Source organism: Ricinus communis, chromosome 3 (genome assembly GCF_019578655.1).
Source record: "Ricinus communis isolate WT05 ecotype wild-type chromosome 3, ASM1957865v1, whole genome shotgun sequence".
Taxonomy (NCBI): Eukaryota; Viridiplantae; Streptophyta; class Magnoliopsida; order Malpighiales; family Euphorbiaceae; genus Ricinus; species Ricinus communis.
The window spans coordinates 28988453-29110176 of record NC_063258.1 but is presented as its reverse complement, the minus strand read 5'-3'; the positions used below and the strand labels follow the sequence as shown (position 1 = coordinate 29110176).

Below are 121724 nucleotides of genomic sequence, written 5' to 3'. Positions count from 1 at the left end.
TTCTATTTCATCTTTCTTTGAATGACTTTTCTACCCTTTGTTCTTTTGCTTTTGCACACTTCACTCCTACTACGACAAGACTGCAAACATTCTATTTCTTTACGGTTCCCATTCACTTACACATCCGATAACATAAAACTGGGGTGGATTACTAATCCAACCACTCACCAAGATATCAGTTATAACTATTCGTTGCACCACTATTTTCATTATAAATCTTTTCAACTCATAATATTTAAATTTAATTTTTCATTTAAAAAATATATTATTTATTTATAAAATTTAACTTTGATACTTAATTAAACGTTACAATTGATTATATCTCATACAGAATGAGAAAATTCATTAATTACTATGATAATTATATTTATATTAAGAGTTCCATACTTTTTAAAATTAAGAATCATTCTTCAATTAAGAAAGTGATTTATTAATTAATATAATTTTACTTAATTAAAATTGTAACATACTAGTTGATAATGTCAAAACTCATATATATATATATATATATATATATATGTTAAAGAAGTTATATTTTACAATTTGTATATATAAATTGGATGTGGATTTCGATTTCAATTTGACTTTTTTATTTTTCATTTTAGTTTTTATTTGAATTTTTATATCTAAATCGAATTGATTTGATTCGATCAAAACTAAAGTTATGTTTTTAACGTTTATATGGATTCATTTGCTAAAAAGGACGTTTTATGGATTTGTAATTTTTTAGTCTAATAAAAATAAGAATTTCAGTTTAATTACAATTTAAAAAATAATAGAAACAATAAAATTTAAATCTAAACAAACAATAAAAATAAGTCTTTTTCTTTTCTAATATAAAAAGTAAGTATAAAAATACTACTTTAATATGTTATTATAAATTCGAAATGCACAAAAAGAAAAAGAACTTATTGCTATGACTTTGATTTCATATTATATTCAAATTTCTTTTTATTTTATTAGAGAGTTTAGTTCATAAAGGACGAGTAAGGCACGAAAGCCAGGAGGTGGGGGAGGAGGCCCCCTTCCCTCACAAATATTTTTAATATGTAAAAGAAAATTAATAAAACGGCTAATTTATGTTTGGCCATTAAAAAATTATATAATATCCGGTCTTTAAAAGTTTTTCTTTTTACTATCTTAACTTTAAAAATATTACATTATGTCTAAAGATTTTAATACAGTTACTGTATTAAAAAAATTATAAATATTATTAATTTCTTTTCAAAATTAATAAAACGTGTAGTTTTAATACAGTTACATATTTAAAATTCTATTTCGAGATCTTAGTTAATTTTTTTTTCATTTTAATCCCTTTATAATCTTAAATTTAGATTTATGTTTATCTTTTCGTCTTAAATTTCTTTTAACTTCGCCTTTAGATAATATATTTTTTATATAAATTAGAACAGGTAACATTTAGTTTTAATAAAACAATCTGATATTTTTTTTTACACATAAATAAATAGTTTAACTTTTGCAATATATAAATTTATTTACTTTATAAATAACATGAATCGATCAACTCGAATATCTAAATTAAAATTAAATAATTTTAGTTTAGATAAAGTTTATCGTTACATAGTTTAGATTCATTTTGAATTATTTATAAGCCAATCAAATTAGGTTACTTAGAAATTTTTTCTGTAAATTGACCATAAATGCGGACTTCAATCAAATTATTTACTTTGCCTAGTTCTCTTTTCTTACTTAATTATTAATTAGTTATGATTTATATATATGATAAATCACAAAATTATTAAATAAACTTAGGCTAGAGATAACATCAATTGTTTCATTAGGTTTAGTATTTGGCTCGTCTCAACAATTATCCTTTACATAAATGTTTTCTCCTTAGTCCGATCCTAAATAGTGGTTGAGCTAAAGCACATCCACCGACTTATATTTCTATATTTTCATTAACTTTTGATTTTAATAGTTTAAATAATTTTTAGAAAAATATTCAACAATAAAATCTTTTTTTTTTTTTAATCTTTGTTTCTTTGAAAAGAAAAAGCCAGTCTATTAAATTACCTAATTAACATTCCACTGTCTCTCTTTCTATATATATTAAATTTACTAAATTAAATAAAGAGTTAATAATTAGATCATTAAAATAATTCAATTAATTATTTAGGCTCTTCAGCAAACAAAATGAATTAATTTAATCATTTTTGTATGAAAAAATTTAAAGTAATGAAATAATAAAAGGAAGTTTCACTAAGTGTTCTAATCGTGTTAAAGATTTTATTAAAGCAATTAACGATACAAAATAAAGTTCGAACTTAAGATGTTAAAATTGGTAATAAGAATAACATGATTTTTTTCTTTTTGAGAATAAGTAAGAATAACATGATAACTGTATAAGAAATTGATAATAATATGGTTAATTCGATTGTATGAATTCCACGACAGGTGAAAAGTATTATACTCAAGGCTATTATTATATGCAATGTAAAGGTAAATTAGTAAAAGTCTATTTAGATTTAATTGCCAAAAAAATTCTATACTTTACACTTGTTATTAAATTTAGAATATGTATTGTTCAAATTTTTATTCAAGCATCAAACTTTAACATTAACTTATGAATTTAATCTCTGATGAAATTATTAAAAAAATTTATTGACGTTGCGTAAATTTCGGCAATAATAATAAAAATGAGGAATTGAGTCAGTATTATCATTATTAAAATATTATCGTTTAAGTATATAAAATTAATAAAACTCTAAAATTAAGAAAAAAAGAAATTAATTTAGGTACTTAACTAATAATATTTTAGTAACGAAATGAATCAATAACATTAATATTGACTCGTTTCTTTTTTATTGTTGCCGGAGTTCACAACAAGCTAGCATATTTGACAGATAATTTTATTAGATATTAAAATTAAAATCAATATTTAAGTATGATATTAAAATTAAAAATTTAAAAACTACGTGCTAGATTTGATAATAAGTGCAAAGTTTAGAATTTTTTTGACAATTAAGCCGTCTATTTACATTGGACTAGTTTAAGTGCATTGCATTTAAAAAAATTAGAAAATCATAGGAATCTATCTCTGTATCTATATATATTAATTTTGGAGACTTACAATTTTTTTTGATATGTATGTTTAATTTTTGTACATAAATTTTTTATTTTCATATGTATATTTATTTTTGACACATGAGATTCAAGTTTACGTGTAATATTATAGTTTCCTATTAACTCATAAATCATGTTCTAATTAAACACCGAGCTTAATTCTAATAAAGAGCATATTAATTATATTTTAATATTATATTAATTAATAAATAATTTTCTAATCATACAATAATACTAATTCTATTCTAAAAAATAGCATGTTAATATTATATTAATTAATAAATTAATTTTATAATTAGATAATAATTATAATTTTAAAAATAACATCTTAAATTAAATTTAATAATAAATTAATTTTTTAATTATATAATAAATTTTTAATTTTAAATAATAATAATATCAATTATATTGATATATTAATTTATAAAATATTAAGATTAATTAATAGATAAACTTTATATTATTGCATTAATAAAATTTTATGATTTTAAAAACTTAACAATATTTAAAAAATTAGTTTTGCTGTTATTTTTTAAAATATCATAAATAGTATTAAATATTAAAAAATTTATTAAATTATATCTATCAATTTAATTTATAATTAAAATAATAATAATAAACGTGTAACGTACGAAAATTTAATTAGATTGCAATAAAATTACATAAATACAATACAAACATTCTTTACACGAAGAATAAGCTAAAAGAGTTAATGGGTTTAGTTTAAATGACATGAATTGTATATAAATGAATTATACATCAAATGAAAAACTAAGTGTAAATATATGTATAGATATACATATACAGACCAAACTCCTCATATGTCTTATGTAGTTACCAAACAGGTGCATATGCACGTGGTATAGTCTAAAGTACAATTTTTTATTGTACTATTCTAAACATTTAATATAAAAATGAAATCAAATAATATATAAGTTAAATTTAATGTTTATTGCTTCAATTATGTTCATTGACAAAGTTATATCCCAGGCTTATTAGATTGATCATATTGTTAAAAAAAATAGAAAAAACTTAGGTTGATCGTAGCATAATAAATACCCAAATATATAATATTAATCTATAAAAAGAAATTATGAACATATACAATGTATAGAATTATATAATATATAATACAATTAAAGAAATATTTATGATCCAAAAGGTGTAAATAAAATGGTAAATGTTTCTTTTAATTTAATTAAAGTACCGAATCGAATCGAGTATGCAGTTGTGTCAATACTTTTGAGATAATATTTTATTACTATAAGAGCCATGTGTGATATGCTCTAAATTAAATCTATAAAAATGTTAACCAATTCTAACCCGATGAAATACATGAATTGATTTTAATGTGTAACAGCATTGAAAATGCAAAGGATTAGGTTTAGAACGTGCTCCTCCATATTTATATAACAACTATTGAATGCATGACAATTACAAAAAGTTAGGGATTAGGGTACCTCCCTCCCTATTTAATTTTGCCTTTGATCATAATGCATTAACATGCACCATATCAGAATCTTTGATTTAAGCTACTCGTGTCTCTCTCTCAATAAACACACAATTTTACATGAATGTTTTAAAGAATTTAGAAAATAAAAAAGAAGAAGAATAATAATATAGAGAAACGAAAGGAGTTAGTTGTGCCTGTTGATGATATAACGTAGCAATACTGACAATATCATACATGCACCAATTCAAAAATTAATAAGATACACCAAACAAAGATTATTTACTCCAATCGAATTAATTCTCTTTCTGGTAATTGTTGAATTAATTGTTCAACAAACAGATTTATGGTGGACTGTTTTATTTATTTATTTATATTATATTATATTTCCTGATCACTCAATTCCATCTACAACCATATTTCAGACTTCTTAGTATTTAGTAAGTGGAATTCAGGATATCTTATGAACAACCAACTTCAATGCATGCTATATTATTGATTAAACAAAGATTTTCTATTCAGAGCGAAAAATTTATTTAAGTAGTTTTTAATATAAAGAGTGAAAGTTTTTATTTAAATCGAGTGAATTCTTTATATTGTCATTTTCTAGTTGAGTATTTATAGTATTTAATTTCTCTTCTTTTTTTTAAAAAAAAATTTTTAATAGAAAAATATCATTAAAAATATTATTAATAAAAGTATATAAAATTTATAGTGTGTTTATTAAAATTAGAATAAAAATTAGAATGACTTTCTAAATTTAGAAGGTTAAATCAACTATTTATTTTATATTTAAAAAATAAATTTATTAAAGTTTTATTATAATAAAATAGTTGACAGATATTAAAAAAAAAGCCTTAGAGGTGTTTTGAATTCTTTTATATTTAAATAATGAGAGATTACATATTTATAATTTTATTAACTGTTTTATATATATTATCTAGTGTAATTTATTCATAATAGTTTAAAAAAATAATTCTCCACATTTTAAGAATTTATTGAACCATAAATTATATCCGTCTCCTACCAATAAAAGAAAATTAATAATGTAAATGTACATTCGGACTATATAATGGTGACATGTGTAATAGTTTGAAATAATTTATTTACTTCTTTTGAAAAAGGAAGCAGTAGAAGGAAAGAAAATTAAATAGATGTGTAGAATGCAAATGTACGTTCTAACTATCTGATGGTGACACATGTAACCATTTGAATGGAGTTTATTTATTTACTTTTTATAAAACAGGAAAAAGAAGTCGATGATTTCAAGAAATGATTCTATGATATTGCTTGGAATGGAAATTCCAAAAAAACTATTCTTAAAATTAAAATTAAAATTAAAATTAAAAATTAATTTGTGATTATTCTAAAATTCCATGTGAAGTTGTAGGGCCAAATATATCAGAAATGCAAAAAAAAAATGGTAGGGATTAATAGCCATTGTTACAATTTAAAAGCAATATCATAAAGGAGTAATTACTCAAGTCCCACCATATCTTTTCCAATATCTCATTAAGAAATTAAACATTTACCTACTCTACATTCATACCTCCAATTTCCAATTTAATGATTCAAGATCCTTTTCTTACACGGAGAGAAGACCAATTCAAATCATGCATTTAAGAATGTACAAACATAGGGAACAAATCAATATTCAACAAAAATATATTTTTTTTAAAAAGAAAAAGAAAAAATAAGAGTGCAATTAGGGCATTCTTGGCAGGAGTGTACATACTTTTGGATCATGTTCTCTAATATTTATTTAGATAATTATTTTATGGTAATTTATGTAGCAATATAAAAGATGACTCCCCATTTCAATAAGTAGTTTATAATTTGTGATTGATGTCATATCAAGCGTGGATTAAGTAAATGCTTGAAAATGAAACTTTCCTACCAAAGGTTCTAATTTTCAGAAAAAATACAAAACTTCTGTTTAAAAAGAAAAATGAACATTACACAAATAAAATCACGTAAAAAACATGGGCAAACCACGGAGCATGACAGATATTATTAGCACATGTTAAAAGCTCATCAAATTTCGATACAAGACTAAGACCCAATTGGACACAAGATAATTTGAAACGATGGGAGGAGTACTCAAATGGCTAATTAATTTAGATATAGCAAACAAGGATTAGTATTTTTTGTTGGTGGAGGCTAAGTTTTTGAAAAAATTAAGGCAATGCAAGTTCAAAACAGAAAGTGAGCTAACTAATTTTGTAATGGTAGCAGCTAAATTCTGGTTGGTGCCATAATAATAATAAAAGAAGTCCAAAATATAAGAGTTGAGAAGAAAGTAACAAGCTAACGAAGCTTTGGTTGAGTGGGTTAAGGCTGAGTTCCTAAGCTAAGACTAACAAAATCTAGGTTAGGTTTGAATTCTCCATTCACTATATGAGTTGGTTGAATTTTATTTTATTTTCTACAATGCAATTGGACCCTGTCTGTCCACTGGCCAAAAAAGAGAGAAAGTAATAAGGGTTATATAATATAGTAAGAAAATTGCAGCAGGAAGTCAAAAAACTAGTTAAGCCAAACTCCAATTTCTTGCAAAACCAAACTAGCTACTTGCTTGATTGTTATAAGTATTCAACCTCCGCTGCCAAAACACTCAACTAATCCTCCTTTTCCTCGAACAACCTCAGTTAGCACAACCGTCTCCGAATTTAAGGGTTGTCATTTCTTTTGTGTGAAATATGTTATTCATCACTTCTAATTTATAAGCTCAAGCATGCATTCTGTTTTTCTTTTTCTTCTATATATTATTGCTAATCTGTTTGCATTTATCATAGGAGAAGGGGGACATGGCTTGCTATTGTAATAACATTTATTGATAAATGGTTCCTTTTATTTATTTATTCTTTTTGCTAAATATGATATTTCACCCAACATTGTTTGCTAACCTATTGTAATAAATTAACGTGGTACTGTTTTATTTGTCCCGATCCCATTTAAAAATGTATTGTTTAATTATAATTTATATCCGTCAATATTGTAGATAGTATAAAAATCTCTGTAGATAATTATAGGATTACAAAAATGGAACTATTGGTTGAATCATGTTTGGTTGAAATTTATTAACAAAATTATTTTATTTGAATAAGAAGACGTGAGAAAAAAAGTAAAATGACAATTAGAAAATATATTTTAGTGTTACAAAATATATTGACTTATTATTGTGGAATTGATTTAGAAATTCTATTTACTTTTTATTAAAATTTAATTTAGTACAACCAATTCCACAAATTTAATAATATAAAGTTTAAAATTAATTTTATATTTGTAAATAAATTATAAAAAATTTAGCAAAGAAAAGGTTATTTTGCAATTTATCATTAATTGTAAAAGAAATAAATTTATTTAATTTTGAGGATAAATTATGATAACTTTATAGAAATATTTAATATCGAAAATTACTATCTATGGTCTTTCTTAAATTTCTTTTCTTTATTTTTGTGGTTTTTATAACTTTGAAATCCAACCCTCAATTCCATTAATTTTCAAGACTTTATTTTTTTTTAAAAGTTGTTTCTTCTTTTATCTTTTAACTGTATTTTTATTGTTTAAATCCGCTGTATTAGTTTCTTAACAAGTAAACAAGTTGCTATGAAGGTGATGATGCAATTAAACCGACCACATGTGTGGATGGTAGTACTCTCTGGTTGGAGATGGTATGTCAATGGTTACTTTAAGTTTATGGTAAATATCTATGTTAATATGATTTAGTTAAGCGGGTTTCTTTTATGTTCAGAGTTCATTAAGTTGTCTAGCAAGGTGATTGAGGCTCATTGATAGAGCCTTCTTCTGTCTTCTGCAATTTCGAGTGACGAAGGTCGCTCTTTTAGACACCCTTTACTTTTTCTCCTTTCGACGCAGCTGGTGGTCAGGATCATTTATTTGTTTCGGTGGTTCATCAATTCTCGTATCGGTTACAGAAAAGGTAGGTATAGCATTGTGGCGCCTGATCTGATGGGTGATAGCATTAGTATGGGAGAGGAGGAGGTTGTCCAGGAGATAATACAAAAGACACAAATTGTCTTACAACTACACTCTAACCAGGCAATGGACTCCAAGCTATATGACAAGCTCCTGATTGGGAAAATCTTAACTTTTAAGCATTTTCACAGCCCATAATCAAATCTTTACTTACCAAGTTGTGGAATTTATTTGGGAATTTCTTGATGCAACGTCATAAGTCAAATGTGTTCATCTTTCAGTTCGAATCCAGCATGGATAAAGAAAAGGTTATGGAAGGCACTCCCTGGTTTATCTCCAATTCCTTAATGGTTCTCTCTGAATGGCTTGTAGACATTTCGTTGCAATGGCTGCAGTTTTCGGTTTGTCCATTCTAGGTCGAAACCCATAACCTGGCCCCCCGATAAAGTGAACTAAGAAAATGCTAAGGCCATTAGTCGACTTATTGGACTGTTTGTAAAGTGTGAAGAAGTTCCTCCAAGTATAGGATACCATCATGTCATGAGGATCCGAGTTTTGGTAGATGTTGAGGAGCCTTTGCCAGTGGGGTTTTTTTAAGATCGGAGTAGGAAGAGTATGTATTTTCGTGAATCTGACTGGATAGTATTTCGGTATGAAAAATTGTCTGAGTTTTATTTCCGTGTAGGAGGATTAGACATGGCTTAAGACTGTGCCCTTACCAGGATGAAGACGAATTCCAACGGATGATTGAAACAAGTAAGTTTAAGTATGGAAATTGGTTATGTAGCAAATTGAATCCAGAAGGAATACAATGGCATAAAATCATCAACAAATGAGAGCTTAGGGTCCAAAGGAAATCAGAAATTAAGTTCCATTAAAAGTATGAGTATCTTAAAAGATAAAGCAAGTCCAATGGAGGATAAGGGAGCGGATCAACTAGCATTGTAGCCCATGCGCCCTCGGATGCTAGTATGGGAGGTATGAACAAAAGGAATCATGATAGTATCAAATCAAAAGAGGTTGACGTTGTTGGGGAGAGGCACGATTTTATGGGTGGGTCCTCAGAATTTCCTACCGGTTGATCTGTAGTTCCTGGCATTACTTCTATTGGACTGGTCAAAAAAGAGGAGGCTTAAGCAATTAGCTACATAGAGGAAAGTCATCCGCATTGAAGAAATGCACGATGAAGGAAAAGTGACAAATAAGGATGGGCGTAAAGAAGTTGGTGTGGAAGGACAAGGTAGCAGTGTATTTGATTCTGATGGCGCTAGTGGCTCGCCTAAAGCCACCCGTCAACCATGAGTTGGATAAGCTGGAACTGTTAGGGCTTGGGGTCTTGCCTGATAGTTCATTCTTTGAAAGAACTAGTGTTCTCTTGAAGACCCAAAATAGTCTTTTTGATGGAAACAAAGAATCATCAGAGTTTTCTAGAGAAGTTAAGTCGCAGATTCAAGTTTGACGAGGTTGTCTATATGAACTCAGAAGGAGTTAGAGGAGGCCTTGCTTTATGATGGAAAGCTGAAGTCTTGATTCAGGTATTGGCAAGCTCATCCCATTTTATTCATGTTGGATGTACGGACGAACAACATATTTATTTCATGCATACGTTTGTTTATGGTAGCCCTTACAGAAAACTGAAAGCTGATGTTTTTGATAATCTTGCATGCTTATGTCCGAGTAGTAGTATTGCTTGGTCTTGTATGGGAGATTTTATTATTTGCACATGAAAAATTGGGGGCAGGGGGGGACGAGGGGTAGATCTAAGCTAGGTAAGCCTTTTTTCAAACTGAGTCAACCACTTTAAGTTAATTGATTTAGACAACAAAGGTCACCCTTTCACCTGGTCAAATAAGCAATCGGGGAGATATTACACAACCCAACGGTTGGATATGGCTTTTGGCAATGCAGGTGATTCATGAGGATTTTATCGATTCTGACTATAGGCCATTGATTCTAGTCTTCCAACCTCCCTCTAGGAGGGCCAAACGATGTTTTAGGTTTGAGGCCAAATGGTTAGCTCAAGAAGATTTTCCAACTATAACTAGTAATGCTTGGTAAGCCGAGGTTAAAGGTTTCAACTTTATAAGAGATTGGATAGTTATAGAAAGGCCTTAACTACTTGGAATAAGGGAAGACCTAATGCTAAGATAGAGATTCTTCAAACCAAAGCCAGGATTGATGAACTTCATTCCCACCCTTGGATGATGCAAGGAATGCCCTTACCTATCTCACTAATAAGTTAGTTGACCTTTGGTAAATGGAGGAAATGCAGTGGTTTCAAAAATCTAGGATTAGTTGGCTGCAGCTAGGGGACATGAATACATCCTTCTTTCACGCTTCCACTGTATGTAGAAGGCAGGTGAATCAAATAGTCAAATTGAAGGACCATAATGGGTGTTGGGTGCAAGAGAAAGTTGATCTTAATAATCTCATATGTTCCTTCTTTTCCACACTTTACACTGTTGAACCAATCAGCATATTGTAGGAAGCAATTGATTTGGTCCCCGCCTTAGTCCCTGAGTAGTTGAATCATTCTCTACTTCCTCTTGTTACGAACTAGGAAATTAAGGAAGTGGTGTTTAGTCTATGTAGTTTCAAGGCTCCTAGTCCTGATGGTTTCTAGGGTATTTTTTATCATAAAAATTAGGCCTTGGTGGGGATAGATGTGTGTCTGGTTGTCAAACAGGCTTTTCAAACTAGTTATCTGCTCAAGGAGTGGAATAAGACTAGCATTGTCCTTATTCCCAAAGTTAAACTTCTTAAATCAGTTTCTCAGTTTAGGCCTATTAGCCTTTGTAATTTTAATTACAAAAGCATTGCTAAATTCTTGTGCTTCGATTGAAACCTTACTTGTCTTAGCTTGTTAGCCCTTACCAAGCAGCTTTTATCCCCGATAGCAATATCCATGATAATGTTTTAGTTACCCACAAAATCTTTCATGCAATTAGAACCAGAAGAAAGAAGGGATTTAAGCAAATGGCAATCAAGTTGGACATGTAGAAAGCTTATAATAGGGTAGATTGGAATTTCTTGTAGCATGTCTTGTTAGCTATGGGTTTTCATGAAAAAGTGGTTGCCTTGCTTATGCAATGTGTTAACATTGTCTCCTATGCTATCATAGTTAATGGTTCCCCTATCGCTTTCTTTAAACCCACAAGAGTATTAAGGCAGGGAGATCTTTTATCCCCTTATCTCTTTTTATTTGTTTCTAATGTTTTATCTTTCGCTTTCCAACATGCTCTCAACTTTTATATGATTAGTGGTTTTAGGATAAATAGAAGATGTCCTTTTCTCACTCACTTATTGTTTGTTGATGACACTTTACTATTAGGGAGGGCCACCAATGAGGAAGCTAGTGTGATTAAATCACTCATAGATACATACTTTGTAGCCTCGGGACAGAGAATTAATTATGCAAAGTCTAGCATTGTATTTAGTCATAACGTGGCTCGGTCGATAAGGGATTCCATTCGAATCACCCTTGGCATGAGCAACATGGCATTGTAGGATACATACTTGGGCCTTCCCTCCTTTTGGGGCTCATTGAAATGCTAGGCACTTAAATTCATCTTAGATAGGGTTTGTTCTAAAGCTCAGTCTTGGAAAAGAGTTTTACTCTCTCACGCTGAAAGGGAAGTTATAATAAAGTTAGTTATGGTGGCCATTCCAACCTATGCTATGGCATGCTTTAGGTTCCCTAAAAAGACCTGTAGGACAATCAATTTAATAATCACATCCTTCTGGTGGGGACAATACAGGCAGAAGAAGGGCATTCATTTTGAGAAATGAGAAATTATGACCAGATCTAAGTCAAAGAGGGGCTTGGGTTTAAGGACATAAAGAAATTTAACGTAGCACTTTTAGGTAAACAGGCTTGGAGGCTTCTTACTCATCCCTCTTCCTTATGAGCTAGGTTGATCAAAGCCATTTATTTTCCAAACACATCCTTTTTTCAAGCCAAGAAAGGACGCAGGCCTTCATAGGGATGGGCTAGTCTGTATGGTGTTAAGGATGTTATCACAGGAGGGGCTAGATATATCATCAGGAACATGAATAATATTGATATTTGGTCCGATCCTTGGGTTCCTGGGTTGGGCAGTTTCAGAGTGTATTCTGCAAAACCAGCACGGTGTGGTTTGACAATTGTCTCTGATCGTTTTAATTAGAATAGAGAGTGGAACATTCCTTTGCTTCAATCTTTATTTTCTAAAGGTGAAATGGAAGCCATTTCTAAATTCCATATTGGCCCTATTAACAGAGCAGATGGACTAATTTGGTGCCATGAGAGAAAAGGATCCCTAATTGTTAGAACTGAGTATAAGTTTATATGCAATCAATTTGACAATAGTCAGAACTAAGGCAGGGTAGCGGTGATTAGATCACACATGGACCTATATCGAAAGAGTTTTTAGAATTCAAAGTTAGTATCAAAGGTAAAAACTTTTCTTTGGAGAGCTTCTAGGAGCAGTTTACCTATTAGGGTCCAGTTATATAAAAGAAAAATTGTTCGCTCGCCCCTGTGCCCTATCTGAAATTGGAAGGATGAAACCGTTAAACATTTGATGCTCTTTTGTGATCATGTTAGGGCCTCCTGGTTGTCATCCAACCTTGGTTTTGTACCATATATTGATCAACAATTCTCTTTCTCTGACAGGTGGAAACAAGTAATTTGATCAAGAAGCTGGCAACCAGGGCATGCTGGTACACATAAGGGTTATTTGTTGGCACATCTAGAAGGCTAGGAATGGTTTTGTGTTCAATAATATTAATCTTAACCCTGTGCATACTATTTTAACTGCTAGGAAAGAAGCAGCAAAGATCTCTCGAGCTTGCTCCCAGGACCCGAAAGTGGGGGCACAACTCCAACAGCCTTTGAAGTGGTTAGCCTAGAGGAAAGGCTTCCTCAAGTTCAAAACTTATGCAGCTTTTGATAGCAATAGAGGCATTGCTGGAGTGGCTGCTATTTGCAGAGATTATAAAGACGTCCGGCTGGATAGGACTCCCGCATTGTTCAGGCTTCTTCCCCCCTTGTTGCTAAGTTAGAGGGGCTCCTTCATGTAGTTAGCCTGGCTTCTACCATGAAAGCCAACAAATGTGTATTTAAATCAGATAATCTGTGTCTTATAAACTCTTTAAACTCTAAAGTTTCTTGTCATTGGGAGATTTTGCCCCTGTCTGGTCGATCTCGGACAAGGTTCAAACTTCTGATTCCTGTAAATTTCATTATGCTCTCAGTTTTTGTGATAAGGTAGCTGACTGGGTAGCCCGAACAATTTTGAAAGGTGATCTTCTTAGTTGTTGAGTCACTATCCTGTCTTGTCCCCTTTTTGCCCTTCTAAAGGGTGATTGTTAATGCAATCTTCTAATGGTTCAAAAAAAAAAAACTCAATTCTTTTCAAAGACAATGCGATCCACATGATATATTTTGCACCCATGGTTTTCTTTACTGTATTTGACTTTATGTTTCTCACTTATTTTCCAAAATTTATAAAAATAAAATAAAATAAAATAATTTATAATATATCTCCATTCTTTTTATTTTTATAAAAAAAGAAACACCATAATAATAATAATAATTGTGAAAAGTTTAAATACAACGAATGAATGAAAGAAAGGCAATGATATTACGAGGCATAGCAAAGTCAATTCAAGACAAAATACATAACCACGTTAAATGTGTGTTATTTAAGGCTCAATTGTAAATCGCAATCATGTCATGTTACAATGATGTTTAATAAAACAAATAAAAAATAAATTTATATATATACAGACCTTTTTTTATTAAAAGAAAAAATGATGTCTAAATCAGGAGATCCTTCCCATTTCTTCTTTCCAAGTGGACTGGAATTTTGGCACAGAGCTAAGGCATATGCCACAGTTGCTACTTTTATCCCTTCTCGGTATATACTTTTTGGAGACACAAAGAGTTTTGCTACTTTTACCCCTTATTATTATGATTTGTATATCAACTTTTCTAGAGACAGTCAGTCCACTTTCATTGCTAATGACGTTAGGGTTTAATGGTTGGGCCATTTTTAATTAAGACATTCACCTTTCAATCTCAAAATATATATAAAACCATCATTTTGATGGGTTAAGCCTTTAAACAAAAGAGCAAGAAATCTATAGCCCAACCTGAACTCAAGCCCTCACAACAGAAAAAAAAACAAAACAAAAACCAAGTTACTCTTTAGGACATTGCCTTGATCATGGTTATGGCTCACCGTGAATCATCTCACATGCAAATAGATGATAGATCCCGCTACCCATTTGCATGGTGGGTCTCACCCCTTTTCTTTATATTTAAAAAAAATATATATCCATATTTTTTAATTTTTTATTAAAAACATGGTGTATTTGTTTTTTCTACTGGGTAAAAATATAATTCTTTTTATTTTATTTTTAGAAATATTAATTTTTTTATTTTTCTTTGATTGCTTTTTGTCAAAACAATAAAAAGAAATTAAAAAACTACACCGCATTTTTATAAAAGACAGTATTTTTTTAAAAAAAAAAATTTACCGATAAATTTTTTTTTTTGTTGATTTTAGGATATTTTTTTAAAACCTCCTATTATTTTTAAACATTCAACTGATACTTCATTATTGTAGGAGGGGTAGATACCCAAGAAGGGCCTGTGAGATGATCCAATTCATAAGCATAAAATTCTTAAGAAATTGTGAGTGGAACTAACATGCTAAGGGAGTTTGGAGACAGGAACCAGAAGGCCATAGTCAAGCACTGAAGTGAAATTATGAGCCAGCACGACAGACAAAACCAACGTAATGGATGAAACAATCTATAGTGGTGAATACAGCCAGCTCTGATCTCCAAAGAATTAAATTCAGATGAGTGCAACACGCCTCACTTTAACTTAAAACTTGTTAACGCACACCACCACATAAAGTGATCATATCACGCTTGGAATGGCAACCCAAGAAGAATGAATATGTCTAGTCCATTGCAGCTTCAGAAAAATTGCCTTGTTCTGTTTATGTGCCTCAGCATGGTATCCTGCATAACAGACCTGCATTTGCATTTGCATTAGCATGCAGTAGCTACCTATTTATCTTCCAAGTCCAATGCTTCAATTCATCTCAACCACTTGCGGATTTGTATGAACTAATCCTAGCCTTCTTAAGATCACTTGCTAAAACCATTCGCCTAATGAACTTCTAGTATGACTGCCTCCTAAAAGGATCAAGATTCAAGCAGTGGCAAGTAGCCATATATAGTCGTCAACCTAAATAGGTAAAACTACAGCAATGTTTTGTGAACTGTTTAGATTCTGATACCTATGGCCTATTGGTTACTGACATTAAAAAACAAAATCACCTAAAATTTGAAGAATATGCCCAGTCGAACAGATAAACAAGTCAAAGTATCACCATTTCAACCTGCTACTTGGTTCACTAACCTTAACCCATGAGTTCCGATGATTGGGAGTGGTGTTTCTCCTCAATTAAAGTTTGAACCCTCTGCAACATAACTTCAGAGAATTAGTCTATAACAACAGAGATTAGAACCATTGATGCAGAACAAATACATAGAATTTATTTCAACTTTACCTTCACAGAGTTTCCAACTTCCTCTAGTTTTTGTAGTAGTACCAGGTCCCCTGAACCAGGAATTAAATCATGCCTCTGAGGTTTCATTGGGGACATCTGCAACAGGAGAGAGAAAGAATTATGCTTAAAAGTTCACAAGTTAAGAACCCCACCAAGAAGAAGTTTCGTGTATGACCATGTTTATCACTGAAAATTCTTAATCATACTGATTTACATTAAAGAAATTAAATAGCATGTTAAGCCCTTCTTTCTGGCATTAGCAGAAAGCAGTAGCTGAAGTAATTTGGCATACCCAAGGAGACGAAGAATGGCCTAGCCTCAAACTGGGAATGTCTTCAATTGTGGAGACTTGTCTAGATACAATCTCACTTTTAATATGTGATAACTGTGTCAAGACCGCCTGAAGAGGAATTAGGGAGCATAAGAAGTCGAAATTCCTTCCCTCTTAAAATAATTTATTGCAACTACTATATAATAATATATAGTACCTTCTTGAAAGCTCTTGGATTTGCAATCCCTTGAATTTGAACATCATCACTAGGTGGCCTTCTTACACCAGCATTCTCAATTCTCACAGAGTAGACACCAAAAAGAGACTGCAAATATCCTGACAGCAGTTGGACAACTTCTTAAGCTTTAAGAAGATTGAAATAATGGCAAAGCATAGAAATGAACTATCCATCATAATTTAAGGAGCCCTGGAAAACAACGGTTTTACCCTGAACCTTAAAGCTAATGAAATGGTAGAATATAGAGCATGGCGAAGTCAATCTTATCAAGAAAATATTCTTGCATGTTTCAACTCATCCAATGTCCTACTTGGAAAATTGGAAGTATTATAACTTGATTATATATGATCCAACTTGTGCATTACACTTATGATCACAGCGGAAAAAGAAAAAGAAAAAGATTTAGCCATTACATCATCTCTCCTATAATTATCCAAAATACAGAAAAGAAGACAAATCAAATATCCAAACACTAGTGTGAGGCTAACGAGTTTTACTAGCATAGGAAGTACCTTGTTCAATTATGATGTCAGCAACTGAAGGTAACAAAACATGCTTCTCTTTATGTAACACCCCAAAACATGGAAATGCAACTGGTTTCGTAACCTGAACTAAAAAGAAACAAAGCATCAACTAATGCAACTAACTGCACATTACAACATGTATAGACCATAGTTGTACTTGTAATTGAAATCCAAATAACTACATTAAACATGCATCCAGCCATCCATCTTTCCGAATTCACTTTATACCAACAAAACCAATGAACCCATTCTACATTTTTCAATAAAAAGCTAGCAAAGCCAAGTAAAAGAAGAAAAGAAAAAAAAAATAGATGGACAAATTGATTACTTTGTAAACAATGGCATTAGGAGTGAGAAAGAGCTTCCTCGATTGAATATCTTTCCTTAAAATATATCTCCTGACTGGCAAATAGAGAAGCATAAACAACCCCATTCCCCAAGCTAATATTAGAAGCAAAGAGTAGATAACCCATTGAGCTGTTTGATACTTGACAAATTTCTCTTCCATTTCTCGGAACGACGCCGTATACAGCACAGTGTCATCATCAGTTCCTTCGCTTTTTTCATTACCACCACATGATTCTGATAATAAACCCCTTTCTAAGTTATCAATTTCCGCAACTTCGTCTACAGTTCCCATCTGAATATTCCACAATAATTGAAATAAATAAAAATCATTCCGTTAATAAACCAAAATGAGAACTTTAAGAAAGAAAAAGAAAAGAAATGGGCTCTAGAGAAACCTTACAGATTGATCAGAAAAGAGTCTTCTTTTAACTGGAGTAGCCAGAGCTCCGAATTTTGGTGAGCAAGTTGGTGACTTGGTGCTAAGAGAAATGAGTTTCGCGGCTGGCTTTTCCTTCGTTGGAATAGGCAACGGCCAGTTATATCTGATCTATGTAATCAAGGCCATTCATTTTGAGTTGAAAGTTTGACTGTCGCTGATTATGATGGAGATGGACAGTCCAAAGCCCAGTTGATAGTTGTTACTTTTTCTTTTATCTTTTTACCTTCTTTTCTTGAAAGAAATTTTTAGTTTTTTTTTTCTTTTAGTTGTATGAAACTATGAACGTTAAGATTTGAACGGTGGTTAGGGTTTTTTTTAGTTACAAATGATGGAAAAGTCTGAAACTTGAAGTTTAAATTGAAATATTTATCTATTTAATGGTGGTTCGATTCATGCCCTCAACAAGTATGTAATTATTGATTCCCCAAAGTTAATAAGTTCTTTCTTTCTTATTTAAGAGAAAATATTAAAAGAATTTGGTGAATTTTACAGTGGTGACTTTTAATATCTTTATGTATATATTAATTGAAAAATTATAAAATTTGAATTAAGTTTATATTAAATATTTTAATATTTAATTTTTAAACATTTTACATACTAAGTATTTTTATGTAAATTTCTTAAGAAAATAACTTTTTATTAAATTAATCTAGAATTTATAATTTTACATTCAATATAATATAAAAGTATTAAAAGTTATTGTAAACTATGGTATTTTAAAATTATTTAAAAAAAAAATTATCAATGAAATATCAATTATTAGGGCAATTGTCTTTGACTTCCAGTTAAATTTTAGAATAAAATGGAGCAGTTTCAATTCTTTTTATTTAATCTCTTTGTTTTAGTTTCATTTCATTTCAAAGTTGTTATCTGAATTTATGGGCTAATTTTGTCTAACCATAGCATAAAATCTACTATTATTCCATCTATTCGCAGCGTTTTGATTGACATAGGATGATTCAATGCAACTGCTCAGGATCTGGTAACAAATTGAGGCATTGACAACTTCAACATACCCACTTATATGACTAATTCAAATTCAAACAGTTTTTTCTTTTCTTCGCCAAAAGGTAAGCTTCATTCACATTAAGAAACTGTTACATACTATTAAGCCACGTATATTGAGCATGCAGGTTTGAGCAAAAATGCTCATACCTCTAGGGCTTTACATGCCATCTCAATGGCAGCCTCATTACATAATCTTGGAACGGCAACAAAATAAAAACATTCTAATGTTTGTGCTAATAGGCAGGCTTCTTCGACAAGGTCTGCACACCAGTAGGAAGCTGAACTCTACCGTTTGCTCCGTCAATATTGATTTGAGCGTCTCCTTCAAAAACAAAATAATGAAAACCTCTGTCAAGAGCAAGTTGTACCGCTTTTCTATGTGCCAAGCTTTCTTTCTAGTAGGTCAGGTCGGTGGAGGAAAGCAATCCGTTTCAATATAAGACATTTATATTTCTCGATCAAATTCAAACAGTTGACAGATTATCTTTGAAATTGGATGGTGAATTTTATTTTAGCTAATTGCTTGTAAAGCTGTACATATATGGACTTTATATTTCTGAATCAGAGACCAATCAAGGAGACATGCTGACTGATGAAGAGTCAGGATTTCATAGACGCATGGGTATGAGCACCGCTATCATTCCTTGAATTCTTACATTCTGCATTTTTGGCAGCACAGATCGATTCTTAGAAACAAATGCTATCTTGAATACAACTCCAGGATTTTATAAATTTCTCTATCTAGAACTTTTAAGAGGACTCGCCTAGTTTTAAACTTTTGGCTTATTATATTATGAGATGAGCACCGTTAGCATACTGACAGAGTGTTTGGTTCATACAATAATTGTCTTTTATTTAACAGTTATATTAAAATATTTTATAAACATTAGTTGATAGCTGCTTAGTTTTAATCACATGCTGATTGTATCAACTATACTTTTAAATTTTTTTTATCAGTTGATAATTGATTTAACTTATTTATTAATTTATTTGGACACTATTATTTTTAATAAAATTTTAAATTGATATCGTATAATTAAATTTTTATATTTTATAACAAATAATTATTATTTTGAAATAATTTCTAATGGTTATATAATTATAATATTAATAATTAGGGCATTTAAAATTAAAGATTTTATTTAAATTTTTTACTTTATAAATATTTTTAATAATAAATATAATTAAATTAAAAGAATTATAATATTTTTAATTATTATAAATTTTTTATTAATTTATATTTTTAATGGTTGATAGTTGATAATTAATAAATTAATCTGTTTGATAAAATTTTATTAGTATCGATGTTAGGATGCTAAACGACCGATATTTTATTAGCTCCGATTTGATCGCCAAATCAAATAGTGTCTAGATCAATAACAAAATTTCTGAAATCGTTAGGCTGAAACGTTGGCTTTAACATAGCAGGAAACGTTGGCAATCACGCAGAAAAGGTAGAAGATACAAATGGGCCACTACCCACCAGGTTTAGCTAGGCTTCAATTGTTGTCTTTCAACTGTTTGTGCCTGTAAAGTTTGGGCCTCATATTAATGGCGGACATATCCAACTGATTTCTTATAATTTCTCTTTCTTCAATATTTTGTTTTATTTTTGGAAGGTTAACCCTGAATTGATTAAGAATAAACATCAATAACTGCAGCTTCCTTTCTGGCTTCATTGGAGACAAATACCTGCTCAGTAGCTACTAAAGCTCGACTCAACGAAAATGGAGAAGTCACACTAAAACAACACATTCATCGGAAAAGGATGACATGGTTTTTGGGATTTGGTTAGCAATAAAGAGGAGTGATGTCAAGTACAAGACAGCCTAGATAGGTTATTATTTTACGCGGTATGAACAAAGTCCCCTGTCCCATTGTTAGTTGGGAAACCTTTTCTTGTCCACATGAACATACATAGGTTGGTTTTTGATGGATGAGGACTTGGCTGGCAGCTCATGACCACTTCACATTTCTGTTAGGTGACTCTTCTTGCATTATATACATCCAATCTAATCCAACCCTATGTTCACAAATATCATTCCCTGAGGAAGCACACAGCCACTCCACAAGGATGGAGCCATGTCTGTGTTGGAGCCGGACACAACCCAGTCATCATTTGTTTGAATATGAGGTCATACATATATGTGAAAAATAATTCATTATTCTTTTTAAATTTAATACGACACCGACATCATCAATATATTATATAACCGAATTACATTTTCAGTTATTTTATTTGGGATAATTACTTCATGTAACATATTATGTACTCTTTGCCAACATTTTTGCTTATTTTTGAATTCCTTTATATATATTAAGGGTATTTTAGTGCAACCAATAACTTTAAAATGTGTTATTCTTATATATCTGGCTTAATATATATGTTAAATTTTATTGTATGTGAAAAAATTAAATAGAGTTATAGTACAACTCATTTTTATTTTTTCGTAAGAACATTCAACATAACTAGATATAACGTATTTTGTATCAAGTTTCTCTTAATGACATGATTCTTATGTGTTTAAGTAATTTTATACATAGTTCGAATAATTTTATCTCCAAATGAATCTAATGCTTAATTTATACATTTATATCGTGCTACCGTGTTTAAAAATATATAATCATATTTATTTATAGATTTTACAAACTTGATTACATAATATGTTACATTTTTAACTATAATTTATACAATAATCAAAATTTTAAACTATAAAGGCAATTTTTGTCTATAGTTTAATATGCATCCATAGATATACAACAGTAAATTTAGTTATACTAATATTGTAGAAAAATCTACATGTTGCTTTAATTTTAAATAAGTAGCACATATTACATATACTAAATGTACAAGACTGCAATGAATAAAAAAAAATAGTTATGATGAGTATTTTATATTTTATCAATTGTATAATAATTATTTAAATTAATAAATAATATATATTTATTATTTATCAGTTTGATATATAAGCAGATAAAAAAATTTGTATAACATATAGTATGATGCATTTAAGGCAGGCAAGAAAAAATATAATATTGTAACTACTAGGCCTATAATATAATTAGTCATTACATGATATGAAGAGAAAATCTATGGTGCAATCCAATTGACCTAAGCAAGAAAATCAAATGCCCCACCAAAACCGAACGGAGAAGGGAGTGATAGCGTGAAAACAACAGAATTGAGAAGGAAGTCAAACCTAATTTTTGGCTGTAGAGTCAAAATCAAAAGCACATGGTGTGCATGGAGTGGGACCCGACCCTTTTTTATTTATTTTTCTTCTCAATCCTATTTCTATCTATCACTGCACGTTGACATGTGGACGACCATCGACGCAATCATGAGGCTTATATACCCCCCACGTCAGGTGATTACTCCTCTCGTTGGGTTCTGTTTTGGGCCCACGTTTTGTGATATACTTAGCCTTCTCCCTATGTATCTCTATTGGCCCAGCATCTTCTCCTTCGTTTGGGCCCACTTCAAGTCCCAGCTGTCGGGAAAATCCCTTTCTCTCATTTTTTCTCTCTTTCTTTCGTGCTGACTTTCATATTGATTCTTATTTTCCTTTCAAGAGATTAAGATTTTTTTTTTATTTATTGAAGATCCAATTGAATACAAATAGATTATATAGCATAAATTACTCAATTCTTTTACTCACTACAAGAATAAAAGTTCTTTATTATTACCTGTAAATAAAGACAAAAATACTCGAACTTGAAATTTTTTAAATTTCGTCGGTAAAAAATAAAAGCAATCAAGAAATAAATATTTTTAATTATTTTTATATTATTATTTAAAAATTGTAAGAACTAGAAAAATACGACAATATTTGAATTTTCATGTAGAAGACTTAAGAGGATGGCTTCATTGCATGAGTGGTTGGATGGAGTAATGTCTTATGTTGAAGAAGTTCATGCCGAGCTTTTTGGTTACAAGATTGTAGGCAGAATTAGAACGTTATCCTTTTAGGGAGAATGTTGAAGCATTCTTTTGGTAATTATTAGGCATGATATATGGAGTTGACCCTTGATCATACAACTTAGTTAAGGTGGACTTTTTACATCATGATTGTTAAGCAATGTAATTTGTCGTCCACTGTAAGTTTAGTTTGGTAATTAACTAGAAATTACTCAAGTATTTTCGGGTTCCTTAATGATGACAAAATGAGTATGTTGTTAGTAAAGTAAAGACCGTATCATTATTACTAGATTAAATTTATTTATTTAAAAAAAAAAGATTTAAATAGAAAACAGATTTTTGGCTATAAATGTTGTTGTTTGTTGTCCATTTCTTGTAATTTGTTCACTGAATATGCCTTCAATGGTCCATATAGTATTATTAATGCAATAAATAAGAGATGCTTTCAAGGTAGATGCAATTGTAATATTCAAAACTCATTTTTAGCTGGCTCTTCTTTCTTCTTTTTTTTTTTTCCTATTTTTTTCCAAGCCTTATATTATACGTATTAAGACATCTTGTATTACTTGGAAGTTGACCGTATGCACAAATATATATATATATATATATATATATATATTATTAAGGGTGAGAATGGAAACAATGATGTTATAAATATTATTTAAATGTCACAAAATAACTCAAACAGTAAGCCACATTCTTGTTTGTAAACATCTTACTGTTTTAGCCAGTGGGGTGTCCCCATTTGCTTCTCCTGATTTGAAATGTACTTTCTATTATTTTTTTTATGGCTCATAAATTAGATCACCGAATTGTTTTTCTTTTTCTTTCTTTCCCCGTCATTTCGTGGGATGTACCTTAAATTACTTCTAAATATACTACAATCAAGTTGGCTTCAGATGGGGTATAAATATGATTTCCTATTAGAGAAAAAGAAGCAAGGGTTTTTGCTCAATTCCAGAGAAGATTAAATGTTAAGTATCTTTGTTGACAATCTTTATTTCTTGTTTTCATTCATTGATTAATGGCTTAGTTAAGGTTAATGATATGCTGCTACACGTCAAGGAATGAGTGCAATAATTCAAGAAATTATTCTTAGTGAAAGCTTAAAAAGAAAATAAAAGAAAAGCTGAAAAGAAAACCCAGAAATAATTAATCAACACCACGTGAGAGGCAATAATAGCGAAAGGAGCAGAGACGAGGAAATTAAAGAAAATGGTGAATAATTTAAAAAGGGCTGTCGCTGAAATGATAAAAATAGAGCCGACTTTTGTATGTTTTTTTAAAACAAAAATAAATTAATTTTTATAAATATTCCGGCATGAGTTTAGGGTTTTAATTAAATGAAGGAAGCGTGGGGTGGTGGCTATCTACAGGAGACAAAAGCAATCATATAATAATTTTACAGTGTAAAATAACTTAAAAGGTTTCTTTTTGCCCTTTTAGTAGTCATTTATAGCCGTGAATCTCGCTCCTCGCTTGCACTTTAGGGTTTCTTCAATAAATTTATACTCGATTAATCTTTGGTATGTCTTGGTAAAATGAAATAGAAATGGGGGGCATTTCATCAGTGTAAGTCCCTCCTATGGCTGCTCTGATGCTTTTCCAAGAAAAATTGCCACCTTTCTCAGGTCCCTTTCCCTTTACTGTTTCCTTCGAACAGAGAAAGACAAAGGCATACACAGTCTGCCTCGCCATGATTGAGCATTATGTGTGTGCGTGTCCATTAATGCATTGAAACCCGAATTTATAACATTTGTAGCTCTAGCTAGGGAAGCTGGTGAGCGGGCTTTACTTCGCGTGGTAATAGCCAATAATCGGTGCATTTGTTTTATCTTTTCAGTGATGTAGTACTGAAGGGTTCCTTCTATTTATATGCATATATATACATGGACCATTATTTGAATAATTGTATACAACTAGCAATCGAGCTACCTCCCAGTGTATTTATATATTTCTAACAACGAAGTTTTCATATCCATTTTAGTTGGTTTTGAATCTTTCGTAACTTATTTATTGTGAAACTGACAAAGATTTGTGACTAAATCATGTTGAAAGATGTTTGCTGCTTACAAATGTCAAGACATTCATATATTTTTGCTTACCATATGAATTGGATTGGTCTGGTATAATTAATTAGCATGAGATTTTGGTTATCTATATTAAGCTGCATAGAACTGCAAACCTACATATAACTAATAGAATAATTTCTTTTATTGTAAATACTCCTTGTTAACCAAGAACATATTAAAAGCATGGAACAGGCAATAGTTATGATAAGCTCCTTTCCATTGCATCTCTCTTAGACTTGTTACCTTTATATAGAATTTTTAAGGTAACTCTGTCCTGGTACCAAAAGAATATTATTCCATTATGAGTAGATATTACCGCTGATGGGTTAAATAAAGATCAATTTAGTTTACATTGTACATTATTTTCATAACTTTCTATTTTTGTTTTGTTCTACTGGTCTAAGCAGAAGAACATACATTGAAGTATTTGACCTATTCGATAAAGAAGTTAAAAAGCAATCAGGGAGAGTGGAGAAGGCACGATCACTTACCTTTCAATCCCTAAATTTAATCTTTATCGTCAACTTGGGGCTGCCAGGAGGTGAATGGAAGTTGATTGATTGAACCCCACCTTTTACAGAGTGCATTAAAATTGCATTCCAAATGAAGGGTCCACAAAAGAGAGAGAGAGAGGGAAAAGAAAAATGTGGCTATTCTTTTCTAAGTGGATGATTCCGTGCCACCCTCCTCTTAAGAGATATAGTTGAATCACCTGGATTGTGACCTTAGTGGCTCCTTTATCAACATCAACTCTCTCCCCTCCCCTTTCTCCTCTCCTCTTTTGTGTCTATTGTATATTCATACTTGCTTCTTTCACTAAGCAAAAGCTCTTAAAACTGCTAACTAGAGCATCCATAACCAAATTAGTGCCAGAAAATTACCTTAATTAGTAAATCGATGGGAACTCAATTTAAAGAAATATGTCTCACACTTTCTTTTTAATTCACGAAAGATTCAAATAGACCGTTCACTGTATAATAGGAAAGTAATCTCTAATTTTCATAAGATAAAACATTAACAGGGGGACTATGACTTCACAAATTAACTTAAAAACTAGTTTAAGACTATACACAGCATAACAATGTAAGATGGCAAATAGAGATTAAAAAGCCAGGCTGGTGTGGTCAAGTAAAGCAGCAATATATATATATATATATATATATTACTGTGTACTATCTCATATTAATTAAGCAGGCAAGAATACAAGACTCATAAAGTCCATGGATCCCCACCATTACTAATGGATACTTTCTGTTTCTCTCTCTTATTGATGCGATTTTTTTTTTTCTATAAATAAAAAAATAAATAAAAATAGCTGGTGTGTAGGGACCATGACTCGTGTTTAACGGTGGGTGAATCAATCAAAGAGATATGCATGTCATGTCATTGTCTTTAGATATACTAACATCTCATGCATTAAAATTCCATCCAAAGCTCTAAACCGTTTTGAGGTTTGTTTAATTAGTGGATGGAGAATAATCCTATGATTAGCTTAAACTAATAATACCATTACTAAAATTGACAACCCCCTTCCTCTTTTTTTTTTTTTTATTATTATTTCTTTTCCTTATTTTCTGCTATGTTCTCAATTTCCTTCTGAGCTTTCCAAGCCATGTGCGATTTATACCTAACATGGATTATATACCATTCTGTCTAGCTACTGCCATGTTTAGTGCCACCAGCAACGCAATATCAAGGGATGGAAGCTTTGAAATCATTCTGTTTTATTTGTTATTTTTAAAATGAAACTGCAATAATGATTCTTTTAATTCGGTTTTACTTTCATCTTGAACTAATTGATTTATTTACGTAAGTTGGATTCTTTAAAAGTCAAGGAAAATCATCTCGGTTGCTCCGAAAATCATGATGATCGTAACAAAAGGTTTGGAATCATTATGTTCTCTTGGCTCCCATGCTCTGAATAGCTGCTAAAACCTTTATTCTAAAGAGGGTTTTAATTTTATTAATTATTTTTTCAGAAATCTATAAATGTATGTATGTCAATATATATGTCATCAAGGGATTTTGTACTTGTCATTAGTGATGGCATATGGTCACTAGTAATGGCAGACATTTCCAGCTTTCATTCTCTTTGAGTGCTAAGAATCTAAGCTTTTCTTTATCAGAATTGAGAAGAATGCCAATAGACCATGCTTGATATGATATCAATTATGGTTGCGAATTTGCATGTGTGACTAAGAGTTAGTTATGTCTTATCTGCTTTAATTGGCTTCAAGATGTTGCCATTCTATGCATTGATGTCACTTGCTATCTCTCGCTTATTCCATATTGCTTATAGGGTTAGAAAAATGTCTACTCTAATGGAAATATAATCTTTAGTTCAATCCAATTCGAGATTCCAATAAAAAGATGGCTTCATCTCTTATTGTTAGCTAAGTCGAAATATTGCAAGTGCTGCTGCTATTTAACCAACGCCTGCCTACAAATGCTAGACATTAGTCTGATAATAATTTTAATAGGGATACTGATTTTTTAATTTGCTTAAGGCTGGTTTTATCTCATTCAAATAGGATCTTCTTTTTTTCTTTTTCTTTTTTTTATTATATATATAACATATTTAAACTAGCCGTGGGTATAATAAATTGGTAGGGAAATTTGAATTTAAAATTTTACAAAAAAAAAAGGATCAAGTTATTATATTATTTTATTATTTCCATAGAATAAAGCTGGATTTAAACACAAATGAACTTGTAAATTTTATAAGAAGATATCATGGTACACATACTTAGTTGAGAAGAGTACAGAATTTCAGTAGCAATAGTTGAGATGTAATGTCAATTGGGTGCTCACACGACTATGACAATTTAAAGAAAAAGGGTTGTGCGTACGGAGAGATCAGGCAATTGAAAACCATATGAAGAGAGAAAAGATCCGCACGTATAAATTCCGTACGAAAGGCAGAAGAACCATACAACACACAGCACAAAGAGAGGCCGCAGTGGCCAACCGGAGAATCCACAGCCACTTGATCGATAGGATTTGATATTAATCTGAAACAGGAAAATTTTACTTATTTATTTTAAGAAACCAAAACCCCACAATCTGGTCGGAGCTGGAGGTTGTTGGCCCGACAAAAGCTGTGTTCTTGCACATGCTTTCGACTTTCAAGTGGGTTTTCTTGATATATCCTTTGCGCTGTGCCACTGGCCTTTTCTTGGCTGGTCATATTTTTACATTTCTTTCTTTTTAAAAGAAAAAAAAAAAAAATCTTTGGTTACTGATCGATCTAGAACTACCACTTTGGCCCAATACTTCAATAATTTGTTTGTTACAGTGATTCTTCAAATTCTCTTGGTTCAAAATGCACGTGAAAAATCATTATTAATATCTTCTTTTTTTCTTTTCTTTTTCCATATCATTGTTCCTTTACCTGTCAGAAATTTCACAATCTCACGTAACTGGGAATTTGTTTATTTGTTTTACATTTTGCTTTTGTCAATGAGTTGGATAGCAGAGAAAATCAAAAGCAAAATGGAGTGAGAGAGTTTCACTATCGTGTTCATGTTGTTGTTAGGGTCTTCGATCATATTTTCTGAATCATAAAGCTGTTTGGGAGGCATATATTTATAGTATAATAATGTCAGAAATGAAAGGCAGTCAGAGGAGCTGGCCAGAAGAATGCAAATGCATGGAAACACTCTCTACTTAATAAATGGATGCATGAATGCAAAGGATAGCTACCAGATGCTTCCTTAATATCAAAAAATATTATTCGGCCAATAATAAAAAAATAACGCAAATGTTTGCAACTGTGTCCCTTAGGGTCGGTGATCAACTCGCCTAAACATATTGGGAATCTCCTCGCCCGCGCCCTAGTACCTATGCCTATTTTCTCTTCGCAAACTGATTTCACTGAAATTATACATTAAATCAGGTTTACTAGCTCATAATTTAGTTTGTACTTTTTAAGTCTTTTTCTTTTTGAAATATGAGTATGTGTTGTTTTATGATAGCCAAAAGTGATAATAATAAGTCCTTTAAAAATTAATGGTCGATTGAGATCAAGCCATGAAAATAAGAAATTAATTAGTCCAGTTATATTATATGTGGCTTTACTATTTTACATGTGTCGCTATCAGCGCATTACTTAGAAAGAGTCATTGAGCTACACCTCATTTAGGAGATTCAGTAGATTATTCGTAAATTTAATTTAGGGAGGAAAAATTCTTAAAACTCTACTTACTTTGATATATAAAAGACATGATGTATAAAATAAAAATTAAATCACTCATTTTAATTGTAATCTCAATTATTATTTTTTATTTGATTTAATTGTTGAAGTGGGCTCGTCGGTCTCTCCATCAGTATTCTTTACTCAGTAGTTATTGATGTGTATGATCCAACTAAAAAAACCCTCAAAATGGATGTCATCACCAAGTATTGCAGGTTATGAGATTTTTAAATGTTGTGAATGATATATTATCAATTATCTTTCTTATTGCTAATTACTAGAGGTGTGTACGAATAAGGATAAGAAAATGGAATTAAATAGTTAAATGAGTAATAATTAAGAGTATAATGATTATTATTATAAGCAATTCTTGATTCTTAACTTTATTTGGTAACATTTGTGAAACACAGGAGTAATGATTCATGTGCTAGTGGTTAATTATAATATTTTCTAAAAAGATTAAGATGAAAAATTATTATATTAAATTTAAATTATTAATAATTAATTAAAAAGGTTTAATTTTTCTTTTACTTGAACTCTCTTAACCTAAAGTGAGAGGAAGTTAACAAACATGTAATTAGAAACGTTAATTATTAGTTCTTTAAAAACAGTTAATCTTTTAATAAAGTAGATGTATATGTAAGGTGATTTAAGGTTTTTTTTTTTCTTAGATGTTGATGTATGTTAATTATAATAATAGATCAAACTATTAAATTTTAGATTTTAAAATATTGTAATTACAGTTCTAGTTAGTGACACCTTTTATTTATTTATATTTATTTTCCTTATAACAAAAATAAATTATTAATTTGCGAAGCTCAATCATGGAAATCACAGATACATCCTCAGCCTTCGTAGATTCCATCATCACTTGAAGGCTGTGATTGCATGACATGTTATTATTTTCTCTCCCATGATAAGCTTTTGTGGCTAATATTATTTATTTTCCCATATCCTTTTTTGTGGGGAGTTGAATGAATCGGTTGAGGAGAAGGGAATATAAGGCAGAGTTGGCAGAGGTCCTACAGGCACTCGAATTCAGGATCTCCTAAGCATCTCAAACTGCTGCATAAAATAAAACTCTATTTAATTATTAATACAGTTTTAAATAATTAATTAAACATGCTTATAAACTTTAATTGATGCATAATGATGTCCCGAGCCTGAACCACCAAGCTTGTGACATGTGAAGATCTCCTTCTTTTGCGGCTAGTGGCTATTCTTAATATCAAATTTAATTCCTCCTTCTTTAATCTTTTATGCAGTCAAGAATATGTTAATTATTTCCCACTAAAAAAGATGAACACATCATTTATATACATAAATATGCCCATCAATCTCCATCATTATATTTTAAAGTTGACAGATAACAGTTTTTTCTTTTTTCTTTTCTTTTTCTCATTGTTAGAGTTTAAAATATTGAGTTAAGAGCATAAAATTGTGATCTTTTATAAGCATTTTAATCCTTAAAAATATAAACCTAATATTTATGAAAGAGTTCTCCTAATTTTAATTAGTTAGTTTTAAGAAATTGGCTAATACTTTTAAATTCTATCGTATTAAATGATAAATGATAAATATTATTTTAAAAAATTTAATACAAGTATATATTAAAAGTTTAGACTCGAGACATTAATTAAGTTAAAATATATTCTTATTATAATAGATTTACGTTGAAAAAGAAAAAAGAAAAAGAATCCACCTAGTCCTTGTAAATTATGACATTTTTCTTTTTGTGTTATTGCCTTTTCTTTTCTCAGGGAATCAAATATGGTGGCTGAAATTTTTTTGCAAATATAATATTATCAATTATCTTTTGGCCAAAATAATATTTGCATATTCTAACAAAGTATGATAGTTAGCTTAAAGCTTTGGCAAAATTGTTCATGCTTGTGAATATATGTTTATAAAATACTTTTTAAGGAATAAAAATAATATCTCGAAGTCTATTGCACTTTTAATATATTTTATAAAATAGACTATTTGTTTCACTTTAAAAAAAACTCTAACTCCTTATATCGGTCCATAAGAGAAAATAAATTATTCTGATTATTGCTCGATGGCTTGATGTTCTTCTAATAATATTTTTTTGTTTCGACCATTACTTTTTTTAGTAAACAAATTTTGAGCTTTAATGAATTTAGAAGTCTATTTTTTTTTTTTTTTGAAAAGGGTTAGTTTATAAGTTCATTGCACAAAAAGGCTCCTAAAAATACTCCACCAAAATAAGATACTTTTAATTATTCTATGATGAAAGAAAAATAATTGAATGTATATTATAGATTTGTACATTTTTCTTTAAAGAACTAAGGAAATTCAAATGGGTAGGTCCAGATTCCCGGAAATAAGCCCAATAAGGAGGAAAAGCCAGTAAGCCACCAGATTGAAAATAATAATAATAATAATAATAATAAAATAAAAACACTTTTTAAAGAAAGTAATAATAACTATAAATAAAATAAAATGAAATAGAAGTCCACAGTCAAACATAAAAGAAAAACGCATTGCCCGGCCACGTCAGCAAAAGACGAAGGAATATATCCAGATTGAGATCACCCTTAAAATTACCATATAAAGTAACTTTTATTTTTGTTACTTTCAAATGGTAAAAACATCTAAAAGTATTTCCTTTGAAGAAGCGGATTTCGGTCACACCTGGCAGAGAATTAATTGCAACAACGATAGATTTTACTTAATTGTTCAAAGTCATATATATGGAGCAAATATGCCAACATCTTCATTCATAAATGTATATATGCCAACATTTTCGTGAGTTATTTTATTTTTTTTATTAATATAATTAGAAGAAAAATTCCCCTCTTAAAATCAATAAAATTATTTTTTAAACTAATTGCTAAATTATTTGATTATAGAATTTTTGTATATATATATTTTTCATAACAAATTATAAATACTTATAAGATTTATTTATTAAAATCAATGGTGTAAACAAATAGAGCCGAACTGAATTTTTAATGTTCAAGCTTGTCTAGTATAAAACTAATCGAGTCAATAATTTATTTAATTTGAATTCAAATTTGTCACTAGTTTTATGTAAATGAGTAAAATTTAAATTCTATTTGTAAATTAATTTAATATTTTATATAAATAAATAAAATTTGAGCTCAATTTGTATATAAGTACAAATAAAATTCATTAAATAAATTCAAATTTATCAAATATATAATTATAAATTATATATAAAATAAAAAATATATATTTATATTTTAAAATTTGAATAATAAATCTAATTTTTAAAATAAAATAAATTCAAATTATGAGCTCAACTTACAAATTAGCTAGCTAGATTAAATCAACCATGTACTGTCAAATTCGAGTTCGAGTAAGTTGAAACATGTTTATATCAAATCGAACTTTTAGCAGCTCGTGAGCAGCCTGGCTCATTTGCGGTCCTAGCTAAAATTAGGTTATAAATTTTTATTAAGGAATAAACTTATTAATATTACTATAACTTTTAATAAAAATTAATGAAACTATTTTTAATTATTAAACTTATTTAAGTTAAACTCTATAAATTTAATAGAGTTAATATTAGATTTACTAATAATAAATTAAATTCAAATTAATTAAATATCGGCTGAATTTCTAGCGTCACAAGATAAAAGTAAACTTTAACAAATATAATATTTTTCAGATGAAGTAACAAACATAATTGAACTTAAAAAAATAGATTAGCTTTGCACTATACATTTGCTGATCAATTTAATTAAATATCACGCATCTTACATTTTTCACTTGTTTGTTTAAAGTTGAAATCTTTTACAACCAGAGAGAGAGAGAGAGAGAGAGAGAGACACAGAGAGAGGTCTGTTTGTTTCAGTCTATTATATGTCGGCTTGTTCACATAAATAAAAAAGCTGTCTTTGCTTTGCTTTTAGCTTTTGCTTTTGCTTCTGTTTTGGTCTCTGAATTCTCGGCGATAAGTCAGTTTTCCAGTTTCTGCTTTCCTTTTTTTTCTTTTTTTTTCCCTGATCCCAGAGTGAACTGGGAAAATGGGGAGTCTCATTTTTTCTTTTTTTTTTTTCTTTTCTTGTTTCTGTTTAGTTGAGTTATAAAGTTGGAATTTCGATTCCTTTTAGCTAAACATTCTGATTCTCTCTTTCTATTTTTCTTTTGGGTTCTTTGAGTTTTGATTTTCTTTTTCATGGACAAGATTCATTCTCTGAGATGTTTGGAATTTTCGAAGAAGGGAAAATAGCTGAGAAAGGAAACTTTTACTACCTTTGTTTTCCTTGTTTAGTGGGTAATTGAGGGTGAGTTAGTTAGCTAGGGTTCGAGTTTGATTTCCTAGATTGAATGAGATTGTTTTAGCTTTTTCTGAAAGGCAGTAAAGCTGATTCTTTTAAGTTAAATGATGTATGCTGCAATTCTTGGCGATAGTTTTGGAGTTGGAACTGGGCATGTGGTGAAAAAAGTGGAAATTTGATGTAGTCTTTGTATCGTAAGTATCTTTGTGGAAGAGAACAAGTGGTTGGATTTGCTAAAAAGAAAAGTTTTTCAGCATTATTACTCTACAAAAAAATGAAGGTTCCTCCAAATGGGTTTATGGCGAATTCTGCAGAAGGTAAGTCTCAGTAATTAAAGAATTTGAGCATAGACTTCATCATCTTTTAATATATTTTTTCTGTAATGAAAGAGTTTTCTGGGTCACTTATTGCTGAACTCATGCTTCATGATTTTTGTGAAGATTTGAGGCGATCCTGTTGATTCGGGACATTTTTAAACTTTTTTTAGCTTTTGTTACTGAATCATGATGATAGAAGCTGGAATTTGGATTTTCAGTTTTGGTTTTTCTTTTTTCCTTTTTTCTATAATATTTTAAATTTTTTTTAGTTGGCTCCTTTTGGCGAGTAACAATCTTTTTAAATCAAAGTTTTCTGATGCATGTTCAACTTATAATGAAACTGTTTGCTGAATAATCTAGATTTTAGAATATAAATAATATGCATTTAGGATTAATGTTCATTGTCGAGAATATATTAGATGTGCAGCCAATAATTGTGTGGAGTGAGATTTGTTTGCTAAGCAAGCTGCTTAAATTTCAGAACTGGTTCAGATATCTTTTTGAATCGCCAACTTCACCAGCACCTTTTAAGCTTATAATATATTTCATGAATTTTTAAGCGTGTGTTCTTTAATCCTCTTTATATTTACAAATTCTTGAAGTACAAAATCAACTTCTGTTCCAACTTCCAAACAATAACTTCTTTTTGTTTGTTTGTCATCGGTAAATCTAATGTCAGTTTTCTGATGATGTTCTGGATTGGTCTGAGAACAGGAGAAAGGAAGAGTATTAATTCAGAGCTATGGCATGCCTGTGCGGGGCCGCTGGTGGCTCTACCTCCAGTTGGAAGTCTTGTAGTTTACTTTCCTCAAGGCCATAGTGAGCAAGTATGTTTCCTTCATTAATTCTTTCCTGCATTAGTTCTAAGAGAGCCACTTTTTTGGACTGGTTTATAATGGAATGATCTGTCACCCCAACTTGCAGGTTGCAGCATCAATGCAAAAGGAGACTGATTTCATACCAAGCTACCCCAACCTTCCTTCAAAGTTGATTTGCATGCTTCACAATGTCACGCTACATGTATGAGCCTTCTTGTTTGCACAGTTGCTATACAGTATTTGAATCTTCTTAGGAAAAAGAAAATGTGGTAATATTGTGTATGATTGTGTACTTGTCTACAAACTCTTGCTGTTCCGTAAATAGACAGTCTTGAAATGGTTGTAAATGGTGTATGTTCATGCTTATCTGTATCTCAAGTCAGCTTACTTGAGAGGATTTAATACAGTGCAATCTCATTTCTGGGCAGGGATATAGTTGCTATGGCATTTTTTCCTAATCTCTAATTGGGATGTGAACAAAGTGAAAAGTGTATATTTACTGCTCAGTTTATGTTTTTAATTCAGGCTGATGCAGAAACTGATGAAGTCTATGCCCAAATGACCCTTCAACCTGTAAATAAAGTAGGTCAGCTATTCAATTTTAGTTTCAATGAGTAGACACATAATCATGCTTGGGAAGATTGTTTAAAATATATCTATATACAGTATGATAAAGAAGCATTACTGGCATCTGATATGGGCCTCAAGCAAAGCCGGCAACCTACTGAGTTCTTCTGCAAAACACTTACGGCTAGTGACACAAGCACACACGGTGGATTCTCTGTACCTCGACGAGCAGCTGAGAAGATATTTCCACCTCTAGTGCGTATAATATTTTCTAATTCTACTTCTAGTTCTACAATTTTCCCACTTCTAGTACATAATGTATTTACTTTTGCAAATGCTCGCTATGATCATATTTGATAGGACTTTTCAATGCAACCACCTGCTCAGGAGCTGGTAGCCAGAGATTTACATGATAATACATGGACGTTTAGACATATTTATCGCGGTATTGACCCTTTAACATGTAACTGCTTCTACGTCTAATTTATATTCAAACATTTTAATAATATCGACAGATGAACACATGAAATTGGAGATGTAAGTGCTGGTCTTTAAAATTCTAAGTACGATTAATAGAAGAACCTCTTCTGTTTCCTTTATTAATATGGGATTTTGATTTGCCTTCTTCATTAAAGCCAATTTTTTTTGGATATGATCAACACAGATCTTGGAGGTTTATATGTTTTTGAATTTCATTAGTCACCTGGAAAGTAGATCAGGACATTAAAATGTGAATCCCTTGATCACAGGCCAACCAAAGAGACATCTGCTCACCACAGGTTGGAGTGTCTTTGTTAGTACAAAAAGGCTTTTTGCTGGTGATTCTGTTCTATTCATAAGGTATGGGGTGAATATTTAGTAAGATGAACGTTCACCTTGTACATTATTGTATTTAGCTGAATAATCTGATTTGATGTAGAGACGAAAAATCACAGCTTCTCTTGGGGATAAGGCGTGCTAATAGACAACAGCCAGCTCTCTCTTCATCAGTCATATCCAGTGACAGCATGCATATTGGCATTCTCGCTGCTGCAGCTCATGCTGCTGCAAATAACAGCCCATTTACTATATTTTACAATCCAAGGTACTGAACTAGATTTAACTCATTTTTTTATGATTTATCTCATAAAATTGCAATCAATAGCATAAAAGACATGACTAACAGAATCTAATTGATTTAAATAGGGCAAGCCCTTCTGAGTTTGTGATTCCCTTCTCAAAGTATAACAAAGCAATGTATACACAAGTTTCACTCGGCATGAGGTTCAGAATGATGTTCGAGACTGAAGAGTCAGGAGTTCGTAGATACATGGGCACAATTACTGGCATCAGTGATTTGGATCCAGTGCGATGGAAAACTTCACAGTGGCGCAATCTTCAGGTATTATTATCTGCTTGCAAGTCTTGCTCTGTTAACGTATGTATTTTTTCAAGTCTTTCAAGGTTTTATTTATTTATTTATTTATTTATTCTATTTGCTTATACTCGGTTGATGAGCTCCATTATCAAGAGAGTCCTTTAATCGTATGTTCTATTATACGGTCTTGAGATCAGGGATCCTTCTGTCTGATAAAGATTTTAATTCTCTGCTCCCTCAGATTGTTAATTTGCTGTTCTATTAAAATCCCTAGATTTTCACTGTCTGAACCTATATAGAACATTGTTTCCCTTTTGAGATTGTATTTAGATATTAATTGAAGACAGAAATTCCAAGCACTTGTGCTATAACCTAACCCAAATACCACTTCTTTTGATAGGTTGGATGGGATGAATCTACTGCTGGTGAACGGCCAAGCCGAGTTTCAATTTGGGAGGTTGAGCCTGTTGTGACTCCTTTCTACATTTGTCCACCACCATTTTTTAGACCCAAGTTCCCTAAGCAGCCAGGAATGCCAGGTACATCAAAATTATATGTTTCCCGATTATATTGTTCAATTGCTGATTTATCTAATATGATTATGATAGAACCTAAGTATCCCATTGGAATTATATGGAAAATGGGAATGAGTTGCTTGGTATTTGAGGAAATTTTGGCTCAAGTGTAAACTAAATGTTGACTGAATCTATTTAGCAATAAAATCTTAGACTCAGTTAAATCCAAATATCGCCATGTGTCATTTTGTGTAGCTGGTACCAAATAGCTTCACATGCATAATATATGTCCACTTGATTTTTCACTCATCAAAATCCATTTGCTCGACTTGACAGCCTTTCACATTTTTTCTCATAACTTATCCCTAATAGTGCTTTTGCAGATGATGAGTCTGACATTGAGAATGCTTTCAAAAGAGCCATGCCCTGGCTTGGAGATGATTTTGGCCTGAAGGATACGCAAAGCTCAATTTTCCCTGGTTTGAGTTTAGTTCAGTGGATGAGCATGCAACAAAATAATCAGTTTCCAGGTGCGCAAGCAGGATTCTTCCCGTCAATGCTTCCTTCCAATACCTTGCACAATAACCTAACCACTGATGATCCGTCGAAGTTACTGAATTTCCAAGCCCCTGGCCTATCTGTGCCAAGTCTCCAGTTTAACAAAGCAAATCCACAAAACCAAGTCAGCCAGCTAGCACAGCCATCTATGGCATGGACCCAACAGCAGCAGCTGCAGCAATTATTGCAGACTAATATCAACCAACAGCAGTCACCAGTACCTCAGCAGCAGCAGCAGCCTCATCCCCAACAACAACAACAGAGGCAGCATCCACAACCACAGCAACCCAGCCAACAGCAACAGCCGCAACAACAACCTCAGCAAATACGGCAACCACCTCCACAAGTACAATTGCAGCAGCAGCAGCAGCAGCAACAGCAGATATTCCAACCACCTGTAAATAATGGTGTGATTGCCCCTAACCAAATTCCAAATCAGAGTATGCAGCAACCAATTGTATACTCTCAGCTTCAGCAGCAACAGCAGCAGCAGCTACTGACAAGCAATACCCAATCACAAAATATTCCTGCTGCTACTAAGGGTTCATATCAGCTGACTTCTTTGCCACAAGAGACACAGTTCCAGCAACAAATGGAGCAGCAATCTAACCTTACACAGAGACACCAGCAGCAGACACAATTGCAACAGTCCCCGCTGCAATTATTGCAACAAAACCTGTCACATCGAGCACAGCCACAAACACAACCACAGCATCAAGTACCACAACTACCACAGCCTGGCCTCTCTGAGCAACAGCTTCACTTGCAGTTGCTGCAGAAGTTGCAGCAGCAACAGCAGCATCAGTTGCTTTCCCCTACAAGCTCACCATTGCAGCCTCAGATGATACAGCAACAGCAGATGCACCAACAAAACCAGCAGTTTCACCAGTCACCACTTTCACAGTCTCAGCAGCAACCAATAAGCAGTAACAGCTTCTCAACAGCTGCTCTTATGCAATCACAATCTTTTCCAGTGAGCCAGCCCCAAGGCCTGCAGAAGTCACCTACAATAATTAGACCCCACTCAACTCTTACAGATGGAGATGCTCCATCTTGTTCAACCTCTCCCTCCACTAATAATTGCCAGATTTCTCCTTCAAATTTCCTGAACAGAAACCAACAAGCTCCAGCATTAATGATGAGTGACTCAGTGGTTGAGCCTGCAACGAATCTGGTTCAAGAGCTCAATGGCAAGTCTGATATTCGGGTTAAACATGAGTTTCCGGGTTCAAAAGGGGCTGATCAGTTAAAATACAAAGGTACAATGACTGATCAATTGGAAGCCTCCTCTTCTGGAACATCATATTGCCTGGATGCTGGCAATATCCAGCAAAATTTCTCAATCCCCACCTTTGGTCTGGATGATGTCCAATCGCATCCCCGAAACAGTCTGCCCTTTGCAAATAATATTGATAGCTTAGCACCTGACACTTTATTGTCTAGGGGATACGACTCTCAGAAAGATCTTCAAAACTTGCTGTCTAATTATGGTGGCACACCAAGGGATATTGAGACGGAATTATCCACTGCTGCAATAAGCTCTCAGTCATTCGGGGTGCCAAACATACCCTTCAAGCCTGGATGCTCTAATGATGTCGCCATCAATGATTCTGGAGTTTTGAATGGAGGACTTTGGGCCAATCAAACTCAACGCATGCGAACATATACAAAGGTTTGTCACAACCCTAACTAGTAGCTCTATAAGATCTAGATGGAAGTAATTAATGGACATATTTTCACACCTAAGAAGAAGTGAAGTACTTTTTGCTTTTTTATTTTGAAAATAAAAAAATCAAGTGCAGTTCGATTTCCATCAGAATTGAACTTCTGATGTTATATTTCAGATTATTTTCAAATTTGAAAGAACTAATCTCTAATTTTATAGCCTGTAAAAGAATTATTCATCTCTATATGATGGACACAGCTTTTATTTAAGCCGCCTGGACTTGTATATAACATAAGGATTACCAACAGCACCAGCTTTTGGCACTTAAGGTGTATCCAAATTTCACTAACAATTTGTTTTCCTACACAGAACTACTTGACCCAGTTTATATTTTTTTTAAATATCAAATGCTGAACATTGATTCTAAATTGTGAAGGTTCAAAAGCGTGGCTCTGTAGGAAGATCTATTGATGTTACCCGTTATAAAGGGTATGATGAGCTTAGACATGATCTTGCCCGAATGTTTGGCATTGAAGGACAACTAGAAGATCCGCAAAGTTCTGATTGGAAATTAGTTTATGTGGATCATGAAAACGATATACTACTTGTTGGCGACGATCCGTGGGAGTAAGTTGATAACCCAAAATTTGCATTATAGTTTCCCTCTATATGAAGTGGTTGAAATCGAACATCTATTTCTAATTGTTTGCAGGGAGTTTGTAAGCTGTGTTCAGAGCATAAAGATATTGTCATCTGCTGAAGTCCAGCAGATGAGTTTAGACGGTGATCTTGGTAGTGTGCCAGTTCCAAATCAAGCTTGCAGTGGGACTGACAGCGGAAATGCATGGAGAGGGCACTATGATGATAACTCGGCTGCCTCATTTAACAGATAGGAGTTTCAGATCGAGAATATCAGCTGTGACAGACGCCGGTTTTAAATTAACCCTTACAGCAGTGGCAGCGTCGACTAGAATGACACCTACAATTCAGATGAAATCTCTGAGCCTTCCTTGAGGTTGACAAAAGGAAACAATTACTTGGAGGAAGACTTGGTAGCCGCGGACACCTGTGCTGCTGGAGGCTTTGTAGAGTGGTGGCACTATGTTCTGCATACGTAGGATGCCCATGCTAGCATATAGGTTTCTTGCAACTTTTGGCTCTTCAATGCTAGATGGAGGCATTGTGATGACATACTGGAGGAGGTAGAATTAAGAAGTACAGTGGAGAGCTAAAGGAATAGGTGTATAATGTGATCTTACCTAATTTGAAGCTTAATCTGATAGAAACTTCCTTGTAAATTTAATTATTGTTAACAATGTCTCAATTGCAGATTTTGTTGCTTCTGTTGAACAGTGTTTGCTGTAACGAATGAAATGAGCCATCAGGCAAACCAACTTTGCATAAAGTTTACTACTCGTATATGAGAAATTGACGAATCGCTGCAGCTCAACTTTTTTTTTTTTTGTTTATACAGATGGCCCAACAACCGATTTGATAACCTTAATCCGACTTCGTAACCAGTACGCTTCAAGACCTGTTTATGCTTTACAGAGTGCGACACCTAACTAGCGGGTTTGATACATAAATGGACACATCTGTTTATAACTCGTTTAAAACTTGGGATTAAATGATTTAACTAGTATTAGTTTTTAGGGTTAAGCAGTTTAACTCTGTGTTGGAGCTTCAGGTTAAGTCGTGTTAATTTTTAAGATAAGTGGTTTAGTTTCCATAATTCAAAATATTAGAATATAATTCATAGATGATTACACAGCCATTTAATAAATCTATTAATAAGGATTATTTTTTCAAATATAAATATTTTTACTTTCAAAAATAGTTATATCTAAAAAAATATTTAAATCTCTTTATGTAAGACATTTATATTATACTGATATTTTGGCTATCATAAAGAAGTATATACTTCGAATTGCGTTACTGTTATTATTATATTATACTTATATTATTCTGAGGATGAAACAAAAAACAAAAGACACAGCAAAAGCTAATTACATAGCTCTCACACTCCACACAATCTTGGTTTAAGAGAGGAATAATGCGTGGAAGAACAGCATCAAACTAATAAATGCCCAGCGGCCTTGTCAACGCCATATTTGCTAGGAAATATTATTTTTCATTTTATATATTACCTGTTTTTTTCGAATTGGCTATTAAACATGAACGTGACAAGTTTATACATGTCATGCCATAACATTCAACCAAAAAAATTTATGATCTTAGATCGAACACTGAACAAGCATGTCCAAATCAGGATTTCAAATTCTTATCACAATGAATAAATAACTTGAGTTAAATATATCATTTCACATGGTAGATTTCAATTAAGTAGTAACTGATACCCATGAACAATCTCAATTGCTCTAAGACCACTGAAGTCAAATCACCCATGTAGCAGTTTGATTATTCCATGCTGTTATTAATCACATGAATACTGACTGGAAAAACAAGATTAAAACGGTAATACACAATGCTAAAATATTTATGGTGGGGCTTAGACTATTGTGTCAAAGTGGTATAAGCACTAGCTAATATTTCCCAACATAAAAGCTTCATTTCAGAATTACAGGATTGAATATGGACCAGAAATCCCCAAAAGAAACGCGCGCTATAATTCCACTCAGAACAGCACCGCAAGCAGCCAATGATTTATATTCAAGTACTACAAATATAATCCATATGCCTTGAGGCAACTCAACCACAAAATTCAGTGATACATGTAAGACGCATCAAAATGAACTAAGAAAGCACTGCCATCACATCAGAAGCCCGCAGTGCAATGTAGTTGGTCCCATCACTGCCCTTGAAATCATTGCCTGCATACTTGGAGTACAAAACTGAGTTCCCCGGGGAGACGGATAAGGGTCTCCTGTTGCCTTCCTCATCAAGAGTTCCAGGTCCAACTGCTATGACCTGTTTTATATAGCATGGAGATAGCATAAGGCAGAAGTAAACCAACTCAGAGAGTAATAAATCAACAAAAGTAGCAAAAGCCTGATCTTACCGTGCCAATGGAAGGTTTCTCTTTGGTTGCCTCTGTCAGCAACAAGCCTCCAGCTGTTTTCTCCTCAGCATCAGCAATCTGCAATTGACCCCAGACAGTCAGATGAATAACTCATATATTCAAATAATGATGAATAATGAGATCCTTTAGCATGTTGTCAACAACGCCAGTGCCACCATGTTCAAATCTTACACACAGCAGAAGATAAAAAATGAGGTCAACTCATTCCTGCACTGGCAGCTACTCTAGATGCAACTAACACAAAAGGCGCAGCTAATGAGAATCCAATTAATACTATGTACAAATCTAACAAATGCTAGAAGGATGAAAAACCTTGATGAATACTCTATCATTCAAAGGCTTGAGATCCTTGATATCATCGGTCTCAAGAACACCAACAATATCATCCTCCTTCAGTATAAGATGACTTGAACCATTGAACTCCACCTCAGTCCCAGCATATTTGGAATAAACAACCTGGGCGCCAGTCTACAAATAGAGCACACAGCAAATGAGCAACATAGTGACATATATCAGCAAGAGAATAGCTAGGTAAATGTCAAATCCATTAAAAAAAGAACAACCTTGACAGAAATGTCCAGCTTGTTCTTTCCAATCGTCCTTCCTTCACCAACAGCAACAACCTCACCTCCTTGAGGCTTTGTTTGAGCTGATGTTGGAAGTAGAATCCCACCATCAGTCTTCTCTTCTGCAACCTTAATCTTCAACAACACTCTGTCACCCAAAGGCTTAATGGAAGTGTACTACAGAAACATACCACAATAATGTTAGATAAGCAGCAAAAATCCTTCAAACCCCAAAAACAACTGCTTAACCATTCAAACATTTAACAATAAGAATTTACTTTAACAGCAATAATTGAGACGGAATTCTCAAAAATAAACATGTTAATAATCACGCCACACTAACTACAAAGACCCATTATAGTTCCTATTCAATTTTAGGCTACCCATTTCAACATAAAAGCCAGAAGAACACAAAATGGAAGAAGTTTAAGCAAGGAAATTACCTTTGGAGCGACAACAGTAGCAGCTTTAACGACCAAGCTTCGAAAAGACCGCTGGGAAAGACCACCTGCCTTCAGAGATGCAAACTTTACAGTTGAAGGTCTTAGCCCCTCAAAGGACGTCAAGTTCCTCGCTGAAAGCGAGACTGATGATGCTGTTAATTGAGCTGTCGCCATGTTTTGCTGTTATTAATTATTTCAGACATGAAGAGGCAAAACAATTAATTAAAGACCATAAACATGTAACAAGTAGATTTCTGATGTAAATTAAGAAGAGCCAAGTACCTAAGAGTATCGAGTTATACTTTTCTTGTTGGAAATGGAGTTGTACAAGCGGAGAAGATAAAACCCTAGAATGCACTAGTTTTTGCTTTTGATGAATTGAGGGGTTTTATGTTATCAGATGATAAGAAGAGACTTCTAGAATTTTTGTTTGAGTTAGCGAGTGAGACTGAGTGTCACGCGCTTCTCAGTTAAAACGGGTGGGTTGTTGACGGGTCGACGGAGACGGGTGATGTGAGTATAGGAAACAGGACTCCGATGATCCGCGCGCGAGGCTGGACTTTACCCGCTTGAAAATAAAGCTGCGGAGCGTACTACTCTGACGCGCTATCCATAAGAAGGAATCCCACTCGCCTACTGACCAGTGAATATTTAAAATGATATTGAAGAAGATTCTGGATCTGGAAAGGAACTGTTCATGGGCATTTTTTTAGCGATGTTCATAGTGAATGGAGTGGCCCAATTTTAATATAAAAGGGGCCTTTCAAAAAGTTTTCTCCATCAAGCATCGGGCTTTCATACCTTTGGGCTGTGTCATTTTTTCCAGGCTAAGGGTTCCACTTAATGATTTTCTTTGTGTTCTGGTTAAATTATATGATGCAATCTCAAGTTTTTCGACGTCGGCTGCTCCACACATTTCCTATATAAAAAGCGACGTCGTATTAACTTTTTTAATTATCTTATGGACAAGATCATATGATGTTTATGTTGCAACATGTACAGCTCACATTATCATACATACCGAGTTTTCATATATTTATTTATTTACTTAAACTACTATGATGGCTTATCCAGTAATTAAAATATTTAATTGAACAATGTAAATCTTATACTTCTCAAAATGATTGCGTGTAAGGTTGAAGTGCTGTCTCGACCTAACTGGGAATTAAAGCAATTTTATAGCAATGCATGTCCTACTGAAGTGGAAGTAAATAAGGTTTGATAGATGAATATCTAGAGACATGAAACCAAATAAAGAACCCCTTAAATCAAATTAGAGAAACAGAAACTAGATTTTGTTTCGTAGATTTTTAGTATACAAAAATGCTACATATGAGAAAGATAGGGATAAAGTTTCCGCCGTTTGCAATTTTTAGTATACAGTACTTACTCTGATAAAGTTTGTTGTATGAAGATCTTCATGTGCTATGAGTAGATTGAGACATAGATCTCTGTTTTAATTTCAATCCACAGTTTTATGCAATATATGTTAGAGATCCTATGTTTTTAGAAAAATTAAAAAACATTTAAAGATGAAAGTTCAATTAACCAAATAGTTAATTTTAATTATTTTGATATTGATCGAAATCATTTTTAGTTTATATATGGGTATAAGATTAACTTTATACCTTTTAGATTATCTTGATTAAATGGTTCCTTAGCTTTGCATTTTTCTTTTATAGCAGCATAGTGTTTGTTTTTCATCGTCACTTCTGTGGTCTTTTCTTTATTAGAATACTATGTTCTTAATTAAGCTATTAAAATTTGGTTTTAGTACAGTTAGGTGATTCTAATAGTTTGTGGTTAAGTGAAAACAGTGGCTATGTCAGCGGGTTAGATGCACCATCCATCCATACATACATATATATATAAGAATTATACATTCAAGCATATTTATATTTATATTAGTTTAATGCATAGTTTTATTTTTGTATTTTTCATGTTTGATCTCTGACATTTTTGGAATTACATTTTAGCCAGTAGCATATTATTATTTATTTTTAACTGATTTTACCTTTTAATTTAGATTTAATAACGCGTATAAAATAAGTTTATATGAACAAAATTTATTAAGCTGAATAAACGACACACTTATATTAATAAAAATTAAAATAAAAAGATAATAAAAGTTGAATCCCTAAATCAGTGAATTGAAATTTCTAAATTAAATATACAAATCAAAATCGAACCATTACCTCATCATTTGACTATTTAGAATTTTTATAATGAAGTACGATTCGGTGAAGAATAAGGCTTCAAAATTCCTTCTAGAAAGCTAGTGAAGTGCGGGTGGTAAATGCGATTAGTAGAGGGTTTAGAGCTTTAAAAAGATAAGTTAAGCTTCATAATTCATTTTTATTGCTTATTTATTATTTAATATTTATATATGTAATGTGGAGTTTTTAGAAGTGCTTTACACTTCTATTAAACACGTGCAATAATTTTTTGATAAATAAATAATTGAATAAGAGTTTTTTTATTCATTTAATAAATGAGTCATTTAGTAGTGTACATAAATGTGCTATGTTGTTCTTCAAGTTAATTTTTCAGCAGAGTTTTCTTTTGTTGTTTATGATGATTCTGTTGTTGTTCAAGATAGATAAAGTAAAACTTAGTCGAGAAACTCAACTCATAGACGAACTAAAATAACTCGAAAATTGAATTTTGTTGATAATCAAAAGCATAATCTTGACTCATGAAATTTAAGTTTAAGAATCCAAATTTCATCAGTTGTTCAGTCTGAGTCAACGTCACCGCTACCGGTGGAGCCAGAACCGGTAAGTTCTATGTCTGATACTTTCTCCAAAGAAGATGTTGCTATGTGTCTTATGATGCTTTCAAGATATGTTTGGATGAGAAACAATGATGCAGAACGAGATCAAGAACAAGGTAATTACTATTTGAAAAGAGAAAAGATCATTAAAGTCAGTGAGATTCGTAGAAAGTTTAGATGTAAGTAATGTATGAAATTATTTCGATCTTCCCACGCATTGGTTACGCATTAGAGAATTTGTTGTTTAAATGGAATATGGCTAAGAAAGAATGACAGTAATGAACGAATTTTCAAGTATTTTTAGCTCTGGACAAGCATCAGTGAACAGAAAAGAGCATGGGTTCTTCAAGGTTGCTCTTGCTGCTTCTACTGTGGTTACTCTTTTGAAATCTTGATTTTAACAGGGCTTACAGTTAGGTGTATTATAGATGGAGTTCTATTATTTGTGCCTTTGGGCTTAGATTTATTTGTATTTGCTGCAAAAATAGGAAAAGAAAAAACAATATCGTGATCCAAGAGCATTTCAGAGATGCATATAAGGTGTTTGATAATATGTCCAAGAGTGTGCTTTCATTGACAAGTTAGCTAGGCATGCTACTGCGGCTATATTAGATGATTCTATTTATCTGGATAATAGTCCTTTTTCCTGCGATTGTTCTTAGTTTGAATATAGTTTATAATTATCATTAATGAAAGCCTTTATTTCCTCAAAAAATGAAAAAAAAATTTACCAAAGTTGAATACAAATTCTAAAGTTGTTAGGATGACAATTAGCGTTGAGTTTAAAATCCAAAAGATAATGAACAAAGTTCTAATGCAGCACAATCGTCAATATTTTTCCTTCTCTTTGAAAGAAAAAAGAAAATTTTCTTTCTTCGTTTCCTTTTTCTTTTTTCTCTTTTTTTGGATGGGATATATTAATGCTAGAGTCAAGTTGGATTGATCAAGCAAAATTTATATACGTAAATCCCGTGATACTAATATTTTTTTGACATGCATAGACATTATGCCAATATGATGTTTTCCTATGTTTTTAAATTATTTTTTTATTTGGATTACTATACTAATATATTAACTAATATGTTACTATTATACTTGTAAAATTATTCTAAATTTTAAAAGAAATAGCATGTTAACTTAATAGGTTGATTTTCTAATTAAATGATTTTTAATCCTAAAAATATATTAATTATGCTTTAATATTAGTTCGTATAAATATAATTAATCAATTAACAAATTTTCTCTTTCTATATATCAATTATATTTATTATTATATATATTTTATTTATAATATTAATTAAATTATATATATATATATATATATTCTAAATAAATTTTTTATTTAAATTTAATAAACTAATAATATTTAAAATCAAAATAACAATAATAATAATGGTGTAATGTATACAAATAACTAATATTTATTAATATTGGTAGTTACAAATCAAACCAAAGATGCCTTCATTTTTGTTTATTTATAAATAGATGATAAGTTATGAATTGTAGGAGGAGGATTGCTTTTTCTTTTTCCAAGTTTTTATTAATAAATAGTTTATTCTTATAAATTATGAGAATTGTGAAAAAAAGAAAAGAAAAAGAAAACAGGGTGGTAAATCAAGTCAAATTACTAAATCGAAGATCTTGGTGCATTAGATATTGGAAGTGTGATAATAAATTTAAAAAAATATAAGGTCGCATAAAGTTAAGAAAATAAAGTGAGGATTGGAATTTAAAAGCCAGAATGCTATTAAGAGCCGAACTAGTGTTTTTAGTCGAAGAATATTTTTTATTTATATGATTTTATATTTTATAATTTTTAATATGTAATTTTTTAAAATAAAAAATGACATGTGATTATAAACGTGACAAAAAAAAATATTTTATCATTAAAAAGTCTCGATTTACAGAGATTTAACCATATTTACTCTGATTAGTCATTAGTATTATATTTCTCATATTTAATAATATGGGTTTAAAGTTTAACAATTCAAAATGTCATTTTTTGACCATTAAATTGATATTATCGGATTAATGACTTCTTAAATAGCGATTTAACATTAAAAAATAGAAGTTAGAATTGTTAAACTCCAAACTTTCATTATTAAATACAAACAACATAATAATGATAGCCGATCAACGTAAATGTGGCCGAATTCTTAAAAATCGAGATTTTTTAATGATAAAATATTTTTAAAAATATAAATATAAATATAAATATACTGTTGGTTAAAGTGTGTGAAATATCAAATGTGAAAAATATAGGATAAAGATTAAGTATTAAGCCCCTGTACATATATATAAAAGTTCAAAATTAAATATACATAGACAGAATCATAATGGCTATTTCAAAAGAGACAAAAACGAGTGATTGAGAGGGGCAAAAGAAAATATTCCAAGGAAAGCAACTTAAGTTACTCCAGCCAAAAATGTCAGTGGGGATACCAGTGGTTTGAAATATGAATTATTGTTGTTATCGGAAGGGGCTGTTTTAAATAGTATATATATTGGAGTGATAATTAGATGGTTCGAGGAAAGGTGAAAATCTTAAAAGAAAAGGAGTATGTAATGCATGTCCTTTGTAATAAGCAGACTCGTTTGAGCTTATCACGCGTTCGCTGGGTATGGTCAAATACATCTCCATTCTAAACCTCATTCCCGTTGCCCATTGCTGACGCATTCTTCTTGCTCTCTTACTCTCTACGCCACTCAGATTACGTTTGAGATGACGTTCAGGTGTTTACTATTTTCATGTCTCTTTCAATGCTTTTTATTTGCTTAAATTAAATGTAATTCTTCTATAATACTTGCATTATTCTTTTTTTTTTTTATTATTTCTTTTCTCAATACCTCTAAAATAATGTTTTTTACAATATCAATTAGATTATTATATTAATTCTTGTTTTATTTAATGTTGGTTCATCGTTACAAAAGCACTTTTAGTTTCCAACTCTCTGTTATTGGTATAAGGTCCGATTTACATAACACTAATTATTGAATTTCATATTAACAATGAAAAACAGAAAATGAGAAGGAAATTAAAAAAAATAAAAATATCCCACCATGCTCGTTGGCTAAGCAATCCCAATCTCTCAGGCTATTATTCAATTGACTCTTTTAAATAATATTATAATTCATGAATAATATGATATTATTATTTATTAAATTCAAGGAATAAAGTTGATTTCTTAAAGTTTATTAATTAATATAATTAATTTATTAATATCAAATATAAAAAAATTTAATAATATTTAATCCTGTCTTTACTCATATATATAATCCAGCAGTGTTTTCTTCAGATAAATAATCGAGCAGTGTTTACTTTTTATTCCATTAGCATATATATATATATATATTTTGAATATCATTAATACATTATTCATGGTTGCACATATATATATATATAATAATTATTTTATTCTAGAAAATGTGTTGTTTTCTAAATTCTGATTATTTATTTATTTATTTTATATAACTTATTGTTTTCCCTTTCTGATAATTTGAACCACGAGGATAAATAGAAACACACACGTGGTCCCAAATGATTAAAAAAAATAAATCGAAAGATAAAAACACGTGCTTTCAAACACTTATCTAAAACTCCCCGCGTAACGACAGAAATAGAACTTCAGTCGCCTGCCACGTGTCTCATTCTTTCTCTCTTTCTTTACTCTTTACGGCTCTCTCTCTCTTCTTCAACGCGTCGTATGTGTGTTGTTGACCTTCATAGTCAGAGTAAGATTTAAGACACTCACAAAGCCTTCACATATATATTCGCAGAGCCGCAAATTCTCATTCCTCAACAAAAACAAGACACACAATCTTCATCAGCTAATTCGAACAACACACTCGAACTCAACTAGAAAAAAGAACACAGGAATGGTGAAACACACGTCAGCAGTTGAGAAGCCAGTAGACAGCAGCTATTTCAAATTCAAAGGTGTCCGAAAGAGAAAATGGGGGAAATGGGTGTCTGAAATTAGGCTACCGAACAGTAGAGAGAGAATCTGGTTAGGATCATATGATTCGGCTGAGAAAGCAGCACGCGCCTTTGATGCAGCACTCTTTTGCTTACGTGGCCGTTCTGCTAAATTCAACTTCCCTGACGATCCACCGAATATAGCCGGAGGGAGGTCACTTTCTCCTTCTGAAATTCAAGCAGCTGCTGCTCGGTTTGCAAAATCGGAGCATCCGAAAAGTGTTCAGTCGGATCATTCAGAATCTGAATTGCAAGTGGAGTCTCCTTGTCCTTCAGTGGGGTCGGATTTGACAGCACAGATAGATGGTAGTGAATTGATGTTGGATATACCATTCTTGGATTTGTTAGCGAATACGGGTCCGGGCACAGATAATTACGCAACGGATTGTGGAATTTTTCCGGGTTTTGATGATCTTTTCGCACCATTATCAGAACCTAGCCTTGACTTTGGAGAGGAAAATTTTGACGGTGTTATAGATCAAGATTCATTTCTTTGGAGTTTTTAAAGAACTTCTTTTTCTTTTTCCCCCTTTCGGGTCGGATAGTTCTGGACACTTTTAATATCCAGAGTTATTTTATTATTACTTTTTATACCCGGAAAATGCTAATTTCGGGTATTGAAATTAGATGGACCATTTTTTGGATGGCCATTTTCCTAAACTTCCTCATACGATTGCTATTAAAACATGAGTCGGTGATAAAAATATGTAAATTTCTGTAACAAGTTGAGTTAATTGAAATGTGTAATAACTTAGTTACATAAATCGTAATGTTCATATTTGATTTGTCTATATTACCATTTTATGTTTTATTTTTATTATTTGAAATTCCCACACTTTTCACAGGATTTTATTTTCATAAAATATAATCAAATCAAATCATTATATATTATATTATATACATTCAATTTAAAGAAGAATAAAAAGATGTAAATAATTTTTATAACATTTATTTCATTTGAGAAAAAAAACATGAAAGACAAAGTAAAATAGAAATAATAAATTAAAATAGATATTTTGGTATTATGAAATATATTGACTTACTAATGTAGAGTTCATTTGAAAATTCTATTTATTTTATTAGAATTTAATTTAGCTATAACCAATTCCATACAAAATTAATTATATAAAATTCTAAATTAACTTTTTATTTTGTTCAAAACACATAAATTTTAAATTTGTAAATAAATTGTATGAATTTCAATCAAACATCTAAATAATCTTTAACCTTAGAAATTCTTCTTTTCTTTTAAATTCAGGGACCATGTCTAAATCCGTAAAGCCCTAATTTGTTTTTCTAACAATTTTAAAATATTTTTTATTTCTCTGAAGTTTTATTTGGTCCATAATGGAATCTGAATAAAATTCATTTACAAGTGAAATTTGATATTTAATGTGTTAAAAAAAAATTATAAGTTTTTAAATAAAATAATTTTATACAATAAATTATAATAAAAAATAATTACACTGAGAAAATATGAGTAACAAAAATAAAAAAAAATTAAAAGAAACATCTAATTCGCTTGGTAAGTTCAATTAATAAACAATGAGTAATGAGACAATTGATTAAAACAATGTACAAACATTCTATAATTTAAAAAAAAAATATCGTGATTTATGGTAAACAAAGTCTTCTAAACAATTGATTTCAAAAAAAATATTCCTAAAAGTTCTACAATAGAATTACATTTTGTAAGGCACGTTTACTTGTTCCTGACATATTCTGTAGACCAAAAATAAATTCATGCTTATATAGATATTAGGTATTTTAGAGCTGTAATAATATGTATTTTTTATATATAATATGGTGAAAATATGTGTTTTTATCTCACTTAAACTTAATTATTTATTTTCATGTAATATTAACTAATATATGAATATATGGAGCTAAATACTCAAAAAGATGTTTAATTGGATATATTCGTGTCAAGGCTCAAAATTAAGATGCATAGACTGCTATTTGTAAGGCCTTGCCAAAAAATCACAAGGCCCAAGGGACATTTTTAGTCATTTTATATAATTACAATGATTTATATTAAAAGTTGTTTATGTAATAGTATTTGATAGAGATAAAAATACCTATATTTTTATATATTAGATAAACTTATATTGGTATACTTATCTATAGGGAGACTTGCTTAGAGGAGGATTCTTCTATATATATATATATATCTAATTCTAAGACGAGGAGGAGAATTCTCTCTTATCTGCTCTCTACATCTGTCCATCATTATTTTTTCTCTAGTTCTTTCATAAACACTTTAATTTCATTACTTTTTTTAAGATTTAACGAGCTTTTCAGGAAGTGAAGAGTATGACCAATCATCTTCCTAATTAAAGAAATTATAAATATAGAGGGAGCTTTTACTTTATTGTTTTATGTCTTTTTATTTAATACCATGATCATTGGATTAAATATGTTAGACTAATTTTCATAAATATTTAATTTAGCTTTTTTACTTTTGTATGAATTTTGTTATTTATTTATTTAATGAATGATTTTTTTACCTTCATATTTTTATTAGTTTCAGTTATTATTGTCAGTTAACTATCATATTAATTTAGCAATAATAATTGTTATGAACATGTTTAGGTTGAATGTATTGGAAACACCAACTTTGCTTTAATTTATGTTGGTAAAAGAAATTCTGGTTGCATTATTAGCTTGAATAATTAAAGAAAAAGACATATCTCCATCTCATTCATTAGATCTAGATTTAAAGTAAAACAAAGAGATTACTAAGTAAATGGCTAGGCTAAATACTGTATTTAGCATATAATTTTAAAAATTATAAATATTTACATTTGCATTGCATATTTAGTTATTTATGAATATTATTTTCTCAAAATTTCTGATTTAGAGGGTTTAGATTTATTTTTATTATTTTATATTAATAATTAGTTTTTATAATAAGTGGCTTCGTAGTTCATTGAGAGTGAACTTACCTTTACTATAGAAACAATTCGTGCACTTCCGAGTATTAATTAGTTGCTAGGCTCCAACATGACATTTTAAATATGTAATTTATATTAGTTATTTTTATTATAAATTTGAAAAATATCCATAACATGTAAAATTTAGGAAAATTTGGAAATACAAACCAAAATGTAAGAAAAACAGATTGCTAGATTATCAAAATTCTACGCATTTCCCAAAACATTAGAAATATATTTTCATCATCTTTACTAAAAATATATAAAAATAAAGATTTAGCTTTTTTCTTGTTAATTCAATTAAATAAAATTTTAAATTCAAATGAGTTTAAATCTTTCTATATTTGACTATTTAATTATTTTTTTATACATCAAATTAAGTTTATTTACTTCCAGTCCGCCTACAAATTAATTGAACAAAGAAAAAGAATATTTATATGAATTAAATTACATAGGATAGGACACTAATTAGAAAAAAGAAATTAATATATGGCTGATGTCTAAGATTTTCGGTTTAATTGTATTTTTTTATTTTATTTTGTACTTTTATATTTTAATGCAAAATTATATGAAAGGATGACCTCTAAAAAATTAATACATAAAGTCGTTAAATTCAACCCAATAATTATGTTAAAAATACATGCGAGTATATTTTCTACACTCTAAATTAAATTTATAGTGTTACTAAAATATAATAAATTATTTCTTTTTGAAAAAATATATATAAACATTTAAAAAATATTTCAATGAATTGATTTTAAAATCAATTTCATAAATAATTTAACTTTTTATATATAAAACATAAATAAAGAAAAACATTTTATCCTTAAAAGAAGTCTAAAACTCAAATATAATTATAATCTTATCGGATTATATAGCTTCCGCTGCATTGAATTTAATAAATAAATAATAACAAAAATAAGAATTAAAAAGAAAAAGGGATCAACTATTTTGGACAGATCTAGAAAGGTGTCCTATATTATCCATGTCTTAACTAAAACACAAAACCTGCCGTCAAAACTTCGGCCACAGAATCAAATACTAAGTGTCCTTCTCGAAAGCTCAATTGAATATGGATAGATTATCATTATTCATTCATCAAAAATAGCCACGTGGCGAAAGCCTACGTGTTGACCTGCAAACGGCCTCCCCCTACCATTCTCAAGATCCTAATCCTCCTTTCTGCACATGGGAACCCCCCCCACGTTCCCATCTCAGTAAACGGCGCCGCAGCTTTACCTCTACGACACTACGTGTCACTCTCGTAATCTCCCACGACCTTATCTCATTACATCTCCTATTTCTCATCCTCTTCTCTGTCTCTTTCTTATTACATTACACACGCACTCGCACTCCAACGCACAATTACATTGAGAAATAAGAATGGTGAGATCTCCGAATAGCAGCAGATACAAGGGTGTGCGAATGAGAAAATGGGGAAAATGGGTAGCTGAAATACGCCAGCCGAATAGCAGAGGGAGAATATGGTTAGGGTCTTATAATACTGCAGAGGAAGCAGCTAGAGCTTATGATGCTGCACTTTTTTGTCTACGGGGACCTTCTGTTACTCTTAATTTTCCTATGAATCCTCCTGATATTAATCCTGCTCAGACTGACCTCTCCCCTTTGCAGATTCGTGAGGTTGCTTTTAGGCATGCAAGGAAGGGTGACGAGAGCACGACGGCGGCAGCCGAGGATTTAGGTTATCTGCCTGGTGAAAGTGGAAGTTTGGATGGGATTTCCAGTGGGGGATTTTATCAAACACCTGGTGCGTGGACGATCTAGCTTTATCTACTTTCTTCTCAAAGTTACTATATTAGTTGCTAGGCTCCAACATGTCATTTTGACTTGCATACTACCTTGGCCAAGAATTTTGTATGACTTTGTGCACAGAGTATTACGGATGGCAGAGTTTTTGATAAAAGAAAATAAATAAAACAAAAATCTAAACTTGACACATGGTTCACACATTCATTTTTATTGGGTGGTAAATCATTTTGTGCAAACTTTCACTTCTAACTGTCGCACAATCTTATATTTAAAGACCTACTTTCTGATGAGTTATATCTTTTTATAGATTATTAACACCTTATAATCTTATATTTATAATTTTTTATGACTCGCCATCATTTGGTTGCACAATTTTTTGTGTATATATTAGTAACGTAATTCAAATATTTACAGATTTTTTAATAGCTTTTTTTTTTTTTTTTTGTTCTCTGATGTCTTCTCTATTCTAAAAACACCATTAAATACCAAATAATAAGGAAATTTGAATCCTTTTCAGAAACAATACTAACAGCCAGTTAGCAAGTAAAACTATCAAAGCCCATCCAAATTTGCAACTTCCGCATATTATTTTGCATCAATTAACAAATTTCTCTACTAATTTTGCATAAACTCCTGTTGGGCTATCTGTGCTCTAGTAATTTTAAGTGCAATTTACAGAAATCTCTAACACTGACAGATATATCCCTTTTTTCTTAGTTTCTTTGAGAATTCAATTTATTTCTCTTTTTAGCTTCATATTCATTATATCCCATACGACGAGCTACCAGTATTATTGCCGAAGTTCTTCACTCCAAGTGTTGATTCTGATACACCTAGGGAACAACTCTCTTTTCCAACGCATGCCTGCAAGACGAACACAATTTCGGAAACTTAAATTAGCTCAAAACACACGATGAGTAATACATGACGAGAGCCATAAGTTTATGGAAGACCAATGACTATAAAGATCAATGTATCTATGGAATGATGGTTCACCTTTTCCACTGCGAAAGCAGTATAAGCGGCCTCAAAGTCCCCTTTTTGGAGTGAACCGCAAGTTCCCTCCGGGTTGCCAAAGCTTGCAAATTGGATAACTGAGATGATTCGCCCATTGGGCATGAAAGTTGCAATGTGCTTCCTTCGTATGCATTTCCACATATAGTTTCAGTTGTAACAATTTGAAATGATACATTTAAAGGGTTTCCGCCTATTCCTCGAACGAAATCAATATGTTTTTGGCCCTTTTCAAGAACGATCTTGGAACATGGTACCTAATGATTCCAATATTTGTCATATGCAATACCATCACAGTTTGATTCTTAAAATCAAGTGCACGGTGTACATAGTGCATACCATCTTTGAGTAGGATTGCCGCAGTTAGTCAAGCATTTGTCTTTATCGTACTTTCCCCTGTAATCACATGAGCCGCTGTATCCAGTGGGGTCAGCAGACTGCATTGGCCAGAAGCGCCCGAGACTATGCCCATTCACCCAGGCATGCCCCTTGCCCATCCCTTGCAAATTCAACACCAGAGGGTCGGTTCCTGAAGGAACGTGAAAGGTGGTCTGCAAGTAGCAAAACACAAACTAAAATAATAAGAATGAAAATAGAAGAAAAAGATTTCATTTCAATCCACTCAGAATTGTAATGTTATTTAATTGATGATTAAGGATTCGCTTAGTGAGACAATAGATCATACCTTGTACCAAGTCATGGCTCTTCCAACCGGAAGTATAGCAGATGTCCTAAAGACGTCTCTATGGCCTGAATTTGGATCGTAGAGTCGTTTTGCCTCGCCACCCAATCCAATCTTTCATCCAATGACCACAATTTAGTTGGTTAATCGGTCATATAGATTCAACATTCAAATTTAGTTCAGTTAGGGAGTTTTGAAGACACTATTACATAATAAACTTACTTTGTAAGCCCATTGGTTCGATGACAAATCAGCTGCTGTGTTTCCATCAATCAACTGAAAAAGCACCTCCTGCTATGCCCTCAGGTCCCTCGTCGAAAAATTCACCGTAATTCTGAGACTAATAATACAGTATTTGAGCATGCATTAATAAATTTTGAATGATGAAAGCATTTTATTGTCTGTAATTAGACAAGACATATCTGCAATCCAACTGTAACACTGAGCAAACTTATGATATTTGGTCCAGGCTTCAGCAGCACAAGCTTTTCGAATGTGAAAGTCTCTCCTGATTGGGAACCTGCTTTCCGCTAGTCAGATTGTAAATGGAGTGAAACACTTGTTGCAATCCTGGAGATTAATATTGGACTGGATAGGACTTGAAAGTTACCTACTAGCCGCCGATTGACATGAGCATGCAGGACTTGTCCCGAAAAAATCACATGCTAGGTCATGTTCCTCAGTGTTGTTGCACTGTTGACAACGCTGCATAAACAGATACAAATGAAGAAAAAGCACTGACAGAATGTACGTCCTTTACTGAGACAGTAAAGAAATCAAAATACCTGGTGATATACCGTAAGTAGTCAGTCTCATCAGAGGTTGCTGCTTTTTGTTCAAGAAGCTTGTTTGTCACCACCAAGGGTGTCCTTTAGAGCCTCTGGTGCCCACATCCAGGAGAGTTTTCGATGTTTATCATCCTCATGAAGTTTCTTCACCATCAAAGAAGTCTGAATGTTAACCTGTAGATTTGAGCAGCACAACAGCGTTTTATATATATGTGTATATAAATATATATATATATATATATATATATATCAGTGAAAGAAAACGATCCAATTAATTGATCATATCGTTATTACCTTTGCACTGTTGAAAATTTCCTTGTTGCACCCTTGACGAATAGTAATAGATCCATGCAGGCACAAAAAATATGCCATCTTGTTGCAAGTCAATGTTGGCATCTTCATTAGTTTTTGTATTGCTCAAGAAACAAAACCTCTCTCCAGTAGCATTGTTGATGTATGTTGTAAGCTGAGTCACAATCAAAATTGTGCAACTTAACTCATTTTAATTTATATTACATTTAGTGCATAAACAGTGGCGAAGCCAAGACCTCTTGATTGGCCTGTAAAGAAAACTAAACACCATGATAACATTTAGGCGTATTTTATATTATTTTGTTATCCCACTCACTCCATGAGCCCATAATCAGGAGTTCACCCATTCTTACCTCAACCTAATCATCTAGAAATTTCTTGGTTGTAATATAGCTATTATTACTGGTCAGAACCATCTGTCCTAATTTAATTGCTGTATGCAGCGTCAGGATCATGCCTGATGAAGGCTGTGGGAAGAAGAAGCTCAAAATATAGCTGGAAATATGTTGAAGAGAAGGTCAAGGTCGTGTCAATTGTGGAGAGGAATTTGGTTGGTTATGCAAAATTGTTATTTAGCTAAGTTAATTATTTCTTCCTATTGCACCTTTAGTCATTTGGTTATTTAGCTGATATGACAGCTGTTATTTTGTCTTTTTGTGCCAATCATTGGCTATAATTCCGTAAGAATGTCTGAGAATTATGATGAAAAGTACTATCAATGATATCATTCTTTTCTTCACTAAATTCTCTCTTTTCTTATCCTTTTCTTCTGCATTCTTAACCTCTTCTTCTTATTCCATTCTCTAAATCCAAATCTTCTACATTCCTATTTCTAGCTTCTGTTACTGAGATGCAACAGGATCCTGACATGCAGGTCCCTGAGGTGTCCCCACTTTGGCTGATTTAAATTCCCTGCAAAAGTTTATAAAATTTTAGTAGATTAAGATTTATTTATAGGGAATGCTATATCATTGACCCAAATCAGTAACTCGAGTTTATCTGGACTAGTTAAACGAGACAGCACAGTCATGTATGCAGATTACAAAAGTGACAGGTTCTTTATGACAAGGTCTTGGTGGGATACACATTTAGAAAAACTTCTACTTTTCTTGGAAAAAAAGAAAATTCAGTTAAGGAAAAACCAGATAATTTTCCATCTTTTCTACTAATAAGAAAAATGCACTTTTCATATAGGAGGGTGGAATGTTCTACGAGAGTATTTCAGAGATAATGATTAATAATGTTTACCATATTCATCCAGTGGTGCATCATAGTCATAAGATGTTACTATCATTGGACCTCCTGACATGCGTCTGAAGTTGGTTCCTCCGTGATACTGAAATGATTTAATAAAAACAGGATTTAATTCTATTATCTCTTCATGCATGATTTGTTTTCTTAATCTTTTAGAAAATCTATTCAAAGAACGAGGTTTCGGTCTATTATACCAGATAATAATTCTGCAAAAAACTCCGCCATATTGAAAGAAACGTGCAACTGCGAAAGCCACATCTTCAACCATTCTGTGGGAGTCTTTCTGTTAAGCGTCCAACCCATCTTGCAATATTTTTATTGCTTTTGGATACATGTATTATGGGCTTTTATGATGGACTTGTTATGTCTTATTTTTGGATCCACTTTAGCATAGGTTTTGTGGCTTCCAAAAGAAGCTTGTAGAGGCTATTGTGTAGACACTTAGTGGGTAAAGGGAGCAGCAATTTTCAGATTAAAAAAAAAAAAAACATACACAAAAGAGAGAGGAAACTAGAGAGTTCCAAAGGGTGCTGTTCTGCTCGTTTTTCTCAGCACCAGTCCTAGTGTCTTGGTCGCCGGAGAAGATCCCACCGTTGGATTTTGCTGAAATTTTTTCAGCTTGTTGAGGACACACGGGGATAAATTCTGACCGTTAGGATCGTCAATTGAAGCTCTGGTTCATCGGGAATTATCTCTGGACAGAGCTGCTGTTTTTGAGTGAATTCTACACTTTTTTGTTCTCTATTTCAATTCTCTTATTGTTGGTGTTTGTTGGTGGGTTGTGAGTCCTTTGTAGACTGATTTGGGGTTCTTTTTCCTTCAATTTATAAATAAGAGAAGTTAAGGGTGGACTCCTCAAAAGGTCACGTGGTTTTTACTCTTCACATCGAAGGGGTTTTTTACGTATAAATCGTGTGTGTTGTTTGTTATTATTTTCTTTTGTTATAGCTGGTTATTTACTGCATTTAATTGCTGGTTTCCTTTGTTAATTTGGTTGTGTGACAATTTGGGTTGATTGGATTGCATAATTGGTTGGTTGTCTTGATTATGTGACATTGTGGGTGTCGTTGTGACCCCCTTCCGATCCCTACACTTTCTATCCCCAATTCTTGAACCTACAAGAAATATCACTCTCAGCTCAATTTTGGAATCGGAAACAAATTAAACTGATAAATTTTGGCTCAGTGATGTTGGAGCTATCTTCAGAACTAGGAGGTTAGTCAAAGTCGGTTCACCAAATAAATAAACTAACCATCTGGTTCCGACTTTTCGGGTTGTTTGGCCAAAACTGATCATAATAGAATCCATTGCAGGTGTTAATTTGTAAGGCAAACAAAGCATAAGAAGATCCTCTCCATCCTCAGGCGGAAATTACGAAAAAGAAACATGATAAGTAAATAGGGAAGATAGACACCATGGATGGCGGGGCATCAGCTTGCTGGCACATAATCCAAGACACCAATATTTTGAGAAACAACCATTTGAGCACATCATTGGACATATGATTTCCCTGCTTCTCCATAACCACCCATTACATTCCCATAGTCATTCTCAATCTGTGCAAAAACTATCGGTCCTCCGGATGATGCAAACAACTTAGCTTCTTTTGCCATGTTTACAATTTTAGTCGTAAATCTGCATTTCGTTTTGTACAGGAAGATATGTTAATATATGTACCAGAAGAAAATACAAATTAATATGATACGATGATGTTGAATTAAACCTTGTAAATCTCATTGTCTGTCCTTAATTTAATCCGAAATATTGTCTAGCCATACAGGGAAGCCCCTGTTAAAAACAGAAGAATGATAGCACAAAAGTGATTGGTGATTTAATCTTTGATAGGATACCATCATCTTAGCAACCATACACCCCAATAACTAATGAGTTATGATACATATTGAATGCAAGAAAATACCCTCCAATCAAGATGATTCCAAAACCAAGGATCTCCTCAAGTGAAGTTAAGAAAAACTAGTTTTAACAATGAAACTAGCACTTGAATTCAATTCCAAACGCCACAAACCAAGTATGATTTGATAGTTAAGAATCAAACATAAATTTTGGTTAGAGAATGCCATAAACTAAAAAATAGTTTAATAAGTTCAAAGTTCATGCAAGAACTTAAGCAGAAACACTCACAAAGAGCAAACAAATATTATAATTAGGATCCAATTTGTCAAATATGTCAATTCCATTGACTAAACCCTACTAGGCTATTAGGAGGACGTCGAAATGTGTATACCTTCATTATTATTTGCCAAAATGTGTACCGACTTGTAGATTTAGCATGATTAATCCTATTGCACCATCTTTCTTTATATTTACCACGAAGCATATTGCTTGCATTGTTATTCCATCTTTTTAGTTTAATTAGTTGTCTTGTAGCATTACTAAAAGGTTTTACATCAATTTCTTCTTTCGCATTCTATGCTGATGGCTATTTTAAACCTTAAATATAACTTTCTCAAGTTACCATTTTGCATTGGACATGAGCTGTTTTGCTTGAATTTTCTCTGGACCAGTTTGTTTTAATATTCAAGGGCAAGTGAGAGGTCTCTCTCATAATTCATCTCTTGCATTGCAGCTATGAGAAAGCCAGCAGAAACAAAATTTTGAGACAAATTTCAGTATGATCTTTGCCAAGATCAGCAAATATAATTTATTTATCTGAATAAATGATATGAGTACAAAATTTAGTCTTTCTGTCAATCACATCCTTGGAAACTATAGGCACAAGAAAAAAAAAACAATAAGAATACCCCCTTTGAGATGAGATTATAATATCTCACACTCCAGGCACAAAACTAAACTTTCTTATTTTGCCTTTTAGATGCTACTTCCTGAGAGTTTGAGCAGTGAGCTTGGACAGCTAGCCTCTTGTTGCTGATGCCTTGAGGTTCATTTACCATAAATGTTTCATCAGACGCAATAATTGAACAGCTATCTTTTCCAACACATTCCTGAAAATACACGACACAGATTACACATAACTACACAAACAAAGCATGAATTTATTGTCTGTAATATGTTATTCTTTGGTTTTGGTGCATTTTAAATTTTGAGTTCGGTTGATTGACCCGAAATAAAACTTATGTATTTTTTATTGCCAACAAGAAAATTTTCTTTTACCTTTTGGACCATCTGGACACTATTCATTGCATCGAATGAGCCCTTCTTGAATGAGCTGCAGGTTCCTTGGGGATTACCATAGCTTGCAAACTGAATTTCTGATATTGTTCGTCCGCCTTGGCAGGACAGTTCCAATGTGCTTCCTTCGTATGCATTTCCGCAGATAGTTTCAGTAGTAACAATCTGGAAGGATATGCCTGAAGGGTCCCCGCCTACTTCTTCGAACAAAATCAATGTATTTTTTCCATTGCTATTCAGGAATGACCTCGGAACATGGTACCTGACAGGATAAAATTATTTTTGTTATTAGATACGCCAAGATTGATCACGGTAACCAATTTCAGTAGTGCTTTGAGTATGTTACCATCTTTGAGTAGGAATGCCACAATTTCTCGTACATTTGCCAGCATTATAAGGTCCGCGATAGTCACAGGTGCCACTACATCCATTAGCATTAGCAATTTGTGAAGGCCAATACCGACCAAGGCTCTTGCCATTTGCCCAAGCATGCCCTTTTCCCATCCCTTGCAAGTCCACCACCACAGGGTCTGTACCTGAAGGAGAACTGAAGGTGGTCTGGACACAAGTACGACATCAAAATATTAATTACGACATACATTTTGAAAGTCATTCACAAATAATGATTTGTGGGAAGATAAATCAAAAAGGACTGAAATCATGAAATGTACCTTGTACCAAGTCATTGGTCTTGCAGTGGAAACTCCATTAGCGGCACTCCATTTGTTATGGCGTGAAGTTGGATCATAAAATCGCTTAGCCTCACCATTCAACCCAATCTTAAACAAGAAAATGAATTGCATGTTAATCGACTCCGTAAAATGATTGGCGATTATAAGCTGAATTTTAGTGTGGCTTACCTTATACGACCACAAATTTGATGATAAATCCATTACAGGCTTTCCGTTTGCCATCAATTGAACAGGTCCGTCCACTATGCCAACAGGAGTCTTGTCAAAAAATGAACCGTAATTCTGTTCAGATAATAGTGGGAAAAATGAAAATGTCATCGCCAGTCAAATTAATTAAGTCAAGCACAGATTGTGCACTTGGCACACTAATAATAGAATGCATACAGCTAATCCAACAGTGGCACTGAGCAAGCTTATGACGTTATTTCCAGGTTTCAGAGTAACAGGCTTCTCAAACGTAAACTCTCCCTGGATTACTAGTTGGCTGCCCACTTGCTTGGAAAATTCGGAACCTGAAATTTCATGATTTTGTCAGCTTCAAAGTAATTGTGAGACTCAAGTCAGTTGTCCTGAGTTAGAATTTAATTACCTATCAGTTTCTTGTTAACATAGGCATGAAGTACATGGCCTCTTGAGGTCACTCGCAGAGTCACATTAGTCCACTGCAATGTGTTCTTGTTCATGTCGAAACTGTATTGAAACTATTAGTAATCTTGATGGATAATTTCTGCTTAAGAGAAAGAACAAGAAGAGTTCTGGAATTTACCTAGTCATGTACCACAAATAGTCGCTGGCATCAACTGTTGTTTCTTTTTGATCAAGCAGCTGTGATGTTCTAAATCTACCCTTTCCTAGAAGTGTGTCTTTCATAGGTTCAGGTGCCCACACCCAGGAAAGGTTTGTAGGTTTATCATTCTCATAGAGTTTCTTTACCATCAAAGATGTCTGTGTGTTAACCTGTTCAGAGAATCCCATATATCAACAACTATGAGATTTTTGGGTTTGCTTTGATGTATTCTTTTTGCTTTTGGGTCTTCCAATAACTCAAATTTTATTCTACAATCTTAAAAAAAAGCTTCAGCGAAATATTTGTATGTATATTTTAATCGCAATGGCTCACTGATATGAACTTGAGGACATAAAGAGAGCGTCGCTCAATAGTTACTAGTGTCATCCTATTTTTTCTGAGGTTCCGGTGTCACTGAATGAATTAAAAAGCTGAGTTCATTGTAACATAGCGCATAAAGTGTTTTATCTGCCTCTTACCTTGGCAGTGTTGAAAATTTCCTTGCTGCAATTTTGGAGAATACTAACAGACCAAGCAGGGATGGTGTAATTGCCGTCCTGTTGCAGATCAATATGAGCGTCGGCAATGTTTATATTGCTCAAGAAACAGAATCTTTCCCTCGTAGCATTATTGGTGTATGCAGTCAGCTGATTCACAAGACAAGTTCACATAAAAATAGCAAGACAAAGTGTCAAATGCAATTCCCTGTAGTTTGATTTCAGCACTTTGAATTCAGTTTTTGGTAATTTCCTACTCACATCAACCCCTGCCTGGAAATTCTTGATTGTTACTGTACCATTAGTGATGATTTTCTCTCCCAATTTGATAGATGCATGGAGTTGCTTCAAATGCCCCCATTTGGGCTGATTCAGATTTCCTGCAAATCTTAATTTTAGCTCATGATAGTGGAAATGACAATAAATTATCTTTTTTTACTCGAGGTTTAAAAATCATCAAAACTCTTCTTATTTCTAATTACCATATTCATCAAGTGGCGAATCATAATCATATGACGCGGTGATATAAGGACCTCCTGCTGTGCGTCCAAAGTTCGTTCCTCCATAATACTGGATAGAGATCAGAAAAAAATTGTCAAAAAAGGTTAAAGAAAGCATATCCAATAGAAAAAAATTAAGAAAGGAATCCATGTTATATAGGTCATACCATGTAATAGTTATTGAAGACGCCTCCAGCTTGGACAAATCGTGCAACTGAAAATGCCATATCTTCGGCAGTCCTATACGAGGTTTTCCCGCCCCAAAGTTTATACCTAAAAGGGCAAAATTTTGAGTTCTAAGCATATCAATAATGTTAACGCAAAGAAACAGGAAAACAGTAATCTCCAGCTAAAAAGAATGCCTACCATCCACTCCAATTTTCAGTGAACATTTTTGGACTTTTAGGATTGTTGGGTTTGAATGTATCACAATAGTAGCCATTGCAGGTATTGATCTGCGAAACAATACGTACGTTATTAGCTAGTTTTCGATCAGTTTAAAATTCTGGCACCAGATTGTTGAATTCTAAAGTAGAAATAATTCTGTACTATAGGTTGTGGAGCATCTCCTTGCTGGCACATAATCCATGGAACTCCAACATTTTGGGCTACAGCCATTTGTGCACACCATTGAATATATCTTTTACCCGCATCTCCGTAAGGTTCCATTATGTTTCCATATTCATTCTCTATCTGTTATGTATAAACATATATAAAAGCTCAAGATTGCTACTAGAAATGCTACTTCAGTCGCAGAAGAAAGTAGAAAATTTGCCGGAAACCTGTGCAATGATTATAGGTCCTCCCTGCGGAGCAAACATCTTTTCTGCTTTCAAGATATCTACAACCTTAGTTGTAAAAGTTTGCATTTCGTTCTGTAAAAAGCGAAACACTTATATACTACTGTCTGGAATTAATGTTAATTGCAACAGACAAAAAAAATCAACAGTGGAACCTTGTAAATCTCATTGTCTGTCCTCAGTTCAACCCCTGGAGTATTGTGCAGCCACATAGGGAAGCCACTGACAGAAAGAATTGCATATTACCACTCTCTTTACAAGCATAACTTTCTATAATTATACTGCTTTTAAGAAAGAATTACCCATAATTCCATTCAGCACAAACATAAGGGCCAATCCGGAGAATGACATAGAGTCCAGCTTCCTGAATGACTCTGAAGAATTTAACAATGTCCAAATTTCCAGAGAAATCATACTGAAGCAAGAAAGAAGAATCTTTTTAATAAGTTAGGATAGAGATTCAAGCTTTTTTAAGCAGAAAAGTAACTGTATATACCTGACGCCGGACAGGCTCGTGACGGTCCCAGAAGACATAAGTTTCAATAGCATCAAGGCCACCATCCTTGGCCTTATTTATCAGCTCAGGCCACATCTATAGACCATCAAATAATCACATAAGTTAATTTGCTAATGCTAGAAAGAAGTGCATGTTCGACGTCATTTAACTTAACACTATTGCTTGTAAGGCGTTTCCTTTGTTCTTCAGGAAATTACCTCAGGAGTGCTACGCGGGTAATGAATTGCGCCGGAGAAAATGATTTTACGTTCACCATTGATGATAAGGGCATTAGAATCATATTCAACCGTAGTTGCAGAGCACAAGCTCAGCAAAGCTAGAGTTGAAATGAGAACAATGTCAATCCAACCTGATAACATCTTGATTAGGAAGTGCTTCTTCTTTTCTATAGTTTTTGTAAGACTTGAAGCTCTATCAATAGAAGTGCAAATTATTTTCCTTGTATCTTTTTCAAACAAACAAAAAAGAAAAAAGAAGAGAAAAGCTTCTATAGTATGTTAAGAACAAAGGTCCAGAATTTTGCCTACTTTGAGGCTTGTAGCCAACCCAAATTGACCAGAAGAGCAATGTTTCTTATATAGATAAATCCATAAACTAAAATTAGGCAATTATATACATCAGCACAAGAACATCTCTCTTAATTATTGTTACTGAATTTTATCCAAAATTCTTATTTGAACGAAGGCCAGGGAATATGTGATGGATTTTGGTTATAACCCAATAATTTGTTTTGCAAGTTGACTCGGACCAAAGTTGAGAATCATATATGTGTTCAGAAATTAATGACACCCTGTTAGTATGAGAAATAACTGAAATGATATTAGATTTAGTCCTTGTTTGTCTTCAAAAAAAATGGGAGATGAGTCATATGGTGGATTAAAGGTTCTTGTTAGAGCAACGCAACTGAAATACAAAGAACGGTTCAAGGTTTGTTTATTTGTCAAAAAAAAGAAAAAAAGCAAAAAAAGAAAGCCTACTGTCCTTATGATTTCTATTCTCAAAAAACAAAAACAAAATAAGGTTAGCTTATTTTCCTGTTGCTGTCAATTAAATTTCTCCTAGCAAACAGTCTGTTTATGTTACATGTATACTTATTCTTAATTTAATGTACAAACAAGACTTGAATTAGGAATAGTTTATCATGTATGTGAACATATTAGAAAGGATTCTAATTCCGCACCATTGTTATAAGCTTGACGAAACTCAATTTTAAATCTCACAATTAATTCTCTTTCAATAAGTCTCAATTCGGATGTAGTTAAATAATTTCAGTATATAATTAACAAGCCAATTCGTAGAAGAATGAATAAGGAAGGACTAAAAGATAACCCAAAAAACTTGAGCAAAGAAAAGCAGCACTGCAGATTTTATTAAATGATAATAACGATATCTACATCATTCTGACACTAGATATCAAAATCCCCCAGCCAAAAAGACCCTAACCTAAAAGGGGTTCAAAATTGTTCCTAACATAGAACCTCTACAGCTAGCCTGTTGACACCATTGTCACAACTAGTTGATCCAAATAATTTATGAGAAACTTCAAGACTGCAACTCTCATTTCCAACACAAGCCTGTAAAGAAAAAAAAAAATAGTAAAATTAGTATGCTATTTCAAATAACTTGTAAAATTAATAATTAAGCGAAAAAAGTCATCAAATTGATCACCTTTTGGACAATTAATAATGCATCTTCTGTTCCTTCACAGCTTCCTTTAACAGAGGAACCACAAGTACCCTGAGGATCACCAAAACTGGCAAATTGAACTGCTGAAATTGATTGACCATTGCATGATATTTCTACAACTTCTCCTTCATCACCGCTAACACATGCTACACCAGTCACAACTGTTTGAAAGTTTACTTGTGATGGGTTTCCACCAAACTCTTCGAATAGAACTAAAGTATTCTCATTGTCTTGAAGGAAAGAGCGAGGAACATGATACCTATATCAATTTAAGATAAAAATCACTAACATTCGAAAAACCATATATCCTATTATCAGAATAGAATTTAATCAAATTAAGTTAGTCCTTACCATCTTTGAGTCGGCTTTCCGCAGTTGCTAACACATTTGTTGTTATCATAAGGACCCCTATAATCACATAGGTCAGTGCTACAACCATCATCCTCGGCAAGGAAACTGGGCCAGTATCTTCCAATGCTATTTCCATTTATCCAAGCCATACCCTTTCCTAATCCTTGCAAATCTAACACTACAGGATCTGTTCCCAATGGAGCTTTAAAAGTGGTCTGAAAACATTCAGAAGGTAACATAAACACGATAATTTTGACATGCATACGATCAGTGATCATTAGTAAGTAATTAGTATACATACCTTATACCAAGTCAGCATTTTGTTTGTGGGAAGTTCTTGCTCTTGCCATTTAGAAGCATGCTTTGAATCAGAAAGGTAAAGTTTATCCTCCAAGCCAAGCAATCCAACCTTGTATGACCATCTATTATTAGATAAATCTTTAATAATAGTTTCATCACCCTTACGTCCCACCAACTCAACTGGACCAAGAATTCCAGCTTGAATCAAATCATAATTGGCACCATAGTTCTGTTAACAGAAATACGACATTTTAACACTACGACCAAAGTTAATTAATCAAATAAATTTAGCAAAACTTATAGATTAATGCGTGTACCGCTAATCCGACTGTCGCACTGAGTAAGGTGATCAGGTTTCTTCCATGCTTCAACTTGACACTTTTCTCAAAGACATAGTTGGACACGCTATACTCGGACCATTGAGAACCTAATCAGTATAAAAAATATAGACGTTATTAATTCAAGACTTAAACTCATAATTAGTTATTCAACAGCTAAACCCCCAACATACTTCACTTAATTCTTACCAAGATATTCTCCATTGACATATGCATGAAGAATGTGGCCACTGCCGTTAATTCTAATGGACATGTCCTTACTCCAAATCAGATCATCTTTCTTGAGGTCCACACTGTTAATAGTTAACAAAAAAATATAATTTGAACAATATACAAAGAAAATAATAGAAATATAATGTTAATATTGAAGTTAATTATACCTTGTCATATACCAAAGGTAATCACTAGCATCATTAGCTACAGCTTTTTGATCAACAATTTGCTTTGCATGAATATGCCCTTGCCCAAGAAGTACAGTCTTATCAACATTCTCAGGCCTCCATGACCAATTAAGGGAAGTGGGTTCATCCTCAGCTTTGTTATCCCTCTTTACCATCACTGAAGTTTGAGTTTTCACCTATAATTGGAAAGGTAAGTGATGCATTTACAGATTTTCAAGGACAAAATTGAGAAAATTACAAAACCATTTTTTATCCTACAAATAAAAAAAATTATGAATTACCTTGGCAGTGTTGTATCCAACATTTGCACAATCAGGAAGGATACTAACAGACCATGCAGGAATTGTATATGTAGTCCCTTTAAATTCAATGGTAGCATCTGATGTTTCATTTGCATTGCTAAGAAAGCAACTTGACTCTTTATCAGTTGCATAAATAGTGGCCTATAATGCAAATTAAATAGTAATCATTAAGGCACAATGGCTCAACTCAGCCCATTTGTCAAGTTTACCAAGAAAAATATATGCATTTATACCGTGACAGAATTGTCATAGTCTACTGAAGAAACAGTGCCAGAAGTAAGAATTTCTTCCATGGAATGCAAAACATCATGAAGCTGCTTCAAGTGGCCCCATTTTGGTTGATTCAGATTTCCTGTAAAATGATGTTGCTAATTAGTTAAATTCAAAAAGGATAAATTATAATAGAAAAAAGAAACTGATAAAGATCAAAATCAGAATAAATTGTTACCAAATTCATCAAGCGGTGCATCATAATCATAACTTGTTGTGATGTAAGGACCACCAGCTGTTCTACCAAAATTAGTTCCACCATGGTACTGAAAACAATGCAGCACAAAAGATTGGTTTACTAGAGAACTAATTGTTGGCACAAATTGATCAGTAAAACTGCAAAAATCAATTTAATTGAACTAATACAAACCATATAATAATTTTGGAAGGTGCCACCAGTTTGGAAGAATCTAGCAACAGCAAAAGCAACATCTTCAGCAGTTCTATGAGGATCCTTACCACCCCAGCTCTTGAACCAGCCAGTCCAATTCTCAGTCCACATTTTTGGACTATTTGGGTTGCTGGGTGTGAATTGATCACAATACCAACCATTGCATGTGTTGATCTGATCATAAAATAATGTATGTCAAGTTTAACTACAAACTATAAAAGTACAGTTTAATTATTCTAAACTCAGCAATAATAATACCATTGGGTCAGGTGCATCACTTTGTTGGCACATAATCCATGGAACTCCAATGTTAAGGGATTCAGCCATATTTGCGCACCAGTCTATATATGCCTTTCCAGCGGCTCCATACGAAGACATCACATTCCCATACTCATTCTCAACCTATCAAAGCATTAATCAAATCTTAAAACATTGTTATTATCTTTTTCTTAATTAGGCTCTAAAAAAAGATTGATCTGTACCTGGGCGATAATAATTGGGCCTCCTTGTGAAGCAAAAAGTTGCTCTTGTTTCATCATATCAACTATCAATGATGTGAAATTTTGCATCTCATTCTAAATTAAGAAATACAACATTAAGAAAAAAAGTAAAAGACATAAGAAACAATCAACACATTAAAAAAAAAAAAGAACTTCTACGATTACACCATTCTCAAAAAAGAATTACTGTACCATAAATATACTATTTGCAGTTCGGAGCTCAATTCCAGGCATGTTGTGTAACCACACAGGAAAGCCACTAATAAAGAGAAAAAGAACATATTTTAATTACAACCAACTAATAAAAGCAAAATTCAACTGCACTAAACTTTATAAATAGAGACCTCTCAAAAAAAAAAAAAAATATTTCTATATAAATATATATAGAGAGAGAGATGTGATATTAATTATTTACCCATAATTCCATTCGGCACAAACATAAGGTCCAATGCGAAGAACGGCATATAGTCCTTCATCTTGAACTGCTTTGATGAATCTTACAAGATCAAGATTACCACCAAAATCATATTGGCGACGAGATGGTTCATGAACATTCCAAAACACATATGTTTCAATGGCATCTAGTCCACCTTCCTTTGATTTCTTGATCAAGTCAGGCCACATCTATTGAAAAGCCTCACATTATATCAACTATTATACAATATAGATAGATTGTCACATTAAAATCTAAAAACTGAAGGACGCTTACTTGAGGTGTGCTTCTTGGATAATGGATAGAGCCGGATAACAAAACCCTACGTTTCCCATCAATCGTTATAGCCCTTCCATCATGGGAAATGACTGCAGCCGAAACTAAATGAAAAGTGAAAAGGGAAAATGAAATAGCTAAAAGAAACTTCAGAGAAGCCATTTTTGCTTATGCTAATTTGAGAAAGTAGTGCCTGGTGATTTCATTTATATATTTGCATGATAAACCAACTTTCTACTTCAGTTACTGACTTTTAAATCTTTTACAGATTTCAAAATCTTTAAAATACGATTTGGAGAGACAGTGGATCACCCAAACACGTTATCCAAACAAATTTGGATTTATGTATATGATCTCAACTGAATTCTTCATAAATATCTAACATATCCTAACCACACAGATAAACTTTCTTTCACCAAATCCAGAGCTTATCTCATTTATCCACAGAAATTTCTGAGGCTTACCCCTCAGAACTATTCAATATTGTCTTCTCCCAATATTGATACTATAGTTTTCCCTCAAAATATATTTATAGTATAGTTAAGGTAATCAGAAATAATTACTCATTGGTAGTATAAAATTATTTATTTTTCTCCCCCTCTATTTGGTGTAATTTGAATACCCACATGCTAGAGGTGCGAGTACATCAATAGATAATAATACTTTTGTGCCTCTTACAGGCACCCAGTGGGAGATTCAATAGGCCAAGCACTAATGATTAGCTTTGGTGTAATTAAATTTTTTCTTTAAACTCTTAAAAGATGTCAATAACATAAAGAATTAAGGAAATTTGGAAACCTGAATAACTTTGATATTCATGAAAGTTAATCATAGGCAAAATCAAAGAAACTAGTCATCTACGTTGTACGATTCTTATTTTAATTTTAAAATTAAATTGATAAATATAATGTAATAAATTTTTTAATATTTAATATTAATTTATGATATTTTAAAAAATAATAGTAAACTAACTATTTTTAAATATCTTTCTTAATTTTTTAAAATTTTATTAATAGAATAATATAAAAATTATTTTAAATATTTATTAATTAATTTTAATATTATATAAATTAATACTATTAATGTAATTAATATTACTATTTTTAAAATTAAAATTTTATTATTTGATTAGAAAATTATCGTATTAATTAATATAATATTAAAATATAATTGATATGTTATCTTTAATTAGAAATTATTTATTAGTTAATATTAAATATAATTAATATTTTTTTTAGAATTAGAGTCAATATTTAATTAGTAATATAACTTACTAATCAATAAATTAATAGAAAAAATTATAAAATTATACATAAGCTTGAATCTCATGTGTCAAAATACTATACATGTCAAAACAAAAATTCTATACATTAAACTTTAAGCACCCATATTTAAAAAGTTTAGATTTCACAAATTAATATATACTAGTCGTTTACTCGTGCGTCGCACGAATATTATTATTATTTTGATTATAAAATCAAGTTTATAGATATAATTTAATATTGATTTATAATACTTTAAAAAATAATAGCAAACTAACTATTTTTAAATATCCTTAATTTTTTAAAATTTTATTAGTTAAATAATATAAAAATAATTCTTACAATATTTTTTTATTAATTCTATTATATAAATTATTAATATAATTGATATTACTATTTTTTAGAATTAGAAATTATTAAATAATTAAACATTAATTTATTAGTAAATATAATATTTTAAAATATTATTTTCTATAATTAGAATCACTATCTAATTAGAATTAATATAATTAGTATGATATCTTATAGAATAATCATTATCTAATTAGAAAACTAATTATTATCTAATTAAGAAACTAATCATTATCTACTTAGAAAATTAATCATTATCTAATTAGAAAATTAATTTATTATCAGTAGGTTATTCTTTTAGGATTAAAATGAGTGTTTAATTAGAAATATAAATTATTAATTAATAAATTAATAAAAAAAACTATAAAATAGCACATAAGTTTGAATTCCATATATCAAAGGTGTCAAAAAATTTTAAGTTTCAAAAATAAGGAAGTTAAAGTTAAGTAATAGGGTAAATACTATTAAACTCAAATACATTAGGGATTCTTTTACTTTTGAAAATACATTATTAGCATCATTGAGGTTTGACTCCGTCAACTCAAAAGTCTCCTCCTTCAGAACTTGGTCACTATGTAAAAGGATAGTCAATGTGCTAAAATTACTCGCTCTTCATTTTTGGATGAGTTATTATATCACCACTAACAGTAGCACTCCAGCAGAGCTACGCTTACTTGGCTTTTGTTATTTACATACCTTGTAAAATTTAGAGCTATCAGGAAAACTTTGAAGGTTCCTGTGCATGATTCTTAATTATATATAGAGATGGTTGGCCTACGTGATTGAAAATCCAATCTGTTGCCAAAGTGGTTTTCGTGTGACCCTTCTGAGTGTGCGATTGAGCCCACATAAGCGTTGCCATTGTTCATTCTTAAGTGACCATTTGCATTTAACGAACAAACTTATGGGTGACAACTTTAGTTCAGCATAAGCAACTTTGAAAGTATTCAAATGATTAAGGAGTAGCCACAGCTTAGGGAAAATTGAAAAGGTCCAAATGGAATTGCAGAAAAACCTAATTGAAACTTGATAAATATAATTTGAATAAATGTATACCTCAATCTTAAATTTGAAAAATAAGGAATTCAAATACTAGACCTAATAAAAAGGGATTAAAACTGGCAAAAAAAACTGTAATTAATCAGCAAACAGCCTCCACAGCTAGAGGATTGACAAAATCACTTGCACATCTTTAGAAACTTCAATTTTGCATGCCTCCTTGCCAGCACATGCCTACATATATAATAGAAAAAACAAAAGATATTAATTTGAAAATATGAAATAATAATGAGATATTTAATTATCACAACTATTATAAAATGCCGTACAACCGGCAAACAAGGTTTGGTTGATTACTTACCTTATGAATGATTGAACAAGTATCATTTAACCCTTCACAAAGGCACCATTAGTCATTTGAGGATTACCAAAGCTAGCAAATTCAATTGCTGAAATGGGTTTATCATTGCATGATAACTCAATTGTTTCTCCCTCAATTCCACTGCCACTTACTTTTCCAACTGTAATAGTTTGGAAACCTAACTCCTGTTGGATTCCCACCAAATTCCTTGAATAAAATTAGTGTGTTCACGTCATTTTGAAGGAATGAGCGACGAACATGATACCTATTTTAATTCACATCCAATTATACATCATTAAACTTTCAGTAAAAGAAAGCAAAGCAAGAAAATAGTTTATCAAAAATAAAAAGCTCCCTCACCGTCTTTGCGTTGGCTTCCCACAATTGGCGACACATTTGTTGTTATCGTATGCACCTCTACAGTCAAACAATCCCTATCGACTTCGGGAACCTCGAGTTCCATTTCATTTCCCCGGCATGCTTCAGTGTTGAAACCATTCTCAGCAAGGAAACTTGGCCAATATCTTCCAATGTTATTTCCATTTACCCAAGCAAAACCCTTTCCCATTCCTTACAAATCCAACACTACTGGATCTTTTCCAAGGGGAGCTTTGAATGTGGTCTATCGATTTATTTTCAAAAAAAAAAAATCAAGAATATCAACAGCATTGCATTATAGAATATCAAGGGCATATACCGTATGACATATTGCATTATATATAGCAGATACTCACCTTGGACCAAGTCATCATCCCATCAATGGGAACATCTTGCTCTACCCATTTGGAAGCATGAGGTGAATGTGAACTGAACAATTCATGCATGGGACCATAATTCTGTGAGCAAATAGGAAAATCAGCCATTAAACTATAGATCTAATACTGATGCGTCTCTTCTTTTTTTCGTTAAAATCAGTGGATTAGTTTTATACCTCTAGTCCAACTGAAACACTAAGCAAACTAATCACATTTCTTCCTTGTTTCAACTTGACCCTCTTTCCAAATACATAATTGAAAACTCCATATTTAGCGAATTGAGAACCTAGTATTCGAACAAAAGTTCATGTTATTATTGCAATTGGAGACTTAAAATATATTGACATTAAAAACGTTCATGCATGCATAGACATTTTGCGTACCAAGATATTCCCCATTAACATAAGCATGAAGAACGTGACCACTACCATTGACTCGAAGAGACATATCATTGCTCCAAATTGGATCATCTTTACTAAGCTACACACTGTTAATTAAAAAAATAATAATAATAATAAAAGGTCAGTCTATGAAAGAAACGGGAAAAGTTAAAACTACAACTAAAAGGAAAATGAATAAGAAATGGACTAACATTTGAAAACATTACCTAGTCATATACCAAAGACAATCACTAGCATCATTAGCTACGGCTTTTTGGTCGATCAGTTGACTTGCTTGAACTTGGCCTTTCCCTAGAATTACAGTCTTTTGAATGTTTTCTGGCATCCAAGAGGCGAGGGTTGGTCTTCAGCTTCATTCTTTTTCTTTACCATAAATGAAGTTTGAGTTTTCACCTAAAGGAGAAAATTAATTGTTAAAGTTCAAGAGTTTAAGAAATAATGGAAAATAAAAGCAAGTCTTTTGCAAAAATATTAAGGAATAATTCGATTTTAAAATCAGGAAGGATATCATGCAGGAATTTTGTATTTAGCTCCTCGGAATTCAATGACAGCATCCGATGTTTCATTTATATTACCAAAAAAGCAACTCGACTCTTTTTCAGTTGCATGAATGGTGACTTAACAAAACCAAAATTTTATTATAATATTAAATTTCTCATTCATTCATTAGATTGCAACTTTTTATACAGTTTAATATTAGAAAAAGAACTTTATATTTACCGTAACGTAATTGCCATAGTCCACATTGCAGATGTTACCATGAGTAAGACTGTGTTCCATAGAACGCAAAATATCATGAAGTTGTTTCAAATGCCCCCATTTTGGCTAATTCAAATCTCCTAAAGATTTAGACATAAACTGCCAATTCAATAACTTTTGTTTGGAAACAGAAAAAAGAAAAAAAGAATTCAAATAAGAATTTACCATGTTCGTCAAGGGGAGCATCATAATCATGAGAAGTGGTGGTGCTATATGGACCACCAGCTGTTCTTCCAAAATTAGTACCACCATGATACTGCAATAAAGATACAAATCAATATTCAACTTGAAGATTCTCATAATAAACTTGTAATAAAGGTCAAGAAATATAAAATATAAAATATTTTATAATAAACCCTTAAAAATAGCGACATGAGAAATTAAAAAGATCTATACTGACCATGTAGCAATTTTGGAATTGGAAAAATCTAGCAACAGCAAAAGCAACACCTTCAGCAGTTCTGTGAGGATCCTTATCTCCCCAGCTCTTGAACCAACCAGTCCAATTCTCAGTCCACTTTTTTGGACTATTTGCAGTATTAGGTGTGAATTGATCACAATACCAACCATAGCATGTGTTGATCTGTAGTATAATTACAGAAATAAATAAGTTTTTAAGTTAATTAAAAAAATAAAATTGCACTTGCACCCACTTATTATAGATAATAAATTATAAATATATGTTTTTTTTATAAAGAAAAGAAATACCATGGGTTGAGGAGCATCTCTTTGTTGGCATATAATCCATGGAACTCCGATGTCAAGTGATTCAGCCATATCAGAACACCAGTCCAAATAAGCTTTTCCTGCTGCTCCATATGATTTCATCACATTTCCATACTCAACTCATTCTCAATCTACACATTAACCATTCATTAATCGCATTTTCATACTCATTCTCAGCCGATAAATAATAGAAATGTTCTTTACTCATTCTCAACCGATAAACAATAAACACAGTAGATAATAATATCACCCACATCACATAAAAAAATTAAGAATACACCCATATAAATGTCATTACCCGTAGTTCCATTCGGCACAAGCATAAGGTCCAATGCGAAGAACAGCATATAAACCTTCAGATTGAACTGTCTTGATGAACCTGACAAGATCGAGATCGCCACCAAAATCATATTGACGACGAGATGGTTAGTGTGCATTCCAGAACACATATGTTCCAATAGCATCTAAAATCGAAATTGTATACGCAGACATTATTGAAGCAAACTAATTAATATTCTAATCCTCTTATTAGTATTCATGTCTAATACTTGTGGCTTAAGCATGTCTCACAAGTCTGAGATAAGTTGTAATTAATTGTTTAAGACTTTACTGAGAGTTTTTATACGACATTTTAGTGTCATAATCGTTGAGGATATCATTAGATTTATTTTTTTTTAAATTAACCCTATATTATGTTTTAATCTAATCTAATCTAAATTAAATGGGAAGAGGAAAATTATAATGGTAATAAAAAAATCGAGAAGAATTTGTCAAATTGCTTGACTGAATCCGAAAGGTACACGTACCCCCTAGCTATGAATAAAGGTGTTGAACTCAATATAATTTTATTTTAGATTTCTAACTAATCCAAATTAAGCATCTCTAATCTTATTTTTTAAGCAATAAAAGACAAAATATCACTTGCATTACAATATTATAAAACTTCACCAAGTTTTTCAAATAGTTCACCAATTGTTTTTCAAAGACTGCTATGTATGACCCCTATTTTATGTTATATTATCTAATAATTTACCCTTCTGATCCTTTCAAATTATTTTGAAAGATTAATAAATCCTAGTTAAATAGCATATTTATTATTTAATATTTTCTCTGATAAGCAAATCTGAGTCATTATTCATCTAAACATAATTGCAACTCTATACTATTATAAGTAAGCATTAATATTCCAACTATATACACATAAAATACAATAATAAAAAAAAACCTATAGAGTTTCATGAAGCAAATATAAATATCAAATTTTTATATATAAAAAAAAAAAAAACTATTTACGAAAAGAAGTCCAAATAGAACCTAACCAAATGGTATATCCATTGAATAACCTTCTTTGCAGCATTGAAATGTCTCCTATAATCTTATCAAGTTATCATTCTATTAATGTATATAACCTTCAGAAATCTATGATTATTCTTCTAAGAATGTTGAGAAAGAACGAAATCACTAGGAATCGAATTATTAACTTCTAATTAAATTACAATCTTAGAACTGTTGAGATTAGTAGCTTATTAGTGATTATCTCTCATAATTAAGAGATTAATCAACTGTTTTTTTTTTTAAAAAAGTGATGCATTTATATTAAGATAAAAGAAGAAGAAGAAGAAACTATTGGTAGAAGGTGTCGACATCTTTACACCTCGAAAAAAGACTATGATATTACAAGTTTGTGATTAAAATAAAATAAATAATTGAAGATGGATGTCAATATCCATGGACATAAAATCATAAATAGCCAAAAGGGTCAGAGTCATTTGCAACTCGGTCTAGCTCTAATTGAGTGAACTCGGCATCACATCACATGGCTTGAAAAATGAAAAGAACCAATCCGAGATTGCAAACAAAAATGTGAATGGGACCCTTTTGCTTTTGTTTTGGCATTATGATTATTAGCTTTTGTTACCTAATAACCTAAAACCTTGGGCAAGAAAAGCCCCTCAAATGCGCCTAAATAATTGCACTTTATATATAGTATATGCTACATTGCTTCTTTTTATTAAATATACTTGATTATATATGATGCTCTCTTCTATTTTTTTTATTGTTCTTTCTTTATTAAAAAAATGGTTTCATCTACTTTAAAGCCCCTAATTAATGATATTTTCTTCTTGAGATTTGATAGCAGAATTAGAAAATTATAGAAAGAGGAATGATCTTTTGTTTTCTCTTTAATATTTTATACCATTCATGTTCCTGAAAAAGTCATGGCCATTGCACCTAATCTTCATTTTTTATATGACATAACTTTATTTTAAAAGAAAATCTTTACCTTAACAACAAATATTTTTTATAGCAAAACTATAAAGTAGAATATATATATATATATATATATATATATATATATATATATATATAGTACAATTTTAAATTCCCCTGGTTAACTACTTGCTTTATGAAGTGGGTGTCTAACAAAATATTTTAATCTTTATCATTATTGTTACTTATAATTGGACTTCTTGGTACAATTTTTCTATTTTCTTTTTCCTGGCACTTGGTTACATCTTTTTATAATCCAACATTTAAAAAGAAAATATAATTCAGTTGATATCAATAAGTTATATACTAGTCCACTTTTCTGATTTAGCTTTAAGCATATCATTTTGTCAAAACTCAAATTGTAATGATAAAAGAGAAGTAGTAAATTGTAAAATAAAAGAAACCCATATATATATATATATATATATATATTAGAATTATTAGATTTACAAAAGGGTTCTTTCGAATTGCAGAACTGAAATTGGAATTTCAATTCTAATTCCAATTCCAGCATTTAAAGTTCCAAGTTCATTGAAAGAAATGGAGAAAAAAGAAAGAAAGAAAGAAAGAGAAAAAGAGGGTTAGGGTGTAAGGCCAGGACCATTAAAGTAAATGCAAAAACAGAAGACCCTTTTGAGTGGGGAAATGGAATGGAAAACCTATTAAAAACCGGCAAAGAGGATGTCGCTTTCATTGCCAAAAAGCATGGGCCTCTTATTCAGTGGGCTCACCCAACTCCCTCACGGTCTTCACTAATAATTGCTCACTCCACGTTTCTTCAGATCATGCCACGTGCTCCTTCTCTCAACGGCTCTTATTACTCTTGGAATCTTTTTGTACTCATTGGCGGGCCACATCCCAATAAGAGGTCCCAATCATTAGATGTGGACATATTATAAAATGGGCCCACTTTGATAAATGACATTTTATATAATCATCTTTGGAATCTATTTTTTTTATAATAATATTGTATTAGTAATAATTTCCAATATTATTACACAATCAATTATCACATAACTCCAAAATAAAACCTGTGGGCTAACTCCACCAACTCCATCATATATTGGAGTGTAAGCTTAGGATTATTATCATTTGTTTCGTGGAGAGATTTATATTTACTTCTCCCACAACTCAAATCTTCATTCTTCCAAATATTTTTTCCATATAATATCATGCTTGGCAAGAGAACCAATCCAATGATCGGAAGATTATCAGAATTATTAGTTTCCGGCAACCGTGCTGCCGGCTTCTTGGATGTTGCCACTGCTCCAAGTCCGCGGAGCCCATTAGACTACAGAATTCAATCACCAAGAGGTCTGAAGAATTACGATCTTGGTGGGGTTGGATTAGGTATAGTTGCTGCCCTCGAGAAGTCTACCTACAGCAGTTCTGATGGTACCAGCAGTGGGCATGAAATTTTGGCGAAGTATGCAATACTTTGTAGTTCTAATAACACGACTAGGTCAGATCCTATTCCTGTCAAGATTGGTCTTAGTCTGCATAAAGAAATGTTGGAGATTGATAGCTTGGACGATTATACATATGTAACAACCCATGGACCTGATAATAAGTCAATGACAAAGGTTTATTACGATCATGGCCAAAAAGGGCATCGCAGAATTGGCTTTGATTCAACGACTGATAATAGTTTTGGTGTTGTTTCTGTGATTAAAGAAACACCGGCCCCAGCAAGATTTGTCGATGAGGTTGCCTATCCTACTTCAGATTTTCTCAGTTCTTGTCACTTGTGCAAGAAAAAGCTCCACGGCAAAGACATATACATGTACAGGTACAAGTAGCTTGTAGCTTTTTTCTTTTTCTTCAAATTTGTTCGCTCTAAACATAATGATTCCAAAGGAATTAAGGGTGTTTCTTGAATTGTCCATTGGTTTCTTGATTTGGCATATAATCTGAGTACGAACTAACTTCAAGATTTTTTTATTACAGAGGAGAGAAAGCATTCTGCAGCGCAGAGTGTAGATCAAGGCAGATAATGATAGATGAGCGAAAAGAACAGTGCAGATCAGAGGTTCAAAGATCTGCAGATGTTTCAAGCTCTCCTTACACAACAAGTCCAATCTTCTCAGCTGGAATTCTTGCGATTTAGCCTTTTTCTTTTTCTTTTTCTTTTTCTCTTTTTATTATAATCTTATGTTATGGTGATATACATCAAAACAAGTATATATTCTAGAGCAATAATTCATACACAACAATTTTCAGCTCAATATTCAGAAGAGAAAAATAAAAGAGAAAAGAGAAAAGAAAAAAAAAATAGAGCAATTTTTGTTCTTCGATCAGATGTACTATATATATATCAAGGAAGAGTATATGACTGTAGCAGCAAAATTGTGAAGTTGAAAATGAAAAACTGGATAAGCTTTCTGTGTATGCTCTTGCATTTATTATCTGATGAACAACTCTGATAATGATGGTGGTATTTGATTAGCTGCTGTATGCAATCTCAGGTTCCTGGGGAATATAGATATTAAAAGCAGGATAATAAATTCTGAAGAAACCCAACTTTTAAAGTATTCTATAAATTTCATTCTGCATGCATTTCGATTCATCTTCGAGTGAAAGAGTCGGTCCGTAAATGTCCAGAAATGAGAAAAGAAAAAAAAAAAAAAAGCAACATGTGTCCATTGATAAGTTGCTGACCCACTAGAGAGTAGGACCGATCTCTGATAGAAGACAGACCTTGAAATAATCAAGTAAAAAATTGAGCATATCTCTGATATTTGTTAGGGATCGGTACATGCATAAACAGCTGGAGGCTTGCATAACCAGAGAATCAGCCCCTAGAAAAATTGAAATCCAAATTTACAGGTCCACAAGATTTACAGAACGAAAATAGAATAAGAACAAAACCCCCACCTCATGCCTTCCTAGACTCAGATTCTAAGAGTTGAAGTAAGCTTATGTGTCAACAAGTAGAGATCATCCTCAGACCTCAATCCCTTCCAGAAAAAGAAAACCTGCAACAAGGATATCCAGAGTTGCTCTAATAATTCAGTAATAGAATAACATTTTCTAATGCAAGTGGCCAATAGCTTAATCTCTAAATTTTTCCTGTAAAACAGGAGAACCATCGATGACTCAAGCTGAGATTTTTAAGATTGAGAAAGAAGGAAAAACAACATATTTAATAGAAAATGTTCTGTCAGTAAATAGTTTGCATGATTCAGTTTAACTTTCTTTGAAGTAAAACGAGTGTTAGATAGAAAAGGACATGAGGGATTAAACAATATTACAAACAACATATAAATTACATTTTACACATTTTTTAGACAAAATTTAATAATTTTAGACAGAGAATAAGAGTCCATTTGCTAATTGTGTGGCTCAGTAGGAACATAGAGGGAGGTTTCAGTTCCAAGCTCCATGATTAAAAAAAAAAAAAAGAATAAGATTCCATATTATCGCATGGGATATTTATGTAACTGATATTGAATAAGAATTATATATTTTTGTGTCACGTTTATTTGGTTGGCCTCTTAAAGAAAAATGGCATAATGCCTCTCTGTTCACATGAAAAACGAATCTACACTTTATAAAAGTAGAAGGAAACAACTGCGATATCAGTTGCAAAAAGATATGTCAATCCTTAAACATGATACATATATATATATATATATATATAGAGTAAAATTTTTCAATAATCATATTCTATATAAAAATATTTTTTATACTGTTACACGAACCCAATTTAAATTAGTTATAAATAAAAATAAATTTATTATTATAATAACCTATAAATTTTTTTAATCTCGACTTAGGAAAATATCTTTTTTATATAGTAATATTTATATATATAATTATAGAAGAATAAATGTTTTGTCTTTTTATAACATTATTTTATTTTATCAATCTTAATTGTATAATATAACAAGATATTTACATATTTTATCTATAATTCTATTATTTCGTCAATAATAAAAAATATTAATACTCAAACTTTAATTAAATTATAATTTTTTCATAATTATAAGAGAAATTTATAACACTATATATACGTTAAGGGGTTAAAGGGATCAAACGAAAGCTAAACACAAGCATCTTACCTAAGACACCTAAAGAATAGAATATATTCAGATCACAATAATAAAGACTCAATTTAACTACTCTTGAGCTGCACCACCCGAGTCTGGCCCTACAAGATATCAAATCAATTAAGCTATGGTTCATTTTGATTGATACAAACCAAAATCAAGTTCATTAATCAATTACAATTTACTACATTATAAAATTTAATTGATTACAGTTTAATGTAATTTGTTAAAATTATATGTCATCTTTATTTAATGTAAATTAATACAAAATATGTATATAAAGGTAAAATTCAAAAGATTACTTTGTAGTTTGGCGTTTTTTTCACTTTAGAGACGGAGAAATTTTTTAAATTAAAGGAGTATCACGTGTTTTATTTTCTTTATTTTTTTAGACACATATTTATATTTTTATTATTTTTATAAATCTTTGCATGTATTCAATATAAACTATCATTAAATTATGATTTTATAATGCATCATAGAATTTGTAAATATATTAAAAATTTATTTCAAAAAATAATTCTTAAATTTGGTTAAAACAAAAGAATATATATATATATTTTACCAATTTGTTATGATTATAAAATATTTAATTGAATGCTAAATTATTTAGAAATACTTATTTTATAAAAAAAGTTATATTTCTATTAATAATGAGAAAATATTGAATATAACTAAAAAATGTTAAAATATTAAAACGCATGTTATCGTTTTAAAACAAAAAATATGTGTCCTTCAATGTAAGCTTTAAACTACATGGTAATTTACCTTTTAAATAATTTGTGTTTGTTTTGATTTAACTATTTAAATAATTCAATTTGATTTGTTGGTATTTTGGTTTGGATTTTAAATAAAGTTTTGCTCACTCCTCGTGCAATTTTCTCATCAGAATCTCAACTTTGAACCTTTAAAAGCCTTTGGCAACAGTTTCGGAGATGTTGACGATACATTAAAAGTTGATAACCAAATACCTGAACTGCCGTGACACCCAGCAAGACTATCTATTATCTACCAAACACCACCTAAGCCAGATATCCTCGCTGCATCCAATTAAATCCTTGATTTGCTTTGACAATAGGATAGCAAGTGATAAGAAAAGATTGACGGCAAAACAGAAAGAAAAAAACGCAGTAGATCCTTCCATAAGCTCATTCCCATCCCAAAGTAAATGATACAACAAAATAAAAATAAAAATAAAAATAAAAAATGTAACAATTGCTTGTATAATCATATGATTCATTACCAAAAGAAACACATGTTATCAATACACAGCAGGCATGTCACATAATAAACATTATCCTACAGTTTTCCAAGTGTTTATTCCTCCCATGGGGTAGTTCTACTAACAGTATACTAATGGTAGTACATAAGCTGCTGGGTCGTTGCAACATTTTGGAACCCACCATCGTATATTGCCTGACTAGTGCCGACTGCACCCATTCCCATGACTGCCTGCTTCAGAGCTAGCTGACTTTGTGGGTGCATTAGAGCTTGTGCACCCGCCATTTTACTCAAAGCCATCTGCCGTTCATAGGTTGCAAGCTCAGCAGCTGAAAAACCCGGCATCCGCACAGCAGCTGGCGGGGGAAGGGGGGTAGAGCTTGTTCCTGGTGGAGTGGGTTTGCTACCCCATGAACACTGCAACATAAAATTATTGGAAAATTATTCATTCTTCTCAAGATGTGCCAAAAGCAATTAGATATGCACAAAAGAATAACTATCCATACATTGAAATCAATATAACCTGCATGAAGCAGAGTATATTACATGATCATCAGAAGAAATAAGCAGAAAGACTGTTCATAATTCATATTTAGGAGCAACTCACAAAGGCACCCCATATACTAAATTTATTTTCACGTATTAAAATTGTCTTATCCTAGAAGAGTTTTTCCCTAGGTTTCTTTCCAAAAGAAAAACTCACCTTTACTGGTTTGCCATATAGAATACGAGCATTTCCCATCTGAATAGCAAGGGCAGCTTCAGCATGCGTGCTATATCTTACGAAACCAAAACCTTTATCGCGTTGCACCCGCACATCCTCTATAGTCCCAGCACCAAGTCCATAGAAATGCCGATGGAGATCCACAGAAGTAACCTGTAAATGATTTGTTCATTTATTAAGGGGAGTAAAGACAGATGTTCCTCAATTGTTGTTTACAGAACAATCACTTTTAGTTTTATACCGGGTATCATTTGTATTTCATGACAGGACAGAGATTCAATCAACCACTTTGACCAAGTCCTCTAAAAATAAGAGAAATATTTACATTCCTGATTGGACGCAGTCCTGTGGTAGATGAATTAAAATATATACTTAATAATAAAATTCACTGATCACACCAAATCTATTGATCCAAGCAAAATTCGACACCAAATCTGAAAGCAAAGCTAACCAAGAGACCTCTCACGAATGCCTTTGGTGAATGTGTTATATTGCAGGGAGTAAATAACTAGACTAAACTACAATGTAACTTTCCCCTTCACCCAAACAGATAAAGAATAAACCATAACAAGTGTCAGAAAAATATCAAGATTGCATTCAGTAGAGGGCCAAGTGGCCATTAGTTACAAGTTAGCAATGAATCCTTGCCTCAGGAGCAAGATTGCCAACATATACAGTGGTATACTGAGGATTGTTTTCTGGCGCATCATCATTCTTTTCTTGGCTGTCTTCTGCATCAATCAAAAGTATCATGAGCTCTAGCTTGGAAAAAAGATACATATTGCATATTTCACATATAAATACAGAAAAGACACTAAAAAGAACACCGCAGGGATACCACTACCGATAATACTAACAGGAGCAATACAAAATGCAGTAATGCAAATAAGAAGTATCAAAGCAGACAAGAAACTGTACGAAATGCCATTTAAAAGACATATCACCTAGTGCACGTTTAAAGAAAACCATGCTGTTGCACTCACAAGGCACAAATATAAAAACATGATCTGTCAGATAGAAAAGTAGGGCAAAAGTGCTCATTACATAACAAACAATGGGAACTAAATTACATAAACATTATAATCAACCACATCAACTAAAAGTTCCATGATAATTGACAAGCTCACCTGATGTTCCATTTGTTAGCTCTACCACACTTTTGGCATCAGAACTCTGCTTGTCATCATTTGATGTAGTACCTTTTGCAGCCCAGTTACACCGAATTTGTCGGCTTCCAATCCATTTCCCTGCAATATCAAAGACCAGCCACACTCGTGTGATACCCAAAATGAAGAAATGTACCCAACTGGAAATCTGTCATGCATACAACAAAATACACAACGCACTCCAATACACATGAAAGTGTCAGTATGTAGGTATATTATAATTCATGATAAGAAAGTGTGAAACCCATTTACATAAAAGTCTATCTCCACCATACCAAGCTGTTGTCATGCGGGCAGAACAGATTCCAAAACTATTTTGAAGAATATACCTACCTGCCAGTCTAGTATCAGTTTATCAGACTACTACATTAATTATTGCAGCAACACTTTTCATAAGGTTTCTTTTTAGAGCAAATTCAATTGCAAACTATATCAAAGTTTCATACTTTTCATAACTCATCAGCATTTGTCATTTCCCTAAACAACTCGTATTCCATCTCAAATTGTAGCAAATATGGTTCATAGAACAGTAAAACAACAGCAAACTGAGCTATGTACTTCTGCTGCGGCAGTATACTTTCAAATGTTGATTACAAAAGAAAATGCAATCAGATAGGAGAACAGTGAGTAAATAGTATCATAAGGATAGAATTTCTCATACCATTTAATTCATTTATTGCATTCTGAGCATCCTGACCATGTTGAAAAAAAAAATCAATGAAATTCATGATACCAGAATGGAGAATTACTATACAAAAAGATAATCCCATGAGATTTCAGTACCTGCTGATTCCTGAAAGAAACAAACCCAAAACCCCTTGAGCGCCCAGTCTTCTGGTCCCACATAACCCTTGCATCTCTGAACAAACACACAGAAAAAAATAGCCTCAGATGATATAAGTTTGCAGAGTAGGTGCTCACAGGATACAATGACCGATTAATTTGTGTAGCACAAATGAGAAAGAGAACTTACGAACAACTAGGAAACAAAGCGAAACTTGCATACAATGTAGCATCTGTAACTTCTGGGCTAAGATCACCAACAAAAATATTGAAATGGCCTACATGTCAACAAGAAAATAGTTTAATATGTAACAACAGTAAACAGCACCAGTGTTGATCAAATTCAACAAATAGTCATGCATCTATAAACCTGATGTATCTTCTCTTTGACTACTAGCATAGGCCCAATTCACTTTAATAGGTTGTCCAAACCTGTAAAATAATTCATATATAATACATTAGGAAAAAGGAAGGAACCAGAAGATAGTCCAAAATCTAGCTTCAAACTTACAGATGTCTTCCATTAAGGGTCACAATGGAAAGAGCAGCTGATCTGCGATCAAAGTAATCAACAAAACCATAGGATGACTGCATAGAGAAGAAACAGAAAGTCCAACATATCATTAGCAAAATATGCAAGCAGCCAATGAGACAACAAAGCCACCAAGAAGCAAACTGGACAATGATCACAAGGACAAGCCTGACTGCTATAGTACTCATTATAGCACTTGAGTGAACAATATGGATGGAAATTGACCACCCAGCAAGCTATAAACAATCAGTAAGATTCATGCAATGAAACCTAACCTTCTCTTTCCTAATCAGTTTACATCCTTCAATGAGTCCAGTGTTTGAGAAAACCTCTTGAAGAAGGGGTTCTGTAACCTGAGGGTGGATATTTCCTACGTATCTGCAATTTTTCATTCAGGGAAAAAAAATTAAGAAGAAAAACAGAAAACTTAAATAGCCAAATTCAAAAACACATTTGAATCAATAGAATCTACCTACAAAAACAAAAAAAAGAGAGAAATGTATGTCAACTGTAAGCAAATCACATAGTTATACTGAACACAAAAATAAAACAGTTAGGTGAACAGATAAGCACATAACTTAAGGAAACAAACTTTATATTATTACCATGGAGAGAAAGATTTAAACTATCAAAGTCACCAAGTTCAGGTATCAATGTCAGAACAACAAACAAATTAAAAAATATATTTTTCTATTAAAAAAAAAAAAGAAGAAAAAAGAAAAGCTGAAGAAAAAAGAAAAGCTAAAACACTCACACACTTCGGCATGTAGTTGAATCAAAACCAGGAGGCAGATTTCCACTCAAGATAGGTTCTATCTGCAAAATAAAGAAAATGTAAAAAAAAAAAAAAAAAAACTAACTCTAAAACCCTAATTCCAGCAAGTGCTTAGAGTAAGAAAAAAGAAACATATATTCTTGAGTAAACACCTAACTCTATCAATCTTTTAGCAATTGGTCGAAAAATACTTCAAAATATATATAAAAAGAAAATCTCAGGCCGCACAAATAGAAAGCTACGTCTTTAACACAAAAGTATCAAATTTAACCGAATTTTTAGCTAACCATCAAACTTAAATCACCACATAATAATCAATACACAAAAAATACACTGAAAGCATACATTTTTTATCGCCAGATATTCATATTCTGAAGAAAAAAAAATTAAGAAAAAAAGCTAACCTGAGGAGCTGCTACGAGAGCAGGATGAGGGTACGGCATCATGGCTTGTTGCTTAAGCCTGTGATGCTGCATCATCTACCAAGCTGATTTTCAGTTTGTGAGTGGTGATTGAGAATCTAGGGTTAGGGCTGGAAGAAGGGGGGAAATGAAAAGAAACGAAAAGAAAAAAAGGAAAATAAATTTTAAGAAAAAAAAAGAAAAAAAAGAAAAAGAAAAGGAAAAAAAGGGGGAAAAAGAGAAAAAAAAACCCTCGAAAGAGGGAAGGAAAGATAGAGAGAAACAGATGAAGCAACTAAAAGAGAGACTGACTCTCTAATTAGTAAGGAGACGACAGTGCCGAGCTCATTTTTATACCATTGCTCTTCTCTAATTTTAATAAATGCTAATTTAGAGAGTAATTTTCGTATGTTATCGACACCAGGTTTATTCACTTGCTTGCCATTTGCCGCCTATTTTCTGGTTATTTTATGCTTTGTTTGGTTGGAGACTAGGCTCGAGTACTGAGGATAAAACATACGAAAGAAGAGAAAAGGCCAAAGGATCAAAGAAAGCCCTTTACCTTTTCCGGAAAAGTCAATAAATCCTAAATTCTAATATTTTTTATAGTAGGGGGTCTAATTACACCTACTCTATTCACTTTAATTTGTTATTTTCTTTTAAAAAAGAAACTAAAATAATAATAAATTAATCATTTTCTCCAATTCTTTTATTATATTTTTCTTTCTAATTCTATATTATAAGATTTTATATTTTTTTATTTAATAATTTAGAATAATATAAAATGTGTCCAATGTGATTTTTGTAGTTAGAAAAACATTATCTTAAAAATTCTAATACTATTACATACTTAAATTTTAAATTTCGAGACATTATTTAAGTTAGAAAAGATTATTATTATTTCATTTGCATGCTTTTAGATTATGATATCTTTTTCATTATATAAGTAAGTGCAAATTTTTATCTCTTTTTGGTTTCTAGAACCAATAATGAAAATTAATTCGTTTCCTGGAAAGCAAAGAAAATCTGATATGGAAGATCTTTCTACAGGAGCAAAAGTTTCTTCGGCTTGAACTTGTTCGTCTTCATTCTGTTTTGATTTACAATAGGTAAAAGAAAGTTTAATTTGTTGAAAAAAGAAAAGCCTACTGATCATCGCCTTTTTTCCATTTCGGTTGAGATGTGTAATTTATCAACAAATTTATGTATCTTTCTTGACTTTTTTTTTTTTTTTTTTGGAAATTACATGGGTCCTTGAGTCTGAACTAATGACTAGTGCAAATAAGGTCTGCATTCAATTACAGCTACTGCTGGGTTGGTTAAAGACCCAAAAGACATGGGCTGAACTGTCAACAATTGATCTCTTCTCCTGATAAATTAAAGGCCAAATCTCAAATTCGGGATTGAATCTGACTCAGGGCTGCACCGCTTAGGCCTCCCAAAAACTAGTTTAAACCCAACACCATCTCTAACATAAACAATACTAACAAACTTCATCTTCCTGCCATAGCTGTTTGTTAGTTGTTGGGTCATGTAACTGAGCAGTTCTTTTCTTCATTTTACTTCTTCTCCCATAAAAATGTTCTATTTTTTAGGAAATAATTATGTTATATTTTCTAGGCACATATTCTTACTTTTCCCTGTATAATATAAGATAAGCAGTGAGCATACAGGAAAGAAAATGCATCAAAGGCCTATTTGGTTATCCATAATTAATACTTTATTTAGTTAAAATTTATTAGTAAATTAGTTTTATTTACCAATTAATTTTTATGTTTAACGTGTTAAATAATAATTTTAAAATTTACTTTGAACTAAATAAATATTACGTTTGAAATAAATTTGACACAAAAAAAAAATTAAAAATTTTATAATCTCATAAAATACATCGACTTCCTAATAAAGTATTTATTAAAAAAAATTATATATTTGTCTAGAATATAATTTAGATTTAACTAATTTGATAAATTCAATTAAATAGATTTTATATTATTTTTTGGCCGAATTATAAATATTATAAATGAATTTAATCAAATTATCTAGCAAACAAAAATGATAAAAAAAGAAAAAATTGAAAATAAAATAAAGATATATTCAAGGTGTTTTATTACCTTGAGAAGGTACGGGAACGAAAAGACGAAAGGTTTTGGACAATCATAAAACCTTAGAGGCTTATCTCTTGACGCGATCAAACTTGAAAGTTGGTAAGAAGAAAACTTTGAATGAAAGTGGGACAGTATCGACATGAAATGTATAGAGCAGTACTGCACTTTCCGGATGTACATGTGAAAATGATTCAAATAATCCACCTAACTAATGGGTGCTGGGATCCACCATTTTATTTCTTTTAAAAGAAAAAGGAAAAAAGCAATATGAAAATGAATTAAAAATTGCCAAAGGAAACGCGTGCCTATAATACATACACATTATAAATGTAACCGAATTGGAACTGGAATAGGTCAAATAAAGTCAGCACCACCAATTTTCAAACATTGCATGTGATCTCTCAATTAAATTAGCAAAAATATTACTTATCTTCTACATGCCTCTCTCTTTCAACCTTTCCCATCCACTATAATACTAATATATAAAGCTCTCTAAACATGAACAACGTGACAATAGTTCATCTGCCCATTATTTATTTAGTTTATAAATAAATTACTATTCGCGAGCAAACACGCATATTATATTATATTTTATTTTATTTTATTTTTTAAAGTAAATTTTGAAGGACCAATCAACACAAATAGGTTTTATTTCATAAGTCATTTTTGTTATTATTATTATTATAAAAATCCAACAATTTTCCGCGTTCTTCTTTTGTGAGATACGCGTGGCTGCCGTATAGTTTAAATAGCTTATATGTATCATGAAGTGGGAGATTCTTTTATTGTGTCATTATCAATTTAGATGTATAATCTTTCCCGCCTTTTGCTTTCCAAGTTCTGACAGCTGATGGGACGTCTTTTATTTATAAATTTTGTAGCTAATTACTGTTGCAAAAGCAAAACCACAATAAATAGGTACGCCTAATATCCCTGTTTTCCTTACAGAGTAATTCTCTCGCAAAATAGGTGGGCCACGCAGGTGGATAAATCATGTTGGAAGAATTTCTCATAATAATAATTTTTTTTTTTTTTCACAACGGAAGAAATGAAATCCTCTAAAACACATAAATACTCATCTTAGCCATTCGATTGGTCCAATGTGTGGATCCGAAATGCCATAATTCGTGTACAATAGCACAACGCACGATAACTATTGGCCTCAAATATTCTCACTGCATACTGAAGCTGATGATCATATAGACAAGGAATATGATTAATAATCTTTTAACATAATCACTAGAGATGATTACAAAAACTAATACAGTAAGATTGATATAAAAAAAAAAAGTTAGAACTATGGTGAAAAGCCTCGGCTTTAAACAACCAAAATGAGAGCTAAGAGATACAGCAGGATTTCACCCGCCAAAAATACCAAGATTATAAAAGATATATATATATATATATATATAAAGAGGAGCCTAAAACAAATGACATAACAGGCCTAAATTGTAATAAGAAACTAAAAATGAATATAATTAGCAATGAAGCTAGTGTGAAGATTGAGCAGCCAGGCCGAGCCATGACTTGCTTTCAGCTGCTGGTTTTGGAGGAATGGCCGGCAAGCCACTTGTTTGGTAGGGAGCACTTGCAGTAATCCTGCAAAGAAGTTGCCAAGAAACAAATAAATAACAACTCTAACGAATCAAATGCAAAAGAACTGCTTGTTGATGGTAAAGGAACAATTTTTTCTTTTTCATCTGTTAATATCCCATAACAAAATCTAAAAACCAAAACGTAATCCGTAACCTAATTAGTTCAGTACTTCACACACACAAACAACTGTCAAGGAATTCTTGTTTTCCTTCCTTTTAAACATGATGTATAAAAGCCTACCTTTCTTTTCTCTTCTCCAAAAACCGGTGAAGGGAAGCTCTCCTTGCAATTGGCAGATCTGGTGTTGAACAAACAATAACTTTTATTAGAAGCTTGGTAAACGAGAGAACAATTTTTTTTTTCCAAGAAATTCATCATTCTCCTAAACGAGTAAACACTTTTTCTTTTCCAAAAAATTCATCATTCTCCTAAACGAGTAAACACTTTTTTTTTCCAAAAAATTCATCATTCTCCTAGATTAATCAATACATGAAAAACCAAGAAGAGAAGAAGAAAATTACCACTTCCAATTGTTGGAGGAGGAGTTAGCTTGCGCTCCTGAATCAAATTGTTGCTAAAGTTAAGAACAGCATTGGAGGCAGAAGATAGTGAACTGTTGGACTCAGCAGGGGCTTTAGATACACTGGGGGCAAAAGCAGGAGGATGACTCTTGACTGGAACAGAAGGAAACCTATTAAGGGAATTTCCCTTGGTAGCTAAGAGCATAACTTCCTTAGCCTTGTCAGCTGGAAAATCATTAAACACGATCACTTGTCCAGCGTAGAAAATAGTCAATTGTGCATTTTGAGACTCTGGGCTTGCAGGCTTGTGAACACTAGCACAATACAAACACAAAGCCACAAATCAGCCAAAAGAAAAGAAATACATCATTCAAATCAAATTCACGGATTAAAAATGAGCAAGTCAATGCACCTTGAATCAGCCCTCTTTTGCATATCTTCCTTAGGTTCAGGAGTAGTAGTAACAAAACCAGATTGTTGAGGGAATAAGTCCATGGATCTACAATTAGTAACCATGTTTCTGTTAGGAACATCAACGTGTTTCTCACTCATCGGAAACAAATTCATCGTTGTTGTTTGTTTGATCATGTCAGATGCACCTGTAACATACGGATAATACAAAAGGAAAGACATCAGATCTCTTGAGTTTCTATGCTTTTTTGTTTTCGCGTTGGTAATAGAAAAGGGAAGAGAAGATTGTTAATTCCACATATTTAATACATGGCCAGTGGCCATTTTTATAGTGGGTGCGGTGCTCTAGTGGAATAAAGGGGCGATGTTCTTTCTAACAGAAATAAAACATCGTCATGATAAAATGTTATAATCATGAATTTTGAACTGTTCAAAGTTGAGTGTTTCGAGGCAGGTTCTTAGATTATTTTTGAACCACTAAACATGAATATGTCAAATTTATAACTCAGATTATTTTGGATCTATATCTACGGCAAAGATTAAAAGGAAAACAGAACTCTTGAAAAAAAAATTAAAAGCAGTTTAAAGATTTCCAGATCCAAATCCATGTAATAAACTCTGTCGTACTCCAAATATATATATATATATATAGAGAGAGAGAGAGAGAGAGAAAGAAAGGTGTAGTTAATTAACAAAAACTGAAAACAGAATAAATGAAGAACAACCATAAGCAATAAATTTTCTTTTCTTTTCTTTTCTTTTCTCTGCCACCAAACAAAATTAAAATTCAAGCACAGAGAATTAGAAAACGCACCGTTTCCATTTCCAGTATTAATTTTTGCATCAGCGTTGTTGTTGCTGTTGTTGCATGTGATGCCGAGACTAAGATCTCCAAAACTGCCTTTCTCTTTCAAATACTGACTCAACAAACTACACTTCTGGGAGAAGCTATTCTTCTCCGATAACCTCGCCGTTTTCTGACCGGAAAGACCAACGAACTCAGGCGAACCAGCCATAATTCTCCACCGAATCAGAAACGGAAATCCCAATCCAAAACAAAAGTTATCGTAAAAAGATCGTCCTCTATTCTTGCATTTAGCGACAAATTTGTATCGAGAGAAAGAGAGTTATTCTTTTTTTTTTTTTTTGAATAAAACTTGGTTTTGACGGTTTAAAGAAGCACGAGGAATATATGTGGGCTTTTTAAGCTCGTTTCCTTGCAGCTTCGTCGACTCGAGGGTACTGATTTTGAATAGTTTTCTTTGGTTGTGTGTCTTCTTTCATTTATTATTTATTTTAAAAAAGTGATATTTGAAGCACGTGTTAGTTGTTTTTTCTTTTTTAAATTTAAATTTAGATTTCAGGGTGAAAAGGCGATATTTGCGTGACCGGATATCTAATGTCTATCTATAATTATATCGCCAACTTGCGTAGCATTTGCCTCACGTTTTCTCTTCTCATTTTACGGTTTTGCCTTAGGTTGACGGAGTTTGGGTTTCTGTCTTCCGTCTGTTGTTGGTTTCTCTTTTGGGACAAAAAGAAAAGGAAAACTCTCCTCTTTCCTTTTACTTATATCTGTTTTCTATCTCTTATTAATATTTATTATTTTTCTTTAAAGTTAAGTTTTTTATAAACTATTGCGCTAAGATTATTTATCTTATCAGATAAAACGTTTAAAATTTACATTTTTATCTACGACGTTTATAGTGTTTTAATCAATTAGCATTGCAAATAATTGGAATATCACAAATGTTATTGACGAAAATAAAAATAGTCTATTAAAAATGATATTCTTTCTTCTTTTTCAGTTATTGTGAGTTGAGAGCGCACACATTCCTCTTGCCGAACATTGTGATCATGTGGCACTAGTTCCCATGTTTTCAGTAGTTGCAGCCATATATAGACGGCGGCAGATGTAACGACGTTGGCGGCGTTGCGGTGCTCGTTTAACTTACGTGCCGGCTTCCAGGTAAGCAATACGACCAAAAGTGGGGACCACTTCCACCAGTTGGTTGGTTTTCTTAATAAATTAAACTACTATAAAAAAAATAAAAAATAAAAAAAGAAGAAGAAAGCGGCACGTTCACGTTCCCTTTGAGCCAAGCGTAAATTGATTAATGGCGATTGCGCGTGAGAAGATTCTGGACTGTTGGATGAAGAAAGGCAGGATTTGATGGTCATGGATGGCCTGGTAGTGTAGTGTGTTATTCTTTCACGAGATTTTCATGCTTTCCCATTTGTAATCTGCTCGTGTCGTCAGTTGTGCATCTTTTTTCTTATTGTTTCCCTTTTTGTTCACATTATTGATCTCAAACAAAATAATAATAATAATTTTATTATCAGAAAGATAAAAATAAAAACTGATATTTTCCTATCATCATAATAAAAAGTAATAATGTGTGAGAGATAAACTAACTTAGAATTGGACTCTTTAAAAGAAATAATTCCAATTTTTATTTGTGTCTGTAACAATTAAATTATTTATTAAGAAATTTTAAATAACATCTAAATTTACCAATTATTCTTTTAAACTAATTTTTGGCTCAAAAAACATAAAATTGTCAAAAAAAATTGTAAAATAAGCCCTTCTTTGTAACTACACTTAATGGAGTTAACATTTGTTAGGCATTTACTAACTTGGCAAGTCAAGTGGGTTCAAATATAATAAATTATTAAAAACCGAAAACAAGAAAATTAATATTAATATGCTTTTTTACTGTTTTCTCTCTAATTTCTTTCTTTTCTCGATTCTTTTTCATTCTCTTTTTCTTTCTTTTCCATTCCTTTCTTTTTCTCTCGTTAATCTAAAAAATTTACAATTTGACCAAAAAAATCTAAAAAAAAATTGTGTGTCTGCTTCTCTCTTGTTAAAATCTTTATTGCATACTAAATTCAATCAATTTTCGTCCACATAAAATGATCAAACCAATTGAATCCAAACACCAATTCGACCTATTTCTGTCTCCATCCCCACCACTTCATTGGAACAGTGTCAATTATAATTACGAAAATGTAAATAAAAAAAAAAGCCAATGCATAAAGGTTATTGATTAAGATATTTTTTTAGATATTGCGCGATTGTCTTGTTAAGAGTGACATGAACTGAAATGTAGTGTTGATAGTATAGCTTAAATGTGTTTAAAAAATAGAGGTTCATGAGTCAATCGCTGAGTTTTCCGGCTCAATACTTCAATTTGCCATTGTCATGGAGTTAAATTTAAAAGCTGATATTATCCATTAGCTTATAAATTATGCCTTTGACTTGTCTTGGGTTTGCATTTTATTTTTAAAGCTCTTGTGGTGTTAGAGGTCTTCTTGTCGATGACGTTTCTAGCGGTCTTATTGTTTGGGTTTGTTAACCCCTTGTATCCGCCAAAAAACAAAAGAAGTTACAAAACATTGGAAGATGGTCAAGTTTAATGTTGCTAAAAACACTAAATATAAGGGTTCTATTTATGACACTGGTCCTACTATTAAGTCCTATGGTGTCCCTCATGGATCTATTGATATGCATATCAATTATTATTATTATTTTTTTTATAGTAAATTGAGTTTTTCTTTAATTCTAAAATTCATGGTGGATTATTGAGTTTTTATGTTTTATTATTATTATTATTATTTTTCAATGTAAATGGCACTTTGATTTAGTTGTATATCAAATAACAACTTGCATTCTCTGCAACACATACTTTATGTTGTGGTATTTTCAGAATATACCGATTATATGGTACTTACATTTTTTGTAATAAAACTTAGCGGTCTAATTTGCAAAGCGGATGTATTCAGATAAATGTGTTCTTTTGTGAGTTTATGAGTTTAGTAAATTTGACTGATCATTAAAGAAAATATGGTTAGAATAATTCTCGATAAGATCAATGAGATTCAACTGCTTGGGATATATACTTTCAGCACTGCCATTATTTATTTATTTTTATGTTGTCTTTAGGTCAACTACGGAGAATGGTCAAAATTAGATCCACTTGATTTGCCAAATCAGCAAATATCTAATGGATGATAACTCTGTTAAACTTCAGTTATAGAGAGGAGCTTATATTATAGCTTTTCGATAATTTTGTATTTTTTTGAGCTAAAAATTAATTTCAGGGTAAATGTACAAAACGTTAACGGCAAAAATACACCTTCTACCGACCTAGATATCCGTGTGGGACACGCGGAGGGAAAAGAAGCAAGGGTGTGGTTGAGCAGCATAAGAGCGGTGCACATGCAAAGCAGATTTGTCGACATAAACACGAGGCCTAATATGAAAGGATAGTTAGAGAACACTTTTCCTCGTGTAGATGATATAAGAATGTCTGAGATAAATCCTTTTACCCACAAGAAAAAGAAAACCAAGACATATATACTAAAAACATTAATCACTTAAATGTATATTTATGCTATTAACATAAAAAGGATTTTATTGCTGATAAACTTTTGCAGAATTTTTTAATCACTAATATAATTAATATATATATATATATATATATATATTAATTATTAATGTTAGAGAGATTATCTTTCTAAATTTAAAGATGACTTTTTTTAAATGAATAACTATTGATTTTATATTTTTATGTATATTTTACTTTATAAAAATTAATTCAAAGAAGATAAAAAACGTTTTAGATTTTAAATAAAATATACCTGAATTAAATTGAATAAAGTTAAAATTTTATTTATAGATTTTAAATAAAAAATTTAATAAATTAAAATAGGACATTATTTATATATAATATTTTATGTTAAGCCTAAGATATTTAGCGAATTTAATAAATTTAGAACAAATTGAGTTATAATATATGATATAGATCAAACGGCAGATATAAAACATGTTTGGTTCAGGTGATCAATACAGTCGGTAGCCGGTGACTGATAAATTAAACTGTTTAGTAGAATTTTATTAACGGTTACTATTAGTATATTAAATGACTATTGAAGATATAAAAATTATTTTAGTTATTAATAAAAATTTATAATTTCAAATATAATAATTTTAAATATTATAATTTTTTAATATAATTTATGAAATCAATTTAAAATAAATTATTATTAATAAGTTTTAATAAGAATAATCGTGTCTAGATAAATAAAAAAATCAAATTAGAAAGTTTTAAAATAAAAATGATATAATCACCGGCTGATTGGGACTAAATCAGTTATCGGCTACTGTTTACCAAAAACTTTTAAATAGTTATTTAGTGAGAAACAACTATCAGCTTCATTAAATATCTGAATCAAAAAATTTATTTATTCAAAACAAAAATTATATCTAATATTGATGTAATATATTTTGAATGTATAATAGAAGTATGAAAACTTTTCTTTTCATATAAATAGAAGTACGAAAACATAACAGTTGAATATCATTTCATTTTTACATTAATAAAGTATTTAATTAAAAATGTATATTTAAAAATACAAACAAAATAGTTTTGTATTATTGTCACGGGCGGAACGTTGACTTTGCTATGTGTGAATCCACCACGTGTTCTGCGTGTCTTCTTTTGTATTCGTTTGTGTAATTGCCCTGCTTGTGTTATAAAATTACAATACTGGCCCCATATATCCTTTTTACTTTATTTACCGGAAGAATCTACTGCTCTCAGTTCAAAGAATATTTAATTTGAAAAAGATATAATTAATAATTTTTGAGTGATTTTTTGTTTTAAATTATGATCCATTTTCTATAACAAAGCTTTCGTTAATCATTATTAAATATGTTAGAGTTTGACTTTTTGCTCCAAAATTATAAAATCCTTTTTTCTTTTATAATAATAATGCAAATTCCTTTTTACTTCAATATTAATAATTAGAAATTATAGAAATATCAATAAGGGAGTTGATAAATTCAATAAAAGTAATATGAATTGATAGTTAAAAAATCTAATAAAGAATTGTATTAATTATAAAAGAAAAGTTTTTTGAATTTACGAAATAAACTATTTTTTAAGGACGGGAAAACTAATACTAATCAATATAACACAGTTTTATCATAATTACACTTAATATAAGAAAGATAATTAATAGAACATATTTATATGTATGTATGTATGTTGTTCCCAAAGTAAATTGCAAATTTATTCCCTTTTATGTTTTATATGATTTAAAGAATTTACTGCCAAATGCAATGCTTTAACTCCATACTTTTTGATGATAATGTTAATCATATATTTGTTGTGTATTTTTATAATATTGAATCAGCATCATTATTAACTTAAGATTAGTCATTAAGTAATAGACAACTAATAGAAAAGCATGATATTTTAAATAAACCCAACACCACCAACTCCCTGTCAACTCGTCAATGCCATGTGATTTGGACTGTATATTAAACATTAATCAGTTCAATTAGTCGGACTGCATTTCCATCACTCCTTCCAGCTATATAATTATAATACATCAAACACAGAGTATAAAGAATACAAAACTACAAAAATTCTGAATACATAAATCGGTCTACTATGCCGCCTTAATTGAGACAAACTTAATATGTTAATTAATCATTTCAACCTTGAAGTTTTCTGTTTTCAAACGCGTTATCTTCTGTTAAGATGAATTATTAGTTGAATATGACTATGAGAATGTTATAATAATTAACAGCATCCAATCATTTTCTTAAAAATTAATTAAAAAACACCATCCAATCATTGCATATAGGAAGTAATAAACATCATAATTTAAGTAGGTAAAACTTAAATTTATTTACTCTTTTTTTTTTTTTTCAAAAATAAAAAAGTGATTTTTTTTTTTAAAAGCAAATAATTCCAAAGAATTTTATTGGAATTAATGATTTGCATTATCATTTAAAAACACTGTGTTCGTGTTTCATGATCATAGTGATAACGAAGAAAATAAATATATTCGATTGAGGAATTATATATGCACGTTTTGATTGAGTTAGTGTTTTCATAGAATAAAAGAGGAGTGGTCCTTGATGTGATGAAGTAAAAGAGCATGTTCTGCAACTATAATAGACCACCTTTCCAAATTTATTCCCCAACATCCCCCCTTTCCTTGCACCATGTTTGGCCCACATATGAACTTGTCTTGGATACGGGTATAACCCTAAACTTCATCAGCTTAAGTTAATTTCCAACCCAAATCTAAAGAATAAATAGATAAAATCATAAGCATTTTCATTTTATTGGGTGATTATAAGACCATACTCAGATAATTAAGGACATTAAATATTTCAAAATTCTTATCCTTTAACTTTTAATTTAAAGACTAATTAAGAAAAAAAAATGATTACTTCTTTTTTAGAATATAAATTCTTACTTCTTAATCATAAGAATATTTATTATTATGATGATTATTATTGTTAATAGATGGGATACAGTAAATTCAAAGGACCTTTTGATTGATTTGAATGTGGGTATCTTCCTTTTAATTTGAATTATACCATAAAGAAATTTAATTCGTATTATTAACTTAAAATTACAAGTTATATGAAAAAAAAAAAAAAGTGGTGTGGGATATTATTAATTTGCAGATTCTTAAAAGGTCACTCATATAGTTAACTTAATTAATTCACAAATTATGTACTGTGTGGGATACTAATTAGTTGAATTCCTAATTTAACTGAATGGGTTAATTACAATGGGAATGAAATTACCTTTGATAAAATTAAAGAAACTTTCTTTTTATAAATAAGATGATTTTTTCGTTTTTATTATTTTACTTAAATTTCACAAGATGCATATAATGAATTGGTGAGGTTTATGGTATGGATAATAAATTGATAGAGTTATTAATTCATCATCATTATTATCAATTTATCATGCCTGATGCCTGGCATGATTAATCATAAAATCAAGAACAAACATAGAATCCAAAACTCGCATGAAACCAAACTATGATCATTATGGGAAGCACAACAAAATCAGAAATTATGAGGTGAGGTTAGAGGATGGTCCATCAACAACTTCTCCATTAATTGTTAAGATTAATAAAATCCTTAGCAATTAGTGCACATCTTGTTAAAGATTTTAGATTTTGTTAACACCATTCAATGATGAACCTCCATTTATGGCGCCTTTACCATTATATGTTTTAGGCCTTTTTTTTCTCCTTAAAAAGGAAAAAGAAAAAAAAAAAAAAAAACTTTTCCACGCACGTAAAGTTTGGCCTCAGAAATACAAATGCATTTAAATCTCAACAAAAATAAAAACTAACTTGATTTTATGGATTATTTTTATATATTAATAAAAGGAGTATTTCATTTATTGAAATATAAATTTATGCAAATAATTATAAATTCAATCAAAATTGGTATCATAAATACTTTTCTTGTTATTATTTAAACTGGTCGTTTATCCATGCATTGGACGAGTGTTATTATTATTTCGATTATAAAATTAAATTGATAGATATAATTTAATAAAATATTTAATATTAATTTAAAATATTTAAAAAAATAATAGTAAACTAACTATAAATATTCTTTTTAATTTTTTTAAAATTTTAAAATTTTATTAGTGTAATAATATAAAAATTATTTTAAAATTTTTTATTAATTAATTTTAGTATTATATAATTTAATACTATAATTGATATTATTAATTTTAGAATAAAAATTTATTATATAATTAAAAAATTAATCTATTATTGAATATGATATTAAAAATATAATTTAACATGTTATTTTCTAGAATTAGAATTATTATCTAATTAAAAATTAATTTATTAATTAATATAATATTAAAAATATAATTAATATGCTATTTTTTAGAATTGAAGTCGGTGTTTAATTAAAAATGTAATTTATTAGTAAATAAATAAAAAAATATAAAATAATAAATAAATTTAAATTTTATGTGTCAAAAATAATACTTATATTAAAATAATTTCTTGTAAAATTTTTATGTGTCAAGTCTTATACTGGAAGGTTGGATTGAGTCAACCCTAAATTATTATCTCATGAAGATCAGAGGACAACAAATTATACGGAGAAGGGATTGAACGGCCTGTATATTATTAAAGTACATTCAGGAGTCCCAAAATTGTGATGGTCAAAAAGTTAGAACAGGTAAATTGTATTCTTTTGTATCTTTTACTACTTTGAGGAAGGAAGAGTAGCTTCACTTCACCCCACTTGTTTCCCACTTTTGGGAAGAAAGCATCCTTTCCCCTCTCATGGCCACACCCATTACACCTTGTCCACCACTACCACCCCATTCTATAGTGAAAAAACATCAAAGGTGATCCTCCATTCCTGCTATGAGTATACAGTGACCAAAATACCTGAAAACTAATCAGATTCTACAAAATCATTATATTCAAACACTTTAACGAGCTCACTATCAAGCTATTTATACAAGCGGTTATTAAGCCTACAAAGCAGCCAATTTCTGAGTCCTGAGCCCTGGCTATTAAGCTCGCAACAGCTCATGAGCAGTTCGATTCTTTGGCACTTTTATAGAATCTTAAACTTCTTCTTAATTCTTATGCTCCATCTGGTCATTTCAGATAGATAGCATAACTGCCCAAATTTGATGCTTTTTTCATTTCTCTGAGGATGCTGCCATAAGCATTAAAGAGCCCTTCTCTCCAGAAAGAGCCTTAACTGCAATGCATGCGTTCCCGGCTGAGAAACGGGCTTCAAAGAATGTCATAGAATTAGAACTGGAGTCGGTTATTTTGAGACTCAGAAGGAATTTTTGATCTATGTAATATGAAAGATTTGGACCGTTCCAAAAAAAAAAGAAAGCTACGCATTTCAGTAACCTCTTCAATGTATAACCGACTGAGAATTTTCTGTATATACAACTCTTGTCAAGAAATAAAACAACTCTATGACTTGGGGCGAAAATGAAAATTGGCAGGAAAGGTAACAACTAGATTTAACCGCTCCAAGGTGATTTAGCCAGCTTACATCAAAGAGACAGTTGAAGTCATTGACCTCTGAAAAGCTTATGCCCAGGACATTGATAACCTAACATATTTGTCAAAAATCATAATCTATATCTGTCAAATTCTGGGAGACAGAGCGCTTAACAAGCCGTCCTTGCTCGTCATACCGATCAAGGTTCTCACATGGGGCAGGGAAGATGGTACCTATTACACGACCTTGAACAAAGGCACACTGGAATATGTGCTTCTTCTTATATGTTAATCCCACTGACATATCCTGAAAAGTCACATTCCTTACTGGAATTTCTTCACTCCCATGTATCCGCACGGGCACACGAACACCTTGACCATGAACCCCAGTGAAGCTTATATCCCGAAGTACTGGAACAGCCTTTGGATCATATCCTTCATCAGGGTGTTCATTGTAATCTGTCTTGATAACAATTCCAACACGGACATTATCAAACGTTAGATTACGGTAGGTTATATGCCGAACATATCCGCCTCTTCCAGGGGCAGTCTTGATCCGAACAGCACGCCTGGAGCTCCATACAAGGAGGTTCTCCACAGTGATATTTGATACACCACCTGACATTTCACTGCCAATTGATATGCCGGCACTGTTACAAAGTTCAACCAAGGTGGACCTTAGTTACCATTTGAAAATGTAGTCACAAATATGATATACCTTGAAATCATGAGCAGTCCGCTGGAGAAATGAAAGCTATATGAAATCATGATATTATCTATACATGCATCCATCCATGGTTCCATAATGCAAGGGGAAGCCACCTTGAACATTATATAAAAGATTCCGTAATGCAATATTTGGGCATAAAGATGTTTATTATCCATGCCAGCATGGAACCATAAAGTAGCATTTCCACTCACATTAAGAGAATACATAGAACATGCACCAAGTCAGAACAAAATTGAGCAAGAGGTTTCACCTGACCATTGACCGAACTACAAGGTTACGGATGAGAATATTTGTTGAAGGTCGTCTATATGCAATTCCATACTGATCCCAGCCACTCTTTATTGCAATCCCATCATCTCCCACACTTATGTAACAGTCTTCGATTACCATATCCTCACATGAATCTGTTTGCAAATTATTTTAGCAAGTAATATTTTGAGGATGGAAAGAAGAAATTGCTAGCGACCAACAAGAATTAGCAGAATTAATACTTCGATGGCATCCTCTCTCATACTTTATGCAGATCAATTTGACATATATTATTAAGTTGCATTAGAGGAGAAAGAAGACAAAAAGAAAACATCCAATGGAGCAAAAACGGCAGCAACAGCGATGCAATTTGCTTATATGCAAGAACGATATCTATTTTTTTGGAGAGAAAAACTGAAATAAATGACATTAGAAAAGGATTTCTGATCTGTAGAACTCTCACATAGAAGTTTTTCTTTAATTCCTTGATACCCGAACCTGAACTGTATGGCTGCCAAACTCCCATAATAGAGCATGTCTCACCACTGATAAAACATTTCCTACTTGCCCTAAATACCATTTTATCTTTCTTTCATTATCCCTCATTCTTGATGTGGAAATTTTATTGCTGAACAAGTGCTCAATGAGTAGTCCATATTAAGAAAGAGTATGCAAAAAGTTCTAGATTACATCAGTAACAAGGCTGATTATCTCTTAAGGCAACTTGAGGTCAAAGTGAAGCCGTTATACCCCATATCCTTCCTTTCATTCTTTATGAGAGAAATATGCAACTGTAATAAGTACTTACCAGGATCAATTCCATCAGTGTTTGGGGCTTCAAGTACAGGAGCCAAAATCGTAACATTCCTGATTGTTACATTCTTGCAGTCATATGGATGGAGTGTCCAAAATGGGGAATCACGCAATGTTATATTAGTGATCAGAATGTCACTTGACCACATTATCTGCACAAGTGGGCCCCTTGTGTGGTTGAGAAGCTTTTGGCGATACTTTTTCCACCATGTTTGACCCTGTCCATTTATGGTACCATTGTGTCCTGTTAATCAACAAAAGCATAATCTAATATCAGATCCAGTCAGCAAACAATCATTTTGCCAATAAAAGACGCTCAGAACTCAATGCTAACCATATTTACATCCAAACACTGATAGACTTGCTTAGACTTAGATCCATTAATGAATTCAAGCCAGAACTAATACCAATCATGCCACCAATTCAATTTCCAAGCTTGAAGTGTTACCTGAAATGAGGTATGAAAACCTAATTGGATGATAGAATTAATTTTACTCTCTCTGTTTGAATCTTTTTCTTGTACGTTAAAGTCAATCAAGAATCTCCACATAGCCATTGTGCTGGAGTACTATTTTTCAGAAAAATAAATCTAAGATGATTTTCACAATGTGGTCCACCAACTTGAAGCACCATGATCAATGGCATTGTAGGCCAAGATGCACAGCGGTTGAACAAAAAGGTCATCCCATGGTACTGTATTATTAAAAGTCCATTATATTTATATATGTTAGATATAGAAACCCAATGATATTAGTTGGTAGGAAAGCAAAGTGCAATGTGATGAAAACAGAAAACCCCAACAAAAAGAACACAGGTCATAAAACACAATAGCGCAAATCACAGGGTACAATTTTGTACTTTTCCTAAATAAGAAAATATTAAGCATGTAGTAAGATTTATATCAGTGTGGATTAATGGAAGTTACTTAGACTAACCTGTTATAACAACATCTTTGAGATTCTGACCATGGATTAAACTCCCATATCGAGGTCCAGGATGCTCTCTCCCATATCCATATGAAGGCAATGGAGGCATCAGAGGCCAATATTTCTCATCCTGTTTAATATTACAGATGGAAAATAACAAAAATAAGCAATAGCGTTGACAACTAGAATCAAATAAACATCAAGGAAAAAAGAGACAAATGCTTAAACAAGAAGTTAATACGTAATCTTTAATGTCATCAACATAAGCTAGACATCACAATATGCCCAAGTATTGAACCGTTTGCAGGTTACCACATTACTTGTGCAGACTATATGGTAGTTGCTTGGCTGATAACTGCATCTAAATTCTGTTTTACTGTCTATATTACTTGGTTTTGATCAAATCTACAGTCAGCAACAATCAGAAGTTCTCTACTTCAGGAGTTCAGGCCTGTGCCAAGAGCAAGTGCAATATATTTAAACAATAGTTACAGGGGACTCCTCTTTAAGCCTGTATCTCAAAATCGAGCAGACTTTTCATATAACTTCAAACTAGGCTAGATCTAAATATTTTTAAGCGGATTGGAACAAATTTTAAAGCAGAAACTATGAATCGCATGCCTCCAAAAGGCACATTGGCAAAATATCATACAAGATCAGGGAAAAATTTAAAATTCCCAGATTTATGTCCAAAAAGGTGCAGAAAACATTAATACCGGGAGCATACATGTCTAGGATAAATTTAAAGGAATGAAATAGACACTACCCTTAAGTGACGTACAACTAACTGTGCAATCCTGACGTGCTGCTTAAAAAGTTACAAATAGATAAAACTGAACGAGCTGGAAGAGAAAAGGTATAGGCTTTTCTGCCTCTACCATAGCAAGACTTTAAACATTAGCCCTTCTAACATCCTATGTTAACATCAGAAACTTTAGTAAATCAGATCTTATATACGTTTAATGGATGCATTTGCATTTAATGCTTTCTCTTCTAGTTTCAAAATTTATTCACTGCATAAGTATTCAACAATCACACTTTTTTTTTAATCCTGTCCGCTGATAATTCATAATTCTCATAATCACAATATAATCCATTATCTTTCCTCTACTCTGACACTTTTAAGACTACAATGAAATTAGGCATTTCCTATCCAACTTAGACATCAACCAAAAATGCAGACTACTTCAAATATGAATCTGAGCTGAATTAAACGTCAGATCTGATATTGCTTATATTAGCAAAAACTCATAGAAATAAAACTAATGATTAGAAGGTAACAATCACTGCATGCCCACAATACTGAGTGATCACTTAATCAAGTCCACAATCCACAGTCCGAAACTCAAAAGCAACAAACAAGGAAAACTAACCTCAATTCCAAGAATAATAGAATCCTCAGCAAGAAATAAAGTCATATGACTAGTAAGATTAAAAGGTGCAGTAACCCATCTCCCAGGAGGCACATTTAACTGTCCACCACCTTTCTTACCCAGCTTAGAAATAGCCAAAACAGCCCTCTCGAAAGCCTCGGTATTTAAAGTAACACCATCACCAACTCCACCAAAATCAGTCAAATTAAATGCCACTGGTCTCAGCTTCGGCATCGGCCTCATTGGCGACGCTTTAAAGAACACGGCAAATCCATCGCCAACCACATTTCTCTGCCACACAAAAACCGAGGCAAACGCTGCGATCCATAGTACTGTAAAAAGGGTTTTATGAGAGGAAAAAAATGTTGGTACCCATCTCTTCAATTCCAGCCTTTGGTAATGTAATCGCCCAAGTGAAGCTGTCTCTAACATCATCAATTTAGAGAATAAAAAGTTTGAATCTTTTTGTGTTATAGACTGCTTTTTCTATTTAAAGTGGTTAATGGGTAGATTGATAGAAGTGAAAAAACAGATGGGAAATGAGAATTGAAATGGAAATTTGAGATTTTTGGACATGGATCTAAAGAGGGAAGAATGGTTATTTATTTATTTATTTATTTCTAAATTATAAGTTTGGGTGAGATGTAGAGTATCAAACAAGTTGTTGTTGTCGTTGTAGTTGAGGAATAAGTGTATTTGAAGGTAAGGGAAAGGTTTTAGGTTTAATTAAGAGTATGTGTATTGTAAGAGAAAGTGGATTAGATGTAAATTCTGCAACAATGGTGCAGTTAGTATACAGGTGCTGTCACTTTAAGATCTTGAACACTAGAGTAGAGTGGGAAGCGACACGTTTGGGACACCAAGTTATAGGACAATCAATTAACTTCATCACAAAAGAGAAAAGAAAAGGGTAAAAAGAAAAAAAAAGTAACAGATTTTTCACTTAACCTAGGAGCATGACATTGATTTTTGGTAACTCCTCTATTTTGGATATGGTCCTTTTGTTGAATTGATATTCTTTTTGGATATGATGATCTAATGAATATGGTAGTTCAAAAGAAGTGCAGTAGTTATAGTGGAGAAAGTCTTGGAAAGCTCCAATAATGCACCTGAGATTAAAATAAGGCCTCTCTCTATTTAGGTATAAAATAGAAGAGAAATGTAATATAAATCTGAATGAATTTACATTTTATTTTATGTATGGATAGTAATTATATACTTTTAAATTAATATAAATATTTCTACCATATCCTATCGAATCCAAAATTTTAAAAAATAGTTGCTGTAGCGAATGTATGTCATATTCACAAGGCTGGAGGCATCATCTTCCATCTCCATCTCCTTCTTGGGGAAGCACAGATCACAAGTAGAGGTCTTTATCGCGGCGTTGCAAAGGAAACCATAAAAATTGCAGAGTAAGTAGGTAAAGCTGGTAAAGGGTTACCATCTGTTTCATTTGATCACTGAATATTAAAAACTGCAATGGAATAGCTACACCTACCTGGAGTAAACAAGTCCTATAATTGGCCAGCAGACACATGACCACAAAACCTCTCTTTGAGAATTAATGACTGTTCAAAAAACTAATATTAATAGCTTAATGATTAAGCATTTGTCTCGTTATTGGGACTTTAAAAGATATATTGAAAGCTAATAACTAGGAAACAAAGAAATTGAGGAAAAAAAGAACTGGGGGTTGGTGGACTAGAGTGACCCTATTACTGTGAATGCGGTCTTGCTAATATGTAAATCTAAGGACAGTTCAGTGATTCATTGCACTCCAGTTAGCAATAGGCTAAGCTCTTCTTGCAAAGAATAAAGATCAAATTTTGAGATCTCAGGCAGTTGGGACAAAGCCACCAAAGGCAAGAAAAGCGTAACCCCAAATTCTCATTCTCTATCCTTTACATGTGTCAAAGTACGATTGGTTCCTTTTCTTCGGGTACCAAGCAGAACAGTCATCCATGTATATACTTCGAGTGGATAAGCCCAGAAGGAAGCCCCTTAAATTAACAGACGTAACAGCCACCAAACTGCACAAAGTACTTTTGGATTGGTCATTCATGGCTCTAACCATTGCCTCTTCTTCATTGTCAAGCCTTCTATCCAGTACCAGGTCCTAACTCTCTCTGCTCTTCCTTCTCTCTCTCACTCTCTTTTATTGGTTCTTGCACGGAATGCATTTATGTTCTATAATATTTCTTTCATTCGTTGATTTTAACACTTCATTTTAATGCAAACAGGGAAATACCTCAAAAAGCTTTTATAAGGAAAATTGGAACATGCCAAGTAGGGAAAGCTAAAGTGAAGCTGAATGCAACTAAAGGTGGGGTTTCAACTGTCTGTGAACCACTTCCTCCAGATAGACCACTGTGGTTCCCTGGCAGTTCACCTCCTGAATGGCTTGATGGAAGGTATTTTATTGCTATACAAAGGTCAATCTACTCTTGAAATGCATTTGACTTGGTAATCACAAAATGGGGTTTTGCCTTTAATTTTTTTGGGAAACTCTCTTAATTTTTGCATCTATTCCTTGGAAAATAATGTGGTTAAAGATAGATCCGTCTATAATATCGTTAGCTAGTTTAATTCACTATGTAATTCCAATTAAGCAGATGCTTTCGAAAAATGTAATGGTCATGCAACCCCACACGTATCTCTCAACTTTAGTTAATTGTAATAGCTACATATACAGGCATGAATATGCTATTGTTGGAAGTGGATTCTAGAAATGTGTGTGCTTCAAAGTACACAGCGAATCCTATGTGGATGAGAATATGATTACTCTTAAAACAGTGTTCGATTAATTTTAGCTGATTCGAAATATGACTGACTTCTTCATGTTAATTTTGTAGTCTTCCTGGAGATTTTGGCTTCGACCCTCTTGGATTAGGTATGCCTTTCTTTAAAATGATTTAACCAAATATTTATCACTCGCTAATCTATATTAATTGAAGCTGTTTCTAGAGAGCTTAAGTTTCTTTTGTCAAGTCTTATAGAACTTTGTTAATCATGTTCCACTTGATAAGTTTATATTAACTGCCCCTTGTATGTAATTTACCAGAAAGTAGTTGGATAGAATGGGCTACTGCTGTTATATCTGATATAATCATGTAAATTGGCTAATATAATTTAGCTGAATTTAAGATTTGCAACTTAGTTGCATAAGATACTTGCAAAGAATATTATTTTTATTATGATGATTTTAGATTCTTAAATTTTCTTCTTCCTTAAGTTGGATACAAGAACACAAATTACTTAGCCCTGTCCCTAATATATCTCATGTGATTCAGGGTCTGATCCAGAATTGCTGAAATGGTTTGCACAAGCCGAACTAATGCACAGCAGGTGGGCAATGCTTGCAGTGGCAGGAATTCTCATTCCAGAATGGCTTGAAAGCCTAGGCTTCATAGAGAATTATAATTGGTTTGATGCTGGTGCTAGGGAATATTTTGCAGATCCAACAACCTTGTTTATAGTGCAGTTAGTCTTGATGGGTTGGGTTGAGGGAAGAAGATGGGCAGATATGATTAAGCCAGGGTGTGTTGACATAGAGCCTACATTACCAAACAAAACTAAACCAAAGCCAGATGTTGGCTACCCGGGTGGGTTATGGTTTGATCCCTTGATGTGGGGTAGAGGTTCTCCAGAGCCCGTAATGGTGTTAAGGACTAAGGAGATTAAGAATGGGCGTCTTGCTATGCTAGCGTTTGTTGGCTTCTGCTTTCAGGCCGTTTATACTGGCGAAGGCCCTATTGAAAACCTGATGGCTCACATTGCAGATCCTGGTCATTGCAATATATTCTCTGTAAATTCTCTACATCATTTGTACTCAAGTATCAATTTTTTAATTTGCTTCATTATTGCAGAATTACTTGAATGACATATATTCATTTCTTTAAATTTTTTTTATTGTAGGCTTTCACATCTCAATGATGGCGAGGGCATGCTCAGAGGACTGGTATTGCAAGAAAGTTCCAAACAGATAGCCAGGGCCTGTGTACATATTGACTGATTTTCTTGGTTATGAGTGGATGATAACTTGCAAAACAAGAGTAGGAAGCCCTGTTAGACATATGTTCTGAACTTATTTTTCGGATAATTCTCAGAGTTTCATCTTGGCAATGTCTACCTATAGAATGAGCCGATTAATTGACAGGTCAGGTCCAATTACTGATTATCAATTATATCACTCAAAATACATCTTTGATCTGTTGAGTAATGTATTGATCATACGATGTATCTAGCTTATTCTGTCAGGAGCCCCGAAATACTATTTTTTTTTTTATTTGAAGTTGAACAACAGTCTGAGAGTTCTTACTACAGGGAAACCAAAATGTGGATGATCTAGGGCAGATATATATACATATATGCTTAGTTTAGAGATATTGAGATGGCTTAAACACCTTATAATTAGAGGTTACTATTACTAAAGACCTAATATTGACAGGGTCAACAGTAGCTGCATATACCTCTCCCCTTATCCCTCACATTCTCATAAAAATTGTCTCTGTTCCAATTCTATTCTTAGAATCTGAGGTAAACTTGCCAGCTCCATCACTAATTCCATCTCTCTCAAAGCTAGACACACGCATACCAACATGAAACTCCCTCTTAATCCAAAATTAACAAAAAGAAAGAAACCTATCCCAAAAAAGAAGGAAAAATAATAAAAAGAACTTGGAGAACAACAAAAATTTCTCCGGCAGCGGCTCGTTTCTACCCGGAGCTACCACCCATTTCCGGCTTGGAGATGACCGTTGTTCGCCTTCTTGTTCTCCTCTTCCTCCTCACACTTTCTTTATGGTGCAACCTCTCATTTTCTTTATCAGAAAATGAGTCTCTTCTCAAACTGAAGAAATCTTTAAATCATGCTGGTGTCTTAGATGATTGGGTTTCAGGCTCCAATCCTTGTGTTCGACGATGGGTAGGTGTCATTTGCTTTGGTGGTATAATTACAGGCCTCCATCTATCAGACTTAGGTCTTTCAGGAACGATTGATATCGAAGCATTACAACAGCTCCCTGGCCTTAGAACTATCAGTTTTGTTAACAATTCATTTTCAGGTCCAATCCCTGAGTTCAATAAACTTGGAGCATTGAAATCACTCTTGTTAACCCACAATGAATTTTCTGGTGAAATTGCAAACGATTTCTTCACCCCTATGTCATCTTTGAAAAAAGTTTGGCTCTCTGAAAATAAATTTACAGGTAAAATACCTGACTCGCTTATGCAACTATCACTTCTCAAAGAATTGCACCTTGAAGGGAATCAATTTTCTGGAAAAATTCCACCATTGAAACAATCCAAGCTTAACTCCCTGGACCTTTCGCAAAACCTACTTGAAGGAGAAATTCCGCAGAGCCTCTCTGCATTTAGTGCCTCTTCCTTTGCAGGAAATACTGGCCTCTGCGGAAAACCACTTGCCACTGAGTGCTCTTCAAGTCTTCCATCATTACCAGGTCAACCTGAATCCCACCCTCCTGCTGGTGATAATACCAACACCATGGTTGGGGTGGTCGTATTGTTATTGATAACACTTTTGATATCTTGTACCCTCTGTTCTTCAAACAAGAGTGACAAGGATGAATTTAGCTTCTCAGAAAAAGAGAACCTTGATGAGCTGGTGCTATCCGTGCGTGGAAATGGTTCGAGCAAGAAGCCTCCATTAGAGAATAGTCGAAAAGGTCCTGGGTCTCGAAGGGCATCCCAGCACAACAATGGAAATGGTATGACTGATCTGATCATGGTTAATGATGAAAAGGGTAGTTTTGGGTTGCCTGATTTAATGAAGGCAGCAGCAGAAGTGCTTGGGAGTGGCGGCTTGGGGTCTGCGTATAAGGCCATGATGACAAGCGGATTATCAGTGGTAGTAAAGAGAATGAGAGAGATGAACGTACTGGGGAGAGATTCATTTGATGCTGAAATGAGGCGGTTTGGAAGAATTAGACACAAAAACATTTTGACTCCATTGGCATACCATTTCAGGAAGGAGGAAAAGCTTTTGGTATCAGAATACATACCTAAAGGCAGCTTGTTGTACGTCTTGCATGGTATGGTCAAGAAATATTAAGGTTTCCAATTCTACTGTTCTGTTCTTGAACCTTAATTACCCTACCCAATAAATGTGCAATTTCTTGTTGTTCTATCAGGTGATCGTGGAATGTGTCATGCTGAACTCAATTGGCCAATCCGTCTAAAGATCATCAAAGGAATTGCAAATGGATTGGGTTTTCTACATTCAGATTATTCAACATATAACCTTCCACATGGAAATCTCAAGTCTAGCAATGTTCTTTTAGATGAAAACTATGAACCACTTCTTGGTGACTACGCCCTTGATCCACTAACCAATTCCAACCATTCTGCACAAGCAATGTTTGCTTATAAATCACCTGAATACATAACTACTCATCAGGTTTCTCCCAAATCTGATGTCTATTGTTTTGGAATCATCATTCTTGAAATCATTACTGGGAAATTCCCTTCTCAGTATCTTAGCAACGGCAAAGGAGGGACAGATGTTGTGCAATGGGTCCTCCAAGCAAGCTCTGAAGGGAGAGAGCAGGAATTGATTGATCCTGAAATAGCAAACACGAGCAATACAAATTCAATTCATCAGATGGTGCAAATGCTTCGAATTGGTGCAGCTTGTGCCGAAACTGATGCAACACAACGGTTAGACATGAGTGAAGCAATTAGGAGGATAGAGGAAATAAAGGTTTGAGAATTGATTTATACATTCTATAGGTTAATACAAGTTGCTTTTGCTAGGAAAGACTCTAAGAGAGAGGTTTTCATCATCCAAGTCCATGTCCTTATTTATAATCAAACAGCACAAGTCGAGGAGAAAGATTGAATTCAGAAAAAAAAAAAAAAACAATTATCAGTATAGATATAGAACGATCAATGTTTTGCTTGTCCAAGAATTTGCAGGACAGTGGTCACGATATGCATTTTCTTGAAAGATGAAGGAAGGCAATGTAATTAATTTGAAGCTACATCACTGGAGTTTGTAAGACAAGTTGTTGGGTTATGGCTGAGGTCAACAGCATCTCACAAAATGTACATTAAAACACACTCGCACACAGTACCTCTTCATACAGATTGACTGGGAAATTGATGGTTAGGAGGGGAAATTATTAGTCTCCACCATAATGGTTAATGCTTTTTTTTTTTGTTTAGAATTTTTTTTTTCTTTCAAGGCAGTTTTCTTTTTCCTATTGTGTTAATATACATTCATTTTTTAAAATTTCACCTGCTTTTACTTCTTGTAATGACAAGTTTATAATTCATATTACAAGAACTGAATAAGAGAATCTGTCACTGCTGCAAATGAAAAAAAGGTAAGGAGTCAATTAAAAAGGGGCAACCAATATTGTTATAATCAATAACAGAACAGTTTTTAGAAACTTGGCAGCTGAAAATTAACAACAATATGAACAATAACAATCCTTTCCTGAAGTATTGCGTTAAAGTTTCTGCAAATTTTATAGAACAAATTGACATCAAACGACATAAACTGCAATATTGGTAGGATTGCGTTTCTTACATTTATTTATATTAAGGAAATAATGTAAAATGAATGAGGTTTTTCATAGGAACAATGGATAAATTAATGTAGAATGGAGGTGGATGCAAATCTCAATGTGAGGAAAGTTTTTAATCGACACTCCTTCCCCCTGCTTCTAATTAGTAAAGAAAAGAGGGGAAAAAGAAAGAGATCTCTGAAAAAGCGACATCCCAAAGGCGAAGCGAACGGGGGAATTGCTAGGTCAAAGTAATTCGTGGCAGTTAAATGGAAACGTGGACATCAACAGCTACAGCCACGTGGAACCTTAGAAACTGTTTTAAAATCTTCTTCACTGGTAAGCTCTTCTTTCTGATTGATTAAGAACAAAATATGTATAGAACGGCGGCGAGGCGGCTTCTCTTCGGTGTAACCACCGGTAAGTATATCAACACTCGTCACAGATTCATTAACCTCCAGACGATCGGTACTGGCAATCGATTTTTCACCTCGGTAGATAATCCTCAATCATCCTCTAATCGAAATCCTAATTATCAAAATCAAAACCAAAACCGTAGCCTGAATGTTGACCCCGCTCCTAATCAACCAGATTTGAGTGCATCATCGTCAACATCATCAACGGCTTCGGAGGATACACGTCATGACCATCACTACCACCGTGAAAATCGGAGACCTAGAGTTGATTATCAAGACGAGCAAGTGCGTGTACTTGAGGCTTCTCTTCGGCACGTGGTATGCACATGCTTCTAAAATTCCATTTCTGGGTTTTGTTTTCTTTGTTATTCTTTTCTTGGTCATAGTTATTCTTTTCAAAAATTTAAATTAAATGATAAATGAAAAGATTGAACTTTTGTTCTTGATGATGTGCTTTATGAGATGATTTTTTAACAATTAGGATTTTTGAATGGGTTGTTGCTGTTGTCGCAGTTAAGGTTTGGTTGGAGTGAAGAAGCTATGATTGCTGGAGCAAGAGATGCTGGTGTTTCACCTGCAATTGTTGGTTCTTTCCCTCGAAAGGAAGCCGCCTTAGTTGAGGTATAGTTTTCTCTCTTGTACATGTACTTCACAATGCAATAGAGTATATCTGCTTGCCTACAAACATTGTGCATCTATTAATTTCACTAGTTTAGAAAAAATGAGTGACTCTTTGTCATATGCTCTGGAGAAGAAAGAAAAGCTGTACCCTCTGGTCATTTGTCATTGTAAGCAATGTATATGTGCGTGAGAAATTGAGTTTCTGTTAAGTTATGGTCGGTTATGATGGTTCAGTATTTGACTGCTTGCTTTCTTCTCTATGTATTTAGGGTGTGGTAGTAATAGATTGTTTTTCTTTTTTGTCAGTTTTTCATGGATGACTGTTTTCAAAAGCTTATCAATAGAGTAGACTCTGGAGAAGAGTTGCAAAACTTGGTACCTAGTGAGCGTGTCGCGAAGCTTGTCAGGATTCGTCTAGAAATGCAAGCTCCCTACATATCCAAATGGCCCCAAGCACTGAGCATCCAAGTACTACTACTTTTTAAACCTTGATTAAATTGTTACCTTACGTTTGAGGACGCAAATTTCTCAGCCCATGTTTTATGGCATTATTCATAGGCACATCCATCAAATCTTCCAACAAGTTTTAAGCAGCGGGCAATGCTGCTGGATGAGATCTGGCATGCTGCTGGTGCTGAGGGCTCTGATATCGATTGGTATGTGAAGCGCACTGTATTGGGAGGAATATACTCAACAACTGAGGTTTATATGCTGACTGATAGTTCCCCAGGTTTGTTTATCTGTTTCTCTGAGTAACTGAAAATAATTTTTTCTTCCTTTTCTTAATTGATATTTTTGGGATTTCTAAGAGGTGTATAATGGGTTCTGTGGTTAGCTTTACACTTGTGTTCCACATTGTCGGGTTTTGAGTTAGATTTGTTTCCTAACTGAAGAATTTTATCAAGTCAATGCTGCCAAAAGGAGAGAAGAATAGCTCGTCTCTCTCTCTCGTTCTCTCGTTCTCTCTCACACACTCACTCTCCGTTCTCTTTAAAAGGCCTGCTGCATCATCTTTGTGCCATTAGCAAATATTTGACCGAGGAATACTTCTATCATATATGTGCATATAAATAATAATAATCATTAACTGAACGCATTTCTGACAGATTTTCGTGATACATGGGCATTTTTGGATAATAGAGTTAAAGATGCCTTTGATTTCAAGAAGACAATCCAAGAGGTAGTCTCACTCAGTATTCCTTCCTGTTTTGGGTTGAGCAATTATTTTTATTTGCCTAATCTGGTAACAACATATTGCAGGCGAAGTACTTTGCTGAAGCTGTTGGCGCTGGTATGGGAAACTCTGTACAAGGGTTTATGAAGAAAGTTTTCCAGGGATGAATCTCTGTTTCAGTGGCTACCATTTGTAGTCCCATGTTAGAAAATTTCCCTCCTGCGTCACTGAAGGACCAAAATTGAGAGTAGGTCCCTTTATTTTGGAATACTTTCTTCATGGTGTTGCAAATGTTATTTAAGGCTTGGAAACTCGAGTCACGAAAAGTTCTGCAATGCTCTGCACTAATGCTAAAAATAATACCACTTGGCAAATTACTTGGCTCGTTATCATATAGATGGTTCTATTCTTTAATTTATGAAAGTTACAGATGAAATTAAGGTTGAAGCACATTGCGGTTGAATAATAGTAAAATGGATCATTTACGTCCTCCGGGATAGTTTTGCAAATTTCTAGTATTAGGTGCAGACAGTAGAGTTTCTCCAACTTGACTAGCTGTTTAATGAGAATTCTTTTTCTATTTCTGGCAAGAAATTCCTTGCTTTCTTGATAATTGAGTTATTTCTCTCTCTCTCTCTCTTCCAATTACAAATACTTCATTAACCGGAGATAAGTACTACAGAAGCCCAAGTGAAGTACTTGTGAAAATCAACTCCTGGGATTACTAGTCAACGGACTGACCCAGAACAGAAATTTATCCCTATAAGATGTTTATACTTCAAAAGCACGAATAGCTGTTTCTTCCCCTTCTGAAAGATACCAGAATATTCAAGCCTTCGGTTTAAATGATTCAGCGGAGAGTTACGGTTTGCTTTTACAAGTGAAATAATCGGAGTTCTCTATAGTAATTATTGATGAACACGAAAGCAGGTGCAGATCCTTTTAAATTGTCACTTCTCTGCTGCATATTCTGTGCTGTCGCCACAGTTTAGCCGTGGCCTATAAAGTAAGAAATAGAGTGCGTATTGCTCATGGCAAATTATCTTGCAGATGGGATAAAGGAAATGTGCGACTGCAATTGCCCTTTTATATCGGTCATATAGACATTCTTTGACATTGTCTGAAAGCAACCGAAAGTGGGTTGATTCTAAAATATATCTCAAAGTTAAAAGACTTTGCCACGTTCTCCTCTTCCTAAATATTAAGAAACCCACTTTTCCAACCTCCTGGAAAGCTGTAATTGTTCCTTCTCAATCTTTTGGGCCAACTTTCAACAACTCGGGCAATGGATTTTCTTGAAGTTAAGCCAATTGTCTGTGACAGTGGATCAGGCTCTGTAAAGGTAAGTGAATAATACAGAAAGGGAAGAAAATAAAAATAAATATTGCCTTCGAAACTTTTCCAATATTAATTTAGCATAATCTTTGTTGAAAGCAGGCTGGTTTTGCTGGTGACGATGCTCCACGTGTAGTATTTACCAACGTAATAGGTCGGCCTCGAAACAGGCATGCCATGATAGGTATTGGACAGAAGGATATGTACTTTGGCGATGAAGCAGAAGCAAGGAGAGGAATTCTCAAACTAAGCAATCCTATCCATCATGGAATTATAAGAGATTGGGAAGCAATGGAGGGAATTTGGGAGCATACGTTCGACAGGGAGCTCAGGGTCGCGATAGAAGAGCATCCTGTTCTGTTAACAGAAGCTCCACTAAATCCCAAAATTAACAGAGAAAAGATGGTGGAGATAATGTTTGAAGCCTTTGAAATCCCAGCCACCTATATAGCCATCCAAGCTGTGTTATCATTTTATGCCAGTGGCCGGACTACAGGTATAACAGTAACTATGCGTCTCTTTTATCACTATGTAATGAGAAGAACGTGTAAAGAATTTATCAAATATATGTGTTTTGTAGGTATTGTTATGGATTCTGGAGAAGGAGTGACAGATATAGTTCCAATTTATGAAGGTTATGCACTACCACACGCCGTCCATAGGCTTGATTTGGCAGGAAAGGACCTGACAGAGTACCTGACCAGGATTTTAGCAGAAGAGGGTTACATTTTTACCACTTCTGCAGAGAAAGAAATTGTAAGGGAGATAAAAGAGCGAATTTCCTATATAGCAATGGATTTTGAAAAAGAGCTTGCAACAGCAAGGAAAAGGTCAGAGCTAGACAAGCAATATGAATTGCCTGATGGGCAAGTGATAGCGGTAGGAGCTGCAAGGTTCAGGTGCCCAGAAATCCTGTTTGATCCAAGAGGGTTAGGAATGGAGACAGAAGCTGTGCATGAGATTGTGGCGAGGTCAATTAGGAGGTGTGACATAGACATCAGGAGAGAGATGTTTAACAATATAGTGCTTAGTGGTGGAACCACTGTTACGCCGGGACTAGCTGATAGGTTGTCTAAAGAGGTTAGCATTTTGGCACCTCCTGGCGTGAGGGTAAGAGTGGTTGCTCCACCGGAGAGAAAGTATAGTGTCTGGATTGGTGGCTCCATCCTGGCTTCATTAAGCACCTTTCAGCAGGTACTTTCTGACTATCCGAAGTTGAGAAAGAAAAGCAAAGTTTTTGATGTTGTACAAAAATTATAGAAATTTTGCACTTCCTAAATGAACGAAAGGACTTGCTCGTTGTGACATTCTCTCAACCTTGTGATCCGTGAATTTCTGATCATAAGGTGGAGAAGGACATGAGCCTCGCGAGAGCGCACACACACACTACAAGATCATTTTCCTGAAATATAACGATTGCGGCAGTTCCTTAATTTAATTCATCAAGATTTGAAGGCTTTAACATTTGATGCTGGTTTTTGTTGCAGATTTGGATAACTAAGGATGAGTACATGGAATCTGGATCTTCCATTGTGCACATGAAATGCTTCTGAAAGATTAATTTCTCATGTTTTCTTTTACAATACCATAGGATGTATATTTTCTTAATTCAACAAAAAAATCTGAATGTCTAAGTCTAGAAAGTCGGGTGACATAACCCGCTGACCTCTCTTATGCATTATACTAACAATTAAACCACAGTTGTTGAAAATAGTAACAAGAAAATGATATAAAAGAAAGAAGCCTCGGACCATGCAGGGTTATTCATCACAGGCATCTAGAAAAAAGAGCAACCATCCCTGTGACAGGAAAAAGTCATTTCAACCTTCCCTGTAATAGGGAAAGGTCACTTTTAATCTTCCTTAAAACAGAAAGGGACGTTGGACATAGATTACAAGGAAGCCATTGTATAGATTAGGCTACCGTTGCATACTTGTATGTAAATACCAGAACAATCAAATTGTAATTTCAGAATTTAATAAACAAAGCAGGTTTCAGACCTGTGAATCTCAATAAAAAAAAAAACAACCCCATAAGTTTTCTTTTTTGTAGAATCACATCATGTCTCAAAGTGACAACAAGTTCACCAGTATAATTCTGAAAAGTAATCAAAATTATTTCGAATGGTCGAAATCTGTTTATATCGGTCTCAGTGGCAGAAGAAAACTGGGGTTCATCACAGGAACTAAACTCATACCCAAACCAGAAATGCCAAAGACTCCGACTGAAGAAGAAACATAAGAGATGGAAGAGTGACAAACAACAGACCACATGGTCATGTCAATGTAACCAACATAATGGAGCCCCAAATATCCAGGCTATGTATGCTGCTAGAATCATCACAGGCCATTTGGAAAAAAATGAAAGGACTATACGGGCACCAATAAAATTTTGCACATATTTTCAATCTCAAGCAAGAATTAGCACAAATCACGCAAGGCACAAAAAATAGCTCAGAATAGGCAATAGAAGTTCTAACCCGATGAGAAGAACTACAAAATTACCTTCCCCCAACAACTGACCTTAAAGAAACCCAGAAAAGAGTAGAACAGGATTTAGTGTACACTTACTTGGGAGGATTGGACTCAAGCTACGAGAGTTTGAGGTCACAAATCCTCAAGTCGATCAAACTTTCAAAGATTGATGCCATAATAGCCAACATCTAATGAGAAGAGACTCGCAGAAGCTTAATGAATGTTCTTCTCTCACTCGACGCTACCGAAAACCGAGCGTGCTCCACTCGACGCTTCCCTACCCACGAATCTGCCCGACTGAAGGGAGGTCCTAGCAATGTCGAATGATGTGACCACTGTAAAAAATAGGGTCACCATCGTGACAATTGCTAGCATCTGCACCCCCAGCTGAAGCCTAATCGGGGATGGGAGAAAGGAGGAGCGAAGCGGGGAGACAAGAGCTTTTGGGTTTGGCGGTGCTGCTGCTAATGAAAAGGGTGAAAATGAGACAACTTATGCGGGGTCCGGAAGCTATATGTCAACCCGACCCGGATAGCCGACCCGACCCGAACTCGAAGGCCATATGGTGACCCGACTCGGACAGTCGACTCGACCCGGATCTACCTCAGCTAAACCGACCCGGCAGTCTCCACCAAGAATCTCACTCAATTGTTGTCCCAAATTCAAGCCTTGGTTCAACAACAGTCAGATGGGTCAGGTTCAGTATCACACTCTTCCTTGAAAATTGCTAACATCTGTCAAAATAACAATAAATTGATTATTGATTCCGGAGCCACTGATCACATGTCTTGAAATCCAATGAATCTGCAAGATTTTGCACCCATTGTTGATTTCCAACATGTGACGGTCACTAATGGAAATAAGGCTACCATTTATGGCCAAGGCACTACTAACTTATTTAATAAAAAAATACACAATGTGTTACTTCTACCTGATTTTAAATCAAATTTACTGTATGTTGGTAAGATATCTTGTGATTTAAATTACAATGTTATATTCTCACCATCCACAGTACAATTTCAGGACCGAATTACAGGAAAGACGACTGGTGAAGGGCGACTAGAAAACGGGCTGTATTATCTTAAAGACCCAACCAGCCAATGCCTCATGGCCACTCCACCTGTTAATCAAGGCATGTTGATGCATTAGCGGTTTGGGCATCCATCTGATACTGTCTTGAATAAACTATTTTATTGTAAGTTAAATTCTAGTTGTTGTGATGTGTGCAAATTT

The 121724-nt window shown here is 32.6% G+C and overlaps 15 protein-coding genes and 2 pseudogenes across 18 annotated transcripts; 8 read left to right on the top strand and 9 right to left on the bottom strand.

The window, feature by feature from the left end:
• Positions 1–15116: 15116 nt before the first annotated feature.
• Positions 15117–18116, bottom strand: LOC8259065. Of its 2 annotated transcripts, none has more exons than XM_048372452.1 (8): positions 17818–18116; positions 17403–17714; positions 17063–17156; positions 16530–16648; positions 16334–16441; positions 16042–16137; positions 15891–15951; positions 15117–15500 (listed from the first exon to the last, which is right to left on the bottom strand). In XM_048372452.1, exons 2-7 carry the CDS (start codon positions 17712–17714, stop codon positions 15892–15894), a joined length of 789 nt encoding a protein of 262 aa, XP_048228409.1. In that variant the 5' UTR covers positions 17818–18116; the 3' UTR covers positions 15117–15500; position 15891. The 2 variants fall into 2 exon arrangements, with proteins under 2 accessions (XP_048228409.1, XP_015572914.1); XM_015717428.3 differs by having other exon boundaries at positions 17823–18113.
• Positions 18117–32857: 14741 nt separating this feature from the next.
• Positions 32858–40523, top strand: LOC8259066 (auxin response factor 19). The gene is made up of 13 exons (XM_002516184.4): positions 32858–33637; positions 34352–34464; positions 34562–34657; positions 34981–35037; positions 35122–35277; positions 35383–35467; positions 35772–35862; positions 35942–36106; positions 36208–36403; positions 36780–36918; positions 37278–39124; positions 39555–39745; positions 39831–40523. The coding sequence occupies exons 1-13, from the start codon at positions 33595–33597 to the stop codon at positions 40009–40011; spliced, it is 3360 nt and encodes a 1119-aa protein (XP_002516230.1). The 5' UTR covers positions 32858–33594; the 3' UTR covers positions 40012–40523.
• A 1144-nt stretch (positions 40524–41667) lies between these two features.
• LOC8259068 (20 kDa chaperonin, chloroplastic) lies at positions 41668–43626 on the bottom strand. Its single transcript, XM_002516186.4, has 6 exons — positions 43450–43626; positions 43168–43347; positions 42722–42901; positions 42471–42626; positions 42138–42215; positions 41668–42046 (listed from the first exon to the last, which is right to left on the bottom strand). Exons 2-6 carry the CDS (start codon positions 43339–43341, stop codon positions 41873–41875), a joined length of 762 nt encoding a protein of 253 aa, XP_002516232.1. The 5' UTR covers positions 43342–43347; positions 43450–43626; the 3' UTR covers positions 41668–41872.
• Positions 43627–49683: 6057 nt separating this feature from the next.
• On the top strand, positions 49684–50707 carry LOC8259069 (ethylene-responsive transcription factor ERF017). The gene has a single exon (XM_002516187.4). It carries the CDS (start codon positions 49817–49819, stop codon positions 50420–50422), a length of 606 nt encoding a protein of 201 aa, XP_002516233.2. The 5' UTR covers positions 49684–49816; the 3' UTR covers positions 50423–50707.
• A 3438-nt stretch (positions 50708–54145) lies between these two features.
• On the top strand, positions 54146–54804 carry LOC8259070 (ethylene-responsive transcription factor ERF017). The gene has a single exon (XM_002516188.4). The coding sequence runs from the start codon at positions 54233–54235 to the stop codon at positions 54632–54634; it is 402 nt and encodes a 133-aa protein (XP_002516234.1). The 5' UTR covers positions 54146–54232; the 3' UTR covers positions 54635–54804.
• A 400-nt stretch (positions 54805–55204) lies between these two features.
• LOC112534373 lies at positions 55205–60406 on the bottom strand (annotated as a pseudogene).
• Positions 60407–61294: 888 nt separating this feature from the next.
• Positions 61295–66312, bottom strand: LOC8259072 (beta-galactosidase 7). The gene is made up of 19 exons (XM_048371914.1): positions 65810–66312; positions 65592–65687; positions 65398–65510; positions 65251–65317; positions 65078–65170; positions 64845–64988; positions 64662–64750; positions 64463–64568; positions 64278–64365; positions 64057–64175; positions 63778–63945; positions 63278–63468; positions 63101–63201; positions 62896–63023; positions 62680–62793; positions 62491–62598; positions 62166–62377; positions 61802–62081; positions 61295–61632 (listed from the first exon to the last, which is right to left on the bottom strand). The coding sequence occupies exons 1-19, from the start codon at positions 65969–65971 to the stop codon at positions 61477–61479; spliced, it is 2535 nt and encodes an 844-aa protein (XP_048227871.1). The 5' UTR covers positions 65972–66312; the 3' UTR covers positions 61295–61476.
• A 638-nt stretch (positions 66313–66950) lies between these two features.
• Positions 66951–71190, bottom strand: LOC8259073 (beta-galactosidase 15). The gene is made up of 16 exons (XM_002516191.3): positions 70861–71190; positions 70567–70775; positions 70344–70410; positions 70134–70226; positions 69910–70053; positions 69631–69825; positions 69439–69526; positions 69224–69342; positions 68970–69131; positions 68668–68864; positions 68477–68580; positions 68267–68376; positions 67951–68178; positions 67650–67864; positions 67281–67557; positions 66951–67186 (listed from the first exon to the last, which is right to left on the bottom strand). The coding sequence occupies exons 1-16, from the start codon at positions 71020–71022 to the stop codon at positions 67079–67081; spliced, it is 2478 nt and encodes an 825-aa protein (XP_002516237.1). The 5' UTR covers positions 71023–71190; the 3' UTR covers positions 66951–67078.
• Positions 71191–73476: 2286 nt separating this feature from the next.
• LOC8259076 lies at positions 73477–76966 on the bottom strand (annotated as a pseudogene).
• A 2821-nt stretch (positions 76967–79787) lies between these two features.
• LOC8259077 (FCS-Like Zinc finger 13) lies at positions 79788–81133 on the top strand. The gene is made up of 2 exons (XM_002516195.3): positions 79788–80534; positions 80693–81133. Exons 1-2 carry the CDS (start codon positions 79918–79920, stop codon positions 80850–80852), a joined length of 777 nt encoding a protein of 258 aa, XP_002516241.1. The 5' UTR covers positions 79788–79917; the 3' UTR covers positions 80853–81133.
• A 2880-nt stretch (positions 81134–84013) lies between these two features.
• On the bottom strand, positions 84014–88747 carry LOC8259078 (oligouridylate-binding protein 1-like). Its single transcript, XM_002516196.3, has 12 exons — positions 88400–88747; positions 87975–88036; positions 87496–87598; positions 87200–87276; positions 87059–87120; positions 86879–86966; positions 86689–86764; positions 86567–86597; positions 85867–85986; positions 85388–85470; positions 84719–84892; positions 84014–84432 (listed from the first exon to the last, which is right to left on the bottom strand). The coding sequence occupies exons 1-12, from the start codon at positions 88472–88474 to the stop codon at positions 84148–84150; spliced, it is 1236 nt and encodes a 411-aa protein (XP_002516242.3). The 5' UTR covers positions 88475–88747; the 3' UTR covers positions 84014–84147.
• Positions 88748–91714: 2967 nt separating this feature from the next.
• Positions 91715–94270, bottom strand: LOC8259079 (protein TIFY 10A). 2 transcript variants are annotated; one of them, XM_002516197.3, is made up of 5 exons: positions 93844–94264; positions 93031–93217; positions 92619–92932; positions 92338–92395; positions 91715–92100 (listed from the first exon to the last, which is right to left on the bottom strand). In XM_002516197.3, the coding sequence occupies exons 1-5, from the start codon at positions 94043–94045 to the stop codon at positions 91992–91994; spliced, it is 870 nt and encodes a 289-aa protein (XP_002516243.1). In that variant the 5' UTR covers positions 94046–94264; the 3' UTR covers positions 91715–91991. The 2 variants fall into 2 exon arrangements, with proteins under 2 accessions (XP_002516243.1, XP_048227608.1); XM_048371651.1 differs by lacking the exon at positions 91715–92100 and having other exon boundaries at positions 92343–92525; positions 92571–92932; positions 93844–94270.
• An 8475-nt stretch (positions 94271–102745) lies between these two features.
• Positions 102746–107977, bottom strand: LOC8259080 (probable polygalacturonase). The gene is made up of 5 exons (XM_002516198.4): positions 106943–107977; positions 105579–105699; positions 104639–104887; positions 103832–103985; positions 102746–103501 (listed from the first exon to the last, which is right to left on the bottom strand). The coding sequence occupies exons 1-5, from the start codon at positions 107375–107377 to the stop codon at positions 102976–102978; spliced, it is 1485 nt and encodes a 494-aa protein (XP_002516244.1). The 5' UTR covers positions 107378–107977; the 3' UTR covers positions 102746–102975.
• A 698-nt stretch (positions 107978–108675) lies between these two features.
• Positions 108676–111247, top strand: LOC8259081 (photosystem I chlorophyll a/b-binding protein 6, chloroplastic). Its single transcript, XM_002516199.4, has 5 exons — positions 108676–109058; positions 109186–109356; positions 109798–109835; positions 110236–110750; positions 110861–111247. The coding sequence occupies exons 1-5, from the start codon at positions 108907–108909 to the stop codon at positions 110876–110878; spliced, it is 894 nt and encodes a 297-aa protein (XP_002516245.1). The 5' UTR covers positions 108676–108906; the 3' UTR covers positions 110879–111247.
• Positions 111248–111390: 143 nt separating this feature from the next.
• LOC8259082 (pollen receptor-like kinase 3) lies at positions 111391–114225 on the top strand. The gene is made up of 2 exons (XM_002516200.3): positions 111391–112995; positions 113095–114225. The coding sequence occupies exons 1-2, from the start codon at positions 111696–111698 to the stop codon at positions 113667–113669; spliced, it is 1875 nt and encodes a 624-aa protein (XP_002516246.1). The 5' UTR covers positions 111391–111695; the 3' UTR covers positions 113670–114225.
• Positions 114226–114536: 311 nt separating this feature from the next.
• Positions 114537–117076, top strand: LOC8259083 (ubiquinone biosynthesis protein COQ9-B, mitochondrial). Its single transcript, XM_002516201.4, has 6 exons — positions 114537–115205; positions 115401–115508; positions 115815–115976; positions 116067–116238; positions 116615–116688; positions 116769–117076. Exons 1-6 carry the CDS (start codon positions 114846–114848, stop codon positions 116847–116849), a joined length of 957 nt encoding a protein of 318 aa, XP_002516247.1. The 5' UTR covers positions 114537–114845; the 3' UTR covers positions 116850–117076.
• A 146-nt stretch (positions 117077–117222) lies between these two features.
• On the top strand, positions 117223–120074 carry LOC8259084 (actin). 2 transcript variants are annotated; one of them, XM_048372170.1, is made up of 5 exons: positions 117223–117612; positions 117733–118024; positions 118120–118513; positions 118598–119211; positions 119505–120074. In XM_048372170.1, the coding sequence occupies exons 2-5, from the start codon at positions 117968–117970 to the stop codon at positions 119568–119570; spliced, it is 1131 nt and encodes a 376-aa protein (XP_048228127.1). In that variant the 5' UTR covers positions 117223–117612; positions 117733–117967; the 3' UTR covers positions 119571–120074. The 2 variants fall into 2 exon arrangements, with proteins under 2 accessions (XP_048228127.1, XP_002516248.1); XM_002516202.4 differs by having other exon boundaries at positions 117223–118024.
• The last annotated feature ends 1650 nt before the right edge of the window (positions 120075–121724 follow it).

Coding starts and splice junctions, on each gene's coding strand:
- LOC8259065 (XM_048372452.1), bottom strand. CDS start 17,714: ATGGGAACTGTAGACGAAGTTGCGGAAATTGATAACTTAGAAAGGGGT. Junction 16,442..16,529: donor ATCCAAGAGCTTTCAAGAAG/GTACTATATATT, acceptor ATTCCTCTTCAG/GCGGTCTTGACACAGTTATC. Junction 15,952..16,041: donor AAGTTGGAAACTCTGTGAAG/GTAAAGTTGAAA, acceptor GTTATGTTGCAG/AGGGTTCAAACTTTAATTGA.
- LOC8259066 (XM_002516184.4), top strand. CDS start 33,595: ATGAAGGTTCCTCCAAATGGGTTTATGGCGAATTCTGCAGAAG. Junction 36,404..36,779: donor CACAGTGGCGCAATCTTCAG/GTATTATTATCT, acceptor TTCTTTTGATAG/GTTGGATGGGATGAATCTAC. Junction 39,746..39,830: donor GTTGGCGACGATCCGTGGGA/GTAAGTTGATAA, acceptor AATTGTTTGCAG/GGAGTTTGTAAGCTGTGTTC.
- LOC8259068 (XM_002516186.4), bottom strand. CDS start 43,341: ATGGCGACAGCTCAATTAACAGCATCATCAGTCTCGCTTTCAGCGAGG. Junction 42,902..43,167: donor CTACTGTTGTCGCTCCAAAG/GTAATTTCCTTG, acceptor ATGTTTCTGTAG/TACACTTCCATTAAGCCTTT. Junction 42,047..42,137: donor AGAAACCTTCCATTGGCACG/GTAAGATCAGGC, acceptor TATATAAAACAG/GTCATAGCAGTTGGACCTGG.
- LOC8259069 (XM_002516187.4), top strand. CDS start 49,817: ATGGTGAAACACACGTCAGCAGTTGAGAAGCCAGTAGACAGCAGCTAT.
- LOC8259070 (XM_002516188.4), top strand. CDS start 54,233: ATGGTGAGATCTCCGAATAGCAGCAGATACAAGGGTGTGCGAATGAGA.
- LOC8259072 (XM_048371914.1), bottom strand. CDS start 65,971: ATGTTATCAGGTTGGATTGACATTGTTCTCATTTCAACTCTAGCTTTG. Junction 65,688..65,809: donor ACCCGCGTAGCACTCCTGAG/GTAATTTCCTGA, acceptor GATGGTCTATAG/ATGTGGCCTGAGCTGATAAA. Junction 64,751..64,844: donor GAGATGCTCCACAACCTATA/GTACAGAATTAT, acceptor ATTGTTTCGCAG/ATCAATACCTGCAATGGCTA.
- LOC8259073 (XM_002516191.3), bottom strand. CDS start 71,022: ATGGCTTCTCTGAAGTTTCTTTTAGCTATTTCATTTTCCCTTTTCACT. Junction 70,411..70,566: donor TGTGCCGAATGGAATTATGG/GTAAATAATTAA, acceptor TCTCTTTATTAG/TGGCTTTCCTGTGTGGTTAC. Junction 68,377..68,476: donor TGTCAATGGAGAATATCTTG/GTAAGAATTAAG, acceptor TATACTGATTAG/GTTCTCAATGGTCCGAGTAT.
- LOC8259077 (XM_002516195.3), top strand. CDS start 79,918: ATGCTTGGCAAGAGAACCAATCCAATGATCGGAAGATTATCAGAATTA. Junction 80,535..80,692: donor AAAGACATATACATGTACAG/GTACAAGTAGCT, acceptor TTTTTATTACAG/AGGAGAGAAAGCATTCTGCA.
- LOC8259078 (XM_002516196.3), bottom strand. CDS start 88,474: ATGATGCAGCATCACAGGCTTAAGCAACAAGCCATGATGCCGTACCCT. Junction 88,037..88,399: donor CTCTCGTAGCAGCTCCTCAG/GTTAGCTTTTTT, acceptor TTTATTTTGCAG/ATAGAACCTATCTTGAGTGG. Junction 84,433..84,718: donor TATATGGCAAACCAGTAAAG/GTGAGTTTTTCT, acceptor TTTATGTTGCAG/TGTTCATGGGGTAGCAAACC.
- LOC8259079 (XM_002516197.3), bottom strand. CDS start 94,045: ATGGCTGGTTCGCCTGAGTTCGTTGGTCTTTCCGGTCAGAAAACGGCG. Junction 92,396..92,618: donor TCCTCCAACAATTGGAAGTG/GTAATTTTCTTC, acceptor GTTCAACACCAG/ATCTGCCAATTGCAAGGAGA. Junction 92,101..92,337: donor TTGGAGAAGAGAAAAGAAAG/GTAGGCTTTTAT, acceptor ACTTCTTTGCAG/GATTACTGCAAGTGCTCCCT.
- LOC8259080 (XM_002516198.4), bottom strand. CDS start 107,377: ATGATGTTAGAGACAGCTTCACTTGGGCGATTACATTACCAAAGGCTG. Junction 105,700..106,942: donor CTATTATTCTTGGAATTGAG/GTTAGTTTTCCT, acceptor AATATTAAACAG/GATGAGAAATATTGGCCTCT. Junction 103,502..103,831: donor GTAGTTCGGTCAATGGTCAG/GTGAAACCTCTT, acceptor ACTTTGTAACAG/TGCCGGCATATCAATTGGCA.
- LOC8259081 (XM_002516199.4), top strand. CDS start 108,907: ATGTATATACTTCGAGTGGATAAGCCCAGAAGGAAGCCCCTTAAATTA. Junction 109,059..109,185: donor AGCCTTCTATCCAGTACCAG/GTCCTAACTCTC, acceptor TAATGCAAACAG/GGAAATACCTCAAAAAGCTT. Junction 109,357..109,797: donor CCTGAATGGCTTGATGGAAG/GTATTTTATTGC, acceptor TTAATTTTGTAG/TCTTCCTGGAGATTTTGGCT.
- LOC8259082 (XM_002516200.3), top strand. CDS start 111,696: ATGACCGTTGTTCGCCTTCTTGTTCTCCTCTTCCTCCTCACACTTTCT. Junction 112,996..113,094: donor CTTGTTGTACGTCTTGCATG/GTATGGTCAAGA, acceptor TTGTTCTATCAG/GTGATCGTGGAATGTGTCAT.
- LOC8259083 (XM_002516201.4), top strand. CDS start 114,846: ATGTATAGAACGGCGGCGAGGCGGCTTCTCTTCGGTGTAACCACCGGT. Junction 115,977..116,066: donor CCCAAGCACTGAGCATCCAA/GTACTACTACTT, acceptor CATTATTCATAG/GCACATCCATCAAATCTTCC. Junction 116,689..116,768: donor TCAAGAAGACAATCCAAGAG/GTAGTCTCACTC, acceptor AACATATTGCAG/GCGAAGTACTTTGCTGAAGC.
- LOC8259084 (XM_048372170.1), top strand. CDS start 117,968: ATGGATTTTCTTGAAGTTAAGCCAATTGTCTGTGACAGTGGATCAGGC. Junction 118,025..118,119: donor GTGGATCAGGCTCTGTAAAG/GTAAGTGAATAA, acceptor TGTTGAAAGCAG/GCTGGTTTTGCTGGTGACGA. Junction 118,514..118,597: donor TGCCAGTGGCCGGACTACAG/GTATAACAGTAA, acceptor TGTGTTTTGTAG/GTATTGTTATGGATTCTGGA.